At 40.5% G+C, this 106,832-nt stretch overlaps 3 protein-coding genes, 1 long non-coding RNA gene and 1 pseudogene across 5 annotated transcripts; 2 read left to right on the forward strand and 3 right to left on the reverse strand.

The window, feature by feature from the left end:
- Positions 1–3,619: 3,619 nt before the first annotated feature.
- On the reverse strand, positions 3,620–39,989 carry ATXN3 (ataxin 3). The gene is given in 13 exon segments (XM_035720099.2): positions 3,620–3,991; positions 7,237–7,325; positions 12,900–12,947; positions 12,949–13,012; positions 18,504–18,600; positions 20,693–20,859; positions 21,841–21,973; positions 27,364–27,451; positions 32,008–32,074; positions 32,482–32,567; positions 34,216–34,260; positions 34,492–34,656; positions 39,868–39,989. Coding segments are annotated over 13 exon segments (1,077 nt in total). The 5' UTR covers positions 39,892–39,989; the 3' UTR covers positions 3,620–3,987.
- LOC112672698 (uncharacterized) lies at positions 7,321–20,771 on the forward strand. Its single transcript, XR_003144431.3, has 4 exons — positions 7,321–8,274; positions 9,056–9,135; positions 10,398–10,454; positions 20,638–20,771. It is a non-coding gene; the product is annotated as an uncharacterized LOC112672698 (long non-coding RNA).
- Positions 39,990–43,772: 3,783 nt separating the features above from the next.
- On the reverse strand, positions 43,773–49,330 carry NDUFB1 (NADH:ubiquinone oxidoreductase subunit B1). The gene is made up of 3 exons (XM_035720100.2): positions 49,181–49,330; positions 44,861–45,005; positions 43,773–43,929 (listed from the first exon to the last, which is right to left on the reverse strand). The coding sequence occupies exons 2-3, from the start codon at positions 44,995–44,997 to the stop codon at positions 43,893–43,895; spliced, it is 174 nt and encodes a 57-aa protein (XP_035575993.1). The 5' UTR covers positions 44,998–45,005; positions 49,181–49,330; the 3' UTR covers positions 43,773–43,892.
- Positions 45,409–45,541, reverse strand: LOC112672727 (U4 spliceosomal RNA; annotated as a pseudogene).
- A 199-nt stretch (positions 49,331–49,529) lies between the features above and the next one.
- CPSF2 (cleavage and polyadenylation specific factor 2) lies at positions 49,530–83,690 on the forward strand. 2 transcript variants are annotated; one of them, XM_025467803.3, is made up of 16 exons: positions 49,530–49,665; positions 52,948–53,009; positions 57,408–57,584; positions 58,577–58,736; positions 58,816–58,921; positions 60,140–60,269; positions 61,946–62,061; positions 64,094–64,281; positions 64,950–65,240; positions 71,255–71,355; positions 72,332–72,532; positions 75,436–75,588; positions 77,190–77,415; positions 79,143–79,442; positions 80,607–80,741; positions 81,338–83,690. In XM_025467803.3, the coding sequence occupies exons 3-16, from the start codon at positions 57,436–57,438 to the stop codon at positions 81,428–81,430; spliced, it is 2,349 nt and encodes a 782-aa protein (XP_025323588.1). In that variant the 5' UTR covers positions 49,530–49,665; positions 52,948–53,009; positions 57,408–57,435; the 3' UTR covers positions 81,431–83,690. The 2 variants fall into 2 exon arrangements, with proteins under 2 accessions (XP_025323588.1, XP_048969530.1); XM_049113573.1 differs by lacking the exon at positions 64,950–65,240.
- The last annotated feature ends 23,142 nt before the right edge of the window (positions 83,691–106,832 follow it).

Here is a 106,832-nt window from a genome sequence, read left to right on the forward strand (position 1 = left end):
CTCGGGATGCACGGAGGGCCAGGACTGCGTGGGGTGCACCGTCGTGCCCCGCCCCGGGAGCTGTACAGCCCAAGAGCTGAACCCCTGCCCTCCTGGATGCACCGGGAGCTTTGTTCCTGAAGCCGACTTTAACCCGTGAAATTAAAACACAAACACAGACTACCTTAAAAAACAACAACAAACAAACCTCATCAGGGGACAGCAGGACAACTTAATGTGAAGAATGAAGAAACGCTGTGCTAATAAACTCTCCTAGAGTGTTGGGGACACTGTGTGCAAGCGCCCGCCCCTCCCACCGTCCTCTTACACGAGTGGGTGCACACAGCGGAGTGTCCTGCCCTTGCCCGACTTGCTCCCTAGAGGAGGGAAGGTCACGTGGGTGACGGGCACTGGCTGCCGCGGTACCAGACGCACATCACCTGGCCAGAGAGACCACCACGTTCTTTGCTCTAAAAAGAAAAAAAAGTAGATAGGTCGTGTGCAGTCTTTCTAAGCAAAACACTATAAATATACTGGCCTCTTTCTCTTTGATTTTCTTTACGGGAGGGGCCACCATACAGGACACTATTCATGACTGGAACATCAGGAATGCCCCCACTGTTCAGAATCTGATGGCACCTAGCAGTAGCAGCTCTGGAAATCTGAATGCTAAGAAAAAAAGAAAAAGAAAAAGAAAGGAGAGGAGAAGAGGAGAAAGAAGAGAGAGGAGAGGAGAGGAGAGGAGAGGAGAGGAGAAAGAAGAGAGAAAAGAAAAGAAAAAGAAAGAAAAAAGAAAAGAAAAGAAAGAAAGAAAGAAAGAAAAAGAAAGAGAAAGAAAGAAGGAGAAAGAGAGAAAGAGAAAGAAAAGAAAAGAAAGAAAATTGCATCCCATTCTGGAAATATTTCTTAAATGTTTTATTTGAAAGGCACCAGTGCCCAAGGGTTAGAAGTGCAGATTCTGGGACCTGACTTGCTTGGATGTCTTACTAGCTGTATGACCTTGGGTAGGTTACTTAACCTCTCTGCATCAGTTTTTCTTTTTGTAAAATGGAGAATGATAATAACAGTGTCTGCTGGGTAGGGTCATTAGGAGGATTAAATAGGGCAATATTTTTAAGTGCTTAGAGCAGTGCTTGGGACCCAGTTGTACTTAAGTGTTTGTAAAGTTTCAAAAATGTGGCATACAGATGACCTGCAAGTTGATGTGTCTGTTGCTATTCTGGGCACTGGGGGTTCAGTGGAAGGAAAAAACATACATAGTTCCTGGTCTCATGGAGCTTGCGTTCTACTGGAAAGAGACATAAAATGTAATAAATATAAGACAGGTAGTGATGACTACTTGGAGAAAAAAACACAGGGTAAAGAGAGGCACTTGTAATGTTACAGATGGTAGTCAGGGAAGGCCTCACTGATAAGGGGACACTTGAACAGATACTTGAAGGAATTAAGAGAATTAGATATGTCAGGGCGCCTGGCTGGCTCAGTCAGTAGAGCATGCGACTCCTGATCTCAGGGTTGTGAGTTTAAGCTCTGAGTTGGGCCAAAAGCTTACTTGGGGGGATCCCTGGGTGGTGCAGCGGTTTGGCGCCTGCCTTTGGCCCAGGGTGCGATCCTGGAGACCCGGGATCGAGTCCCACGTCGGGCTCCCGGTGCATGGAGGCTGCTTCTCCCTCTGCCTGTGTCTCTGCCTCTCTCTCTCTCTCTGTGTGTGACTATCATAAATAAATAAAAATTAAAAAAAAAAAAGCTTACTTGGGGGAAGGGGGAGAAGAGGGAGATATGTGAAATATATGGATATATGGGAAAGAGCAGAACAGGCAGGAAGAAAGAAACAACTGATGCCAAGGGCCTAAGACAGGGATGTCCTAAGGATGGGACACAATTGGCAGAGTGGGAAACTGCTTTGAGCAGAGGAGGCACATGAACTTAGGATCTAACTGGGTTTCTGGACAACAGTGAAAGGTTTAGCTCTCATGTGAATCAAGCTTTTATTGCCTACAGCTGTAAATTCCTGGACCGCCATCCTATAAATTCATGTCATGCCATAAAGACACTGCAATTAATGAACACAAATACATGTCTTTACATCATTTTTTAACTAATTAACATAAAAAGCCATGTCCTAAAAGTTCCTTATGGGGTATATTTTTTTCCTGTGGGATGAACTATGGCCCAAGAGACTTAAAGATTGATTATGATTAATAACACGATGTTTGTGATGTGCTTCAAAATAATGGGTGCAGGTGAAACCAGAATTGCCATTAACTGATGATTGTTGAGCTGGGTACATGGAGGTTCATTATACTAGTCTTTTACTTTTGCATATAATCAAGATTTTTTTATAGTAAAAAGTGAAAAGACATCCAGGTTGAAGTTTGGGCTAAAGATGTCTCCTCTTCCTGCCAAACATCCCTGTAGCTAACACGGATGCTCACTATCAAACAACAGAAAAACCAATCCTGCACAAACATATCAGGAAGTCTCCTGCTCCCCCACTTGTGCTCACTCTGTCAAATAAATAAAATCTTTTTTTAAAAAAAGTCTGATCTTTCCCTCTGGATTTCTAAAATGATACTTAAAATTGCCATTTTTTTTCTTTAATCTTAGATCTTGTCCACTATTATGGAGAGTTTTGTACTTTTATTAGCCTATGTCTCCACTTCCATTTGAGCTCCCAGTATGGTGATATAATTATTGGTAAATCAGTAATCAGTGTTTACCTTATACAAGGACATCTGCATTGTTCATTGCCTGAGCCAAGTGGTTGTATTAAGTTACAATTATTTTTCAACTATTCTTCCTGAGGTTAGCAGATTCCATATTTTTAATTTGCACATTTTTCTGTTACTACAGAATTGCAAGTCATTCTAAAACTCATCAAGAGAACTGTAAAACATGCTCCTAATTCTGTTTGCAAGAAAGCATCAGTTTAATTTGCTTAGACTCAACACTTTTCCCTTGCTCCATTTTTCTGATTATTCTCTAGACCTTTTCTTTCTGGAAGCTTGTAGAATCTTCTCTTTACCTCCGATGCTCTGAAATTAAAGATTTTTATTTATTCATTTGAGAGAGAGCAAGAGCACAAACAGGAGGGAGGGTCAGAGGCAGAGGGAGAAGCAAACTCCCCACTGAGCAGGAAGCCCGATGGGGGCTCCATCCCAGGACCTAGGGATCATGACCTGATTGAAGTCAGACACTTAACCCACTGAGCCAACTAGGGGCCCCTCCTTCTAGGTTTTAAGCTAGCAGGTTTTGCCAGACTCATGTAATCAACTCGAAAATTTTCTTTGTGCCCAATCCTAATTAAGGATAAGGATAAAATGGATACATAAACCTTCATTATGGTTTAAGGACTGTAGAATCCTCAAACTAGGATTCTTTTTTTTTTTAAATATTTTATTTATTTATTCATAGGGACACAGCTAGAGAGAGAGAGGCAGAAACACAGGCAGAGGGAGGAGCGGGCTCCATGCAGGGAGTCCGACGTGGGACTCGATCCAGGGTCCCCAGGATCACGCCCTGAGCTGCAGGCGGCGCTAAACCGCTGCGCCACTGGGGCTGCCCTCAAACTAGGATTCTAACTACTAGTTGGGTTCCCGTGTTGAGTCGGAGGAAGAAAAAAATGGCACTCTTAAAAAAATTGTTACCAATGTGCTTTGTTTGGCCCTCGGGGTTAAAAACGATTGAGCAATCATTTAAAAATCAGATTTCAAGTAAAAATTTGGACTTCTTAGCATCTTAGACAAGAGGAGAGGTTCCAGTCATAATGAAGCGCTGGGTAGCAGCTGGCTGGAACGGAGTTATCAGTGCCCCCCTCCCATTTTATTAATCACATGCAGCCCATACAATGCCTCCTAAACTTGAATTTGCACGTGAGTTCCCTAGGGGTCTTGGTAAAAACGCAGGTTCCCAGCCAGTCGTAGGTGTGGCCTGAAGCTCGGCCTCTCTGAAAAGCTGTGGAGGAGGCTACTGGTCTTCTGACCATCCTTTGCAGAGCAAGGCTAGGAATTAACTGTCAACACAAATAAAAACAGAAATAAAAAAGCAAACATTATCTTTATTCAATAATCTTTGATATTTAAAATACAACTCATCGAACATCCACTTTAACAATAGAATCTCAGTGTTCAACAGTGCTTTGGAAGCCTGGCTTTTCTACGGACCAGACGGGAAGATCTGTGTGTGTAGTAACCGCAACACAACTTCAAGGCAGGTGCACACAGGGCTGCAGTGCTGGGTCCTGAGCAAATGGCATTGCCACGGTGCATTGTAGTCACGGCCAAAAGACCATACCTTATCAGGTGTTTTTTTGTACTTGTATTTCAAATAGTTTGTACACAACAGTAATTTTTACAAAGTTCTTTTTCTGGTAGTCCAGTGTTGTAGAAATTAGATAATTTTTCACATTCAAATGTATGTTTTCCTCTTTAAAAAAAATTTTTTTTTAATTCCTGGAGACATTCTTCACTTGAACTATGCAAAAAACAGGTGAAGTACTTCCTAAATGAATCAGGAATTTTCATATATATTTCTCTATTGCTTCCCATTCCTTGTCTATGAATCCAGTCTTAAAATATTTACTTACACACTATTGTTAATATGCCAATTACTGTAAGATTAAAAATTATGAACTAGCATTAATTCTCAAAATACCAGGACACTTTGGGCAAAAATAGCAAAGATTTTCTTCAAATAAAAAAACATCAAAATTCAAGAATTAACGATGTCAATAATATTTTCGTGCATAGAAGCAAAACGGAACAAAATATTTTTGCTAATGGAAGACTTTAAAAAATACAAGCCAGTTCATCTCTTTAGCAAAAGATGCTGGTTCATAAAGGGTCCAGGATAAAAGGAAAATTTTTCTCTTAAGATATGAAAAATTATTGACACTGCTGAAATGACTAGTTGATCCAATCTGGTTTTTCTTAATTAAGATCACACATGTAATATCTCCATACTTGTTAGTGCCCAGATACAACAAACTATTTACTTTCAGAGTAGAGGTCATTGGGCTCTCCAGTTGCAAATAAAGTTTTTAATAGAAGTCATCAAAATTCATTACTGAATCTTGAGAATTTAAAAACATAGAGATTTATTTCAACTGGAGATATTTTAATTTCTATTACTGTATTTTGCTTATGTACTGACTCAAAATTTGAATTTGCATGGGCCCAATGGGCCAATTTAAGACATTTAATAAATCTTGGCACTAGTATGATACTATTTAAAAAGAATATCAAACATGAAGACATTAAATATGTGATTTAGGCTCTGAATGGAATAAAATTTACTTTATTCAACTTAATATTAAATGGAAAAACCCAGACTATTGGTAGTTTTACCTATAATGATCTTCAACCAGTGTTGAGCTTTTTTCCTTATTAACTTTGGCATGAATAAAGTCTTAATTAAGAAAAATCAAGTTTTAAAGAAAAAAAGCACCTCCTTAAATTTTCTGTGAATTGTAAATTATTTGACCAAGATTTTAAAATATAACCTGCAGCATCTTTTTGAACAATTTACATTACTGAAATATTTGTATGTTAATTACTATAAAAATGTTAATTGATCAGGTTAACTGTGAATTTAACTACTGTGAATTTTTAAAATATAACTTACTATATCCATGACATCTCAAAATATGAAAGCAGTGTTTCCAAAACTTTAAACACTAGCATCACCACTGTACATATTTTATCCTGGTAACGCAATTTATACATTAGAAAAATGATACCAATAGTTTAAATATTAAACATCAAGATGTTCCCAATTGGTAAAACAGAATGGAAATCTTAATATAGAGCTTTTAGCAGGACAGTTATTGTGAATTTAATTGTTTCGGACTTTCTTGAGGTTGTTTACAGTAAAAAAAAGTTCCTGATGTGTGAACCACACTAAGTTTTCTGATACTGTAGTTATGAGCATTGGCATCTCTTCATACTGGCCAATTAAGGAATGGAGTCTAAATTAAGTTTAAGCCAATCCAAACAAGTTGGCAGTTCCTTAGTCATTCTGGATCTTCCTGCCAAATGCAACATTCATAAGGAAGTAAATAAACACATTCAAATGTATCCAGTGTGTGCTCAGCTCTGCTGTTAAAAACAAAAACAGCCTAAATGAAGGCCAACATGCCATATTTCCTTAAGTGCTTTAATAAAGGCTGTAATATAAGAACTTTATAAACTCTGAGGTTAAGAGTTCAAAAGCATATTTCTCATTTTTATATTAGGTAGCTCATCCATTCAAGTGTATGAAAAGTTTAATGCAATGTTTCAATGAGATAAGGTAAAAGCCAATAATATCCATGGAAAATAGGATAAGCATATTGGGGATAATTACACAAATGTTCAACCTTAAAATATTTTGGTTTATAAATCTTGAGGGAGCAGTACTATACTCCAACATCCCTTGCAATTCTAAAGTTTTATAACTCTTCCGAAATACTTTCAATTCTCAAAAGAAAACTTTAGATTTTAAAGTAAAATGGTCTACTTTTGCACAGGAAACTTCAGAAAACTGTATTTTGGCACAAAATAATGACTAAAAAAAATCTGTCTCTATCTGTCCCCCCCCCCAAAAAAGCTATTTCATAATCATAAAAGGCATTTTTTCATCTCTTTTAAATTCAGTAATAAGTCCTAGGTCAAAAAAATTTCCCTGATAAAATGTGTACAGCCATACACTAGTCATGGCAACATATACTTTCTTATTCTATGTTGTCGGCTGAAATTTCCTCTTTTAGCTTATGAACAATTCAACATCCCAAAGGGCTTCAAAGGGGATGGAGAATGGGGGAATAAGTGACAGAACCCGAAATGTCCATTTCAGAGAGACATACATAGTTAATTTTCACCAAAACCATACCACTGTATTGACCCAGCAAAAAACTCTGTGCATCCCAATTAAAGAATGTGTATCAAAACTAAACTCTTATTTACAGACCCATTAAGTACTGTGTGACTTCTGTAATTCTTAAGCTACTTAAACATGATACGAGGGTCAAATCATAGTATAAATGTAAATGTATTTTTGTTAGATTATTTTCATGTTCCAGATCATCATCTCTGGCAAGCTATACCTACTACAGGATGTGCAGCAGAGGCAGACATCTATGTTCTGTGGCTCCGCCGTAAAGAGAGCTCCAGTCACAAGAGAGAATAAAATGACACTGCCATTAAATTGAAAGCCAAATTTTGCCTCTCATACATTCATGGTGGGTATTATTTGTTAAGTCTTAAACAGAAGGAAACTTACTTGCATACTGTGCTTCTCCTATTTTTCTCAACTGGAGAAAAGGAAATATCAAGGTGCAGAAGAAAAGGTCCCAGTGGAGCTGTGACTGTCTAACATAATTGAGAAGACATTTGTAAAGCATCTGGAAAAGGATGTGCTCACACATCAAAAAAATTCTCATTTATTCTCAAATACTTGTGCAGAGTTGATTTCAGAGTTTAGGAATGCACCAGAATCACGAACTAATGATCTTATATTAGAGGGCTTAAAAAGCAAACCTCAAGAAAGATTACCATCTTTCAAAAGAGCTATAGAAAAGCAAGGAAACAAAGTAGCAAAGACATTGTGATTGGGGAAATAACATGAGAAAACATTCAAGGGCTCGCTAAATAATTGGAGCGAAAGCAGCGAATCCTTCTGGAATCATATCAACACAGAGAAGAGACGCTGTCCTAAAAGGTTAACTTGGTTAATAAGAGAAGCAACTATGAGATGATGGAAAGTGAGTCAAATGACCTGAACAGAAACGAGGAGAAGAACATGTATGGAAAAAGTTCTGTGGCAAGAGCTAATTAGTTGGTCTGCAAAAAGATCCATGAAAAATGCCCTAATTTTAGACATGTTAGATATTGCACACTCAAAAAGAAAAAGGAACATTTAGAAAACTATTTTAAACTTCTTTAATCTCTAAATGCCTCTTTGGCTAGTGTTTGGAGGATCACTATTTAGTCCTACAGCTGATGCATTTTTCCATTCTTTTTGTTGCAAACCACCTAAACGTCTAATCTCCTCTGTTGAACATTGTTTGACACATGACTAAAATGGACCCTCTGTGCTATAACCACACAGATAATAATGCTGGAAAGTAAGAACATCTAAATGATTTGTAAAAGGTATTAATTTTTCCCTTCTGTTTTGAAATTATTTCTAACAGTTTCTAAAGACATGGTCACGGCTGCCTGAAGCATGTCTTCTTCACTCATAACATCTCCTGTTGGGGGAAAAAAAAACCAAGTATATCTCTTAGCTATTTTTTGGAAAATTCTCAGTCATCAAAAGGTAAGCTCTTAGAAAATATATCTGTTTGATTACTATAGATTCCTTTTTTGATTTTTAATATCTACATAAAGCAATATGCACTCTGACAGTTTTAGAAGTCTCGACAAACACATGGCACTGTACAACCATCACCACCACCCAGACACAGAGCTGTGCCCTGCTCTCAATGATTCACACATGCTGCCCCTTTGTGGTCAGTCCCCCACAAACATTTATCCTAGATTTCAAAACCAGTGCATTAGGCTCAAAGACTTAACTTAGTTGTGTATATATTTGTAATTTGTTAGTTAAATTTTGTTTTGAAATAATTTGTAGCAAGTTGCAAAGACAGTTTACTGAACTATCTACACTTCAGCTCAATTTCACCCAACAGTTAAATCCTAGGAAACTGCAGCTGAAACCCAAACTTGGATACTGACACTGGTACAAAGTTGGGTGTAGTGTTAGGCTATTTCATCATATGTGCAGATTCATATAACCACTAGCACCACAATCAGGACAGAGAGCTGGTCAAGATCCACAAAGGTCTCTCTCCTGTTGTCCCTTTTGATTCATACCCACTTCTCTGCCCCCACCTTCCTGAACTGCAGGCAGCCACTAATTTGTTCTCCATCTCTACAAATTTGTCATTTTTAGAAAAATGTTACATATCTTTCCTGCACTCAGCATAATGCCTTTGAGACTCAGTGGAATTGCATGTATCAATAGCTGGGGTTTCCCTAGTCCTGAGTAATATTCCACAGACATACTACTGTTTGTTTAACTGTTTACTTTCCTGTAGGACATTTGGTTGTTTCCAGGTTTTGATTATGAGAAAGAAAGCTGCTCTGAACATTTGTGTCCAGGTTTTTGCATAGACAGGTAAGTTTTCATTTCTCTGGGGTAAATGTCCAGGAGTGTAACTGCTGGGTTGTATGCTTAGTACTGGTTCAGTTTTTAAAGAAACTGACAACCGGTTTCCCACAGTGGCTCTAACAGTCAAAATGAAAAGTAGAAAATTCACCTCCCTTTATGTCCCTCTAATTTATAATGTAATTGCCTTACTTTCTACATATATACTAAAAACTAAATCAATATTCAAATTCTTGCTTCAATCATCAAATGTAATTTAGAAAACTCAAAAGGAGAGGGATATCTATTGTTTGCTCATACTCATATGTTCAGGTGCCCCAATTCTGTAGTTTTAGATTTTTTTAAAGATTTTTTATTTATTCATGAGAAACACACACAGAGAGAGAGAGAGAGAGAGAGAGAGAGAGAGAGAGGTAGAGACATAGGCAGAGGGGGAAGCAGGCTCCATGCAGGGAGCCCGACATGGGACTCAATCCCTGTTCTCCAGGATCTCACCCTGAGCCAAAGTTGGCACTAAACCTCTGAGCCACCCAGGCTGCCCTGTAGTTTTAGATCTTTTGTCAAAGCTGGGGATTTTCAGCCATTTTATCTTCAGATATTTTTTCGGCCCCACCCTCCTTCTCATCTATTGGGATTTCCATGGCACATTTGATCTTCTACTATGGTCCCACAGGTGTCAAGACTTTGTTAATTTTTTCCAGTCTAATTCTCTCTGTTGCTCAGAATGGATAATTTCCATTGTACTGCCTTAAAGTTCACAGATTCTCTTCTCTGTCCTTCCATTCACTAGTTGGACCCATCCACTGCATTTTCAAATTTTAGGTATTGTTATTTTTCACTTCTAAAATTACCACTTAGTTCTTTTATCTTCTATTTCTCTCTTGAAGCTTTCTATTTTTTCATTTGTTTTCAGCATGTTTCTAATTGCTCATTGTAGCATTTTCATGATGGCTACTTTAAAAATCCTCATGAGGGGAGACAGAACATAACTACTCCTAACTCTGGGGAAACGAACTAGGGGTGGTGGAAGGGGAGGGCAGGGGGTGGGAGTGACTGGGTGGCGGGCACTGAGGGGGGCACTTGATGAGCACTGGGTGTTATTCTGTATGTTGGCAAATTGAACATCAGTAAAAAATAAATTATTAAAAAATAATAATAATAATAAAAGAAAAAAAATCCTCATGAGATTAATGCTGACATCAGTGTCATTTGGTGATGGTAACCTATGAACTGTCTTTTCTCAATCAATTTGAATTTTTCCTGGCTTTTAGTAGAATGATGCTTCTGATCAAGTCCTGAACATCTGCAGTGTTGCATGTTATAAGACTGTAAGTCCTACTTAATCTTCTCTGTTAGTAAGCCTCTTTTGACACAGCACCAGTGGGGGAAGGGGGTGCTGCCCTGCTGTGGCCAGGAGAAGGGGAGAGTGTATGATCATTACTGCTGGGCACACGTGGGAGTTCAGGGTCTCCACTGTCCTCCACTGACATCTCCCTGCCTGCAAGGGGTAGGAATGCCTCCTTACCGCCTCTTACTGACACTCTGGCTGTGGCCTTGTTACAGCCTCAAATCAGTAACTCCTGATTCTCCAGTGGGCCTCTTTTCAAACCACTCAGGTAGGAAGCTAGAGAGATGCCTTCATAATACAGTGCTGGGTGGAAGTCTAGGCTCCCTATGACTACAGACACTATGGGAAAGGGCCCTCCCTCCTGGAGGGAATGAAAATCTCAGCTCCCCACTTGGCTTTCTCTGACATCTTGCTGGCTGGGGAAGCAGGAGATACACCTCATTCCTGCCAGGTGGGATACCAGGCTACACTCCTCCGACTTGGCCTGTGCCAATGGAGGGGGTGACATAAAGGCCAGTTTATTTACCTAATCATTCTGCTTGGATAGAACAGGATATTTATTATCTAGAAGTTTTTAGTTGCTAGGTAGTTCCTTTTGACGACATAGAGCAGGCTTTACTTTGTCTCTGCTGTGGCTTCTTCAGCACCAAGTCTAGGATATGTGAGGCAAAAAAGAAAATCCAGGCTACACATCAATATGTCATTCCTCTGGTCCTGAGCTTCCTAAAGTCTGTCTTCTACCTTTCAGATTTTTTTAAAAGATTTTATTTATTTGACAGAAAGAGTGAGAGAGTACAAGCAGGGGGAGCAGCAGACAGAGGAGAAGCAGACTCCCCGCTGAGCAGGGACACCCCCCCCCCACCCCGCCCATGCCAGGCTCTATCCCAGGACCCCGGGATCATGACCTGAGCTGAAGGCAGATACTTATGTGACTGAACCACCCAGGTGCCCCACCTTTCAGATTTTTCTTATGTTTGTTTGATATAAATGTCCAGAGTTATTAGCTAAAAACAGCAGGAACAATAGGAAACAGCACCGGTTTATTCTTATTGTTAAATAGTAGTCCATTGCTTTTAAGCACCACAGTTTGTGCACCCATCCACCACCGAAGGACAACAGTTGGGTAACTTCTAGTTTTTGACAATTATAAATGAAGCTGCTATAAGTATTCACATACATATTTTTCTGTGAACTCACGTTTCTTTTTTCTTGGTTACACACCTAGGAGTGGGGCCACTAAATCACATGGTGAAGTGTACATTTAGGTTTATTTATTTATTTATTTTTTTTTAAATTTTTTAAATTTATTTATGATAGTCATACACAGAGAGAGAGAGAGAAAGAGGCAGAGACATAGGCAGAGGGAGAAGCAAGCTCCATGCACTGGGAGCCCGACGTGGGACTCGATCCCGGGTCTCCAGGATCGCGCCCTGGGCCAAAGGCAGGCGCTAAACCGCTGTGCCACCCAGGGATCCCCTACATTTAGGTTTATAAGAAAATACTAAACTGTTTTCCAAGTTGCTGTACCATTTTATATTCCTATTAACAACGTATGGGTGTCTAGTTGCTTTGATCTTAGCCAGCATTTGGTACTGTCAGTTTTTTTTTATTAAGCCATTCTTATAATAAGGTGTGTAATAGTATCTCATTGTGGTTTTAATTTGCATTTCCCTGATTATTAATATTGATCACATTTTCATGTGCTTATTTGTCAACCACATGTTTGATGAAGTATCTGTTCAAATCCTTCACCCCATTTGAGTTTTCTTATTTCAGTTTTGAGAGTTCTTTACGTGGTCTGCTTTTAAGGCCTTTGTCATATACAGTTGTTTTGTTACTCAACTTGTACTGCCAATAATTGGCCAAAGTTTAAGACCTATTAAACCAAGGCCTGATAAATAATTTTAGATTTCCTATTATTTAGGCTACACATGGGTGCTCTAGTTTTCCAGGTGGTAAAATGTATTCATCTTCCACCTATTACTATCCATTATCTCTGAGAAATTTTTGAAGAATTTATTGATTATTTTGAAGTTGCAAGTGTTGTCTATAATTTTAAAGCAACACATGCACTGATTGCTCTAGTCTGCCTGCTTCTTAGTCTAAGGAAATTGAGTAGATTACAAATTCATACAGAAGGGCAGCCCCGGTGGCTCAGTGGTTTAGCACCGCCTTCAGCCCGGGGCATGATCCTGGAGACCCAAGATCGAGTCCCACATCGGGCTCCCTGCATGGAGCCTGCTTCTCCCTCTGCCTATGTCTCTGCCTCTCTCTGTCTCTCTCTCTCTGTCTCTCATGAATAAATAAATAAAATCTTAAAAAAAAATTCATACAACAGTTTCAGCATAATTAAATAGGGGAGAAAAAACCCTGTGAAGCCCTAATCACACAGAGCCTGTGTCAGAGCATGGTCAGAGAGGCATACCTGGATCACTACCCAGTGCTTCTGAACTTGTGGTGGGCCTCTCACACGGATGTGAGAGCTGTCCTAGTGGATCCTGTTGCTGCTGCTGCTGCTGCTGTTGTTGCTGCTGCCGCCTGAAACATTCAAAAGTGAATGTACATTAAAAAAAAAACAAACCCTAAGAATACATATGCCATAAGAAAAAGTATTCGCATGGAAAATAAAAGGTCCCACAAAATAAGAGTCATTGTCATAAGTCCACAAAACAATGCCAGAGCAATCAGTCTGATTTATATTACTTACAAGTATCACAGTGCTGATCCTAGGAAACCTAGATATAAAATCTAAATTATTAAACAAATTAATAGGTAAAGATTTTTACCACAAAATAACACATAAACAAAAGCATTCACTGGTAGCTACTCTTATACAAATGTGTTGCATTTACAGATCCTTAATATTGTTGGAAGTCACTAAAAATAAGCACCTTTGAAAATGTAAAGCATCCCAATTACCATGCAAGGTAACATGATCTTTCCCATGGCCAGCTTCTCCTTGTTGTTCAGCTCTGAGCTTTAGCAAGTCCTAGGAGAGACCTTTCTTGACCAACCACCTGCAGCAGCTTCCAGGCATATGCTATCTCATCGCTGCTCCTTTTCAATTTCCAGTATCAACTTATACCATCAGATATATCATCAGATATTCCCTCTTTTGAGTGTCAGCTAACAAGAGCACAAAACTTGTTTCTGAAATGCCTAAAACAGTGCCTGTCCATAGTAGGCATTCGCCAAATACTTCATGAATGAAAGAATATAACTTTTTAAGATGCATGGTCAAGGTTCAGTACCGTTTTTTGAATTAAAATAAATCTTCCCTGTATTTCTTTCGGATGGAAAAACAATGTCAGAAAAATTCACATTTTAAACTTTTAAACACGATGATTATGATGTAAATATGTAGGACAGTGTCCTTGTACTTAAATACACACTGAAATATTGAGATGTAATGGGAGATCATGTCTGCAAGTTATTCTCAAATCCCTCAGAAATGTCAACAATTGAGGAATTTGGGCAAAGAGTATATAGGGAGTTCTCTAAACTATTTCTACTTTTACATAAATTTAAAATTATTTCACATCATACCACATATATGTTGAAAATTAACAAAATTTACAAACAGCTGACACTCTGAGAAGCCATAGCTTTAAAAAAAAATGCATAGGACTTTTAAAGGAATTAGTATTTTAGATTTACCAGTAATGCTATTAATAGAATAGCATACTTTTTTTTTCCCCTAGAGACTCTTCTGTTTTAAATGTAACAAAGAAAACCCAAGTACACTGATGTTTGTCTTGGTTTATTCTCGGGTGTGTGTGGCTAATGATGCACAAGAGGGCAGGATGCTCCCGCCAGCACACACCGATTCTGAGGTGTGCACAGGAAGGACAGGCTGTGAAGCAGGAGGGATTCTGGCCCATCAGATCTCTCTCCATGCATGCCCTTTCCCCCTCCGATCAAGGTAATAGGTCAGAATATAAGAGAGTAGTAGGTGAGACAGTGACTTAGAGGGATAACCTTTATTCTACTTTAAATTTATTAAAAGTGAGAAGTAGATGAACTGCCAACCTTGAAACAATTCTGACACCTTTCATCTTGGATGACACCATAAGATGCAACATATTCAAACAGCAAATCAGTACCCATTCCCACTGCAGCTTTGACTGTGCCCTCAGAATCAGAGAGGCTAGAGAGCTAAAACAACATCTTAGGTCACTGTATAGCTAGGATTATGGTTATCAGTTAAGCACTCCGCAGAAAGGAGGCACAGCTGTCCTCCTGCTACCCTGGTTGCTCTCTGCACACAAGTCAGGTTGGGAAGCTGCCAAGACCAGGATTCTGCTTCACAGCAGCTGCAGCGGGGACTCCCATTCCCATGTCCAGGCAACTGTGATGGCAGTTTCCTGATCTAGGATCAGAGCTATAGCAGCGTGTTCTTAAACTCCATGTCCCGATTCCCCATGATGCCAATGGGGGAAGTGGCACAGCTCTTCCAACAAGTCTATGGAATTTGGTCTATGGAATTTCTGAGACCTGGCCTATAGCCTGCACCTCCAGCTCTTCTTAGGATTGTGTAAGCCAAGTTTCTGTACTAATTACTTTCCTGTTTAAAATACCTCTGGTAGCTTTTTTTTTTTTTTTTTTTTTTAAGATTTCATTTATTTATTTGAGAGAGAGAGGGAGAGAGAGAGAGAGCATATGGCAGGGAGGGGCAGAGGCAGAAGCAGGCTCCCAGCTAAACAGGGAGCCCGGTGCCGGACTCCATCACAGGACCTCGGGACCAAGACCTGAGCCAAAGGCAGACGCTTAACTGACTGAGCCACCCAGGCACCCCTAGTAGCTTGTTTCTTAAACTGAATCCTGTTATGCCATGCCATTGAAGTGGTGGCTCAAGAGTTAGATGATCAAAAAATCATAGCAATTTGTGACCATGAAGACAATGCCCAGTAATTCTCTCTTTGTTGGAAAACACTTTTTTAGTAACAGAAGGAAAGAATCTCCATCATTTCAAAGCTACACCTGGAAAAGATATTAAATACGCTAAGACATTTGTGGAATACCTTACAATTTACACAGTAGTTTTACACACATTGCCTAATTTGATGCTCAGTCTGTGAGTTTTTAAGCTAAATTTTATGGTAACATTGCTAACATTATAAGAGTTCTTTTTTTATTTATTTATTTTTTTTTAATTTTATTTATTTATGATAGTCACATAGAGAGAGAGAGAGGCAGAGACATAGGCAGAGGGAGAAGCAGGCTCCATGCACCGGGAGCATGACGTGGGATTGGATCCGGGGTTTCCAGGATCACGCCCTGGGCCAAAGGCAGGCGCCAAACCGCTGCGCCACCCAGGGATCCCCATAATAAGAGTTCTTATTTGGGGTTTTATAATAGATAAAATAGATTTCAAGATTACTTCTTGAAAAAACTCATCTCGGCTGCGAACTTAACACTCATTAACTATAACTTTCTTGGGATTTTGTTGTTGTTGTTTTAAGATTTTAGAGAGAGCATGCACATGCACAAGTTGGGAAAAGGATGAGGGGGTTGGGAGGGGTTGTTGAGAGAAACAGACTTCCTGCAGAGCAGGGAGCCTGATCTGATGTGGGGCTATCTCACAACCCTGAGATCATGACCGGGGCCGAAATCAAGAGTTGGATGATTAACTGACTGAGCCACTCAGGTGCCCCCATTAACTAGGACTTTGTATTAGGTACGTTTTTAAACAGTATTTTTATGCTTGATGCATGAATACTGTGGTTTCTACATTAGGAATGAAGCTTCAAATACTCTACAGGAAAAAAAAAAAACTATTTGAGTGAATAACAAATTATTTAAATGGAAAAAAGCCTTATTTTGAATTCAAAATTTGTTTAAATAACAATAGCACCAGGGTCAGTTTGGAGAGGGTCAGAAGGAACAAAGAGTGGCTCTATAACCTTAGAACTGATTTCCCAAAGATGGAAGCTAGAGAGAGAAGGACCTTGTAGGCTTAGTAATCAGGAATTCTGGTGAAAGAACTAATATTTGAAACTACTATTGTTTCTCAGCTCCTTTACTAATGAGCCCTACAAGATTCTGAATACTAGATAATGCCTAAAAGAAACACCAAGGAGTTAGCTCTTAACTCTTCTCAGTAACATGTGATTATCAAATATTCTCTAGTTTTCCTCAAGTTCCCACAAGTAGTTTCAAGGTCAAACCAAGAGGCAGAGGATGAAACTGAAGCTGGAAACCATCACTGCACATCTTCCTCTCCAGTCAACTATCCTCCAACCTAGAAGGAGCTATACTAATGCTCATTTTAAATTCTTTCTACTATAAAGATTAAATGCAATAAGAGTTTCACATTTTCAAAAAAAAAAAAAAATCTAAAAAATTTATTTATTTATTTTTAAAGATTTTATTTGGGGCACTTGGGTGGCTCAGTCAGTTAACTGTCTGCCTTCAGCTCAGGTCATGATCCCAGGGTCCTGGGATGGAGTCCACATGGGGCTCCCTGCTCAGCAGGGAGTCTGCTTCTCCGTCTGCCCCCGCCCCTGCTTGTGTGCACATGTGTGCATGCGTGCTCTCTCCTTTTTTTTTCTCTCTCTCCCTCTTTCTCTCAAGTAAATACGTGGAATCTTTAAAAGCTATATATTTTATTTGAGAGAATGAGATATACAATATTTGATATATTTGAGATATAAAAATTATCACATAATTATCATGTGATAATTATTAACATTACAGTGTGACAGTAACATCTGGCTATATTACTAAAGAATGGATGAAAGGATATAATGCTTTAGATTTGTCATAAAATAATCGCAGCTTGGGGGGGAGAGAGGGGAAAGTAGGAGAGATGAGGGCATAGAAAACCACGACTGGCCATGTGCTGATATTTGCTAAATCTGGGCAATGGGTAAACAGGGGTTCCTTATCCTGGTTTCTTTACTTTTATGGATATTTGAAGTTTATCATAATTAAAAAACTAGAAAAATTAAAAATTTGAAAGGAAGTTAAAAATTTGAAAGCACTAATAAGCACTATTTTGAAATTCTATATATAATTAAATCCATCAATCTATCACTGAATAAAGACTAGAAATATCTCACATTAAGAGGATGTCAGCTGATCAGAACTTTCCTTCATATACTTCTGAGTTGTGACTTAAAAAAAAAAAAAAAAACAGAAAACAAGGTAAATATTATCTTCATTACATCATTAAATGTAAAATGCTCCAATATTTTAGATCCCACTAATACTGCCAATTATTATTGTAAGATGCTACTCAATTGCAGAGATGTTGAAATGTGAAAATATGTACATCTCAGAACTGATGAAACATAGTGAACAGGCCAGATTCAGCCACCAGCCTTTTGGTTTCTGACCTGGGATCAGAGGATATGAGTATTTATCTAAAGACTACTGTGTAGCCTTTAAGATAAGTTTTATCCTTAAAAAAATAAAAAGGGAAGACAATTTGTGAATGGTAGTCACTGGAAAAGATGACATTTTTGTTTCTTATTTTGAGAACACTTACAGAGTTGGGCTGTAGGAGCTGATGATTCAAGTTTATGGTTTGCTCCCATATCCCTATGCCAACAGGCCTGCATATAAACCCTAGAGTGGCAGTAAGAACAATTATCTACCGCCTCTATCTGAGAGTGTGCTCCCTGACCACAATGCTGCTTTTCCTGTTAATGGATAAAAGAACTTTGCAGAATTGGTCAGGTAACCAAGAAGCACATCCAGAGGATCTTATGGCATTGTTCTTGTTTTGGTCCAATCCCATTTTCTTTTAATGACTGAAATTTTACTGGGTTTCCTTCATTTTATGTCAGATAAACTTAACTGATATCGAGGCAAAAGTTTTCCCTAAAACTACATATGATATCAGTTTATTTGCTGTAAATTAAAAAAAAAAATACACACAGATGTTCATGGTTCAGGTGGTAACAATCTTTTAAAAGGAGAGAATCCTAAATAAAATAGTTTAAGCAAAAGCTCTGTGTGTATAAACTGTAGACAAAACAAAGTACACATTAAATACGCAATTTTAATATTGTACTAACTACTTTACTTTTCAAAGTAGGCTTCTCTTCTCTTCCGTAGCTCTTCTGAAGTAAGATGTATACCTGATGTCTGTGGAGTATCTTGAGATATACTTCTGGAACTCCCTGAAAACAAAAGAAAACAGAACAAAAAAACAATCATTTTACTTACCAATTTGAGCAACACTATGTTTATATTTATTTGGGCAAGTTTTTGAAAAGTTTTCTTCTTAAAAATATTGTGCTACTATTCTATAAATATAAGGCAGGCTCTGAAACTCTCAAGGACAAATCTGAATAAGGCAGTTCAAATATAACCTGTGTCCACATCCATCTGTGATATAGCAGGTGTGAGGATGTAAGTCCAACAACCAACCAGGTAGGAAGAGCCATTAACACCACGCTTGCATGCCCTCTTTAACTTGCTAGCAATGAATCGGTACTTTCAACTAGAAGCATTTTTTTTTTTTTAATTTTTATTTATTTACGATAGTCACAGAGAGAGAGAGAGAGAGAGGCAGAGACACAGGCAGAGGGAGAAGCAGGCTCCATGCACCGGGACCCCGACGTGGGACTCGATCCCGGGTCTCCAGGATCGCACCCTGGGCCAAAGGCAGGCACCAAACCGCTGCGCCACCCAGGGATCCCCTAGAAGCAATTTAAAGTGGGTAACAGTAAACCCATTCTCTGTAGTCCTCTATCCTAAAATACTTGCATGCTACACCAACTTAAGTGTGTTCTCACTAAATAGCTACACCAATCAGAGATCCTGCATCGATCATGTAATAACGCAGGAAGAAAAACGAAGGACATGAAAATATCTAAAATTTAAATAGCTGTTCTGTTCATTATTGGGCTAGTCCAGCAGAGCTCTATGAATTAAAAATGGGATTGCATATATGAAGCACTCCAAGGTATGCCAGGAGGCAAGAGAATTCAGGATAAAAAGGATAACCTTTATATTAATGGAACCTCAATTTTACTTAGATATTTGAGAAATTCCACTGAGTAATCTCATTAAGTAAAAGGGAAATTCATGTTAATTAGATGAAAACAAAACTGCCAAAGAAAATCACCCATACCTTTCAGAGGCCTCTCTGAGGCTACGTTCTGGACAAGTCCCTCTGCCTGGATTCCCTAGGGGATACATCTTTTTTTATTTATTTATTTATTTATTTTATTTATTTATTCCTGAGGGGGGGGGGGGCAGAGACACAGGCAGAGGGAGAAACAGGCTCCATGCAGTGAGCCTGACATTGGGACTTGATCCTGGGTCTCCAGGATCAGGCCCTGAGCTGAAGGTGGCACTAAACTGCTGAGCCATCAGGGATGCCCATCTAGGGGATACATCTTTATTCTCTTCTGCTGGTGGGCTTCTGTCACTATCAAGGTGGGCCCATCAAAGTGGGCTTAAGTTGTTATGTTGTACACCAAGTGGTAGACTTTTAAAATATTTTCTACCCAGGCCTTCCTTTGTATCCAACAGCATACATTTACAAAATAGCTGGTCTGGGAAAGAGCCTCCCCTTCTTTAAAAGATTCTTCTCTAGGGATCCCTGGGTGGCGCAGCGGTTTAGCGCCTGCCTTTGGCCCAGGGCGCGATCCTGGAGACCCGGGATCGAATCCCACGTCGGGCTTCCGGTGCATGGAGCCTGCTTCTCCCTCTGCCTATGTCTCTGCCTCTCTCTCTCTCTCTCTCTTTGTGTGACTATCATAAATAAATAAAAATATTAAAAAAAAAAGATTCTTCTCTAAAGATTAAGCTCCATTTATTGTTGTTAGTATAGTATTATAACCAAACAGAAAAACCAGAATAAAAATATAAGTAGTCAGGGGCACCTGGGTGGCTCAGTTGGTTAAACGTCTGTCTGCCTTTGGCTTAGGTCATGATCCTGGAGTCCCAGGATGGAGCCCAATGTCTCACTCCCTGCTCAGAGTCTGCTTCTCCCTCTCCTTCTACTCTTCCCCCCAACTTGTGCTCTCTCTGTGGCTCCCTCTCTTAAATAAAAAAATCTTTAAAAAATTTAACTAGTCCTAATATAACTTAGGTTGTAAAAAGTTATTTGTAAGAAAGCTAAAATACCTACCTGATCGTATGTACATAGTTATTGCTTCTGCAATAATTGTCAAAGAACCTTTATTAACAATAATATTAACTTCCAGGGTAACTAAGAATAATCTGAATCAATTCTTCAACAACACATCCACATGCAGATACCTTGCATACTGAGCTGAATAGCCCTGCGGAGATCTGCTTCTTCATCTTCCATGTCAATTTCTTGGCGACTTAGTGCCAGAGCTCTCTGCAAATCTTCCTCATCTTCATCTAACATGCCTGATCCATCGTTTGCTTCTAAGACTCGTTCCAGATCTGTTTTCTGGACTCTAAAGAACAAAACCAGAGAGTAACTGCAGACCATTCTTCTATTTTATTATTTTTTCCAGTCTTCTATTTTAGATAAAACACAGACATTTATAAGTGAAAAGATTTTTTAAATAATTTTTAAGATTTTATTTTTAAGTAATCTCTACACCCAACATGGTGCTCAAACTTACAACCACAAGTTCAAGAGTCACATGCTGGAGGGTATTATGCTGAGTGAAATAAGTCAATTGGAGAAGGACAAACATTATATGGTCTCATTCATTTGGGGAATATAAATAACAGTGAAAGGGAATAGAAGGGAAGGGAGAAGAAATGGGTAGGAAATATCAGAAAGGGAGACAGAACATAGACTCCTAACTCTGGGAAACGAACTAGGGGTGGTGGAAGGGGAGGAGGGCAGGGGGTGGGGGTGAATGGATGACGGGCACTGAGGGGGGCACTTGACGGGATGAGCACTGGGTGTTATATGTTGGCAAATTGAACACCAATAAAAAATAAATTTATTATTAAAAAAAAAAAAAGAGTCACATGCTTCACCAACTGAGCCAGCCAGCCCCCCAACCAAGATTTTATATAAGTCAAAAATTAAACATTTTTTGATAATCTAATAGCATAAAAATTGTGCTATGATGTGCATATAAGCTAATTAAGTAATTCAAAGAGTCAAGTTTAAACCAGAAAACTTCACTAAAAATATAAGAGTTCTAAAGAAGAAAAAAAAATCACCAACCATAAAAGAACCAATGTACTTTGTGTATATCCGTCCAATATAAGCATGAAAATATAATTCCTGGGGCACTTAGCTGGCTCAGTCAGTAGAGCATGAGACTCTTGTTCTCATGGTTCTGAGTTCAAGCCCCATGTTGGATGTAGAGATTACTTAACAAAATCTTAAAAAAAAAAGAAAAGAATAGAAATATAAAATATAATTTTTGTAAAGAAATACTATCATATACTCCATGCTGCAGGCTTTATTTTACCTCTGTTCTTTTAGTTGTGCTAATTCTTCTCCAATAAGTTTTGGTCTCTGCATCTGTTGGACCCTGATCATCTGTAGAAGTTGGTCAGCTTCACAATCTGGCAGATCACCCTTAACAACAAATATAGAATAACCTAAAAAAGAGGCAAAAATAAACTAAAACAGCTAGTAAGAGATTAAAAATAGATTTAAAATGATAACAGATAGAAAGGCAACACAGTATAGTGGAAAGAATACAAGCTGAAGAGTGAGAAAGAGCTGGGTTCAGGTAATGGTTCTTTCACTTACTGGCAGGGTGATCCAAGACAAACTATTCAAAGCCACTAAGCCCCACTTTTTCCATCTGTAAGATGGGAAGAGCCACCTCATAGTGTGACTGTGAATGAAATAATGTCTGCAAAGGGCCCTACCAAAACAATGCATGACCAAGTAGACTAATCACTAAATGTAATAGAGAGGTGAGTAACAGAGTGGAGAAGAGCAAGGAATTTGGAATCAGATGGCCAGGGCTTTGATCCTACCTCTTCCAATTCCAAGACTGAGTATTGTCTGATGCTGATGATACGGTACCTCCCTCAGAGGACTGTCATGAGGACATAATCATATAATGTGTGTAATAATGTGAAATATGGGTTAAACCAATCATCTGTAGAAATAGCTGCCCCCACAACCCTGACACATCCACACTCCTCTCACGGAAAACAGGAGCTGGGAATCCAACGCTGAGAATCTAGTCAAGGTGTTGATGATGTGGTTCATATTTTCAAAGAATTACACTGATTCAGTGTAATTTTTTATAAATATGATTCTAAAAAGCTAGAGTTTTCACAGCTAAATACTCCACACAAAAACTGAACATGGGTGGACTATACCTAAGTCATTCTAATCAATTTAAGCTTATCTACCATAAGTTTTTCTTAAACTCTGGTACTTATTACTGGATATCCTTTGTGAGCATTAAAAGATAACAAAACAAATGAACAAAGATCAAAACCACTATTAATCGAAAAATTCAAAACAGTACATTAACCTTTATTTTTTGAACACGGACATAATATGACTAATGTACTTTTTTAAAATAAGGACAAATGTGTTCAGAGTTTAGATGGTCTAGCATGTTTTATGGCAGTAAAACTGTTTCCAGATCTTAAAGTAAACGTGTCCGCACCATGGCATTCCATGAAGAGCATCAGGAGTATCAGAAACTGTCTTGTTCAGGGGATCCCTGGGTGGCTCAGCAGTTTAGCGCCTGCCTTTGGCCCAGGGTGCGATCCCGGAGTCCCAGGGTCAAATCCCGCATCGGGCTCCCTGCATGGAGCCTGCTTCTCCCTCTGACTGTGTGTCAGCCTCTCTTCTCTCTCTATGTCTATCATGAATGAATGAATGAATGAATGAATGAATAAATAAATAAATCTTTGAAAAAAAAAGAAATTTGTTTTGTTCAGGTGGCATAGTAAATACTTCAAGGGGTTAGCTTTCACTCTAAGTATGCTGTTAAGAGACTGAAGGATGAAGAGAGAGGAGTGCTGTAACATGCATTCCATTGTTTAAAAAGTACTCTGAGCTTCTTTGTAACATATAGGAAATGGAATGCAAGAGAGACCCTTACTTACTAAGACAGAAAACCTGATGGACAGAATATACTGGGAGAAGAAAAACCAGCCTTTGCAGACATGTTCAGTTTAAAATGCTTTCTGGACTTCCCAAGTGGAGAGGTCAATGTGAGGAGTTTGGTGTTCAGGATAGATGTGTAGACGGGAGATAAAATATGGGAATTACAGGCATACTGATTTTTTTAGAGATGATATTTAAAATAATAGGACAGCACATAATCAAGAAACTGTCCAAGGACTGACCTCTGGGTCACTTCATCACAACAGACTACCAAGAGAATAAGACCCACAAAAGGAATCTGAAAGAAGCAGCAAACAAGATATGAGGAAAACCAGAGCATAGTGGCCTGGAACCCAAGTGTGGACAGTATTTCAAGAAGGAAGGGTATACTCAGGAACCAAGGTTTAGGCATGAAAGGAAAAAACATACTAGTACATGAAATCAAAAATGTAAATATACTATAATCCTAAACGTAAATTGGAAAGAACAACATGACAACAAACCCAGTAGCAGTAAGCAGTATTATTAAACGGGCAAGAAACATACAAGGTAAGCCTGAAACACCTTGCCTTTGAGAAAGTCTTCAAAAAGCTACAGCAGTCATTTTGGAAACTTAGGAGTCAACTTCAAAAGGCTCTCCTTGGTCTACATGGGACAAGCTTAGTATCAATAGGAATAATAATGACAATAGACCAAAACACACAAACTATGTTTTATGGATTAGTTCACCATAACATACAAAAACCCCAAACTAACTGGTTACCTTTGGAAGAAGGACACTGATGAACCCAACTCATCTTTAAAAGCGATAAAATGAAGAAACATTTATCCTATTTCTCCCAGAAGAACTAAACTTCAGGGGCACCCAGGTGGTTCAGTGGCTGAGCATCTGCCTTTGACTCAGGTCATGATCCCAGGATCTTGGGATCAAATCCGGCATCAGGCTCCCAATGGGGAGCATGCTTCTACCTCGCCTGTGTTTCTGCCTCTCTCTGTGCGTCTCATTAATAAATAAATAGGGCAGCCCCGGTGGCACAGCGGTTTAGCACCGCCTACAGCCCAGGGTGTGATCCTGGAGACTTGGGATTGAGTCCCACGTTGGGCTCCCTGCATGGAGCCTGCTTCTCTCTCTGCCTGTGTCTCTGCCTCTTTTGCTCTCTCTGAATAAATAAATAAATAAATCTTTAAAATAAATAAATAAATAAAATTTTAAAACAAACAAAAAAACTATACTTTAGGAGAACCAAATCACTGATCAAATTTTATCTGTGTACAAGTATCCAGCTAATACAGGAAGGCATGATAAAATCTACCACCACCAATTTGCATCAATCTAGGAACTCAACATCAGTAGTTGCTCAAATCACAGAAAGACAACCAGACATCAAGTGTCACACCATCTGTGAAGTGCTCCACTGTCTCCCCACCTTGCCCTCAAATTAATCTGAATCTGATCAAGTCTCAAACTCTAAAAGGCCAGTCTGTTGGGTATCCAGGGCTCTGAGAAAAATAAAGATGTTATCAGCAAAATTCATAGCATGGGAAAGAACGACCCATTTCTTAAAAAAAAAAAAAACAAAAAAACAGGGGGATCCCTGGATGGCTCAGCGGTTTAGTGCCTGCCTTCGGCCCAGGGCGTGGTCCTGGGGTCTCGGGGTTGAGTCCCACATCAGGCTCCCTGCATGGAGCCTGCCTCTCTCTCTGCCTGTGTCTCTGCCTCTCTGTGTGTCTCTCATGAATAAATATATAAAATCCTAAATAAAAAATTTATTTAAAAATAAATCAAGGGGAAAAAAAGAGGAAACCTGTAGACTTGGAAGACATCAATCAATGCAATTAATTGCATTAATTAATAATTATTTCAACCTGACTAAAGTGAAAAAATCCTAATACACAACCAAAGAGATTGGAAATATGAACACTGGTGGCATCTTTGATGTTATTAAAGCATTGTGCCTAAATTTTTTGTATGCTTGTAGCATTGAGGCTATGTATTTAAGAGTGCTTGCTTTGAAATACTTTAATTCAAATAAATTCACAGAAAAAATAAGATGCTCAAAATAAGCCAGGGAAGGAAAAAGTGTAACAAGATTGGACATGAAATAATTGTTGAAGCTGGGTAAAGGATATATGAGAATTCATCACATTTTCTCTACTTTCCGTCTGAAATTTTCAATGAAAAAGTTTTATTCTGTACCATCCACATGAGGGGATCATCAACTATGCACTTAAGTAGATGAGGTCCAATAAAAGGAAGACTGAGATTGAAATACAAATGTGGAGGTCACCGGTGAACTTGGAAGAAGGCTTTTTGGTTAAATGCTCATTATGACAGTGATTGTGCTCATTATGATTGTGACTGGAATGAGTTCAGTAACAGGAGACAATAAGAGGTGAGGTGAGTCTAAGGAGAAAATAAAAATGGCAGGTAGCTGGACTTCTCTGGAGTCAAGAGAGACTTTTTCGTTTTTGGTCAATAGAAACAAAGGGTTTAATCTCTGTTGATAGAAGTAATACAGAAAAAGGGGGTGAAGTGATCATGCAGGAAAGTAGACAAATGCAGAAGCAAAGATATTGAATAAGTGAGAGGAGCTGGGATCCCACCCCACAGTAGACAGGATGGTCTGGGTCAGGAGCAGGGCACAATTCACCTACTAGCTACTTTACTAGGGCTCAACGCACAGGCTGACATAGAAGCAAGCTGACACATTTGCTGGTAGAAAGATGGGCAAGTTCTCTTTTCATTGCTTCTGTTTTATCAGAATATAAAGACAAGCCATAAGCTAGGAGTCAGGGAGAGGGGAGTGATCAGAGGTTTAAAGAGATGCACTGGAAAATAAGCACGTTGGAGAGAGGCAAGTGAACTTACTACAAAAACACAGTAGGAATGTCAAGCAGCCCTAAAGGATCCTCTGAAACTTGTGATCATATATTTAAAGCAAAATCAGCCATCCTAATTTATGTTATTCTGTAACCATGTTCTGCTACTCTGATGCAGGAATGAACAAACCCAAGATCTGACTTTAACCAGGGCTGGCATTTGTCATGGAAGTACGATGAAAGGAAGGAAAAAGAAGTCGAGGAATACATCAGATTGATTATAATGATGGGTTACAGAAATAAGCAGGTTCAGACAGAAGTATAGATGTAAGAGGAATGTTGGGTAGAGTTTAAAGAATTGTTGGATACGGAAAAACAGAGAAAATATAGCGTAAAGACAGAAGGCAATTGTCAAAGAGTAAAATGTGACTGGGATTTGAAGATGGTACAGTTATTGGTAATAGCAAGGCAAGAGTGAAGAAAATATTCTTTGAAAATAAAAAGCAAGGTACTGAACTGGATGGATTTTTGATGTAGAAATCACTAACAATGATGAGAGTCCAAGTTGAGAGAAAACAGTAAGTCAGACCCCAAAATCTTCCAAGGAAAAGGATGATCACAGATGAATGCAAAAGAGTAAGAGGGAAAGTTTATTTTTGTTTTTTTTGTTTTTAAATTTTTTTTCTAATGTCAGATATGTTAAAGGAGCTGGAGTTTCCTTTTTGTTTTTAAATTTTTTTTCTAGTGTCAGGTATGTTAAAGGAGCTGGAGTTTTTAGGGAAGAATAGTGGCCTGAAGGGGCAAGAAGAAGCCAGAAGAATACCCACCCCCCACTCTTAGTCATGGGATCTATGGGGTCTGGAAGAGCCATTACTTAGTGGGGTGAAGGAAGCACACTCCTCAGGTGGAGGGCCAAGAGTCAGTGAAAACTCTACCTGGACAGTGTCTTCCAAATCACAGATTAACATTCACCAAGTAAAACATAAAGATGATTTCACTGCTATAAACAATTATTATTATACTTACACCCAATAGAGTTAATTTAGCTCCCTTGAAAGATAACATTATAAAAATTTCAGTCTTTATTTACCTTCCTGTTGTAATTGAGCTAGGAAAAGTGCAAGGTATGTGTCTGATATTAATTCTGGACCCGTCAAGAGAGAATTCAAGTTGAACCACTGAAAAGAAATCATAAATATTTAAGTTAATGTACATTGTAAGTAATGAGGAAGTTTTAACATGTTAAGAATATAACCCACCTAAATTTATTAAGACTAAACAGCAAAAATCTGTCAAATTAAGATTTTTTTAAAAGCATTAAATAATATGATTTTTAAGAACTGAAATAAATGTTGCAGATTTATCAGTATTAAATGTTTTAAAATGCTTTTTCAAAAATAAAATTTTGCTTTAAGTCATAAATTTTAAATCTCCCACCCCGCAAAAGAGCATAGATACTGATTAATACTTTTAAGTATCTTTATTGATAGGTTATAATTAAATCTTTTTTCAAAGTATCAGCCCAACAAAAAATCCTAATCACAGTATACTGAAGAAAAATGAAGCTACACAAAGTTTTCCCACTGCTGATAATTTTGGTTAAAAGATTTCAGGGTTGCCTCGGTGGCTCAGTCAGTTAAGCATTCGACTCTTGATTTCAGCTCAGGTCGTGATCTTAGGAACATGGGAACGAGCTTTGTGTCAGGCTTTACACTCAGTGCAGAGTCTGCTCAAGAATCCTTTCCCTCTGCCCTTCCCCCTGCTTGTGTGCTCACACTATCTCTCTAAAATAAATACATAAAATTTTAAAATATTTCAATTGTGAGAGAACTGGACATTCCAGGAAGAGAACTTCTACAATTGCCAATTGATTTTATAAACATCACTAAGCCACTAAGCCACTATCACATGTAATTAAAATCATTTAGTCACTACTTCATAAGACTCCTAATTTAACCCACAAGATAAGGAAGATTGAAAAGTTCCCGTCAGCATTATGACTGACTACTCTTCCTTGATTTTGGCAGAGAATGCTTTTCCAGTCATCCATTTCTCCAAAGACAACATACAGATGGCAAACAGACACGTAAAATATGCTCATCATCACAGAAATGCATATCCAAACTACCATGAGATATCACTTGTCAGAATGGCTAAAATCAAAAACAAAAGAAACAAGGGCTAACAAGGATGTGGCAAAAGAGGAACCCTTGCACACTGCTGGGAATGTAAACTGGTACAGCCACTATGGAAAACAGTATGGAGGTCCCTCAAAAAATTAAAAATAGAACTACTCTATGATTCAGTAATTCCACTACTGGGTATTTACCCAAAGAATCCTAAAACACTAATTTGAAAAGATATATGCCCCTCTATGTTTAATGCAGCATTATTTACAACAGCCAAATTATGGAAGCAGCCCAAGTGTCCACCAACAGATGAATGGATAAAGATAGAAGATAAATACACACACAAACACAGGAATATTAGCCACAAAAAGGAATGACATCTTGGGGCACCTGAGTGGCTCAGTCAGTTAAACATCTGACTCCTGATTTCAGCTCAGGTCATGATCTCATGGTCATGGGATCAAGCCCCAACTCGGGCTCTGCACCCAGCTCAGAGTCTGAGATTCTCTCTCCCTCCTCCCCTCCCCCCCCCACTTGTGTGTGCATGCTCTCTCTCTCTCTCTCTAAATAATTATTTAAAAAAAGAATGAAATCTTGCCATTTGCAACATGGATGGATCTAGAAAATATAATGCTAAGTGAAATAAGTCAGAGAAAGACAAATAATGTATGATTTCACTCATATGTGGTATTTAAGAAACAGAACAAAGGTACAAAGAAAAAAGAAACAAACCAAAAGACAGACTCTTAACTACAGAGAACAAACTGAGGGTTACCAGAGGGGAAGGGACGGGTAGATGGGTGAAGCAGGTGAAGAGGATAAGAGTATACTTGTGATGAGCACTGAGTGATGTACAGAATTATTGAATACTATATTGTACACCTGAAACTAATATAAACACTGTATGTTAACTATACTGGAATTAAAAACAATACACAGAAAAAAACCTTTTCCAATCATATTTTTCATAATACAAGGACCTCATACACAATACATAATGAAAAATGTAACCATAAACAAAAATATAGAGCCAAAGAGAAGTCAAAATTTGACATTTCTTGTATTTGTCAAAGATAATTTAAAATGTGAAAATTCAATTTTACTTATTTTTATTTAAATTTTTAAAATTTTTAAAGATTTTACTTACTTATGAGAGAGAGACAGACAGAAAGCACGAGCAAGGAAGAGAGGGAGAAGCGGGCTCCTTGCTGAGCAAGGCATCTAACACAGGGCTGGACCAGATCCCAGAACTTGGGCTCATGACCTGAGCCGAAGGCAGACATTTAACCAACTGAGCCACCTTGATCCTCCCCTTATTTTTTTTTTTAATTTTGATTTATTTATTTGAGAGAGAGTGTGTGTTTGTGTGTGTGAGTGGGGGGAGGGGGTAGCGGGAGAGAGAATCCTCAAGTCAGCTCTTTGCTCAGCAGGCTCAATCTCACAAAACAGGATACAGACCTGAGCCAAAACCAAGAGTGGAACACTGTTATCGGTTGAGCCACCCAGGTGCTCTGAAAGTTCACTTTTAAAGAACTAAAATTTTTAAAACCTCTCAAAATAACGATGTAAGTTTACATGCAAACCAATACAAAGGGACTTCTGGGACCTAAGTCTTCAGATCTTAAAAAAATCCAGTGAGTACTTTATATAGAAAAAGTAACAAATACTTGATCATATTTTTTAAAAAATATAAACAAAAGTCAAAGGTTAAATAATCATGGCATGGTCCTCCCTGGGTTTTCCTTAAGAGTTGATCCCTACTCAGGTCAGCCTCTACTGTGCCACACCATCTTCCTTGCTCTTTATAACTCAGGAGGGACCTTTAGAAATAACTAAGTCACATGAAGCTGCTTCTAGGAGGCTGGCCTAAAAGATAATAGTAGGGCTTCTGCTTTGAATTCTCTTTTATTGATTTAATCCAATGTTCTCATGCTTGATTTCATTTTCTTTTTGCTCTGTAGTATTTCTATAAACAGTTTTATGGAGATGTAACTGACATGTGAGAAATCACACACATTAAAATGTCCAGTTTGAAGTTTAACATATGCATATACACCCATGAAAGCTCAACACAACCAAGAGTGTTTCTTGCACCCCTTACGATCCTCTTCTCTCACTGTTCCTTGCCTTCCTCATCCCCAGGCAACCACTGGTCATTCTACTTTGTCACTATAGATTAGTCTGCATTTTCTAGATCTTTATGAAAATGGAACTTTCCAGTATGTAGTATTTTGTGTCTGGCTTCTTTCACTCAGCATAATTATTTTTAGATTCATCTATGTTGTTAAACATATCAATAGTTTGTTTCTTTTTATATTAAATCATTTACAAGAACTCTTTTGAAGATTCAAAATTCTAATAAAAAGGACTTTAAATAATTGTGGTATCATGTACATAGAAATTCTTTGGTAATTATTTATAAAAATAACATCTTAGGTACATTTCTTGATCTGAAAAAAGGCTTGTTCAAGGCCTATTCCATGTTCTTTTTGAAAAAAAAAAAAAAAAGAAATGACTTTATGTAGATGTACAGATTACATGGTGTTTTAGCACGTGAGTAATCTTGATATGCTAAAGCAAACATGACTCAAAAATTTATTCATGCTGGATGTTGTTTCAGGCCTCATGATACTACTACTATACACTGAATACAAATCTATAAAGTCACAGTTAACTGGAAGAACATCTTTATCACATAAAACTCGGTAAAGTAGTCACATCTGTACTGCATTAAAGAGAAAGTTTTTCTTATGATATAGTTAAATTATGCAGTTGACCCATGAACAATATGGGGGTTAGGGATGCTGACCCCTGCACAGCTAAAAATCCACATGTAACTTTGACTCCTCAAAAAACCCCAACCACTGATAGCCTACTGGTGACTAGATGCCTTACTTCGAATGTGAACAATTAACACATATTTTGTATATATATAATACACTTGTTGGGTTTTTTTTTAAGTAGGCTCCATGCCCAACATGGGGCTTGAATTCACAACTCTGACACTAAGAGTTAGTTACATGCTCTACCGACCAGCTACGTGCCCCTTATATACTTATATTTATAATAAAGCTAGAGAAAAAAAATGTTACTAAGAAAACCATAAGGGAAATACATTTACAGTACTGTATTTTTAAAAAATTCACATATACGGGCAGCCCTGGTGGCCCAGTAGTTTGGCGCCGCCTTCAGCCCAGGGCGTGATCATGGAGACCGGGGATCGAGTCCCACATCGGGTGCCCTGCATGGAGCCTACTTCTCCCTCTGCCTGTGTCTCTGCCTCTCTCTCTCTCTCTCTCTCTCTCCCATGAATAAATAAAATCTTAAAAAAAAAATTCACATATAGTGAATGTGAATGTGAATGTGAATGTGAACCCATGTAGTTCAAACCCATGTTGTTCAAGAGTCAAGTATGTATGGTTGTTTTAAATCTGTAAGGGGAACTGATACTGTCTTTTAAAATAGCAAATCTCTATCAAGATTGAAACCATACCACATACACATTATTGGTAAGTTTCTTCATCTTTAATTTTCCAATCCTTTACATTTTAGTTGCAAATGGAATGCAAAATGAGAAGAAAGACGGGGAAGGGGAGAAACATTACCTGTTTCCCTAATTTTCTAACTGTAAACCAGTGTTCTTTGTAATTGCATATAAATGATCTTTCATTTCTAGAAAAAGAAAAAAATACATACACAAGTTGAAATAGTAGAGTTCATATTCATTTAGTTTATCTATTGGCAAGTACTATAAAAAACATTAGGATTATGCTTACAGCTAAGGATCACTGGTTTTTAAGAAATTACAAAACGGTATAATTCTCTCTGCAGATTAGCAATGCCGTGCAAAAACACTGGCATCACACAGCATTTAAGGATCAGCTCTGTGCTGCTACACACTGAGGTGTGGGGAAGGCTCAGTGGGCAGATATTCATAGACATCCCCTAAAGATATAATAGGAAATTCTAAGGGAATGAAACCAGGAACATCAAAACAAAAGCATTCAAAATATACTTTTCTTCTTTAAGAAATTCTAACTTTAAAAGTCAAATTTAGGAAAAGCAATATAAAATCTTACATGGGATCGATCCTGAGCCTCTGATACTCCGGACTGTTGAAGAGAATTAGTTCTAAACCCCAAACTTTCAAGGCATTGCTTATAACCTGTTTAAAAAAAAAAGAAAAAAAAGAAAAAAAAAAAAAAAGCAACTTTCCATGAGCTAAACTATCAATTCCAAATTTAAGTAGTTTGGTCATGTGAAGTGTATAAACAACTGTACTCTATGTATAATTTTCCCTGGAAAGTTACGGTTTTTAAAAAAGTTTGTACGTATAGATATATCACTAAATCCATAAAGAACAAACATAGCATTAAAAGAGTGCTACTTACACTAGGTTTCTGGAACATTCCAGAGAAGCACACAGTTCCTAGATGAAACTGCCTCAAAAATCCAGATGTATATTTGATCCAGCAGGTACTATTCTTAAAACCAGTCCAATATATGCATGTGATAATTTGGCTGCTATGGATCCTGCTTTAGAAAAGCTATATTCAACTTAGAACCTGGGCTGTCAGTAGTGATGAAAATTTTGTTTATTAGGAGTTCTTCCTGAGAATTTAAACTGAAGCTCTCAGACTTTAAGCTTCTATTATCATGGGTCTGTAATTCATAGGGGAAAGAAAACCAGAACAAAAAATAAATCTGATTACTTCAAACTGAGAAAACAAAATGGATTTCTGAAAACCTACTATCTGCCCTCCAGGGTGGCCAACAAAGAAGGGAGTGAAGCAGGTACTAGCTTGGATACAAAGTGAATGCAATGTGGTGGACAAAGGTGAATGGGCACCAAGAACAGCTCTACACAAATAAGCCATGGCGGGTGCCAGGCCTGCTCGAGCTTCCCCTAGCCCTGCGGCAGCGGCTGCACACTGCCATCCACAATGGAGCACTGGGTGGAAATGCTCCTTAGTGGGGAATCCAGGAGGACAGCACAGGGGGGTGCAACAGAGGTATCTGTAGAAACAGACACCCCAAGAAGAGGTTCTGAAAGAACTCTGGACACACTTCCCAAGGGTGAGAAACAGAATGAAAGACCCAGATAAAAGAATCTCACAAGCACATCTACCATCACCCACAGAATTCAAGGGGAGTGTAAGTTTCAAAAAAGAAAACAAGCAAAAGCCACGGACCATAATAAAGAGATACAGTCCTGGTAGGCGGATTTAAATGGAAGGTAGTAAGCTGCTGCATTTTCTCAAATTTATACAAGTCGTAAGTTTGAAATACTGTGACTTATTGGAATTATGTTTATCAGCATCCAGATGTAAATTAAATCATCTCCTTTCAAAAAGCCCTAACCTAGAAATGAGGGCTCAGGGGTGCCGGGGTGGCTCAGTCAGTTAAGTGTCTGACTCTTGATCTCAACTCAGGTCTTGATCTCAGGGTCATGAGTTTAAGCCTCGTGTTGGGATCCAGGCTGGGTATGGAGCTTACTTTAAAAAAATAAATAATAAAATAAAATGAAGGTTCTACAATCCTAATTTTCATGTTTAACTCTATAAAAATCCAGTACTCTAGAGTATAATCTCATACTTTTTTTTCAGTTTTTTTCCTTGTGCTCTACAGCTGATTTTTATTTTATTTTTTATAATCTTATACTCTTAGACACTAACTATTGGAGGAATTTCTGAAGGTCACATCATTACAGTGATCATGAAAGGCTGTGAAGAGATATTCCTATCAACCATATTCTCAGCTTGAACAGTGCCTGGGACATAAACAACCCTTAGTACATGCTTGTGACTACTTACCTGAATAGAGAAAAAACCACTGTCATCCATATTTCCAGAAGGCTGCTGTTTAATGTGGACAGGTAGTTGAGGCGGGGGTTGAGGATGGGGAGAGAAGGATTAAAACTGTCATTAGTGTGCATTTTTAAAATAACATCTTGTGCAATCCCATTTATATAGTCAAGAGCAGAGTTATAATTAACAAGTCAATGCCCCATAGGAAAAATGGTGCATCCGTTTCTAAACAGTACCCACATTTTAAAAAAAAACACAATTTCGTGAGTTTAAAATCAGTACCTGTAAAAATGTGCGATAGTCTTCACTTGTAACTCCTCCTTCTGCCATTCTCATCCTCTCTTCTTCATCTAGCTGATGTGCAATTGAAGATAATTCCACAGGGCTAAAATATTCTCCTTGCAATAGATTATTCAAGCAATGTTGAGCACAAAGTGAGCCTTCTTGCTAATATTTCCAAAAGAAAAAATTCAAATGTGACTTGTGAAACAAGATTTGTACAGTATCTTCCTCAATTTTTTTTTTTTTCAGTATCTTCCTCTAAAGAGAATTTAATCATTAACTCAACAGGGCCAAACTGAACCTTTTTGGCTTTTGATAAGCATGATTAACATTAAGTACATGAATTATCATTTTTTAACTCTTACAACTTTACCACTAATGAAACTACAATTATTTAGCTATGTGATCAAAAACTTAAGAATGATTTACATCAATCATTCTATCAAGTATGCCAAATTTCATGTTTTACTAGAAACTATAAAAACATTAGCATCTCTCATTTTCAGTACCTAAAACACACATATCTTTGGAGGTTCCACAGCAATTGTAAAATGCTGAAAGGGAACTTTAATCCCTAGATCATTTGTATTCTTTTAACAAGACAATCTACTCAATCTAAAAAGGAATTTGAGATCAATGAACAAAAGAATCTCAAGAATTGATACAGGTAAGAAAGATCCTGTTTGAGGTTAATGAAGACTTGTAGCTAACTCTGCACTAAGTGTATATGTAGTATAGTACAATGAGCAAAACTTCCAAAAACCACCCCTGGAGCTCATTTCCAGACAAGCCAGCAAGAAGGGCTGCATCCAAGCAGCCATGGGATGAATCATCGGTATCACTGGCTTCCTACTGTGGGGGGTGGAGGGAGTACAACTTTCCATGGGCACCAGGGTCTTCAAGTGCTGGGCAAATGGCTCTCACACAACCAGCACCCCAAATCTAAATCCAAGCTGCATGGCACTGAGCAGTCTGCTTATCACCCTGCTGCCTACAACAATGCCACTTTCTCATGCTTGCCTTCTAAGGAAGATTCACTGGTGGATGAGATCCCTTCCTGTGAACACAAACCCCTCGTAGGGGGATGGCAGAAGAGAACACTTTCTTCTCCTATTCCCCGGTCCTCTAAGATCTCCCTTTCCCCAGTAACGTCTATGCCTTAACCCAACCTGTCTTACCTTGTGCAATTTGTTCTATGTTACACAATAGATGATGACCCCCTGGGGAGCCTTGGTGGCTCAGGTCATGATCCCAGAGTCCTGGGAAGCCCTGTATCTGGGCTCCGAGCTCAGCAGGGAGTCTGCTTCTTCCTCTCTCTCTGCCCCCCCCCCACTCATACTCTTTCTCTCAAATAAATAAAATCTAAAACAAAACAAAAATAGATGGTGTCTCCAAAGAACACTGGAAGACGCATATTTTTCCTGATGAATAAATTTTTCTAGGAGCAAAATTCAGCTTCTGAAAATGATACAGGGTATGTATACAACAGAATCAGAAGGGAGCACTGAGACAGTCTCAAAAGGTACACACTATATGATTCCATTTACTAAAGCTCAAAAACAGACAAAACTAATCTATGATGCTAGAATTCAGGACAGTGATTGTCCTTGCAGGGGTGAAGGTGGGATGGAGGGAGAGCATCTGGAAGAGGGCCTAAGTGGAGCTTATGGGATGTAGGTAATGTTCTGTTACCTGATCTAAGCATTATTTACATATGTGTGTCCACTTTGTCAGAACTTAGAGCTGTACTATGATGATCTGTGTACCCCTAACATGTGATTGTTACACTTAAAAAGGTTCAAATAATAACAAAAAACCTCTGCTAAGATACAGCTATTTCACATGCCAAGAGCTATTTACTATAGTGACCAGACACTGGATTTTGTGGAAACAGTTCTAATGCAAATTTTTTTTTTTAAGATTTTATTTATTCATTCATAGAGACACACACAGAGTGTGTGTGTGTATGTGTGTGTGTGTGTGAGAGAGAGAGAGAGAGAGAGAGAGAGAGAGGCAGAGACACAGGCAGAGGGAGAAACAGGCTCCATACAGGGAGCCCGACGTGGGACTCGATCCTGGGTCTCCAGGATCACACCCCACGCTGCAGGGAGATACTACTGATTACAACAGAAACCAGGCAGAAACCTAAGGGTATGCTCGGAAATGGCCCTAATGTAAAGGGCCACACAGTCAACCCAGCAGATCTTCATCTCATCTCAGTGGTAAGTCTCATGCTCTACTGTGAGGCTCAGCAAACACAAGCATCTGAATCACAAGAACAGCCAGCACATCTACAGTATACATGCCAGGAAGCATTCCAAGTGCTTAACTGAGGTAGACACTTTATTATCCTCCTATCTTCCAGGAGGAAACTGGAGCAGAGAGACTTAGTAAGTAACCAGCCCAAGATGTATGCACAGTAAATGGCAGAGCTGGGATTCAAACCCAGCAAAAGTTTCAAGTCTGTGATATTATTACTTTCTCAAGCCACTTATTTGGGATTCCTAAACCTCAAATATCCTAAAGGCAATTAGGAACCAGAATCGCCACAGGGCAAAATGAAGACATGAAGTTAAAGCTCAGCATCTTTTAACTATTTTTATTAATTTTAAACACAATCCCAACAAATTTGATTATCATTCTCAGTTCACATTACATGAAAAGTATCAATGGAGATGGCACAGTGACTGTACCAAGAGCAGGCAGCAAGAGAAATGGCAATGAAAATACCAGACTCCAGGGTATCCCTGGGTGGGTAAGCGGTTTAGCACCTGCCTTTGGCCTAGGGCGCAATCCTGGAGTCCCAGGATCGAGTCCCAGGATCGAGTCCCAGGATCGAGTCCCGCGTCGGGCTCCCGGCATGGAGCCTGCTTCTGTCTCTGCCTCTCTCTCTCTCTCTCTCTCTCTCTATCATGAATAAATAAATAAATAAATCTTAAAAAAAAAAAGGAAGAAAAGAAAGAAAGAAAGAAAGAAAGAAAGAAAGAAAGAAAGAAAGAAAGAGAAAATACCAGACTCCAGAACTAAAACAAAAACCAAGATACTCAGCAGTTAGTGACCATTTAATAATAGGTTAAAGTTATGGGCTGGCAAACTCTAGCCTATAAGCCAAATCCAATCTGCTCCAGCAGCTAAGGATGGTTTTTATGCTTTTATTTTTTTAATTTTTATTTTAAGATATTTTTATTTATTTTAGAAAGCGTGCTCAGGCAAATGGGGAGAGACACGGAGAAAGAATCTGAAGCTGACTCTGTGCTCAGTATGAACCCCACTCAGGGCTGGATCCTACAACCCCCGAGATCATGACCTGAGCCAAAACCAAGAGCCAGCTGCTTGACTGACTGAGCCATCCAGGCGCCCAGGTTTTTATGATTTTAATGGTTGGGGAACACAGACATACACACACAAACAAGAATACGTGAAGCCATATACAACCTGCAAAGCTTAAAATACTTACAGAAAAACTATTTAAGTTAGATAAATAGTACAATCCACGTCTCAGAACCTTAAGAAACTCTCTTGATTCATTCAAATATTTATTGAGCAATTACTATCTGCCAGGCACTATCTTGGGCACTGCGGACAGATCAGTGAACAACTGTTGCATTCTAACTTAAGAGAGGACACTCAAAGTGATAACTCTGAAAATGGGGGATACCAATATTCCAAGAGAAAGTAGCTGCAAGGTCTGCTCTAGGCAGGTATCTTTATATACACAGCTTCCTTAGAGCCAAAGGTGGTTCTCTGGCTGTAGCAAAGGTTAAATATGTGTGGCAGAGGGGAAGAGAATGTGCTAGAAAACGGCCTATCAAGCTAAAACATTCCCAGAATGGACTACGTATGAGATTAACAGTGGGCCCTATGGCTACAAGGCGCTTTCCATTCTTGAACTATGCTTCAAAAAACCTTACCAGCCTTCTATTGAGTACATATAAGTTGACGATAAAGGTAAATTGTACTCAAGTACCCTTAAAGCCGTCACAGATGTTGATAACTGAGAGCGACTTCCTTCAGGAAACTAGACCTTTATGAGGCTAGAGCCCAGCTTCTTTTGATCTGGTGGTTCGGTAGTTACCTTCACTGCAATCTATGCAAACAGTGACCCATATCCACCAATCAGTATTTGTAAAACCATACAGCTCTCAGGAGATGGTGTGTGGAAATGTTTAAAGTCTTCCACTTGAAACATCTGGTCCTACACTAACTAAAGCTTTTGAAAATTAGTAATAAAAATATGTGTACATAGGGTTCTCTTTATCCAATCTCCTTAGTCAAGCAACTACATTTCTCTTGTCCAAGATTCATAAATCATGTCGATCAAAAGACTAGTGATAACTTCCCCACACATAAAAACTGGTCTACCCCAGCCCCAAAACGTGCTAAAATCGTTTCTATAGCAGGTATCGGGAAAAGCACTCCATTTAACAATTCGTTTAAAGTCGACGTGTGAGTTTTTCAGTGGCTAAGTACTTCACAAAATCCAACCCCTTTGCTCCTACTCAGCAGTAGCCTCCCCAGACACCCTTTCCAAACATGAAACTATTATGAAACAATATAGCCTGGGCCAAAATTGTCCTGAGGAAGGTTTCACTCACACCCGAATAAGCATGTTTATTGTCTGTGAGAAAAGATGGGCTCGTCCACGTGCCACAGACGGCATCTTCAAAGTGCGTGGTCATCCAGGAATAAGACAGGCGAGGCGGACCACGGCGCAATTACTCCAGTCCATCCCGATACCTGCGGAGAGGCTTGCCCTTCTGCTCCGGGAGGACCCAACCACCCAAAGAAACGAAACCTGAACATCCCGTAACAAAAAGTCTGGCGACGACTTCCCTATTTAGCGGCGCGCAGGATTTCCGACCTCCCTTCCCCAAGTGTCAGGCCCTACACGGGGCGAGCCCGGGCCCCCGCCTCGGGCGGCTTCCGGACCCAGTGCAGGAGGACGAGAACACAACCCGAAGACCCAACGTCTGCGAGGCTCCAGCATAGAGCCGAGGAGCCCAGAGAAGGAAAAGTTCATTCTGCCAGGAGTAGGGCTGGGGAGCGGGGTGGAGTTAGGAAGGGGCGAGGCTCTCACTCGTCCAAGGGGGACCGGCCAGAAACCTCGGGGAGCGGGCGGGAAGGGACCAGAGCACGGATCCCGCGGGAAGGGGACGGGAGGCGCACAGCCAACCCACCCGGCGGCACCCCTCTGCGTGCCCCCGGCGCCGCGGCCCTGCCTCGGTCCCTCCCAGCTCCCCGGCGTCCCCGGCCCGCCCGGCCCAGCCTGGGATGGGGCGACTCGGGCCCCCGCCAGCTCTCCAGGAGGACACCGTGCCGCGCCCCGCCGCGGCCACCGCACGGCGGGCGGGCTCCCCGCCAAGCTCGGACACTCACTTTCTCGTGGAAGATGGACTCCATGTTTATTTGTCTGGAGCCAACGGCCCCCGCGCCGAAACACCCCCTCCAGCCCCGCCCCTCGGCCCCACCCCGTCTCCCGCCCCGCCCCGCCCCGCCCCGCCCCGCCTCGAGCCCCCCGCCCACGTGCCGCGCCCCGGCCAATCACCCCCGAGGACGGGCGTCACGTGGGACGGAGAGCGGGGGCACGCCGGGGCGGTAGAGGGAGGACACGTGACCTTCGTAGCGCGTCCTCCCACTTCCTTTTATCTGGCCGGCTGCGGGTGCTGCAGCGCCCCCTGCGGTCTGGAGGAACCCCCTGCTTCCCACCCATTGCTATGGATTTTCAGGCCTCAAGGGCTCTGGATAAGGAATACCTGGGTTATGCGTTCTCTTATGTTTTCCCACGTTGTACTTCCTCCTTTTCACATCTGCGTATCAGATATGATTATTATTATTTTTAATATCTTTCTCCTCCTCCCCCACTGAAAGCCTAATTAGGAAAAAGACATTCCATTCCCAACACCTAGCCCTTGTCTAAAAATGTAATTAATATTTATATAGAGCTTACTGTTAGGTAGGCATTCTTTTAAAACTACTTTGCATATACTAACGAATTTAATACAACAACCTTGTAGGTGTTGTTATGATTCCTGTTTCATACGTGAGGACACGGATGCACAGGGAGGTTAAGAAAAGAACCGTGTCCAAGGTCCACTACTGGGTTGGGGTCCAAATCCAGACACCTTGTTACTAGCGTCTGCGTTCTGACCCTGAAGAGTAAGCATGAGTTGGAGAAACTGAAAAGTTCAGTAAAGTGGGAGAAGGGTGTTGATGAAACTGAAAGAGTAGGAAAGAAGCAGGTTTAACCTTGAAATTAGGTTAAGGCAGGTATGTTTTTTTTTTTTAAGATTTTATTTATTTATTCATGAGACACACACACACACACAGAGAAAGAGACAGAGAGGCAGAGACTGAGGCAGAGGGAGAAGCAGGCTCCATGCAGGGAGCCCGATGTGGGACTCGATCCTGGACTGTGGGATCACACCCTGAGCCAAAAGCAGATGCTCAACTGCTGAGCCATCCAGGCATCCCAGCAGGTATGCTTTTTAGACAGTTGAGGAGCTATATAAAATTTTTAAACGAGAAGAGATTTGCATTTTACAAAGATCACTCTAGCTGCAGAAAAGAGCTGATGCTGTGGAAGGAATCTTGGGAGAGATGATGGTGTTTGGGCTAGAGTAATGACCTGTAGTGGAGAGAAGACCATTTTGAGAGATTAGGAAGGTGGGGAGACTTAATAGAACTGAGTGAGAGTGGAGTGAGGGACACAGAAATGTTAGGGGTGATGTCTGGGTTTCTGCCTTAGACAACCACTGAGGTAGGAATAGTATTCACTGAGATAGGGAATACTGGAGGAAGGGGCAAGGTTTGGGAAATATCTGTGAGGTATAAGACAAGTAATATATACCTATTTATATATATAAATGGTCAGGAGTTCAGGGGCTTGGTTTTATGGTAAAATGGGGAGTTACTCACAGGAGTGAATAAAATCATCTAAGGGAAAAGGAAGAGATTGAGAAGAGGATTTAGAACAGAACCTTCAGGTCAAGAAGGAATAGCCAAGGACAAGGGAGGAAAACTTGGAGTGTGTAAGGTTATCAAAGCCCTGAGAAGGAACGTTTCAAGAATCAGTCTGTCAGTTGCTGCCAAGAGATCCTGCAACATAAGGACTTACAGGAGTCCACTAAATTATGTTGCTATGGAGACCACTGGGGACTTGGGTGAGTGTAGGCTCAGAGGAACAGAAGGGGCAGTGGGAGATAAGGAAATGGAGTGTTCCAGTGAGGACCAGGTGCTCAATACTAGTCACTATTTACTGAAACCCTCGTGTGCATAGTCCACAATCCTGTACTGGGGAAACAGTCCATGCATGTTCTTAAGGAACTGTGGCCTGACTGGGCAAATAAATCATGGTTTCATGAAGCAAAAAAATATGCAACCATTTTTTTTTATTTTTTTTTTAAAAGAAAGTGTGTACAGAAACTATCTAATTTTTTGTTCATATACATTACAAATATCTGGAAGAATATACAGGGCACCTAGAGGTTATGTACAAGTTTGAGATGGTAAGAGAACTAGATAAATAGGAGGCAGCAGTGGGAAGAGTTTTCACTGTATACAGTTTTATTCTTGATTTTTAAACTACTTAATGTATTATTCAGAAAAAAATGTGACTGTATTCATTTCTTATGGCTGCTGCAAAGCATCACAAACTCGGTGGCTAAAAACAACAGAAATTTATCCTCTAAATATTCTTGAGGCCAGAAGCCTGAAACCAGTCAGCGGAACCATACTCCATGGTCACAGGGAGAATCCTTTCCTTATTTCTTCCAGTTTCTAGATGCTCCTAGCATTAGTTGGCTTGTGATTGCAAGCAAGACTCTAACCTCGGCTTTGGTCTTCTTCACATGGCCTTCTGTGTCTCTGTCCTCTCCTCTTTCAAGAACTAATGATTGGATTTAGATCCTACTCTAATCCAGAGTAATTCATGCGGAGACCTTAATTACATTAACAAAGACCCAGCAGTAATAATTAGAGAGTATCATTTCATTTTCATTTTGCTTCTCCTAAATTCAGTATTACCTAAAACAAAATGTTTTCTGAGAAGTAGTTGAATGGAACCATCACGAGCAAAAGAATGAACCACCTATATCCCAATGTTTCCTTGTGCCCTCCTGTAATTCTTACCTCTAACCTTTTTCTGGACCTTGCTCCTCCAGGCAACCACTGATCTGCTTTAACTATAGTATACAGTTTCTAACATTTTAGATAAATGGATCTGTAAAGTGTGTGCTGTCTGGCTACATTCATCTAGGATTATTAATTTGAAATTCATCAATGTCATAGCAACAGATCATTTCTTTTTTAATGCTGAGTAGTATTCCATTGTATAGATTTAATACAATTTATCTATTTGTTGATGGACGTTTGGGTTAGCTCTAATTTTTTGCTGTTATAAAGCTGCTATGAGCATTCATGAAAGTCTTTGTGTGAACATAAGCTTTCCTTTATCTTGGATGAATACCTCAGAGTGGAATGGCTGGGTCATATGGTAGGTGTTATTTTCACTTGAAACCACTACACTGATTTCCAAAGTGGTACAACTCCTGGCAGCTACGTTTTACATTCCTGCCAGCAGTGTGTGAGGTCCAGGTGCTCTGCACCCTTGCCAACACCAGTAATAGGATCAGTCTTTTAATTTTAACCACTCTAATAGGTGTGTAGTGGTATCTCATTGTGGCTTAAATTTGCATTTCCGTAATGACTACTGATGTTGGGAGTCTTTTCGTGTGCTTTATTTGCCATCCTTTTATCTTTTTGGTGAAGTATCTATTAAATTTTGCTCACTTAAAAAATTGGGTTCGGGACACCTGGATGGCTCAGTTGGAAGAGCATGCAACTCTTGATCTCACGGTTATGACTTTGAGCCCCACGTTGGGTGTAGAGATTAAATAAATAAATGAATAATTTTTTAAAAATTGAGTTATCTTATTAAGTTATAAGGGTTCTTTACATATTCTAGATATAAGTTCTTTGTTGTATATTATGTTTTACAAATTCTTTTCCCTGGTTTATGGCTGCCTTTTCCTAAGTGTTTTTTGAAGAACAAAAACTTCTAAAATTAGTTCATGCTTTATGTGTTGCATTCAAGAAATCTTTGCGAAACTCAAGATCACTAAAATTTTCTGCTACTATCATCATTCTAAAGTACAGTTTTAAAAAATTTCTGAAAAATACCTGAGGAAAAAATTGGCTCTACTATTTAATAGTACTATGGCCTAAAATGAAGAAAACAAAATGAAAATTTAATTGTAAACTTACCATCAATGTACACAATCAAGTACTCAATAGTTATTTATTTTTAAGCTAAAAAGAATCATACTTCATATTAAATAATGAATGTGCTTTTATTTCTCTCCTAACTTTTAAAATGTGAACATTCTGTAATTTAGTCACAGCCTTTACTTCCAGGTGACTTCTTCATTGGGTCTCAATTCCCTGTGTAGAAATTAAAAAGGAAGGAAAGGAAAAATTATAAATTAAACTTTTACAGGGGGGAAAAGACTCAGAAGAATATTAATTCAATCTTATATTCTATTAAATTGACCCATTACAATTTTTATATAGACTCAACATACTCATTCTATTGTCTCATGATTTTAAACTTTTACCATCCCTTTAATTTCATTTTTCCAAATTAAGGAACTACAATTTCTTAGTCTGTACAAAAGCTATTATCATTTCAATGAGTTCATTTGAGGTTTTTCTGAACACCTTCCAATTCATTTATCTTTCTTGAAATCCTTAACTGTAAACCTCCTCTCCATACTGTTAATGCTGCCCAAGCCTCTGGTCCCTTGAGCTTTTCCCACCCAGCTGCATACCCAGCGGCAGCTACCCTGTCTTGCTAACTAACTTTCTGCCAAAAGAGTCATCTCCAGAGACACAACGGGACCAGGCAGCTGCCAGCTGCCTTCTGATCACTCAGCCACCGCATCTCAAGCTCTCAAGCAGCGTTCCTGTGAATATAGCACCAAGCCACTATTAGTACCATAGATTTCAGCTACCTTCTGGCTTAAGTGAGATAATATATGATAATATGTGAAAGCTGTATGAAAGGCTTTGGTGAGCTGGTTTAAAACTTTGTTTCTATAATACAATGCACCCTGAATGCCAAAAAAGAAAAAAGAAAGAAAAACTCAAACATCTGAAATAGCCTGTTCATAAACTAAAGACTTATTGGCATTCCAAAGGTAATCATACAGTTTTGTAGAAGGATTAAACAACTAATGCTGCTAAACAATATAACTTAAATATAAGTCCTTGGGTCAAAATTTATCCTCTGTTTATTTTTGGCATATATGGTACTAAAAAGAATTATTTCCAAGAGCTGGTTAATTGTTGGTTTAAAAAAAGTGTACAAACTAACCTTCTAAACAACAAACTCTTATTCCGGAAGGCAGTTAGCTTTTCATCATTCTTTCTGTCTAGGTAACATCCAAGGACAAACCCCATAGGCACAAGTATATGTACCCAGTGGTCACGAACAATCTGAATTACGTTCATCTTAAGTGCTAGGAAAAAAAAAAAAAAAAGATTATCAGAAATATAACTGCCTTTGAAATATCTTGCAAAATTATATCTGACACAGGAAGGTAGCCCTGAATAGAAGAGATAGATGTTAAAAAGCATAAGAAGTCTCTTCAAATTTTCTTAGCATCAGAATGTAGTGATAAAATTAAAATCTACCTGATGACAATTATATAGGTAACAATGATCAGTATAAAAATTACACTAAAATCAATTTATTAACTTTTTTCTAGCTCCACTAGTGATCTGATATAGTATAGCACAGAGGAATGGCGAGTATAAAACAATTCTACCTGCAAAAGCTGAATATTTGCACCCTCCTACTATTTATTTAAAGCTTTTACACATGTGTAAAATATTTTCAGAGCCTCTTACAATGCTAAAACAAATATATTGTACTATTATGCCAAAAGCAGGATTCTTTAGTGAAGCTGTAATTACTGAAAATTATTTTTTCAATTAGCAGTAATTGTGACTCAGATAAACTCCACTAGCTACAATACTGCTACTGCAAAAAGCTAAAAACTAATTTTTGAAAGGAAAGGAGAGAAACTTTAAAAAAACAATTGCATTCAAAAAATGTCATGGTAGATCTCAACATCAACGGTTTTCAAAAGACATGGACAGAGGGGAATTCACTTTTATAGAATGACTACTAGGTACCAGAGCCATCGTATAATCTTATATATATTTAACATGAAATAACTATTATTATTCTTTTTTATACACTAGAAAACAGCTTAACCTAAACAGGTATTAAGTACACAGCTGGAATTCAAGCTCAGGTTTGTTCCAAAACTCTATATCCCATTAGATTATAATACCTCTCTAAAAGACTTCCTGAATTGATTATTTATGATACTTAAGGACTTTTAAGTTCTAAGGGTTTCTAAAACGTAGAGGCAGAATAGCACTAGCAGTCACCACACAGAAAATAAATTGGCCTTAATTCAATAAAAATATGGTTGAATTATCAGTTTCTGTAAAAATTTGTGCCTAAAGATGACATCAAAATACATCTGCCTACACGTGAATCTAAGATGAGTAACTCATAGACAATGGCTGAGAAGGCATATAACAACACCCTGGTAAGAGAATACAGTATCGCCAACAAGAGTGCTCAGCACTAAACTGTGCTAGGGTTAAGAAGACTGGATTCCTGCCTCTCCTAAGACACTGGTTCTCACACAAGTGAGAGAATTCTCTATTTCTCAAACTTCATCACTATTCAAAGGCACCAGGCTAGAAAATGGCCATGAAGTTAATAGTTGCACAATTACTTTATATTTGATAAAGTATAATTATTACAGACAGCGGGTCCTACTCTGAATATCACTGATTTGGAAAATTATGTAAAGTTAATGAGATATTTAAAATATATAACTTCCAGTTTAATCATTAAAGTTTCAGTCTATTGCCTACAGTGGGAAATTTCAAACGTGACTGCGCATCAAAAGCATCTGGGGAGCCTTTATCAAAATACAGACTTCTGGGGACGCCTGGGTGGCTCAGTCAGTTGAGTGTCCGGCTCTTGGTCGTGATCTCATGGGTTGTGGGACTGGGGCAGAGGTCAGACTCCACACTTGATGGAAAGTTGGTTTCAAGTTTCTCTCTCTCTGCCCCTCCTCCCCGTCATGCTCCCATGCTCTCTCTAGTAAATAAATAAATCTTTAAAACAAACAAACAAAATAGGGACTCTTGGTCCTCTTTCCTGGTGAGGCCAGAAAAACCTATAGTTGAAAGAACTCACCTGCTGATTCGATGCAAATAGTTCTCAGCAAACTTATCTTATTTCCTGTTAGCACCCTGCCTTCCTTAAGTAACATTATTTGCATTTTGATACTAAAGCACTTTGTGAATCTGACCAAGTGCCCACCAAAGTGGCCACTTGCTTAATAAACTTGACCTAGTCAAGTATAGGAATGACAATACATGCCTTTATCAACTACTCTAACTTTGAAAGCACAAAAACTGCAAAATACTAGACAATATGGGTCTCTGTAGATGTAAAGTGGTCATGTATTCGGTCACCTGTCCCTCACAGGGTCCTCTAATTTCGTAACAGGGGTCAAGCTTAACCCTCAGCTTGACCCTCAGGTGGGTCAGATACTATTTGTATTTTAACCAACCACATAAGTTTGCTTTATTGACTTAGTCCAAGACTGCTTTAAATAAGCTCATGGCCACCTCTGGGCTAGAAGGCATTATCGTTGGCCAGTAGCTACTTTGATTTGGCTCTACTCTGAGAAGAGGTGAGATAAGCCCGAGACTGGCTGTACCTAGGCTCTTACACACTCTCTACAAGTGAAGACTGACAGGAGGATTCTGTATATTCAAAACCCAGAGCTCAGTTCAGCCACCATGATTCCATCGCTAACAGGTAAATGACAAATCTTAGAACCAGAGGCATTTCACATTACACTAGTACAATCTATTTAATGGGACTTTGGGAGCAGTCGCATTAAACATAATTTGTTCTCTGTATTTTAGTGAGTGGATCACCAGAGAGGACAAAGATTTATGGACCTAAGGATGACTTCCTGGAGAATGGATACGACTGGGGAATATAGACAGGCTCTGGTCATGAGCCCAAGATGATAAGGGGCTTTGTCTGATGGACAGAGGGCAGTGAGGTCCTGGGAGAGGCTCCAGTGAAACAAGCCGAGGTTTGGATAAAGTGACATCCACATGGGTGCCCATGAGGACACTGTACATATTAGTGTCTTCTTTTTTTCCTTTTTCCCAGGGCGGGGCGGGGAGCAAAGGGAGAAGGATTGAGTCTTCAGCAGGCTCCATGCCCAGCACAGAGCCTGATGTGGGGCACCACCTTACGACCCTGAGATCATGACCTGAACTGAAATCAAGAGTTGTGATTAACCGACTGAGCCACCCAGGTGCCCCATTAGTGTCTTCTTTATAAGAAGACTCATGAAAAATCCTTATTTTACTTCAGAACTGAGACTTACTATGGTGTTCCTAAGAAAAACTAGTTTTTATCTTATGGACTCAGCATCACGTAACAGATGTAACCTAATCCTTTGTTACCAACATACCAAAACATGCTCCAAATGTTTTGCCTACTTCTAGAAAGAGCTGACTCTTCTAGCACTGTCAGGTATAGTTCTTACTGCTTTTCATGATCACTAACTCATGCAACCATCACAATACTGTGTGTGTATTTACTAATGTCCCCAAAGTAGTAGGCAAGTTTTGTTTTTTTTTTTGTTTTTTTTCAGATGAGGAAATCCAGGGACAATCGATTTCACTTAGGGTCATAGATGCAGTTAAGTGGCAAAACTAGGATTAACACTCAGGAAGCCTGGCTGCTTGGTCCAAGCTATCCGTGTTATTGTCTGGTAAGGTAACTCTACAGATAAACATTTAGACTGACCTCACTCAGCATTATCTTGTATTTCTTAACATTACTTTTTCTACCGGATTTCCCCCGCCTAACTTCTAAAAAGAAAACTGTATGTGCTGTGTATTTTGGTAAGTCAATTCGCGTTCTAAAACATGGGTGCATAGATGTTCCAAAAACTAAGGCCTAATCTCTCATTGGTCCCCACAGCACTCTAGATCGTCCTCTGACACGGACCTCCTTGAGGTCTGGACTGTGTCTAAATACACCGTACGCCCTGGAACCCAAGGACGAATTAAATATAACGTTTTTTAAGTTATTCGCGGTGTGTGTATGGAACGGTCGGCTCGAGAGGGTTTGCGAGTTGGAGGAGGAGTTGCTGGTCTCCCATCCTGAGCAACCAGGAACCCGAGCGCTGAGACCTGGACCGTTCCGTGACGCCGTCCCTCCGTCCGCTTCCTTCCCTACGAGCGGATCCCGGCCCGCGTTCGCTCCAGCCCGGGCAGGAGCGGTCACCGGGTGATCGATCTCTAGAGACGTTTTCCGATAACGACTGCCTCCCGCGGCCCTTTCCAAAAGCCGCCAGGCGGGAAACGTGGGCCCACCTGTCCACGGGAAGAGGCCGCCCTCGCCCTCTCCCTCCCTCTCCCTCCCTCTCCCTCCCTCTCCCTCTCCCGGCCCCGCCGCTCGCCAGCCCCGGGGAGGCCCGGACCACCCCTCGCCTGCACACACCGCCGCCGAGGCCTTTCCCGGAGGAAAGGGGGACTCGCCCCTCCTGCAGCACGGGGGCCCCAGACCCACCTGCAGCCCGGGAAGCTCCAACGACCCCGCGGCCAAGGGCAGCTGCGAGCCCAGCCACCGGCGCCGGCGGAAGCTGCGGCCCTGGGACGTGCCACTCGCCGCGCCCGCGCAGAGAGGGGTGGCGCTGGGAAACCACACCATTTCTTCCTCTGGAAGCCCGACTCTTTTCGTGCTTCTTTCAGCCCTCGCACATTACAAATTACTTAAAAATGAAACGTCTGCCCCAGGTGCCGAGACTTGCTGGCGAAGCTCCGTCCCCTTCCCGCAGCCTCGGCCCCACCTCCCCCCGCAGATGGTATCGCCCTGGGCCTTCCCCGCCTCAGCGGCTCGCCTCCAGTTTCAAAATGGCGGCCGCCATCGGGGGGCTTGCGCGGGCTGCTCGTCGCGGGTGCTACTGAGCCGGCCTCGGCTCTGCTCTCCCTGGAACCTGGATTCGACCAGGAGCTGGGAAGGGCGGTGGACGGCGTCGGAGGAGGACTGACGAGGCAAGTGAGGGCGGAGGAAAGGAGGGAGCCTGGCTGGGGGAGGGGCGCCCTCGGCTCCTCGGGGGACCCCGATGCCCCCTCGTCCGAGGCTGCGCTGGGGACGTGCCCCTGGGCTTGGGGAGCGGCCGGCGCGGCCGGGCCTGGCGAGGGAGGGGGGCGCTTTCCCCGAGCGTCTCCAGCCCCCGGTCTTTGAGGCGGTCCGTCCGGCTCCCTCCCGTGTGCTCCTTCCCTCTTTTTTGCCGTTTCCCGGTGACCTTTCGGGGTCCGGTCGCCGGGGGAGTGAATCCGATGCCCGCGCTGGCGCCCTTTGGCCTCGCGGTCGCCGTGTTTTGCGCTTCCTCGCTTCGGGGGTCTTCCCGCGGTCCGGGGTGTAGACACCACGAGGCTGCTGAGCGCTGGGCACACCGCAGGCGCCCTTTTTTAGTCGGTCGACCCCGGGGACCTTTTGAGATATTACCAGGCTCTATTTAGAACAGGTCTAGGCCCTCCGCCGCAGCCCCGCAGCCCCGCAGCCCCGCAGCCCCGCAGCCCGCAGCCCCCAGGCTCCCTCTGCCCTCGGTGCTTCCAGGACTCGGTTCTACGTGCTCCTAAGTAAACGGGAGATCGGACTGGCCTCGACCCTTGCGCCTCTGGCCTCCTGTCACCAGCTGAGCCCGAGTTATTAGTCGCCCATCCCCTGATTTTTTATCTCACCACCGCTGTGATTTTTGTACGAAAACCGCCTTTGTGTGTGTGTGTGTGTGTGTACTTCGTGCGCTCGAGGGCCAAAGCAGATTCCTTCGTTTTCCCTCGGATTTTGCATAGTTCCCTTTAGCTGTCACCAACAGGCAAGGTCGTTATTGAGAGAGCAAGTAACTGCGTGAGATGACTGAGATGAAATGGTATCCGTCAGGAAGGAATTGATGATCTGGTTGGGGTTCATTCTCCAGGCGCACGTGTAGGTCGCTGCAGTGCTGTGCTTGATATTGGTGATACAAAAGTGCTGGCTCTTACTCCTGACCTATACATTCGGCATCCTTTGAACAAATACTCTTGGTTCCCAGTTCATGCTAGATGAAAAAAACAAAAAACCCCAAAACCTCCCGAGGCCACCAGAAAAGTTCATAAAGGAGTAAATGTTTGAGCTGGGTGTTGAAGGGTCAAAAGGAATTTACTAGGCTCAGGGGAAGGTCATTCCTGGACGCTGAGACTTGAGCGGTTTTGACATACTGAGGAAGAGTGGGAAGGTTAATGTGCTTGAGCCTGTAGTGCGAGGTTAGTTGGTGAAGGAAGAGGGAGGTTGAGAGCAACTTATGAAGGACCTTGATTTCCAACGAAGGAGTTTAGATTTTATTTGTTGGAAGGTGCATACTTTGCACAAGCAAAGGGCAAGAATGTATTTGTTCTTCTAGGGTGGTCTCTGACAGCTGTATGAAGAATCAACTTGGAATAGGAAAACTAGGTAAGAGGAAATGGTAGACATTTGAAGTAAGGTGGTGATTGTCTCCATTGAAATAGGGTAGTAGAAGATGTGAAAGACATTTCTGAAATGTCATAGGATTTGACTGGTGGCAGCAATTTGCCGGGAGGAGGCGACTCCAGAGTTTTGGTCTGAGAGACTAAATGGTTGGTGATAACCATTAAAATCAAGCGTCAGATATGTACATAGAAATAAAATGATGCCAACCTGCCCTCTAAGCAGTGGTAGAGCACAGAGCTCCACAGTACAAAGCATTGATTTTAGATTCTGTATTTGTGCTATTGCAATAGCCACAAGTTCTGTATAGTTGTTGAGCACTTGAAATTGTGGTTAGATTGAATTGAGATGTGCTGTAAATATAAAATACACACTGGGTTTCACTTGGTATGAAAAACAATGTAAAATATCTCTATTAATAGTGGTTACATACTGAAATGATAATATTTTGAATATATTGGGTTAAGTAAATATATTAAAATTAGTTTTGCATGTAAAACTTCAATGCGGATATGAGAAAATTTTTAATTATATCTGGCTTGTGTTATATTTCTGTTGGGCAGAGCCCATGTAGTCTAGACTGATGATAGAGGAATTTGTAAGGAGGTGCAATTTGAGCTGAACCTTGAGACAGTGGTGAGCAGTGATGTGAGGACAGCTGGCTGGGCCCTCCATTGCCAGTTAAGGCATTCAGGTTTTTTGTTTTGTTTGTCAAGTAGTCAGAAGCCTTCAGAGATTTCTGGGCAAAGGATGATAATGTACAGGGGGTGTTTCTGAAGATTAATCTGGCAGTAATGTTTAGGTTGAGATGAAGAGAGGAAAGCCTGGAGGCAGAGAATCAGAGAAACCCAAATACAAGCAGGTCATTACGAGGTCCTGCTTTAAGATACTGGTGGTAGGAAGGGAAAAGGAATGGTACACATGCAAGGCATTCTGAGGAAAAAATAATCAGGAATGGTAACAGACTATTCAAGAAAAAGTAAAGGAAGGAATCCAAAGTAGAGTTTCAAGCCTTGGTTACTTAGATAAGGACTAATAGTGAATTCATGTCCTAAAGTTATAAAGTACATTTGAGGCTAAAAGAATTTAATCTCAAAATAAACCAGCAAATAGGAAGGAGGAAGTGGTCTGCTAAATGCTCTTCCTTTTTATCTCCTCGCTTTCTGTATCTCATTGAGTCAATCATACACACCGGCTAATTTTCCTAAAATATGGAATTTCCTGTATTATGTCATCTTTACTTGGTAATGGATCCTAAAATATTTCTTTGTTGCCTGACGATCTAGGTCCAGAGTCCAAGACCTTCCATTATCTGGCCCCTTTCTAGTCATTAGGCCTTTTCTTTGATTTTTGCTTATATGAAAGTGTGCCCACCTGATTTTTCCTACTAAAATTGTAAGTTTTTATGTGCCTTTGATCATATTATTCTCCTGTTTCGAATACCTTCCTTTTTGTCTCTTTTACTCAGGTCTTCCTAATCCATGAGAGGTATTTTAAGATCCCACCTCTTGTGATTCTCGATAACATAAGCTAATGTCAGTTTTTAAAATCCTGTATGCTAACCTGCAGATTTTAGCTCGTGATTATGACCAATTTGATACATTTTGTCTTTTATTATTCCTTTTTATTATATTTGTTTTATGTAAGTTTCAGCTTCCTAAAATGATGACAAGTTTCATTTTTTAAAAAGGACCATTTATTATACTACTTCCTGATGCTCATGGTGTTCATCTTAGGGCAAGACATAGAAGTTAATCACCATAATTAGAAACAGAAGTAAGTCTGTTATACCATATTCATCAGATTCTCATTTCTTTATTTTTTAGATCTATAAAGAACTCCTCCCTTGAATTCATGGTATTTCATCCTATATACAACTGAGATATCAGTAAGTAATGAACGTGTCTAACAAAGCTACAGTTTTATTATGTTTGAGCAATTGTATTAAAAATATGTTGAAATTTGGGTATGTCTGCAAAATATTTTGATATGAACTCATTTACTTCTGTCTGCAAGATATTTTGTATTTTCATTTCATAATCTAAATAAAGTGGAAATTAAGGTGGATTTGAGTAAAACAGAGTCTCTCTTAGGCCATTAATATTAATTATGGTACAGGAAGCTTTTCAGCAGGGAGAATTATTTTTTAGAACCTTTCCAAAATTGTATTTAGAAATGTTTTTCATCAAGTGAAGAATTAATATCTTTGTACTTCTCATACCTTACAAATAGGAACATGCTAAGTCAATATGTTTTTAATTTTAATTTAATTTGTTTCACAAGTTTTTGTGGTTTTTTTTTTTGTTTTTTTTTTTCAGATTTTATTTATGTATTCATGAGAGACATAGAGAGAGAGGCAGAGACACAGGCAGAGGGAGAAGCAGGCTCCATGCAGGGAGCCCCATGTGGGACTTGATCCCAGGACCCCGGGGTCACATCCTGAGCCAAAGGCAGATGCTCAACCTCTGAGCTGCCCAGACATCCTGACAAGGCCTATTTTTCCATGGAGTCCGTAATCTAGTGCCAGGGTGACAAGGAGGTGGCTAAAGCAAGTAAAGAAAGAGCAGGTATAGAGAGCAGTGAGTATTTTGAGGTAAATAGAGTGATGTCACAGGGTGTAACTGAGATAGAGAAGGATTTTAGGATTGTTAGAAAACCATCTCACAGATTGAATTTGAGGCAGGGAAAATATACCAGCTAGTTAGAGCTCTTCGTGACTGTGGAAATAGAAGGAAATTAGAATGAAGGTAAAAATGTAGCACTTACTGATAGTTTGGATGTGGGACACAAAGTAAAGAAAGGACTCAAGGATGATGCCATCTGAGATCAGAAGATATTTTTAGCTGTGGAACTGGTGAGATTACCTAGAAAGAAAAAAAGAAGTCCCATTGAAGAGCACTGCTTTTCAAGTACCTAGCAAAGGAGATTGGGGAGTCGCCACTTAGAAACAAGGAAAAAGAAAGAAAGGAAGGAAGGAACGAATGAACAAACAAGGAAAACCAGGAGAGGGTGGACTCAGAAGCTTAGAGGCAGGAGAGCATTTCAAGTGGTCCAGAGCACTTTTATTGAATGCTGCTATGATTTCCTCAGTTGAGACCAGAGAAATAAATGCCCATTGGGTTAAATTGCATAGAGGTTGGTCAGTGACCTTGATGAAAGCACTTCTGGTGAGCCAGTTAAAGAAAGATGACATCTTTAGGAGTCTGAATGTGAGGTGAGAAAGTGGAGACATGTTTGTGGACAAATATTCTGAGACCTGCTATGAAAGGGGAACGTAGAAAAGATGAGGTATTTGCCAGGGGTTGTAGAATTAAGAGAGGGTTCTTTTAAATTGGGAAATTCTGGAGTATCTGTGTATGCTAATAGGAGTGGTACAGGGAAAAGAGGGAATGACTGGGAAGGTTCAGTCCTCTAGAAGGTAAAAAATGAGAATGGGATCCAGATTACTCATGGAGATTGGCTTTGGACGAGAGCAGGGCTCTTGATTCCATGTAATAGGAGACACAACAAACAGTGTATTTGCAGATACATTAGTAGAGTTGCTATTGGAAAATGAGTTACTGTCTGATGACTTTTTTTCCTAATTGAAGAATGAGGTGAGATTATCAGCTGAGAGTAGGGTAGAGGGAGTGGTGCATGAGCAGAGAAGAGGTGATGTGAAATCACAGTCTCAGAAATAGTCAACCTACTACAAAAACTCAGATTGATAGGTAGTACTTAGCACCCATTTGAGAGAGAGAGATATATCTATGTATCTATATCTAATTTTTCCATTTGAGATCTTTGACCGTGAATTTTAAGAGCAAATAGCACAGTTGTGGGATTGTTCCTTCCTCTTCCCAACATTCAGTTTCTGGAATAGGCAAAGCAAAGAATTAGAGTCAGGGTTAGGGTTTTGCCAGGCTGGTACAAGGAAGCATTAGAGCAGCCAGATTTTTTTTTTTTTTTTTAAGATTTTATTTATTCATGAGAGAGAGAGAGAGAGAGAGAGAGGCAGAAACAGGCAGAGGCAGGGGGAGAAGCAGGCTTCCTGCCAGGAGCCCGATGTGAGACTCGATCCCAGGACTCTGGGATCACACTCAGGACCCTGGGATCACACCCTGAGCCAAAGGCAGATGCTCAACCACTGAGCCACCCAGGAGCCCCTGGCCACCATACCTTGATAGTGTTTGCAAGATACTTCTGATGGATTGTGGATCAATGGGAAGGACATGAATGGAGACAGGAGGGCGTGAAAGAGCCATTGGTTGATTAGAGAGTCCGTGAGGCTGAAGGGTTTTTGCAGTCAATAAGTAAGGTGGGAGTGAGAGCATGAGATCTCAGGAGGGGAACATTGAGAAATGGTGCAGCTCAGGGGTGATAAGGTCCAGGGCAAAACCACAGTGGTGGGGGCTGAAATGAAATGAGGTTTTTGGAGTTGAGAATGTTAGGGGACTAGAGTCAGTAGTGAATTTACTGAGGAAGATGGAATCAGGAATTAAAGTCTGTGAATGAAGTCACCATGAATGAGATGCCAGCAGTGAGGAGGAAATTGGGAAGGCTCATGGTGAACCAGCTGGGAAGGATTGGAGTATTTGAAGGAAGAAGGAGAAGACGTGGTTTGGAAGCTGCAGTGAGGAGCAAGGAACACTTACTTCCTGCTTTGGAGGTATAGGGAGTACAAGGAAAAAACTCCTTGAGAAGGCTGCAGGAGAAAGTTTCTGTGAATATTACCAGGTGAAGAGAACCTTCAGGGAAGAGGTGCAGTTACATGTGGGGGTAAGCAGCATAGGCCCAGAGGGCACACTGGGAGGTCTTGGGAGGGTTAGAGAGTAGGGGATTGGATCCGACTTGTAGATGTGCATGTCATGAAAATGGGTACCCCAGGAGTCCTGGGCCTCTGGCTGTGACTGGGGAGAAAAGGATGGGAGATATGATAGGATTGGTCTCCGGACAGCCTGTCACCAAATATGACAGTTCACTTGAGTTTGTTGATAGGATCTGGGGCAGCTGGTAAGAGGTTATCAAGTTATCAAGTATGCATGACCTCTCCTACTTGCGTAGTTGGCCAGGGAAGGCTAATTTACCTCAAGGAGCTGAGATCTGAAATGTTGCTGTGGAGCTATACTTTGCTGATGAATGTTTTTGTAACATCTATTTAATAGCATGAAATTCTAGGTTTTAAATTCCAATAGATGTGTTCATGTTCTATCTTCTTGAAATGTAAACAGTAGGCATCCTAACATAAATTCCATCAGGTAGATATTGAGTGTTCTGTCTTCTTGAAATGTAAACAGTAGGTATCCCAACATAAATTCCATCAGATAGATATTGAGCACCTACTGTGTATCAGGTTCTCTTTTAGGAACTGCAAACAAAAGATACTATTTATATTTTTAGTTGCTTACTTTCCAGTGCAAGTGTTTTTTAATATTCAACCCCTGAAAAGTATGTGGGTTTCTTTGTGTATGTGCACCTTGTTTGCTTTTTGAAGACCAAAGGGAGAATAAACAGTCCCTAGCTTTTTATCAGATTCTTAAGGGGGTCTATTTATTTAAGGACCACTGGTCTAATAGGAGAGAGAGACATAAAAACTACTCATTGTAATGCAATGAAATTATTGCCATCACAGAGCCAAATAAAGGAAGCACAAATTCACTTTGAAGGAGGAGTTCATCAATTCATTATACATTTATTTACTGACGGACTTTGTAGTCTCTATTTACACATTATTTGAAATCTTCCAGCATTCTTTTTATGTGCATAATTGTTTTTAAAGATTTATTTATTTATTTTAGAGAGGTGGGGGGAGAACATGCATGGAGGGGATAGAGAGGAGCAGAGGGAAAGTCTGCATCCAGCACAAAGCCTGACTCAGGGCTGTCTGAAGATGCCCAGATCACGACCTGAGCTGACACAAAGAATCGGATGCTTAACCGACTGTGCCAAGGCACCTTTTTTATGTATGTTATTAATATTCATGTTTATAGGCTGGGACACATTAAGTGAGGAAAAGTTAGTTAATTGCATACAACCACATAGTAGTAGTTTCAATTCTGAAACCATCTGATTCTAAAGTCTATTGCTTTTCATTAAGCCACACTGGGGAGCCTCTGAAGGACACAATGTAAACAAGATCACGTTTGTACTTTCAAACTTAGCAATAATGGAAATAGGTCTTTAAAGTGTTTGCTTTCTATATTTATAGAATGTTTACCCACTTAGAAATTTGATATAATGTTAATTTGTCCATTATATTTGTTAGGCTACGGTGTATGCTTAATTATATTTTTGTTTCTTTTGAAAGGACTTTTTGGATTGATTTTGGACTGAAAATGACATCTATTATCAAATTAACTACCCTCTCTGGGGTTCAAGAAGAGTCTGCTCTTTGCTATCTTCTGCAAGTTGATGAGTTTAGATTTCTGTTGGACTGTGGCTGGGATGAGCACTTTTCTATGGATATTATAGATTCCCTGAGGAAGTAAGTTACTTTTCATATTTCTAAACTTCTATTAAACCAACTTCTCTTTTCTACACTGTAATACTATTTTAATATTATGCAGTGTTTGCTTTCTATTTTGATTTATAGTAAAAGACTTAGTTTTACTATGCCAAAGAGCCAGACTGACCGTTTTCATTTGTAAAGTTTTGATTGCATTATGAGCTCTGTTTATTGAAATTCAGTAAAATATTGTTACTTGGCTAATGGGTATCAGTAGAGATTTTTGCACTTTAGTTTTAGAGAAGAATAAGCATATAAGAATTTGAAGAGAAGAAAAACCTTCATATGGAAGGTCTGCCATCAGATCACATTAGCTTACTTTCTGTATGTTTTGATCCTCCATATTGAGTTTTGGTGCCCAGAATAACAACCACAGGATACGAAAGGATACAAATCCATCAAAGAAAAGTTCAGTTATGCTTGCAGTACTGTACTAATTGTGGAAGGAAAGAGCACTTAAATATTTAAAAACTTAGAGTTTATAGCAAAATATGTTTTTTCTAATTTCTTCAGCCAGTGAGAGCATGCTTTATTAATTGAAGTTTCACTCTAGTGAATGTGCTGCCTGTCACCATGCTAAAAAGCAGAGGCAAAATCCATAATAAATACATGGCCATTTAAATATCCTCTCCTTAGCAATTTCTGAAATTTCAAGTTGAATTCTTGAACTTTAATTAATAGTACATAAAATAGGCATCCAGATTCATCTTATGTATGGCGTCTACTTGTTCTCTTTTTCTTTCTTTTTTCTTTTTTCTCTTTTTTTTTTAATGTGCATAGACATCATCTATTATGTACAACACATGCCATACTTCTGATATCTGTGCAGGATGGGGTAGTAACTGATATTGATAGGTATCATAATTTCAGCTCTTTTGCTCTTTCACCCCAGCCTAGTCTTTACTCTTAAAACCAAGATTGGAGAAATTGAGAAAGCATTTTGATCGTATTCTCCTATCGTGTTCTCCTAGGCATGTTCACCAAATTGATGCAGTACTGTTGTCTCACCCCGATCCTCTGCATCTTGGTGCCCTCCCGTACGCCGTCGGAAAGCTGGGTCTGAACTGTGCTATCTACGCAACCATTCCGGTTTATAAAATGGGACAGATGTTCATGTATGATCTTTACCAGGTAACTCAAGCAATTAAAAAATGCTTTTTACACTCCTGCAGTGATCATTTTTAACCTTTGGTTTGTGTTCTTCTTTTAGTCTCGACACAATACAGAAGACTTTACACTCTTTACATTAGATGATGTGGATGCAGCCTTTGATAAGATACAGCAGTTAAAATTCTCTCAGATTGTGAATTTGAAAGGTAAAAAATGTTTCCAATAGTAAATAATTGTACTAATAGGGTTTAACCTACTTTGAAAAGTACAAGGGGAATTTGTAGTAAAAGACAACAGGTACTGTGGTCTGAAAAAGAAACAATGAGCATATTCTGATATGGAACTCTGAACTTTTTTCCCAAGTCATTTGGATTTTAAAATATTCCAGACTAAATACTAATACAATGTTAATAGCTCAAGCCTTTTCACATTAACTTAGAAAAGACTTATTTTGTGTTTATTGTATATGATGCCCAAAGATGTAATGTGGCCAGGTCCTCCTTTTAGGAGTTCACAGGTTGAGAGGCTTAGGTGATAAATTGTAGTGATTGAAGTCTTGAAGGAAATGTAGTGCCCTGGCAGTGTAGTAGAATATAACTGAATTCTAGAATTAGAAATTAAGAAGTTTATTATTTAATTAAGTCAAGAAGTCCTCTGTTAAGTATATATTTCCCATCTTCTCGGAGAGAGCGGTATTAAATACGATGCCTTGTGTTGAAATCAAGAAAATGGTGCCACAATGGACTCTGATGATTTAGCCAAGAAATAATGTCACAACAGTTTAGCTTGTACTTAATTTTCCTATAGGATAAATTTTTTTACCATGAGACTTGAATTTTTACTCTGTCAGTTTAGAGGTTAGCAAAAATGGAAACATTTGATAATTGTGTGTATGGTATAAATATCCAAATTTATTGATTCATACTAAGTAATAGGATACTGGCTATTTTACTTTATTATTTTTTTCATTTTCATTTTATTGATTTGAGAGAGAGAGAAAGAGCACAAGCCAGGGGGAGAGGCAGAGAGTGAGGGAGAAACAGATTTCCCACTGAGCACAGAGCCTGATGGGAGCTCTATCCCAAGACCCCAGGATCATGACCTGAGCCAAAGGCAGACGTGTAACTGACTGAGCCACCCAGGTTCCCTGGGTACTGGCTTTCAAATCTAGTCTTTTTATATATTTCAGTTTATGAGCACAAATATGTCTGCAAGAATTCATAATAAAACAACATGAGTGTCTGTCTACAGTAAGGGAATGGAGTAGCTGGGGGGACAGAAGAGTGAGAGTTGCATTTTTACTATGTGCTTTTTTTACTTCGGGATTTGCATATATTAGCTATTAAAAAATAGTTTACAGATAAATAAGCTTTCTTTAGGCTTGTAAAAGAAATCTGAGTATTGTCACTATCTTATTAACATAGGTAAAGGACATGGCTTGTCTATCACACCTCTGCCAGCTGGTCATATGATAGGTGGAACAATATGGAAAATAGTCAAAGATGGAGAAGAAGAAATTGTTTACGCAGTTGACTTTAACCACAAGAGGGAGATGTAGGTATATCAAGACAAAAACTAATGGAAATGCAGTTGGTATTGTTTGATTCTTTGGAGGGAAAATTAAGGATCTTTTTTTAACCAGAAATCTAGAACTACTTAAAAGCCTCATAGTGACTGTTTTCAAAATAACTTAATTTTTTGCATTGTAGGGGAAAGTTTGATATAAGAGATAAAATACATTTTACAAATTGACATGTAAGTATCCACTGTGTAGAACATATATCTCCCTGGAGACGTAGCAAAGGAGATTAATTTTTGTATGTAAAATTATATTTTATATGCTACTTGACCTGCTATTTAAAGGAACTTTGTGGGTGGCTTTTGGGTTTTGTTTTTGTTTTGGAATGTTAGTAATTATATAAATAAAGTCAGATTTTTTTTAAAAGGGGACACAGTAATTGTAACTTTATGTACTGTATACTTCAAGTACTCACATCATTACTAGAAAATTGTTTTGATGTTTAGTTTCATAGAGGCTTCTTTTGTAATTTCTGTACATTAAGTTCATAGTTCTTTTGTATGAGGTTATAGTAGGCTCAAGGTCTTTTGTATCTCATTCAGAAATATATAAGACTAATACATTTTAGTCTCGTAATCACAGATGAATGAAGAAAACATGGATATTCAAGTAAATGGTATTCAAACATTTTGGGAAAAGATCAGTTTGTGTCTTTATTTTAACCAAGTAAATTTCAGATGGATTAGAATTAAATAGAAAATGAAGCAATACTGATGAGTCTAATTTCTGATATGAAAAAGATTTGTAAGTGTAAAGGCAATGGACCAACTTATAAAGGAAAACTTTGATAGATTTGATTACATACAGATTTAAAACATCAGAAACAATAAAGACAAAAAGAGTTGGGAAAATATTTGCAGCGTATTGGCTAAAGACTTACAAATATAAGACCAAGTGTTAACCAATCAAAAAGATGCCAGATAGACAAAAGTTTATAAAAGTAAATTTAAATGGCAATTCTTTTTAAAATTAAATATCATAAATTGATTTTTAAATAGTATTATTCTTCTGGGAAATATTTAGTGAGTTGCTCATTCTGTCTGGTTGAACTTTTCTGGAAAAGGAAGAGCCTTTCTGGAAAAGGTTTAAATCTTTCTGGAAAGCCACTTAGCAATTATTGGAGTAAGTAATTTCTAGGAATATGTCCTAAAGAAACCATCAAGTGGAATTGAAGCTTTCTACAGAAATGTTCTTTGAAGTTATTTATGATGACAAGAAAAATAACCTTAAAAAGGGAAGTGATCAAATAAAATACACAGTAGGAGGTTTTTACAATTGTTAAAAAATAGGTTTAGAAATCAGTTTTAGTGTCATGGGAGAAAACCAGGCATAGAACTGAGTATATCAGTGTATACATGAGATGCCAGTTTTGTAAAATACATTCACATGTATATGCATAGAAAAATGTATTTGTATGCTTAAAAGGATGTATACTAAAATATTATATTGATTTCTCAGAGTGATGGTACCCTGGAAGATCTTAATTCCCCCCCCCCCTTTTTTTTAATATACTAGATTTCCTATTAATAAGCACGTGTCCTTTTGTAGTTGGAGAAGGAAAAATTTTACATGAAGTTGCTTATTTTTTAGGTGAGATAAACTATTGTTTATTTGAATTGATCTAAAATATTCCTCTTCATCTTTGTTATAGCCATTTAAATGGATGTTCCCTGGAAATGCTAAGCAGACCCTCCCTGCTTATCACAGATTCATTTAATGCTACATATGTGCAGCCTAGGAGAAAACAGAGAGACGAGCAACTTCTGAGTACGTATTTCGTGATGTCCTCTGTGGAGGTGCATGGTAGAATGAATTACTGTTTATTCTGTTTTGTGTTTATACTTTTCTTGTCATGAATGATTGGTTAACATTTTTTTTTTTTTTTCTTAAGAGAGGGACAGGCCGGGGAGGGGCAGAGGGAGAGAGAATCTTAAGCAGGCTCCCCACCCAGTATGGAGCTCTATGTGGGGGCTTGATCGCACCACTCTGAGATCATGACCCGACCTGAAATCAAGAGTCGGGACACTTAACCAGCTGAGCCCCCCAGGCACCCCTAACTCTAATATTTTTGAAAAAAATATTCTGTGACCATATCATCATTTTGTACAAAAAGATGTTTTGGTTGGTGTGAATTTAGCTTTTGTGGGACAGGTATAAAGATTGACTTCTCCCTGTCATTTAGCACATAGCCAGAATATACAGAGAGCTCAGAAAAATCTATTAGAACAACATTTACACTCTAACAGAAAAATGAGCAAAGGAGATACATGAGGGTGCAAATAGTCAACTGATCTTGGTGTTGAGTGCCTTAAACTCTAATCTAGTAGTGTCGGTTCTGAAGAGGAGTCTCTGGGCCATCCCTGGGTGCTTCTGTTCCAGCTACTTTACCTTCGATTCTTTTTTGATAGGCTGCATGAGATTTCAACAGGAAAAGTGATTTTGACTTTTAAGCACGTCTGAAAACACTGCTTTCATCTATTTACTTTAAAAGCACAGTTGTGTACTATGTTGTATTAAGAAGTTTTTATGTTTTTATGTTTTCTTGTTTGTTTTTGCTACAGTTTTGTTTTTTTGTTGTTGTTGTTTTGTTTTGTTTTGTTTTGTTTTGTTTTTCAGATATTTCCAAGTAGACTTTAATGTAGAGCAAGGAAATCTACTCATAAAAATACTTTTGGGGATGACTGGGTGGCTCCGCGAGTTAAGTGTAGGTCATTATCCCCAGGGTCCTGAGATCAAGCCCCGTGTCAGGCTTCTTCCTCTCCCTGCCGCTTTCCCTGCTTGTGTGTACTTGCATGCTCTCTGTCTGTCAAATAAATAAAATCTTAAAAAAAAAAAACATCTTAAAAAAAGATACTTTTATTGGAAGAGGGAATGTGATCTATATGTATATGTAAATATAAATATGGACTTTTGTGTGTATAAATTTGGGAATCACTTATAACAAAGTTATAAATAATTGGCCCCACTGTACTATACCAATGTCATTTTCTCTGTCTTTCTTTTTTTTTTTTTTTTTTAATGTTTTATTTATTCATGAAAGAGAGAGAGAGAAAGGCAGAGATACAGGCAGAGAGAGAAGCAGGCTCCCTGCAGGAAGCCTGATGTGAGACTCGATCCCGGAATCATGACCTGAGCCAAAGGCAGATGCTTAACCATTGAGCCACCTAACTGTCCCCAAATGTCATTTTCTATGTGTACTCTGGGTGAAGAGGGCTGGAGACCCTCTGTACTTTTCGGTGAAAGAAAATTGAGAATTAATGGCGTTGTCTTTCACTCCTATGAAGATACCTTCACAGAATACAAAGTAGTTATAATAACCTGAATGGAATTTTAAAAATTGTGTATCTGGGTGGCTCAGTGCATGATCCTGGGGTCCCAGGATCGAGTCCCACATCAAGCTCCCCGCAGGGAGTCTGCTTCTCCCTCTATATCTACCTCTCTCTATATATCTCTCATGAATAAATAAGTAAAATCTTTTAAAAAATAGAATTGTGTACCTTTCCTAATAATTGCTCATTTATAAATTAGTCTTTTTAAAAATATTTTATTTATTTATTCATGAGAGAGAGAGAGGCAGAGGACACAGGCAGAAAGACAAGCAGGCTCCATGCAGGCTCCCCTGATGTGGGACTGGATCCTGGGTCTCCAGGATCGCGCCCGGGGCTGAAGGCGGCACTAAACCGCTGAGCCACCCGGGCTGCTCCTAAATTATAGTCTTTATTCTGGAGATGAAGTCATCTTTAATTTTGCATCAAGGTATTGTTATGTTCTCCATGGATTTGACTTTCTTGTTTTCTAGCAAATGTCCTGGAAACGCTTCGAGGTGATGGAAATGTATTAATAGCAGTGGACACTGCAGGCAGAGTTTTGGAACTTGCTCAACTTCTTGATCAGATCTGGAGAACTAAAGATGCAGGACTGGGTGTCTACTCACTGGCGCTCCTGAATAATGTCAGCTATAATGTAGTGGAGTTTTCTAAGTCCCAGGTTTGTCCTTGTTACATTTGTAATGCAGAAGTTTGCTGCAGAAATTGGGCTTTTGTGGAAAACAATGTTTTATTTGCCCTTTGGATTTCATTTTTCTGTTGAAGAGGTTGATGATGATGATAATGGTAATAAACCACTTGTTCTGTATGTTCACGTGGAATATTTAATTTAGTCCTTCTAGACCCTATGAAGTAGGTTCTGTTTTTGTCCCCATCTTACAGATTGGGCAAGTTACTTCTCCTCTAATGTCTGTTATCACAATCTGTAAAATGGAGATTAAAAATAAAGTGTACCTCATAGGATATAAATGTTAGAAACCATTTTTCTCTTCTTTTTAAATAGCTCTTTCCCTTGAAATAGGAATTTTGGGTAAGATTTATTTAGAACTTATACTCTGCTTTCTCCGTAAGATTTAGGGTGACTTATAACTGAAATATAATGCAAAATTGGATTTTTCGAGATGAGCTATTATGGGATGAGAGGATCTAATGGGGAACAGAACAGAGAATAAGTGCTGCTTATCAGAATGGTACAAGTTTAAACAACCATTGGTTGGTTGGTGGTAAAGACTTAAAAGAAGGCAGAACATGAATTTCTAGACTTTGTGGAAGGCATTGAAGTTATAATCTAGTATTTTCTAATTATGATCATCCTTTCCCCTGTATTAGGTAGAATGGATGAGTGACAAATTGATGAGATGTTTTGAAGACAAAAGAAACAATCCATTTCAGTTTCGTCATCTCTCTTTATGTCATGGTCTTTCTGACTTGGCTCGAGTACCTAGCCCCAAAGTAGTACTCGCCAGCCAGCCTGACCTGGAATGTGGATTTTCAAGGGATCTCTTCATTCAATGGTGTCAGGACCCTAAAAATTCAATCATTCTAACTTACAGAACTACTCCTGGGACTTTAGCACGTTTCCTAATTGATAATCCTTCTGAAAAAATTACAGAAATAGAGGTAAGTTCTTGTGTGTGAACTGTATCTTAAACCTGTTTGGGGGTCAGTGACCAAAAATGAAACTTGAAATTGTTTCCAGATTTTTACCAGAGTAACTGTAGAGAGCCTTTAATAGCACAAATTTTAGAGTTTCTTAATTGGAAATTTGTGTTCTTTAACCCTTCTGTGGTATCCTCTGGAACCGTGCCCAGAAGGTGTCATGGACTCTGAATTCTTAAAGCTCTCTTTGAAAAGTTCTTTTCACATCCTTTCCTTAATTTTCCTGTGGGCCTCTCGAGTAGATGCTCTTTTTTTTTCTCTCTCTCACTTCAGGTACTTGGGGTGGGGTAGGTGTCCTTTTTCTGTTTTGCAGCTTTCAAGCCATTTCTCTTCCTTCTCTAGGTCATGCCATCAGACTTGACAATACACTGATCCCTTCTGACATTTACTGATCTCATAGTCATTCTCTGTCCTTCATTGGTGACTTTGACTCTGGTCTCTAGTCAGGACTGCATTCGTGATGACTCTGGCATCCATAGGCGTGATCTGTCTGAGTCCTGGGCCCTCTCAGTTCCTTGATGCCTTATTTCTTAATGATCTTTTCCCCCATTCCACCTTAGCCATCCCTCTCCCTCCCCACAGATCATGCTGTCTACTCTTGTGGTCATACCTTCACCTTATTACGGGTTACCTCTGAAGAGCTCTACCTCAAACATCCCACTCTGATCTGATAGCTGACCTGCTCTAATGCTCCCATGCCAACAGTTCTTTGGTTCCATTGGGACTTTCATGTTGTGAACCTTGCCACTTTTACTATCCATCATTGCTCCAGCTTCTAGTCAGTGGTCCATCATTATTTTACAAACACTTTTAACTCTGTAACCCTCCTGTTGATTGTACTCACCTGGCAAAGTGTTGACTCTAGTTAAACCATTTGTTTAACCATGCCTAAACCCAAGCAACCGTACATCACTAGTGTTAAACACACTACTGTGTGGACAGGTTGCCCTTCACATTTATGACATCACATCTCGGATGGGTACTCAGCACCAACCCAACATTCTGTAAGATACTCCTTTTCCTGCTCTCCAGTTGGGTAGCTTCATTCCCTTCAAATATCCTACAGCCCTCACCCATAGCACATGAACTTGTTTGAAACCTGGCTGAGAAGTAGAAGTCAGACAAGAATCTCCTCATCTTCTCCCCACTAGATAGCCAAACTTGTTTCTGTATCCACATTTGCTGATTTTATCTCTTGTTAATTGGAGCAAGACAAGCAGCCAAATGATCAATATGCCAAAAGATCATTTTGCTTAATAACCAACCCATTGCATCTATTAATTTTCCAAAGCTAGTATCGTTAACTGTGAAGTCTGTAGCAGTTGATGCTGAATGGGCTGACAACTGCCAGAGTTGGGCATGGCTGTAGTTGACTGTTTTTTACTTTTCCTTCCTGGTAGCCATGTTAAGGAATGTTGTTAGAAGTGAGTGATAAGCATACCTTAGTCTTTAAATCTACTTAAGAAAAGGACAAAATCTCAAATACATTCATTATAAATACAGAATTGCTGAAGAAGGATTCCGAGCAACCATATCAAAATAAAACCTGTCCTTTGGGTTATTTAATAGCTTAAAAACACAGTTTTCTTTAAAAATTAAAAGAGCCAAGGAAAAAAAAATTTAAAGAGCTCAGGACCACCTGGGTGGCTCAGTTGGTTAAACGGCCAGCTTTTTATTTCAAAGGTCATAATCTCAGGGTTGTGAGGTGGTGAGATAGAGTCCTGAGTTGGGCTCCTGTGCTCAGCAGTGAGTCTGCTTGAGATTTTCTGTCTCCCTCTGGCCTCTCTGCCCTGCCCAGTGCTGGTGTGTGCTCACTCCCTCGCACATGAGCTCTCTCCAAAATAAATAAATAGATCTTTAAGATAAAAATTAAAAGAGCTCTTTGAAATACTTGAAATAGTTTCATCAGGTATGAAATGCTGAATTTGAAAATAATAATTAGTAGAAATTCAATTAAGGCTGAAAGGCCATTTGAGGATTTAATAGAAGAATATTAAAAATGGTTTCAATTTGAAGAAAATAGAAAAGGACATTTGGAGCTATAACTTGAAATTTGAGGTTTTTGACTTTATAAGCAGCACTAACACTCCCCTTGTAGTGATGTTTCCTTGGGAATTATGCCTTCCCTGTCCATTACCTGTCAGTTTTCCCCTCTCCTTGGCCATATGCAAAACACTACTATTTCCCCTCCTGCTTGTCTCAGACTTATACTCTTCTAAGTCTTCCTCATCTCAGACAATAGCAGCACTTCCCACAGATTTACTCTGGCCAAAAAAGGATGGATTTTTTAAACGTCCATTGCCATGTAATACAGACTGAAAGTGTGCATGTGGTACAGGTACATCATGTTACCTGTTCACAAATGGAATACTTGTGTCTAGCCTATACCCACACCAGTACCCCACACATCCCCCTCAAGGTTCTCCCCGTCTTCTTTGAGAGAAACCACTATCCTGACTTCTGATGCACAGATGGCCATATTATGAACATTTAAGTGTTTTCAAATAAATGATTTCATTTTAATAACTTTTTAATAATGCATGTGTATATATGTACTGTGATGATTGAATCCAGTGGTTCTCAAAGTATACTGTGAGAACCCTGGAGGGGGTCCCTGAGACCCCTTCAGGGAGTCCCTAAGGTCAAAACTACTTCTCACAGTAATCTTAAGATGTTATTTACCTTTCCATCATGCTTACATTTCACGTTGCTGAGTAAAAGCAGTGGTGGGAAAGGTGCTGGTGCCTTAGCATAAATCCAGGCAGTGGCACCAGATGATGGTGGCCACCGCATTGTGCATCAGCACACACTCGAAGCTCCAAATAAAGAGTCCATTTCACTTAAGAATGCTCTTGATGAAGCAGTAAAAGTCATTTATTTTTATTAAATCCTTTTATTACAAGGTTTTTAAAAATAACCTGAATGGCAAGATGGGAAGGATTTGTACAACACTTGTGTTGCATACTAATACATGATGTTTGTCTCCAAGAAAACCAATTGTATAATTAACTGGCCACTTTTTTCTTAAAACACCATTTTTACTTGAAATAATAACATGGTTATTCAGACTTGGATATTTGGCAGATATTCTCTCAAGGATGAATAAGTTGAGCTTGTCACTCTAGGGAAAAGAGTAGATAAAATTTTGTTGCCTCAATCTGATAAAATTCCAACTTTCAAGTGAAAATCAGAATTTTAGAAAGCTATGCCCATCACCGTGAAATTGACAACTTAAGCTTAGACGGCTTTGCTGATGAGTTTGGTGGTGATATTTGCAAATGTGATTTTTAAAATACTATCAACATTTGTAAGATCTATGTAACTTGGTAAACCATGTTTTGCAAATAACCGATGCCTGTACATATAAAATAGTGCACAAATAAAAGATCCATTCAAAGTGCAAGATAAATCAATAAATTTAATATAACAGTATAAAAAAGTTGTTGATTTCAGATTCCACATTACAACAGATCTTTAAGAAGCCACCGGTTTTTGAAGTTTTTTTTTTTTTTTTTTTTTTTTTTTTTAATTTATGTATTCATGAGAGACACAGAGAGAAGCAGACTCCATGCAGGGAGCCCAATATGGGACTCAATCCCAGGACTCTGGGATCACGACCTAAGCCAAAGGCGTACATTATCACTGAGCCACCCAGGAGCCCGGTTTTTAAGGTTTAATATAATATCAAGGAATATTCATGGAAACGCTATTTAAATATTTCTCCCTTTTCCAATTATATCTCTGTGTGAGGCTGCATTTTCTTCATATGCTTTAACCAAAACAAATTTTTTTTTAAGATTTTATTTATTCATGAGAGACAGAGAGAGAGAGAGAGAGAGGCAGAGACACAGGCAGAGGGAGAAGCAGGCTCCATGAAGGGAGCCTGATGTGGGACTCGGTCCAGGGACCCCAGGATCATGCCCTGAGCCAAAGGCAGACGCTAACCACTGACCCACCCAGGGGTACCAACGAAAACAATGTATTGCAGAAGATTGAATTCGGCAGATGTGAAGATCCAGCTGTCTTCTGTTGAGCTAGACATTAAAGATACTTGCAGGGATCCCTGGGTGGCTCAGCGGTTGAGCGACTGCCTTTGGCTCAGGGTGTGATCCTGGAGTTCCGGGATCGAGTCCCACATCAGGCTCCCTGCATGGAGCCTGCTTTTCCTCTGCCTGTGTCTCTGCCTCTGTCTCATTCTATATGTCATGAATAAATAAATAAAATCTTTAAAAAAATAATATAAAAATTTTAAGAAGATACTTGCAAAAATGTAAAATAATGCCATGCTTTCTGCTATTTTTTTGCTTTAGAAAGTAACAATTATCTTTTGTAAAGATATGATAATGTTAATATGTCATGATTTTATTTTTTGATGAACAGATGAACACTTTAAAATTTTCTCATTCTTAATTTCTGATAATGGTAGGCATTAATAAATGTAATCTATAAAAAAAGCTCTCTAGGGTTCTCTGTAATTTTTAAGTCTAAGCCTATCCTGAGATTAAAAAGTTTGAGACCTACTGATTTAATCATCTCATATTAATAGATTTTTTTTTTTAAGATTTTTTTATTTATTCATGAGAGACACAGAGAGAGAGGCAGAGACGCAGGCACAGGGAGAAGCAGGCTCCATGCAGGGAGCCTGATGTGGGACTCGATCCCGGGACTCCAGGATCACGCCCTGGGCCAAAGGCAGACACTAAACTGCTGAGCCACCCAGGGATCCCCGCCCCCCTCTTTTTTTAAAATTTTGTTTATTTATTCATGAGAGACACAGAGAGAGAGAGAGAGAGAGAGAGAGAGAGACACAGGCAGAGGGAGAAGCAGGCCCGATGCAGGGAGCCCGACGTGGGACTCGATCCTGGGTCTCGAGGATCACACCCTGGACTGCAGGAGGCGTTAAACCGCTGTGCCACCAGGGCTGCGCATTAATAGATTTTAAAGTTGAGTCCATTTTTTTACCATTACAGACATTACTGCAATGTACTTTTTTTTCCTCATGCTTATGATTATTTCTGTAGGATAAATTCCTAGAATTTATAAATTCCTAGAATTTCCCAGAAGTAGAATTTGTAGAATTTGCTGTGTCAAATGACAGGCACATTTTTATGTTTAGAAAAATTGGGAAAATTGGGATGCCTTGGTGGCTCAGCGATTGAGTATCTGCCTTTGGCTCAGGCCTGATCCCGGGGTCCTGGGATTGAGTCTCACATTGAGGTCCCTGCAGGGAGCCTGCTTCTCCCTCTGCCTGTGTCTTTGCCTCTCTCTCTCTGTGTCTCTCAAGAATAAATAAATAAAATCTTTTAAAAAAGAAAGTTGGTAAATTGCCTTCTACTGTAGTTGTGCTATTGTTCCCATAGATGTATAGTAATTAGCATTGCCAATCTCATAGATTTTAAAATGATATTATATTTTAAAAACTTTTGCACTTTTCAGAAATCAGTGAAATGAGACATCTTATATGTTTTTCTTCTGCAAATTGCTTATAAATGGATTTGTCCTTTTTTGATGTGTTATGACCATCTTTTTCTTAACTGATTTCAAAGAGCTCTTTGGAAAAAATAGCTTCTGATAGTCATGTTAGTGCTGCAAATAATTTTCTCCATTTCCTGTAATTTTATGAGATTTTTAAATGTCAAAGAGATTTTTTTTTTCATTTTGCCATATTTATTCATCTTTTCCTTTGTGGCTTTTGAGTTTTATGTCCTACATAGGCCTCACCTATTCCAAATTATAAAAATACTTAATCTATATTTTCTTTTCCTGATTGATTATTTTTAACCAGTTTAAATTAAACCCAGTCTAGAAATGTGGCAGCTCAATTTTGGTGCTAATCTAAATAGGATCTGTAATTGCATGTAATGGGAACTTGAATAATTTCAAATTTAAGATGATAAATTCACAGATATGCTGCATCTCACACCCCTGCGTAACCCCTGATACTGATACTTCTTCTGTCTGCTGTTTTTCTCTAGTTGAGGAAACGTGTGAAGCTTGAAGGAAAAGAACTAGAAGAATACTTAGAAAAAGAGAAACTAAAGAAAGAGGCAGCAAAAAAACTTGAGCAGTCAAAAGAGTGAGTTATTTTCAGATAGATTAGGAGTTTATATGTAAATTATATGTAAATAAGAGACTCCTTGACTGTAGGGAGCAAACAGGGTCGCTGGAGGGGAGGCGGGGATGGGGATGGGGTAACTGGGTAATGGGCATTAAGGAGAGCATGTGATGGAATGAGCACTGGGTATGATACGCAACTGATGAATCACTAAATTGTACCCTGAACCTAATAATATACTATATGTTAACTAACTTGAATTTAAATTTTAAAAAAATTTAAATTTTCTGTTGACTTCACGATTTTTGTTACATTTTTAACTGGTGCTAGAATGCCAACTTCTTTCAGTGCTAATTTTTTGTTTTGTTTTTTTAAAAAATCAAATTTATTTTTAAAGAGATTGTTTTTAAATGACTTATTTTATATGTATTTCTAATTTCTTGTTCTTGTTCCTCCCTTATGTGGATATATTGCCACATGGTATCATCTTCCCTTCTCTAAAGAAATTCCTTTGATTTTTGTTTCATGGATTACATATCTGCAGGCAATAACCTCCATCAGATTTTTCTGTGTTTTTTTTTATTTTTTTCAGTCTGGCAAATATCTTTTTCTTTTTTTCTTTTTTCTCTTTTTCTATTTGTATTTGAATGACATTTTTACTAAGGATACAGATCAGCAATTTACAGACTTCATTGTTTCTGGCAGGGAGTTTCAGACAATGCTGTCATTGTTTCCTTTGTCCCTCTATAGTATGTGTTTTTCTCCATTGATTATAACATGATGTACCTTAGTGTGTTGTGTTATTTAAAATATTTTTTGAGTATAGTTGACACTTTCAGTGCTAGTGTTAATATGCATTTATTAACTAGCAGTTAATGCTATTTTACAAAATTATAAATTTAATTATTATTGTTGAATTAATTCAAAAATAGTGTTGTAAATATTAATTCAAAATATTGGGACTTTATGACCTTTATCTGTTCCACAATCCTTTTAGGGCAGACATAGATTCCAGTGATGAGAGTGATGTTGAGGAAGACATTGACCAGCCATCAGCTCATAAGATGAAGCATGACCTGATGATGAAAGGTGAAGGTAGTCGGAAAGGAAGTTTCTTCAAACAGGCTAAAAAGTCTTACCCTATGTTTCCTGCCCCAGAAGAAAGAATTAAATGGGATGAATATGGAGAAATTATCAAGTATGTGAACAAAACAAGTTTTTCTTTCTTTCAGTTTAGACTGTGTATTTTGTGAATAACTCAGTGTATCATTAGAACTCAATAAATTTGGCCTTTTTGATCATGTTGTGTACTTCGATAGTTTCTGAGTACCGCACTTTGAAAAATACAGAGGACTTGTGTAGTTTGAAACAAAAAGAAAGTTTAGAGGAATACCTAAAGAATTAGTATTAAAGGCAAACTAGCAGTTTTATTACCTAGGTATGTGAAAAGTTTAAAAAGATGAACAAGACTTCCTCCATTTAAAGAGAGGGTAAGGTGGACACCTGGGTGGGTGGATTAGTTGGTTGAGCCTTTGAGTCTTGATTTTTGGCTCGAGTCTTGATCCTAAGATCAAGATTTCTGCTTGAAATTCTGTCTCTCTCCCGACCGCCCCACTCACTCAAGCACTATCTTTCTCTCTCTCTTTCTCTCCCCCACTCCCCCACTCTTAAGTAAATAATTCTAAAAAAAAGAGAAAGAGGGCAAGGAACATGCATTGGAGAACAACACAGGATAAAGAGAATTTTTGATGGATGATGATGTGTGAAGTTTGGGAAATGTGTTATATTTCAAGCAGTGTTGGACAAGGGTTTTGGTTACGAGAGGAATATGAGATAGCATGGGTAGAACCATGGGAGATCTACCAGCTCTACATGCACTATTGGAAAAAACAACTGAAATCACATGTTCTAATCCAATTTTGAAAACACTATTAACCTGTGTGCAGATTGTTCAGGGCCCCGTGGCTTTCCAGCTGAATGTCAGATGCTGTAGCACAGTGCACGGTGTCTCACGCTGTTTGGTGTCTCCCTAGTTTTCTGTGATGCCGACGTGCGCTCTCTGTTCTAGTGGTACCATCCTTATTGCAGCCTCCTTCTATGCGACTTTTCCACGTCAGGCGCTTGCATATGTTCATCCCTCAGCTTTGTTCTGTCTTCCTGTCCCAGGTCTCTGTGCTGCCAAAGTGGGTGTTACAAACTGCTGGAAACCTTTCCTGTGTTTCTTGCTTACCACCCCAACACAGTCTGGGTCCCTCACTTGTACTTCCTTTGTTCCTTGGTAATGCTTTCTTGAGCATATAGTGGATTTTAGGTCATTCTGGAATTTAATGAGCAAAGTTTCCACTGTTTGTGTGGCCCTCTAAAATAGTAGAGAGGAAAAATAACAATATAAATAGCGTTGGTGAGTTTATGTACCATTCCACTTAATTAGTGTCCAGTCTGTTCAGCATGTGAACAGAGTTCTTTAGCTTCAATTTCCTTATCTGAAGAGTGGGGATAAGAATGAAATGAGGTTGTGTTTTTAAGACATTTAACATAGAATTTGGTGACTCATGACTTCTAGGAGATGCACTTTGAGTGCTTCCTGCTATACTGCTGTTCTGTGGATCATAGATGGTGAAGTTGAACTCCAGGTTCTGAGAAACTGCTGTACAGTCTAGGTGTTGGGTAACAGAGGCCTGCATTCCCAGAGACCAGTGGGAGTGGGTTTGGGCATGTGGCATAGATAATTACAGGAGGCGAGAAAGAATATTCTTATTTTTTACTTTTTTTTCTTTCTCTTTTTTTTTTTTTTTTAATTTACTTATTTTAGAGAAAGAGAGAGAACCTGGGAGTGGGGAAGGGCAGAGGGAGAGTATCTCAAGCAGACTTTGCGGTGAGTGTGAGAGCCCAACGCTAAGCTTGATCTCACAACCCCAAGATCATGGCCTGAACTAAAACCAATAGTCAGATGCTCAACCAGCTGACCCACCCAGGCACCCCTGTTCTTTAATTTTAACATACAACTCTCTCTGATAGGGGAAGTAAAGATGGGAACATAGACGCATTCATACTTTGTTGAAATAAAGGCAAATGCCTTTGAGGGAGCTCATTATTTTGTATCTTAGTCTACTTGGTAATGTGCCAATGGAGAGTCATATGCTTTCTTTGGGCACAGATGGAGTAACCAGGGCCCTTCAGGAAATCAAAAGAGGTCCGAGATTTATAAGACTGGGAGTTGGGAAGAGAAACCACAGAAACTGAGAGAAAGAATGATTCAAACAAATGCAGGGCCAGGTTGTAAAAGTACTTGTGATAGCCACGAAGATCTTTTTTTCTTTTTTTTTTTTTTTTAATAATAACTTTATTTTTTATTGGTGTTCAATTTGCCAACATACGGAATAACACCCAGTGCTCATCCTGTCAAGTGCACCCCTCAGTGCCCGCCACCCAGTCACCCCCACCCCCCGCCCTCCTCCCCTTCCACCACCCCTAGTTCGTTTCCCAGAGTTAGGAGTCTCTCATGTTCTGTCTCCCTTTCTGATATTTCCTACCCATTTCTTCTCCCTTCCCCTCTATTCCCTTTCACTATTATTTATATTCCCCAAATGAATGAGAACATACACTGTTTGTCCTTCTCCGATTGACTTACTTCACTCAGCATAATACCCTCCAGTTCCATCCACGTTGAAGCAAATGGTGGGTATTTGTCGTTTCTAATGGCTGAGTAATATTCCTTTGTATACAAAGACCACATCTTCTTTATCCATTCATCTTTCAGTGGACACCGAGGCTCCTTCCACAGTTTGGCTATTGTGGACATTGCTGCTAGAAACATCGGGGTGCAGGTGTCCCTAGCCATGAAGATCTTCCAGTGGTCTGTCTAGGCCTCTTTCCTAGCCCACACAGCATGTTTTACAGAGCATTCCTCAGTGGTCAGGAAAACAGAATATACACAGTCATTTGGTAATCGGTGTTATAAAGTTGCATTAGCTTTGGATCAATTGTGTATTTAAATCTTGAGAGATGTGAGGAGTCTAAAATTTGTGCCATCTACTAGTTATATATATTATATAATATTAGTTTGCCATTAGCACTTCTAATTAGAGACTTATTATTTAGACCAGAAGATTTCTTAGTTCCAGAACTCCAAGCGACTGAAGAAGAGAAAAGCAAATTAGAATCTGGCTTGACAAATGGAGATGAACCCATGGATCAGGACTTATCTGATGTTCCTACCAAGTGTATTTCTACAACAGAGTCTATTGAAATAAAGTAAGTGCTTTTTGTTGCATTTTGAAACTAAATTCTAAGATAAAATTTTAAGAACTTGAATTACATAATTTTTCATTGTTTCAGAAGTGAAAATTCTGAATATCTAGTAAGTTTGTACTTTTAAAATTTAATTTCTTTTTCTGTGCAAAGACTTATAAAGTATGGTGGCATTTTGTTTTCATTAATAGTATTTGAATGCCAGTGTGTTTGAATTGGTGGTGAGGTGGGGTTTAAACTTCAAATTGGGGGATCCCTGGGTGGCTCAGCAGTTTAGCGCTGCCTTCGGCCCAGGGTGTGATCCAGGAAACCCAGGATCAAGTCCCGTATCAGGCTCCCTGCATGGAGCCTGCTTCTTCCTCTGCCTGTATCTCTGCCTCTCTCTCTCTCTCTCTCTCTGTGTGTGTGTGTGTGTCTCTCATGAAAAAATAAAAATAAATAAAATCTTTAAAAAAAACAAAACAACTTCAAATTGTACATTTATATGAAGAAACATTCTGGCCTTTTTAGTAAGTCTGGTAGCATGTGAACTTGTGCAGTTCACAAGTTTAATTTTTCTAAGTGTTTCATAAACTATACTCCTTATCTCTAGTGTCCTTATGTCTTAAAAATGTTACTACAATCAGAAGTAGTTAATAAACCTTTTTTTCATTTGGTGCAGTTAATAACGCCAGAAAATCATCATTCTGGATGGATTTTTTTTTTTAAATCATTAGAGAACAAAGTGGTTTGTCTAGTGATATCATTTAGCATATATTTTGGAGTACACCTAATATCTAAATAATGCTTATTATCAGTATCACAAAATTCTCTCTAGAATGGCTGTATTAGTTTATATTTTCCCTAACAAGAGCAGAAGGCTTCTTTCATCCCTGTTTCCTTACCAGTGTTTGGCATTATCTAACTCTTCAGCATTTTCCAGTACAGAGTAACATATCACTGTTTAAATTTGTCTTACTGTGATTATTATCTTCAAATGCTTGTTACTTTTTTTTTCTGTGAAGTCCACGTGCATGGCCTTTGTGCATTTTTCTGTAGCAGTTGCTGCTGTTTTGTTATTGATTTGCAGGGGATCATTGTATATTTTGGATATTAGCCCTGGTTGGTTACAGACAATGCAGATATCTTCTCCCATTCTGTTACCTGTTTATAAGAGTTGTCCATGGTCTACTTTAAAAAAAAAAAATCTTTAATTTTGATGTAATGAAATAATAAAATGTTTTCCATTATGGTTTTAGAATTGTGTATAGAGAAGTCTCTCCCTGTCCATGGTCACAGACATAATTCGTACGTTTTATTCTATTATATTTTAAGTCTTCACATTCTCTCTTATGGCTTCAGCTCAACCTGCTGTTATATATGGCATTAGAACAGGATCCAGTTTTACTTTTCTTTATATAGTGAGCTATTTTTTTCTAATAGCTATTGAGTAATCCATAATCCTTCCCATTCAAATACTTATTAACAATATAATATGCGTATTCCTCAAATCCTTATTTTACATATTCTATGCATTTCTTTCCTGATGATAAAAGCCATTAATAACCTAGTTTTGGAGTTAACTTATCAGAAAAGTAACCTTGAATAATCCTGTCTAATTACAGAGCCAGAGTTACTTACATAGACTATGAAGGACGCTCTGATGGAGATTCCATTAAAAAGATCATTAATCAGATGAAACCACGACAGTTAATCATTGTCCATGGACCACCAGAGGCCAGTCAGGATCTCGCAGAGTGCTGTCGTGCATTTGGTGGGAAAGATATTAAAGTGTACATGCCAAAGCTACATGAAACAGTGGATGCCACTAGTGAAACTCATATCTACCAGGTAAGTGTGTTGGCATCTGAAGCCACACAGAAATAAACACTTTTTGTTGCAGATTAGGACAGGTAGGGATCCCTAGGTGGCGCAGCGGTTTGGCGCCTGCCTTCGGCCTAGGGCGCGATCCTGGAGACCCGGGATCGAATCCCACATCGGGCTCCCAGTGCATGGAGCCTGCTTCTCCCTCTGCCTGTGTCTCTGCCTCTCTCTCTCTCTCTCTCTCTCTGTGACTATCATAAATAAATAAAAAATAAATAAATAAAAGTGATATAAATATATACTATATAAAAAAAAAAAAAAAAAAAGGACAGGTACACATTAGGAATATAGTGGTGAGTGAGACCCATACGGTCCCTTGTCTTCATAGATCTTACGGTCTGTGGGGCTTTAACAAGGAAAGAGCATTTATCACATTGTTAGACCTCCAGTAGAGAAAATACAGTATGTTGTGGGTGTATAAAGAGTGAGACCCCCAACCCAGATTTGGAAGTTTAGACAAGATGTCCCAAAGTACGCAATAACTAAGCTGAATTCTAACATGTTTAGATGGGTCATCAGGGTGGCATAGAGAGTGGGAGAGAGAGAGAAAGGGTATTCCAGGCAGAGGGAACAAGATTTGCAGAAGTATGAAGGGGAGAAGAATAGGGAGTATTCAAGAATTCAAAAGTTTTATAAAAATTCACTGATGTCAAGGGTCTATTCCTAATTGAAAAAAATGGAAGCAGGTATAAAAAATAGGAGTAGCACAGAGGAGAGATTAGCTTTTATCTGATAGTGGGAGATGATAGCAGTTAAAGCAGGAGTGATATCTAGATTTGGTCGGAATTCACCAGGCAGCAAAGTTATTCTGGGCAGAACGAGAGGAAGCAGCATTCCAAGAATATGGATGTGTGAAATTCATGGTGATGGAGGAAGCAGTAACTCAGTACTCCTGAAGAGCACCAACCTTAGAATCATCTGGGGGAGGTTTGGGGGTGACAGGGGGACTCCATGCTCTGGATTTAGTCTCATCAGTTTTGTTAGAGTCGCTGGAGGTGGGACCTTAGCATCAACATATATTTTAAGAAATTGCCATGTGGGGCAGACCGGGTGGCTCAGCGGTTTAGCGCCGCCTTCAGCCCAGGGTGTGATCCTGGAGTCCCAGGATCGAGTCCCACGTCGTGCTCCCTGCATGGAGCCTGCTTCTCCCTCTGCCTGTGTCTCTGCCTCTCTCTCTCCTCTCTCTCTCTCTCATGAATAAATAAATAAAATCTTTAACAAAAAGAAAAAAGAAAAAAAAGAAATTGCCATGTGATCCCAATGTGCAGTCAAGGGTTAAGAATCTTTTTTCTTTACTTTTTTTTTTTTTTTTTTTTAAGATTTTATTTATTCATGAGAGACATACAGAGAAAGGCAGAGACACAGGCAAAGGGAGAAGCAGGCTCCATGCAGGGAGCCCAATGTGGAACTCAATCCCAGGACCCTGGGATCATGTCCTGAGCCAAAGGCAGACACTCAACTGCTGAACCACCTCGGGGCCCCGGGTTAAGAACCTTTTGGAAAGCAGACAGCAGTCCTCATGATCTCACAGGTCACTAGGTCTTTACCATTCGCAGTGAGGATCAGATGAGTGCAAGATTTTCGAATCTTAATACACATTACCAGAGTCAGGAAATGATAGCTGTTTGTATTTTGTTGTCAATTTATATTTCGTGGACTCCCATCTCTCTCCCTCCCCTTTGCATTGTGTCTAGGTGAGATTGAAAGATTCACTCGTCAGCTCCCTTCAGTTTTGTAAGGCAAAAGATGCTGAATTAGCTTGGATAGACGGTGTCTTGGACATGAGAGTTTCCAAAGTGGACACAGGAGTTATTTTAGAAGAAGGAGAACTGAAGGATGATGGAGAAGACTCCGAAATGCAAGTGGACGCTCCTTCGGATTCCAGCGTTATAGCACAACAGAAGGCCATGAAGAGTCTGTTTGGGGATGATGAGAAAGAGACAGGTGAAGAAAGCGAGATCATTCCAACCTTGGAACCATTGCCTCCCCACGAGGTAAAAAAAAAAAAAAGCATGTGCTTTTTGTGCATTTGTCATCCTTTGGATTTTTCTTTTGTTTTTAACTCTTTAAATTATGTATCCTATGTAGACGAATTTTGGAGTTTTAGAAAAAAGATTATTTACAATATGGCTGTGTGCATGCAGGAGCGTGTGTTTATATCCTGGACTGCAAGGGAATGATAACAATTACAGGAAATATTTAGCAAATATCATAAGATATATTATTGTTTTATGATTTATTTTTTCAGTATTTAAATATTGATTGTGAGGATTACATCACATACCTACTTCCAGTTAGGAGATTTATAGTTTTTTAAGACTGAAACTCTTGTACTCCATTTTTGTACATTGTTAGCTCAGCTGAAATCACTTTCGGTTTTGATACAGGTAAGAATCTTTTATAAAGTATAGGTATAATTTTAATCTAGTATTTACATGTTCTCAGGAGATACTCTTTTAGCAAAGATTTCAGGTAATTAACTTACAACAGTGTTAAAACTGTGTAGTAAGAGTCCTGTGTGCATGTCAGAGGACTCTAGACTTTCTGTGTAGTAAGGAGTAGAGAGCCGACCTCTGTCATTGGATTCCTCTCTAGTAATACTCTTGAGATTGGGGGAGGAAAAAGAATCTTTTTTTCTCTCTGCTAAAGCTAGTAAGCTTCACGGCAATTTCCAAGTAGCAGCAATAGGTGGAACCGCTTATTTTTCTGATTCTAAAACCCCTGGCATCCACTGCATTCACTCTAAGGGAGAAGGGAAGGTGAAAGTGGGATCAGGGGAGGACTCCCCTGAGAATTCCCTAAGTGAAGGAGTTGGATCTGGAAAATGAATTTTTTGGTTCAGTTCTGCCTACTGGCACTCTCCTTGACCCCCTCAGGCAAGTGGGTGAGTGAAGAGCATAACATCACCAAATCTCCCTGTTACTGTGAGCTATGACTAATAAAAACTGATGGGAAACTTGGGCTTTGTAATGTTAAATAATGAGGTAAAATTCAGAATAGCAACTCAGAATGTGATTTACAGCCTTGATAGGATCCCTTAGAGGTCTTCAGGGAATGATAGAAAATATCTTAGAGATGTGTTACTGCACTTTATTCAGTACAACTGTATGTGTGGTGTCTTATTTGAAGTTCTTCTTTCCCCTTTATCCTTGTTTAAGGTTCCTGGACATCAGTCAGTTTTTATGAACGAACCAAGACTGTCAGACTTCAAACAAGTTCTTTTACGGGAGGGGATTCAAGCTGAATTTGTAGGAGGTGTGCTTGTTTGCAACAATCAAGTAGCGGTCCGTAGAGTAAGTGTGGTTTTTTTCTTTGTTTTGTTTTGTCTTTAGGATTTTATTTATTTATTCCTGAGAGACACAGAGAGAGAGAGGCAGAGAACAGGCAGAGGGAGAAGCAGGCTCCATGCAGGGAGCCTGACGTGGGATTCGATCCTGGGTCTCTGGGATCACGCCCTGGGCTGAAGGCGGTGCTAAACCTCTGAGCCACGTGGGCTGCCCGTAAATGTGTTTTTAATAAGGGGCAAAGTGAACAAATATTTCCTTCTGATGTGTTGCCATTTTGACTTCTGTGATTCTTGATCAGTAATTTCACAAACTGGAGACCGTAATTTATATTCATAATGATGACCTTAAAGGCTTATAAAAGTGACTCTTAAAGAAATAATGTATAATTTTACTGTAAATTTTTATTACTTGAATCTTGACATTTACATATCTATGTAAAATTCATGACTTGAATGTAATATCCTTATTTTGTGCTGAGCAACCCATTTCCAGACCAATCATCAAATAGTCGAGTTAATATATCTTGTTTATTATGTCTGCATATTAATAGCAAATATACTAAAGTTTGTTTTTTGTTTTTGTTTTTGTTTTTTACTTTCTAGACGGAAACTGGACGCATTGGATTAGAAGGCTGCCTTTGTCAAGATTTTTATAGGATAAGAGACCTTTTATATGAACAGTATGCCATTGTGTAAAGGACATGATGTCAGGAAGTATCTGTTTGACCTTTCTAAGAAAAAAGCGTTCTTATTCTAAGCTTTTGCTTTTTTGTCTTGTAACATACAGAAAGAATTGCCAGAAAAATTTAACATGCATTCGATTTTTTAAAAAATGTAAATAGAGTCCATTTTGCTAATGCTCAAATGAGCACTCCACATTTTAGCTTTCAGAGTGATAGAGATCCTAACAAGTGTGCAGGCCCAAGAATCGAAGGTGATTGGTTTTCTCTACAGACCCCTTGTTCTAGAAGGGCTTTTTACTTGAATAAAACAATGCAACTTAGCAAACCAGCTCATGGCCTTAGAGAAACATGTTTGCATGTTGTGAATTCTTGCAAACAGTTTCTTAAATTTTCTGGAATGAAAAGTGAGAATTATTGAGAAAAGATGTGCTATGTAAAAAAAAAAAAAAAAAAAAAAAACTGAAGATACAGTTTTTTGAGGCCCGTGTGTTTAAAAAAGAAAAAACAAAGAGTATGTGCTCTAACTCTTCTTTTGAATTCTGATATGCAGTTGTCTTCACACATATCTCCTTACCCTACCTGTATTTCCCAGTTATTCAATCTAGTGGAAGGTGGTACATATTTCGTTCAGAAATCAATTTTTATTTCTCCTATTACTTTACCAAGATTTTGTTGTTCAGGTTGAATTACAACAACTAACATCATTTGAATATATGTAGTGCAAAAGAACTCCTGCTATTTTAGTCTTAAGGATTCTGTATACATGTTAGATACATCTTAGCTATCGCTAGGTTACTTCATTGAGAACTGTTTAGTGCTTTGTTTTTAAGGAAACAAATGTTGAACCTTATATTTTTATAAGGTGATAGTATAATTGAATCAAAAGGTGTAAATGTTTTCATCTCTTAGGCTTGCTCCCTCCTAAGGTTGCAGAAGCAATGGTTGGATTTTATACACCTTACTACAAAAATAATACTGAAGTTGTATAAGGTCATCCTTTCTGTGTTCCTGTCTTTCTTGGGGCTAGCGGCCCAAATACAGTATAAACCACTTGTGTTTAAGAGTAAAAACTGAATATATGCAATTTTCATTGAACTTAAAAATGAGAATCATGTTGCCCTATTATAATCTTGGATGCTTGTCTAGTGTGTAGCTTGATCATGGCAGTCCTTGATCTTTATTTCTCAAGTAATTAAGCCCTCTTTTTAATGCTTAGCATTTTTAGAAGGATCATTCCTGTTTAACTTATATGGAACTATACATAGTATAGTACTACCCAGTGATATCAGACTAGAATTAATATTTTATTCTCTTTCAAAGTTTATAAAGAATTTGTTGTGGATTATAGTGCTAATGCAAAGTTTCAGTCTTCTGATAGCAAAAATCAGATATGCAGAACACCATTACAGAAGGTGACGATAAAGAGTATGTTTTCTTTGTAGAGCTTTGAAAAAATTCAACTTAAAATCCTGTTACTGAAAAGAGTAAGCCTGGAATCCTATTTATATTCCAGGGGAAAGAAAGTCTGCATTTGTTATATGGCTTGAAGCATCTGGTTATACAGATTACATTGCGATACTGATATTGAAAAATTATTTCTCACTTAGCCTTTTTATTGTCCTATGAACAGGAATTAAATTTTAAAGTGCTGCTTGAAGATGGCTGTGCTAACTAATGTCATTGCAAGAGCAATACTTTGTCCTGTTTATTGATGGCAGGATTACTAAAATTTCTAAAATGAAGACATTTCTTTAGCCTTAGTTACTTAAAAATATACATTTAAAAAAGGCTATAAAATAAATCATGAACTCAGAGGAACTTTCAGATTTTGTTTAGAGGCAAAATAAATACAAGTGGACCATCAGCTGATTATAAATAATTTGGTCAAAAAAATTTATTGTAGTATTTGTTACAATGAATTATAAATGTCAAGTATTGTTGAAAATTATTGTTTTTATGAACCAGTAGGTGGTCTGAAATAGAAGTGAGGAAATCAATTTTCTAAGAGGGCCTTTTTAAAAAAAATTTGAAATTCATATACCATAAAATTCACTCTTTTAAAGTATATAATTCATTAGCTTTTAGTATATTTAAAGTAGTGCAACCATTACCACTCTCATTCCAGAATATTTTCATCCCCCCAAAAAGACACTCTGCCAATTAGCAGTTATTTTCCATTCCCTTCACCCCAGTCCCAAGCAACCATCAATCTATTTTCTGTCTATATGGATTTGCCTATTCTGAATATTTCATAAAAATGAAATCATACAATATGTGGCCTTTTGTGTCTGACTTCTTTCACTTAGTATGATATTTTCAAGATCCATTGATACTGTAGCATGTGTCAGCACTCTTTATGTGGTTGAATAATATTCCAGTGTGTGTATATACCACATTTTGTTTATCCACTCATCAGTTGATAGACATTTGGGTTTTTTCAATTTTTGTCTAGTATAAATGATGCTGCCATGAACATTCCTATACAAGTTTTTTGTGTGAATGTAGGTTTTCAGTTTTGGGGGAACATATTCCTAAGAGGAGAATTGCTGGATAATACAATAACTCTTTTGAGAAACTGTCAGTTTTCCAAACCTTATTTCCAAAGTGCCAATGCTATATTACATTCCCACTAGCAGGATGTGAGGATTCCAATTTCTGCACATCCTTGGCAACACTTGTTTCCTACCCTATTTTTTATTTTAATCGTCCTAGTGTGTGTGAAGAGGTATTTCATGGTTTTGATTTGCATTTTCTTAATGACTAATGATGTTGAGCATCTTTTCTGTACTTATTGGCCATTGTATTCTGTTCAGATTCTCTGCCTGTTTTTTAGTTGAATTATTTATCTTTTTTGTTGTTGAATTAATAACATTTTCTTAATACAGTTTGGATACTTAAATCCTTATCAGATAAGTGACTTGCAGACATTTTCTCCCATTCTGATTTTCACTGTCTTGATTGTGTCCCTTGAGCCACACACACAAAAATTTTTTTTTAATTTTTTTTAAGATTTTATTCATTTATTAATTTTTTTTAAGATCTTATTCATTTAGACAGAGAGAGAGAGGCAGAGACACAGGCAGAGGGAGAAGCAGGCTCCATGCAGGGAGCCCGACGTAGGACTTGATCCCAGGTCTCCAGGATCAGGCCCTGAGCTGAAGGTGGCGCTAAACCGCTGAGCCACCCAGGCTGCCCCACAAAAATTTTTAATTTTGGTAAACTGTGATTATGGTTTTTTTCTTTTGGTTCCATGTGCTATTGGTGTTATATCTTAGAAACCATTGCTTTATCCAAGGTCACAAAGATTTATACCTGTTTTTTTCCTATGAGTTTTATAATTTAAACTCTTGCATTGAAGTCTTATAGTCATTTTGAGTTAATTTTTTATATATGGTGTGAGGTAGGGGTCCAATTTCATTCTTTTGCATGTGGCTACCTAGTTGTCCCAGCATCATTTGTTGAAAAGACCATTTCCTCATTAAATTATCACCTTTGTTGAAAATCAGTTGCTCATAAATGTATGAGTTTGTTCTTGGTCTCTCAGTTCTCATTGATTTATATGATATATCCTATGCCAATACCACAGTGTCTGGATAACTGTTAAAATTATGTTTTAAAATCAGCAAAGGTGAGTCCTCCCAACTTTATTCTTTCAAGATTGTTTTGTTTTTTCTGGTTCTCCTGCATGTCAGTGTGATTTTTAGAATCAGCTTATCAATGTCTGCAGAAAACCCATAGGGGAAAGAAAAAGTAGCTGAAATCTACAGCATGAAATCTTAACAAAGTTATGGCTGAGGAGTACTGGAATTCATCTAGTTCAGCTCGCTTATTTTAATACTGGGTGAATGGACCTCAGGTAAGGAAGGGATTTGCTTGAGAGCCTCATAGACCAGAGTGGGAGTGGGACCCAGCCTCATGAAATCCTTTCATTTGGTACCACATGAATGGATCTAGAATCCTTGTAGAATCCATTCAGCACTAAAATAAGTGTTGGACTAGATAAATTTCACAGCCCCTACCATAACATCAGGAGATGTTAAGACTGAATTTGGACTCTTTTTTGTATTCTGCACTGCTGTGATGATACTTTATGTTCACTTTGTTTCAGTGGACTAGTAGTTAGCAATTCAGTGATTGGGAGTTTGATTGTGTGGTGGTGGTTCCTTGTCACCCCACTCCCCTCTTATATTCATCCATTCAATGAACATAGAAGTGAAGATTTGGTGGGAACTACAGAAGGAACATTCAGATCTGCTCTCCTGAGCAGGGATCAAGGAGGATTATTTTTCTTCTCCTTTTGCCTGTCTCTTAACTGTGAACCACCTCAGTTGCATTTATGAGAAAATACCAAAAATTACCAAAAGTAAATCAACCCAGGACTTTACCCAACCAGGAGGTAAGGGTATCTTTGTTCTGTCCTTTCCCTCTTCCCCTGTCCTCTCCCAGTGTGCACACAGCTCGCTCGCTTTCTCTTTTTTTTTTCTGAGTGTTTTCATTTATTACTCAGGCCTCTTTCATTTTAGTTCTTGAAGTCAAAATACGATTTCAAGGAGCAAAATAGAAGTTTGGAGACTTAAATTTCTCTGCACTGTAGTTGAAGAGAACCAAAAGTATATGTGCTTTTTTTGTGGGAAGTTGTTAATTGGGTTCCATATGTCCTGCTCAGATTTTTGATACAGAGTGATACCGTCAAGTGGAGAATGTATGAAGGTTTCATAAAGGCTTACCCATTCATTTTCTGAGATTTTGTCAATTGTAATGTTCAATATCCAACTTATCATATTTCCTTTCTTTCCTCTGACAATTTTTTTTTTTAAGGCACTGCTAAATTGAACATTCACAACTAGTGAGGTCCTTCAAACAACTCTCTGTGGGAAGCTGTTTTTATTCCAAGGGTGCTGCCACTGTCCTGGTTTTTAATAATTTGGGAGCTCTCATTTCTCTTTAGATTCATTTACCAAGCTTATGAGGAATGTAAATGATTTTAGAAACAACTTGTGGTCTTGATCCAACATGACTTTATTACTTGACTCTAAATGATGGGAGAAAGAAGAAAAAGATTTAAAGTAACCTCTTTCTTCTTTTTTTAAAGATTATTTATTTATTCATGAGAGACACACACAGACAGAGGCAGAGGGAGAAGCAGGCTCCATGCAGGGAGCCTGATGTGGGACTGGATCCCAGGTCTCCAGGATCACGCCCTGGACTGAAGGCGGCGCTAAACCGCTGAGCCACCTGGGCTGCCCAAAGAGCCCTCTTCTAATAGATATTTGCTACTGTAGGAGATTTTTTTTTTATATTAAATGGTTATTTAATCCCAAACTATAATTAAAAGTAGAGTATACCAGAAATTGTAAAGATACTGTAATTTCCAACCTTATGTTGGTTCAGGTTAAATTTCATATTTAAATATCAGAGGACATAAGTCTAATGAGATTGTGTATAAATCCTTTATCAGTTATGAGAAAAAATTAAATGTACAGGACTCAAAATCTCAAGGTTTTTCAATATCATGTATGTGGGGTTTTTTTCAAGGAGATAAACTATTGCAGAAGAAAGAAGCAGGTTTAATGAAGATTCAGAATATACATTTTTAACTATTAAGTAGGATTTTATACCTAGATTATTGTCCATTAAGAAAAGCTTCTAACGCATTTATTTCAACTATTCTTTTGAATAGTTTTACCTGAGATAATGAAAGCATTAAGTAGAGATTTCTCCAGTAGTAGAAAAATTGGTGTAATAAATTTCTAATAGCTGAAAGACCACGTGTATCTATTTTATTATTTAAGTTATTTTAAAATAATTTTAAATGGATGGGAAATTTACAAGAATAATTTTAAAAACCCCATATATCCCTCTCCTGTTTTTTGTCCTGTTTACCTTATTCCCTCTATATATACATATTAATTTTTTAATTGTCTGATACTAAGTTGCAGGGATGATGTCCCATCAGTCCCCGACAGTACTTCCATCAAAATCAGGAAGACAATATTGATACAATTCTACCATTTAATTCACAAACCCCATTCAAATGCTACCATTTACTCTAAAAATGTCCTTAAAATAATCCTTTCCTCTTTGCTCCAAGGTCCTGTCCGCAGTGCAATACGCATTCTGTTAGGTTTTCCCTCCTGTTTTCCTCAATCTGGAGCTCTCCCTTGGTTTTTCCTTTTTTAATAAAGAATTTTTAAAGACCTTGATATTTTTGAAGAGTGCTGGCCAGTGACTTTGTAGACTGAGCCTTACACTGTATTTGTCTGATACCTCATGATTAGAATCAGGTTAGGAATTTTTGGCAGGAATACTGGAGAAGTGACGCTGTGTTCTATCAGGAGGTGCTTGGTGTTCGTTTTTGCTGCTACCAGTGATGTTAATTGTTGATAACTGGTTACGTCTGCAAGGTTTTTCCACTGTGAAGTTGGTATTTTGTACTTATTAATGTGGAATAAATGTCTTGTGGGTAGCTACTTTGGGACTGTATCAATATATATTTTTAAAGATTTTACGTATTTATTCATAAGAGATACAGAGAGAGAGAGGCAGAGACACAGGCAGAGGGAGAAGCAGGCTCCATGCAGGGAGCCTATTGCAGAACTCGATCCCGGGGCCCTGGGGTCACGCCCTGAACCAAAGGCAGATGCTCAACTTCTGAGTCACGTAGGCATCCCTCAGTATCTATATTCTGTACATTTTTATCCTCTGGTTCTAGCATCCATTGATGATTCTTATCTGAAACAGTCATTGCCAAACGGTGGCTTTCTGATTATACTCCTGCATCTACATGTAATTGGCATATTCTCGAGTCATACTTTCTCTTCCCCGTTTATTTATTTATTTGTATGCATGGAACATGGATTCTGTTTTATAATCTACAAACTATCACGATCTATTCTGATTTCTCCAGTTGCCCTAGATTTGGCTAGCAGGAACACTCAAGCTGGCCTCTGTGTTCTTTAACATGGTTCTCAGGTTCTTTTTTTTTTTTTTTTTAATTGTGTGAAAAAACAACATTAAATCATCCTAACCATCTTTAGGTGTACAGTTCAGCAGTGTTTAGTATATTCACGATGTTGCACTACAGAGGTCTCAACTTTTTTTAATCTTGCAACACTGAATCTCCATACCTACTAAAGCACTCACCCTCATCCCCTCCTCCCAGCCCTTTGTAACTACCTTTTCTACTTTTTTTTTCTGTGATTTTTTTTTTCTGTGATTTTTGACTGCTTTAGATTGAATGGAATCACACAGTATTTGTCCTTTTCATGAGTAGCTAGTTTCACTTAGCATAACATCCTCAGGGCTCATCCATACTGTAGAATGTGGCAGGATTTTCTTCCTTTTTATTTATTTTCTAAGAAGGTTTTCTTTCCTTTTTAAGGCTGCATATTTCATTGTGTGGATAATACCACATTTTCTTTATCCGTTTATCTGTCCGTGGACTTTTGGGTTGCTCCTGCCACTTTGCTATTGTGACTCATTCTGTGATGAACAGGAGTGTGCAAATACCTCTTTGAGATGCTGCTTTCAATTCTTTGGGACATGGATCCAGTGGGAATATTTTTAATTTTTGGAGGAACTTGCCATTTCCATAATGGCTCCATAATTGTTTTCCCCATGGTTCTTTGAGCACTTTCTTACATTTCAGCACAAGGTATTTCAGGTTCCATCTTCTATTATTCCTACCCTATCCTAGGATCAGATATTTCTCCAAAGAGTCCTATTTTAGTTTAGTGGAGAATGGTATTTTTTTTTCCTGTGTGTGTGTGTGTGTGTGTGTACGCACGCGCGTGTGCGTGCAAGAGAATTTTCAGCAGCCCAACTCAGGGCTTGATCTTACTACCCTGAGATCATGACCTGAGCCAAAATCAAGAGTTGGTTGCTTAAGCGACTGAGCCATCCAGGTGTCCCAGTGGAAAATGATATTTAGAAACCAGATCCGGGTGCTAGGTTACCCTCATTGCCACTGTGCTATCATTGCTACTAGGCCTTCTGAGCCAAGAGTGGGGAATAGATCCGTCTGTTCCTCGTTCATCCATCTCTGTATAGTAAAAACTGTAAGTGCACACATCTCCAATTCCATTCTTAGATGAGGTTTACTCTGGTTTCCTCCCTTTCCATATTTGTACCTCCTTTACTCTATAGTAAAAAAAATATAGGCTCCCGTAATCCTCAGTGTATTCATGTATTCCCTCTCTCTGGGATTAGCGAACCTCCTGACTGAGGGGCTAGCCACTTACCTCCAGGCCCCCTACCCTGGCTGCTGTGACTCGAGTGCCCTCCCATTCCCAATCCACGGCACACCTGCCAATTGAATGCCATGGTAGGTATTTTAAGTAGTAGGCTCCAGAGTGCTGTGCCATAGCTGACCTTGCCTTCCAGTTCCCACTGTGGTCTGGGTGTGAAACGGGCACAGGAACTGAAGGTTTCTCCATTGAATGGAACTGTTCAGTCCAGGCATTTGTCTTGGTTATTTTGTTACAATAGGTTCCTTTCTTAGTCTCTGCACTAGGTAAGCCAAAGTAATGACTGCAGTGGAGTGGGTCCATGGAGGAGAGCAGGAAAAGGAAGCAGGTGGCACCACAGCCTTGAGGGGGATGATGGGCATGGTGGGAGGACACCACCCCGTAGTGATCACACTCCAGAATGCCCTCTGCACTGAAACATTAGCAGTTAAAGATCTTTAGGTCTGCATTAAGATTATTTTATAACTGTCCTTGAAAAAAAAAAAAGCCTATCAATTCATCATTTGGATCATCTACCCCCTTAACTCTTAAGTGTTAGGAGTGTCAGGACCAAGTTCACTCTACTGAGCGCTGAGCTGTTCTTTTATGAAACAATCAGTTATTCAATCTTCACAGTCTGTAGTAGGAGGAATAATATTGTGCCCCTGGACAAACGATTCCTCAGTCAGCTCAGGCTGGAGTCCAGTTATGTAACAAACGTGGGAGCCTGTATAATAATTATTAGAACTTACTCGTACTTGTGGGGAAATAGAGTCTATGGCTATAATTATTTCTTTATATATATATATATATAATTTTTAATTGAAGTTCAATTTACCAACATATAGTACAACACCCAGTGCTCATCCCATCAAGTGCCCCTCTCGCCCATTTAGAGATTTGGCTCACCTAATGAGAATAATTGCTCAAGTGCTTACTTTACAAAAATAAATAACAGCCCCTAGCAAGAGTGCTTGACACAGAGTATTTTCCATGTACCAAATACTGTGCCAAGTACTTTACACGCATTGTCCCATTTAACCATCATGATTGTGGGCAGAATGGGCCCTGCTCCTACCCTGTAAGGACAATGAAGCTTAGGGTCTGTCCATAGTCCTCCGGCTCTTACAACAGGCATTGCGGTGTGTACAGGTGTTGGGTTAGTACCTCAGTTCTTCAGCTCTGAGCAAAAGAAATGCTGGCTCGCCTAGGAACAAGCAGGGTTTATGGGGACAAAAACCTCAGGTAGCTCTGAGGATCCAGGCAGGTGGCCCAGCAGCCTTTGAAGAGCCACCAAGGAAATAGCCCCTCCCCACACAATCATGCGGGTGGCCCTTCATTGCCTGGCTTTGTCCTCAGCGGACGCTGAGGCTCAGGTGGCACCTGGGTGGTCAGTCCCACCAAAGGTTCCACACAGGTAGGGACACTTCACCACTAGACTCCCAGGGTCTGTTTCCACAGGGTGAAAGACTGAAACCCGGCAAGCACCCCCTCCGGGGAGATGCGGTATTTAGGGGCATAGGCTCCGAAGATGGGGGCCTCTGATGCTGAGGGCAGTGCTTGGTGTGTTCGTGGGGCCCCGTTACTTAAAACACACAGGCACACTGCATTTTATTGTGCTTCACTCTGTTGCACTTTGCGGGTGCTGTGCGTTTTTACACAGTACGGTCTGTGGCAGCCGTGCGCCCCGCAGGTCACGGTGCTGTTTTTCCAACAGCATTTGCTCACCTCATGTCTCTGTGTCACATTTCAGTGACTCTAACGGTATTTCAGACTTTTCTGTAATTACATTTGCGATGGCGACCTGCGATCAATGATCTCTGGTATCACTATTGTGATTCTTTTGGGGCACCACGAATGGGACCGTGGACAATACAGGACCGCGAACCATGTGAAACGGCGAACCTAATGTAGCTTCTGTATGTTTGACCGCCCTGTGGGCTGGCCCTTCCCCATCTCTCTCCTTGGCCTTGGGCTCCCTAGTCCCAACAGTATTAAATTAGGCCAGTTAATAACCCTGCAATGGCCTCTTAAGTGCTCAGGTGAAAGGAAGAGTTCATCAGTGGGTCAAACTTCATTGTCTTTTTTTTTAAGAAATGGTCCAGGCACCGTCAGCAGCCCCCACCCTCATCAGTCTGTGGCCATTGACCCCGAGGCAAGACCCTCCACTAGCACAAAGGGTACAACTTGCTGAAAGCTCAGGTGATTCTGAGCACTTCTTTTTTTTTTTTTTAGCAATAAAGTATTTTTTAAGTTAAAGCCTGTACATTGTTTTGTTTTGTTTTTAGGCACAATGTTATTGCCCTGTGCCTAAACAGACTTAATAGATGACAGTATGATGTAAACACAATTTTTAAATGCACTGGGAAACCAAAAAACTTATTTGACTTACTTTACTGCAATATTCACTTTATTGTAGTTGTCTAGAACCAAACCTGCAATATCCCTGAGCCCACATGGCAATGCAATGGTACTATATATAAGGGTTGCATGAAGATTAAGTGGTATGAATCATGCAAGGCATGTGGAGCGTCTGGCACATAGTAAGCACCTCAATATATGTTAACAATTATTGATCATTGTTGCCTTATTTACTCCATTCCACCCCTAAATGCTCATATCACCTCTGTTTTTACAAATACAGAAACTAGCTCTGGGGGAGGGAGTTCTTAAATGGCTTGTTCAAAGTCACATTCCATGGGGGATCCCTGGGTGGCTCAGCGGTTTGGCGCCTGCCTTCTGCTTAGGGCGTGATCCTGGGGTCCTGGGATTGAGTCCTTTGTCAGGCACCCCGCATGGAGCCTGCTTCTCCCTCTGCCTGTGTCTCTGCCAATCTCTCTCTCTGTGTGTCTTTCATGAATAAATAAATAAAATCTTTAAAACAAAAAAAAGTCACATTCCTGATTCAGACCAATAGTGAATTGAGTTCTTTTACCATTATCACTTGATCTACCAAAAGGTCCTCTACTGTTTACTCTTTTAGTGTCTAGGCAAGAATTCTTTAAATTAGCTTCTAATGTTTTTATAGTATCCTCTAAATAACTGTGATTTACAACATATGACCTAATGTAGATCTAAGACATTTTTTAAACGATTTTATTTATTTATTTGAGAGAGAGAGAGAGAGAGAGCATGAGTGGGAATAGGGAGGGGCAGAGGCAGAAGGAGAAGCAGGCTCTCCTCTGAGCAGGGAGCTCGATCCCAGGGACCTGAGATCATGACCTAAGCTGAAGGCAGACGCCAAACTGACTAAGACACCCAGGCGCCCTGATCTTAGACATTTTTATCTTTAGGCATACAGTAAAATAATTTAAATGCAGCAAATTTTCAAGTTTGGTCAAAGTGATAATACATTAATCTAGAGATACTGAATCTTTTCACAAATTTATTGCGATTTTATGCTGTTCCCCATAGAATTACAGAGAATAGTCTTGGAGCATATTTATTCAGGAATATATTAATTCCAAAATGCCATCCAACACTAACAAGAGACAGACATTGGGGTTGGGTTAAGATTGAGTCAAGTGGGTTTCTAACCCTTCCAAAGCTATTTGCAAAATGGCTCATGGATGGATGTGTGCTAGCCTGAATTAGTACAGTAATTAGTACTTACTGAATTAGTACTGTACTGAATTAGTACAGTACAGTAAGTTCTCATCTTACCTTAACTTGAAATTTTCATAAATTTTCTGGTTGAGGATATTGGTAGCAGGTTCAGAAAATTTGCAAATGACCTGCCACTGGAAGAACTAGCTCTTGTATAAAGAGACAGAAAATTGGTGCCTACAGGGATCCTGACAATGGGCAAAATCTAAGAAAATGGAATTTCACCTGTCTTTCTAAACCAGTGGCATAAATAAATATATGATGGAGAGGAAAACCCTAGAATTCTAGGCTTAAAAAGAAGCATGTTATTGTACTATAAACTGAGTTATAGAGATGGCTGCCAAAAAGGTTAAGAATCAGGGCCATTTTACTAATAAACTATTGGACTAATCACTAATGGACTGTTCAAAATAAAGATGGTGATTCTGCTTCATTCCACTGGTAAGACCGAGCTTTCATTCAGTAGACTACCCCCCCCTTTTAGCTTTTCTCTGTAATAAGTAATAAATGCATATTATAGAAAATTTAGAGAGCATAGAAAAGATGTAGAGAAACAGGAAAAAATCTTTTACTGAATGTAGTACTTATATCATCTTGGCTTCTTTCCATCTTTATTTTATTTTTTTCCATCTTTTTTTTAAATGAAATGTTTATAGGAGTTGATATGTAAGTTTTCATTGTGCCTTTAGAGAAAATTTCCCCACCTTTATAAATATCTTCTAATAGCTATAAATACTCCCTCGTCAGGCTGTATCATTGTTTGGCTCTTCCCAGTTGTTGGATGGTTTCCAGGTTTTCTCTACAATGTGAAATGCAGACAGATTTAGTCATAAAGTCATGCATCCGGCAGCCCCAGTGGCCCAGCAGTTTGGCGCCGCCTTCAGTCCAAGGCGTGATCCCGGGGACCTGGGATCGAGTCCCACGTCAGGCTCCCTGCATGGAGCCTGCTTCTCCCTCTGCTTGTGTCTCTGCCTCTCTCTCTCTCTCTCTGTCTCTATGAATAAATAAATAAATCTTAAAAAAAAAAAAAACATTTGTCGAAACCGTCATTGTCATTACTGTACCACCAGTCATCATATAATGTGTTGCCCTGTGGGGGGAAAAAAAACATCTATTGTGGCTACTGTACAAAACTCACCCCCAGCCGTCAGCCCCTGGCAGCCATCCCAAGTGAGCTCTTCATCCCGTGACTTCAGTTTCCTGAAAAGTGGGGCCACAATTAGCACATTGAGCTTTCAAGTGCTCAGAAAGGATTAGCCGCTGTTGCCAGTCCTACAGAGGTGGATGAAGGGTGGCAGAGAGAAATCACAGTCATAGAGGACGCTGTGCACTACTCAGCCCACTAAGGGGGGATGGGGTCTGTGTGTCTGCTCAGTCAGTGACCCACATGGATGGTGAGCCCTTGCCCTGCTCTCGCTCCCCTTGTGCAGAGTCCTCCCCGCGTGGCCAGCCGGATCCAGCACGTGGCTCCCAGGGGGCCAGTGCCAGCAATTAAGAGCTGTTGCCAGGACATGCAGCCAGACTTGAGTATCCTGAGGTCCACGCTCCTGGACTAGGACACATTAAAGACTTCAAAGTGCAACTACAATTGTTGCCCTATCCCCACGGTGCAACAGATGGTGTTCAGGAAGGAGGGAGGGACCGCTGCGTGACTTGGGTGGGGGACTTCCATGTACGTCATGAGGTTCATAAAGCAAGACTATCGCCTGTCTTTCAGACAAGGAAACCTCTGTGTCTCTCTGACCATTGTTGAAACTCCAGGATCTGGATATTCCCGGGGCCTCAACTCACCGCCATGTGAAAACAGGAACAGGAGTCACATTCATGTGTAATTGGGGGCCACCTGACATCTTCCCTACTGCAGACGCTTTTGCAGAGCATGCTGCTTTACCTGATCCCTGCTGGGAGAATGTTTCTGCTATCGACCGAGACTCTCCAGACACATTTAAACATTTTGAGACCTCCAGCCTCGAGGTAAAGTAGGGAGAGGACTGGGGTCAAATGCAAATTCAGAAACTGAGGAAAATCCTCGACCTCAGCAAGCAGAGATGCGCAACATGAGAGGCACGTCTTTGGAGCTGCTAACCCTGACTTCACCCGCACCCTCTCTCTGACCGTGGAGGCACCATAGGAAAGGAGGGTGGCGAGCCTGGCACGTGGTTACACTCCACCACAGGCACTGGGCTACGCACTTGTTATTTTTTAAAGATTTATTTATTTATTTATTTATTTATTTATTTATTTTAGAGCAAGCTCTTGAACGAGTGAGAGTGAGAGAGAGCAAGCAGACGGGGGAGAGGGACAGACAGGGGCGGAGGAAATCTCAAGCAGACCCTGCTGAGCACGGAGCCCAACACCCCAGGCCGTGATCTGAGCCAAATCCAGAGACCAACACCTCACCGACTGAACCACTTAGGTGCCCTAAACATTTATTTGTTTGAGAGAGAGATTAAGAGAGAGAGCACATGAGCTGGAGGGGCCGACGGAGGGGGAGGCAGGATCTCAGACAGACTCGGGGCTGGATGTGCAGAGGGACGTGGGCCTGATGTCACAGCGCTGAGACTGCAAACCTGAGCCCAGACCAAGAGTCAGATGCTCGATGGTTGTCTGCCCTGCTGCCCCAGCTGCTGCTGGGCTCTCAGCACTTGATTAGTAAACAGCATTTGCAATAGTAAACCTGAGTGACAATGAACATTCATGGATTGATTATGGTGTAGCCAGGCTGTGGAACCGTTAACCCCTATTTAAGAAAAAAATAATTTTGATTGAGGGGCATGTGTGTGGCTCAGCTCAGCTGCATACCTGACTCCTGGTTTCAGCCCAGGTTGTGACTTCACGTCGTGAGATGGAGCCCCACGTCCAGCTACGCTCGCTGCAAAGTCAGCCTCAGCTTCTTTCTCCCTCTCCCTCTGCGGCTCCCTCACACTCTCTCTCTCCTCAAAATAAATAAATCTCAAAAAAAAAAATTTTGATCCATAGGTTGACACTACACACTCCCCTGGAGAGATGTTTGTGTTATGTTAAAATGACAAACAGTAGATTTCAGAGTAATACAGAAGGTATGATGCCGTGTTCATGAAGCTACAGATGCAAATGGCCAGGGAAAGAGCCTAACCCAGGTGTGCATTAACGATGAACTTTTTTTTCCCTGCCAGTGTTGAGTTTATGGATTTTACCAATGTGTTTATTTTGTTTCAATGAGCAATTGCTCATTATTTAAGCGGAGACTGTGCTGGATGTCTGAAAGTTTTCGCCTCCTCTTGCTCAGCATCCCTGAGGGCTGCAACAGAACATCAGGCAGGCAGGGACCTGGTGGCCAGGAGGGGCCAGGGGCAGCAGGCGGGGAGGGCTATGCAGAAGCACCTCCCCCAGAGCGTCATTGCCCTTGGCTTCCACTGCTCTCCACCTGCCTTCAAAGGGTCCGCAGTATGGTGATACTCCTGCTCATCTCGTGTACGGTGCATGCGCCCCATCACCCTAGAAACACTGGGAGGTCTGGACAAGTCATGACATTAAATATGGTTTCCAGCGAGATGCTCAAGAACACACACATGGGGTCATCCCTAGCTTGGCGCCCTAAGTGGATGACAAGGACGATGAGTGAGCAAATGAGTATCTCGGTGGAGAAAGAACGCTGCAGTCTAGAAGGCCGAAACTACCACTTTCTATGGGATCCTCCCTGGGGTGGGGCTACAAGACCCTCTTGTACGTTGTGATTCTATCACCCACGTCATGTGTGTTGTGGCGCTCAGGGAATGGCGTTCTATCTTTTCAATCCCAGATGCTGTGGGGACTAGTTCATAAAAGCAAGATCTGGCACGTGAATGCCCTTCTGGGCCCCTATGACTCTTGTCCTTCACGTGGCCCTCCCCTTTCCTATTACCACTACAACCCAGGAGTAGGAAACAAATATCATGGTAATTCAGCTCACTGCTCACGTCATTTTAGCACTTGCAACCAACATTTCTTTGTTGGATGGATTTACCATGCATCTCTTCAAACCTGAATTGGGGAAAATCTTTCTTGTATGAACGGCTGTGCCCTGGAGGTATCCTCGTGTTGGAACTGCATTTTGTCCACAATAAGTTGGTTTTATTAGTCATTTTCAATGGTGGTAAACCTAAAGGCTTCCACCTAACATCTAATCTTAAAAGGGGTAATTGGTAGACGTTATTAAAAACTCGCCATCCTACAGATTTTTGAAAATTCTTGCAGGGCTTCAAGAAAACTATAATTCTCCTTCTTTCTGTACAATAACCTTCGCAAATGAGTTATTCCTTAGAAATAAGAAAAGTCCTATAAAGAGTGATGGAGGTGATAAATCTTTAATGCTCCAGGTATCTAACTCCCTATTCTCAGCGTGAAGTAGGGTATAGATTCTAAAAAGATACATTAAAATTTGAGGGAAATGAAATATATTAAATTCATCTATATCTATCTATAGAAAAATGAGTATCTGAAAGAATGAAAAGAGAAATGTCAAAGAGATTTTTTTTTTTTTTTTAGTTGTGATGAACGAAGAGAGGACATCATTGGGAGAAATTACTTTCTAAAAAATACACTGCAAAGCAAGTGAAGCTGTTCTGATTAGAAAAATAACCCCAAGGCCAAATCGTCCCCTATGTAATGCTTATGTAACCGCTCCCATCCAGTCTGAGACAATCTGTGGTCAGAATATTTAGAAATGGGAATGAGCAGTACTGTGTCTTCTCTTTGTCTACTGAACGGTAACTCGAGTCACTCCAGAAATGAGTCTAGTACAAATCAGGAGCAAATTAGTTTTTTTAAGTGGGCTCTATGTGGGGCTTGAACTCACAACCCTGGGACCGAGACCTGAGCTACCAAGTGTCAGGTACTTAACCGACTGGGCCACCCAGGCACCCTACAAATCACTTTTTTTAAAAAGATTTCATGAGACACACAGAGAGATGCAGAGACATAGGCAGAGGGAGAAGCAGGCTCCCTGCAGGGAGCCTGATGTGGGACTTGATCCCAGGACCCCAGGATCTCACCCTGAGCCAAAGGCAGATGCTCAACCACCGAGCCATCTGGGTGTCTCAAGAAATCACTTTTTTATTGAAGGCTGACTGTATACAGAGTATTGGACTGGTCATTCAGGGCAGGGATGGGGGGAGAAGAAATAAGGTCTGGTCCCTGGTCCCTGGCATTATTTCTTTAAGGACATCATATGTGTTTAAGAACAAAGACACAGTAGTCTTTCTTTCTTTCTTTCTTTCTTTCTTTCTTTCTTTCTTTCTTTCTTTCTTTCTTTCTTTCTTCTTTCTTTCTTTCTTTCTTTCTTTCTTTCTTTCTTTCTTCTTTCTTTCTTTCTTTCTTTCTTTCTTTCTTTCTTTCTTTCATTTATTTATTTATTTATTTATTTATTTATTTATAAGATTTATTCTTTTGAGAGACAGCATGAGCACCCCCCGGCTGAGCAGGGAGCCAGATGCAGCAGCTCCATCCCGGGACCTGAGCTGAAGGCAGACTCCCAAGCACAGAGCCCCCTGGGTGCCCCAACACAGCAGTGTCTTAAATAGATCAGGACAGACAGAGGCCCAAAAGCAGGGCGTCAGACAGAAAGACGACATGAATGAGCGCCGCTGAGCAGCTGCTCCCAGGTGGGGAGGGGCAACCCCAGAAGGAGGAGAGGAGGCTGAGGCCCAGGAAATTGAAAGGAAGGACTCGAGGCTGATGGTTCACTTAAGGCATCCCCATGAATATAATCTTCCTAATGAGAGGTGCTGCTTGGGGGTGGGAGTGTGCTAACGGTGGGAGGCTGTGAGATGAGGAGAAGCTGGTGTTCCTGATGGGGCAGGGCCGGCTCTGGCTGTGTAGGCGGCTGGGGGACTCCCCTGGCCATGCACACAGGCCACAGCATCTGGGGGTGGGTCTGGTTCCAGGACCCAGGGCCACACCTGTCGCGCCCACTTTCTCATGGGAACCACGGGGATGGTGAATGTGATAGCCTCGCAGTCCCCCTGCCATTGTGGCTGCACCTGGGGGCCCTGAGGACCCAGTCCTCCTGGCTGTCCCATCACCTGACTGGGAGGGGAATAACCAAGGCTGAAGCTGCGGCGATTGTCTCGGGCTCGGGACAGCGACAGCCAGGCCAGAGGGGCAGGGACTGCACACCTTTTCAAATGCTGGTGAGAAGGGCCTGGCTTTGTGCAAGTCCCTTGAACTCGTAGGATCACATCCCGGGGCTGCTGGTTGTCTTTGCCTCTTTGCCACGTCTTGGTGGACAGTGTGTCTGAGAAGGGTGCCAACACAGGAGGAGGCTAAGGATGGAGGCGGTGGGGGGCAGTTTGGGGGTGTGTGCGCAGATGACACTGTCTGAACTGACCCTGTGACCATCTTATGGGAACCCACGAATTCCCTTTTTTTTTTTTTGGTTTATTTGTTTAAGGTACCTTGAGCTGGTTTTTTGTCTGGAATTAGGAATCTAAGAGTTGAGACCAAAGCATACCTGCCCCACAGGGTCCAACAATCTTGACGGCCACGCAACTGCGTGTTGGCTTCCATCTCCCTCCACAGCCTCAGCCTCTGGACTGCAAACCACAGACAGTCCTGGCCCCATGCGCCTGGTGGTGTGGCTGCACAGGTCGACAGGACAGACAGACAAGCCCTTTGAAAACCAAAACCCTGTGCCCCTATGCCAACTCAGCTGCGCTCGCAGATCGTGACTCTTTGGGGGAATTTTAAGTAGAGCAGAAATGTTGCCAAATCAGAAATGTCCCTTTTATTTTAATTAAATTAAATTTAATTAATTAATTAATTAATTTATTTATTTATTTTTTAGTTTTTCAAAATACAACACTACATTCCTTCAAAAAACAATTTTTTTTCACCTTTTCTTATAAGAGAAGCATGAAGCAGGCCCTGTGGGGAGGATGGCAGGTTGAGTTTGGGTTTCTAAAGGTTTCTGGCTGTTAGGGAAAAGGAATTATCGGGTGGAGGTAGGATTCAGGTTGGACTAGAATTTGCTGATGCTTGATGGGGAACATTCTTTAGACACTGAATCCCAGGAGAGAGAAAGGCAGGAGACCAGAAAGGACACGGGGAGCAGGTCAGGCCTCCCACCCCACTTCTCTTGCCATCTGTGAAGGACACTGGGGAAAGCCTGGGCTTTCACACCAACCTGGCACATTTTCTGTCCCGCATAAATCTCCAAAGGATGAGGCTGATGCTCATTGAACTCGCTGCTCCATTCCCCTGCACAGTGTTCTAGAGATCTTGAGAGGGAATTCAGGACTTGTGCTTCCTATGACAGTGTAAGGGGCTCACCTGGTCATCGTCGGCCTTGAAGGGTCCACGGCACAGCCCAGAGGACAAATATGCGGAGAGGCCCGACTCCAGGAGGGGATGGCCTCCCACACTAGAAGTTTCCACGTTCTGATGGGGGTCGTTATCCTGAAACTGCTGGCACATGGGTTCTCTGTGGACTAAATCGTACATTCGAGGCCTTCAGTTCTGTTCCTGCCGTGCCCTTAGGTGCCCAGTTCATGGACGTGACTAAATATAAAGCAATTTCCCATTTTTCCCAGTGAAAAGCATTAAAGCAGCCCCCAAACACCACCGGCCAACTAACTGGCCAGAAGCCAATGGTTTGGGCCAGTGTGAACCTATTCATTTGTAGAGAAATCATCAAGGATTTATAATACTTATTCTTTGAAAAAGGATTTATTTGAGACAGAGAGAGAGAGTGAGAGAACAAGCGAGCATGTGCATGGAAGGTGAGGGACAGAGGGAGAAAATTGCAAGCAGACCCCCCTGATCTCATGACCCTGAGATCATGACCTGAGCCAATCATGACTAAGGCAACTAGGTATCCCGATGACACTTTTTAAGTGTGCGCTCATATATCTGAAGTCACATGTTATGTAAAAGGTCCTACTAATTTAGAAATTTCCTTTTTCTCTACTCCCGGGGTTCACAGAGCATGTCATTCAAGTTCTGCTGGGGACTCCCCGACATCCACATCTCTGTTCCCTGAGCCCTGACCATTCACGGCCTCAGCCCACACGGCCAGAGGCACCGGCCCTTGTGAGAGGGCACATGACAGTGTCCTTGGAGACGTGGGGACAGCTCCTCTTGCAGACAGAGTTGTGACCTCCACACCCTAAGTGCGAGCTGCATTGGTCTTTTTTTGGCTTAAAGTAACAGAAACTTGGGCAACCCCGGGTGGCTCAGTGGTTTAGCGCCGCCTTTGGCCCAGGGCATGATCCTGGAGACCCAGGATCGAGTCCCACATTGGGCTCCCTGCATGGAGCCTGCTTCTTCCTCTGTCTGTGTCTCTGCCTCTCTCTCTCTCTCTCTCTCTCTCTCTCTCTCTCTGTGTGTGTGTGTGTGTGTGTCTCATGAATTAAAAAAAATCTAAAAAAAAAAAAAGTAACAAACTCGTTAGACTTCTGCAGGTCAGGGCATCCACAGGCTCTCAGTGGCCTAAGACAGTGTCAGCAGGGCTGCCTTCCTTCCTCTGGAGGCTTCAGGGGAAAATCCATTTCCTTCCCTTTTTCAGCTTCTGGAGGCTTCTGCCTGCCCAGGCCATGGCCCTGGCTTACCCTGGGTCCCTCCAGTCTCTGTTTCTGCTGTCATCTCTTCCCTGACGTCCGCCTCCCTCTTCTGAGGACCCTTGTGATGCCCCAGGCCCACCTGGATACCTCAGGATAATGTCCCCTTCTCAGCCCCTAACCTCACCTGTGACATCCCCATGGCTATGGAAGGCACCATCATCACAGGTTCTGGGGACTAGGTCGTGCACATCTTGGGAGGGCCACCATTCCCTCCTCACCAGAGGGAGGGCAGGGGCAGCAGGACCTGAGCTCATTACCCGGCACCATGTTGAATTGGGTCCAAAAGCCCAGGAGAGAAGCCTCTAGATGGCCAGAGCTTGGTGGGGACAGGGCAGGCACCCACCCCACTGAACGAAATGCATTGCTTCTTACTGGTCTTTACAAAGTCGTGGGTTTTTTGTTTTATTTATTTATTTATTTATTTATTTATTTATTTATTTATTTATTTAAGATTTTATTTATTTATTCATGAGAGACACACACACACACAGAGGCAGAGACACAGGCAGAGGGAGAAGCGGGCTCTAAGCAGGGAGCCCAACGTTGGACTTGATCCCGGGACCCCAGAATCAAATTGATCGATCTGAGCAAAGCAGATGCTCAACCCCTGAGCCCCAAGGTGTCCCATGTTTTTGTTTTTAAACAACATCTCAGACGATTGTAGGACCTTCCCCTTAAAGACTATATCTGACATCTGTTCAATCTGTGTTAAACGTCTTTGGCTCCTTTTTGTTTGTCTGTTTCTGTCAGGTGATCTTCATGCACATCCCAAATTACCATCCACTGACTGTTTCTTCAAGCTGATGTATCTCCTCAGAACAGTGTCTTAGCGTCCAGAACAACAGCAGCAAGTATACGTGACCCCATCACACGCTACGTTTTGTAAGGACCGGGATACAAGGCAACTCCTTTTTTTGTGAGAGGGAAAATTCAGGGAGGAATCCTGTGGTACGTTTGTGTGTGTATAATCACACCTAAGCCACCAGAACTTAGACTTTCCATTATCTTTGACAATCACAAGTCCAACAGCTGTCAAGAGATCATTGGTGATTATTGATATGCCAGAAACAGAAAGTGTCCACATGCTCCCCACTGCCCCACGAGAAGGGATGCTTGGCTCTGGGGGCAGCTTCTGGGACTGGCAGCTCTGTGCCAGATATGATGAGGGATACAACTGCAGAGTTTTTAGGGGCAAAGAAAACATAAATTGAGTCATTTGCAAGGGCAGAGATTGCATGTGAGAGAAAAAGGACAGATCCTGAGATGGGACAGATTGAGGCAAAGGAAAGAGCTGCCCAGCTGGGTGGGCCTTCTTCTCCTTTTTCTCTTTAAAGTTCTGGGAGTTCATGGAAAGAGAAAGGAAAAGAATGACAGACACAGCTTGCATCATACAGGACAAACAAGAGAGGCACTGAATCCCCTTTTGGAATTTTTCAAGAGATTGAAGATCTGATTTTTTTTTTTTTTTTTTAAGATTTTGCTCATTTATTTGATAGAGAGAGAGAGCAGAAGCAGGCAGAGCAACAAGGAAAGGGAGAGGGAGAACAGGGTCCCCGCGGAGCACAGAGCCCAACGTGGGGCTCGATCCCAGGACCCCGGCGTCATAACCTGAGCCCAAGGCAGATGCTCAACCAACAGAGCCCCCCAGGGCACCCCTAAAGATTTAAATTTTTGAAACTTTTTAAGAATTCTCTATACCCAAAATGGGATCTTGAACTTTTCAGATCAAGAGTCTTGCTCTACTTTTTTTTTTTTTTTTTTTTTTAATTTATTTATGATAGTCACACAGAGAGAGAGAGAGAGGCAGAGACACAGGCAGAGGGAGAAGCAGGCTCCATGCACCGGGAGCCTGACGTGGGATTCGATCCCGGGTCTCCAGGATCGCGCCCTGGGCCAAAGGCAGGCGCCAAACCGCTGCGCCACCCAGGGATCCCTACTTTTTTTTTAAATATTTATTTATTTATTATTTATGATGGACATAGAGAGAAAGAGAGGCAGAGACACAGGAGGAGGGAGAAGCAGGCTCCATGCAGGGAGCCTGACGTGGGACTCAATCCCGGGACTCCAGGATCGCGCCCTGGGCCAAAGGCAGGCGCTAAACCGCTGAGCCACCCAGGGATCCCCGAGTCTTGCTCTTCTGATTGAGCAGCCAGATGTGCAAGAGATTATGTAAATGACCCTGCAGTTGGTTTGGGGGATTCCTTTGCACAGGGTCATGCACTGGGACAGCCCCACAGCAGCTGGGGTGGTATGTTTTGACTTGTAATACTGGGAAACAAATCTGTACAGTGCTTCATGATTTTCCAAATGCACTGGTTTCCAGCGTCATTGAAGGTCCTCCTCAGAGGCAGCTTCCTCTATCATTCATGGGGCTCGGGCAGAGACCACTCAGCGTGAGTTGGAAAGTTAGGAGTTGGGGGGCCTCTGCCCTCCTCCTCTTCCTTTGCTGGGGCTGTTCCTGCCTCCCATCCGTGCCCTTCCAGCATCCCTTCCTTGCCACACCCGCTGTGCAGACACCAACCTCCCATCTGTCTCCTGGAGTCACTGCAGTGATAGGATCCCCAGCAAAGTCGGCATCTGCTGCACGGGAAACAGCCACTGACCTCAGGGGGGCTCTGTCTGCAGGGCGCCCTCCACCCCCCAGTCCTCTCCTTACACACTGCAGGGAGGCAGGTCTGTGGGAGCAGCACGGGGCTTGTCCTCAGCACAGGTCCCCGGAGTCTCCTGTCTTCACTGTCCATGTGACCTCCAATGCATTATGTCCACCAGGTCATGAAGCCTTGAGCTAAAAACTGGGGATCCCATCATGTTCTCCATTCTCAGCAGCATGTGTTTCCACATTTTAACACCTTTGAGATCCAGATGAGTCCTAAACGGTTTGCCCACGAGCAGCACCCGTGCCCCCTTCTAGGTGGTGCTGTGAGCCTGCGAGTCGATGGAGAACAGCAGCACGTGTCAGTCCCGGACTGTGTGTGTCTGGCGGCCCCAAGTGTGAGTGAGAACCCAGGGGCCTCTCAGCCCTGCTCGTCCTGGAGATCACACAGAGGCTGTGAGCTGCTTGACGTCAGTTTTACATAGCAGACCCAGCCTGAGGGGTGCGCCAGCATCATCTCTTGCCCAGGCCTCCAGGCCCTGCCATTGTGCAGGACTTAGGGTCACTCTGCTCATGCCATCACCCTGTAGCCAGTGGTCACCGAGTTACTGGATCTCGAGCTGTGCTGCTGGAGGTGGAGTTGGGGTCCTGGGGTCAGATCAGGCCTGCATGCAACATGGCGCGCCAGGGCAGGGTAACCCACAGCTTGACCCTGCCGGGCTGGGGGGAGCACTGTGTCCTGGGCGCTGGGGACTGAGGGTTTCCAGCTGGACAAGCTAAGGGATCCAAAGCTCAGACTTCCTGCCCTGCGTGGTGAGGAGGGGTCTCACCTCCAGAGGGGGAACCGAGGCAGGCTCCAGGGAAACAGTCCCCACCTCACTGAGGCTGTGGCCAGGGCTCACTCAGGCCTAAGAGCCATTGTGGGTGCTCTGAGGCAGACCTGGGACATGTCAGCCCGTGGCCTCCGAAGCCAGACTCTAAGGTCAGCTTTGGGCATTTCTGCCTCTCAGTTTCTCCATCTGTAAATTGAGGCTTCCCATATTATCTGCTTTACATTATGGTGAGGACTACTTGAAGTTATGTTTGCAAAGCATGAAGACTGATGTCTGGTGGAGAAATGTTCAATAAACACGTACCATTCATGTTACTTAAAGCATCCGAATAATTCTGATTTTATCCATTTTATGGGGATTATATGATTTACCCTTAGAAGTCAGTTTAGTTATATCGGTTCCACGTCCCTGGAAGGAAGCTGTTGCCCTGGGACAGTCCTGTATGTCATCCACACCGACTGTTTCCTTCCTTCCACAACGAAATCTAATTGTTATCCCAGAGGAGACAATTCTATCTCTTTCCAGGCTCTTGCCTTCCAATCCAGGAGAAATCCCAGGTGGGTCTCTGCTCCTCCAGGTCCCCCCATTCGTTGGAGTGGTGGCATCTCAAGAAGGACAGGTAGGTGGGGATGACAGGGCCTCCAGCCCAGCACTCTCTTCTTACAGGTGAGGAAAAGGAGACCCAGAGAGAGAAGGTGGGTTGCCCAGGCTGCACACTGAGCGACAGGCCCGGGAGCACATGGGTCTCATTCCCAGCAAGGACTTGCCTGTCCTCTACAGAACTGCAGGTGCTGGTGAGCAGGCCTGCAGGAGGAGGAGGTGGGCAGGGACGCCCCCCACGGTTGCAAGGGTGCCTTCCTGACTCGCCCTCCTGAAGGTGGCCCCCGCCCTTTGCAGATGGTGGTTACAGATGAGCCTCCACTCTTTGGAAGGCTGCCCTAAGCCCGCTCCCTCCTGCTCTAATTCCCTGCGAATAATCTTGCCAGGCTGGCCTTAGCCTACTTCCCCGGGACCGGAGGGCACACGAGGTAAGCCACTTGGCTTAACCATGGAGTGGCCAGGCTCTGAGCCCACAGCCTGTCACTGGCACAAAGCACCTGCTCTGCAGGCCAGCAGGTCCCCAGCTGCCCAGCGCAGGGATTGGGTTCTGACAGTGCACGGGGATGCTCTGTGGGACGAGGAGGCCCATGCTGTGAGCCCTAATCATGTACAAGGTCCGCTCCTGCAACCCTGGGTCCTGTCTGCCTGGCTGGGGCTGTGCTCATGAGTGAGCTGGCATTGCCACAGCCCCTACAAGGAAGGTCTGTTTTAGTTTTCCTGAAATGATGTGTGGGACAGGCCTGCTCATTACCACTGTAAAGACCGACCTGAGGACCGAGCTCTGTGGACTCACTTCGGTGTGGCTCCTGCACACACCGGTGTAGACTGGCCTGGGGGTCAGTGGGTGGCTGGACCATCTGCCGCAGAAGGGCTGACTCTGTCACGGGCTTGATGGGCTGTCCATTCATTCAACAAATATGGATAAGGCACCTACTGTGTGCCATGCACTGTTACAAGTGGCTCACAAATGTTAGTTCTCACT

Source organism: Canis lupus, chromosome 8 (genome assembly GCF_003254725.2).
Source record: "Canis lupus dingo isolate Sandy chromosome 8, ASM325472v2, whole genome shotgun sequence".
Lineage (NCBI taxonomy): Eukaryota > Metazoa > Chordata > Mammalia > Carnivora > Canidae > Canis > Canis lupus.

Excerpts from the sequence above, each read along its gene's own strand:
- NDUFB1 (XM_035720100.2), bottom strand. The coding sequence starts at position 44,997 with ATGAACGTAATTCAGATTGTTCGTGACCACTGGGTACATATACTTGTG. Across the intron at positions 43,930-44,860 it reads AAGAGTTTGTTGTTTAGAAG|GGAATTGAGACCCAATGAAG; the intron begins GTTAGTTTGTAC and ends ATTTCTACACAG.
- CPSF2 (XM_025467803.3), top strand. The coding sequence starts at position 57,436 with ATGACATCTATTATCAAATTAACTACCCTCTCTGGGGTTCAAGAAGAG. Across the intron at positions 64,282-64,949 it reads TGGAGTTTTCTAAGTCCCAG|GTAGAATGGATGAGTGACAA; the intron begins GTTTGTCCTTGT and ends CCCCTGTATTAG. Across the intron at positions 72,533-75,435 it reads GAATATGGAGAAATTATCAA|ACCAGAAGATTTCTTAGTTC; the intron begins GTATGTGAACAA and ends CTTATTATTTAG.